We start from the raw sequence: 144,179 nt of genomic DNA, 5'->3' as shown, positions 1-144,179 counted from the left end.
CATATATATAACTATTTAGTTGCTGAAGAAAAACATTCACACAACAATAACATAGGTCAACTAGCTCAGTAAATTTAATGTAAGGAAGTCAGCACATTACTAATACTATGCCCACACTATGACCTATGTACCTGACCTGACGTGTAATATTTTATTTTATCAACAAAGGCATAATAAAGATTGTATTGTATTTTGTATGAAAATAAAAAATAGGAAAGAAATATAGTAAGAGTCTTTTTTAATACAATATTTATTCTATTAAAAAATATAAAAAAAACTTAATAAATCCAAAAAAAGTTCAAATGATTAAAAAAGACTCCGGAATAGAACTCGAGATCTCCTGCTTCGTAGTCAATGCGTTTGACCGAGACGCCATTTCGATTTACACTAGCAGTGTCGAAATACACGATATGTATCTTTATTGACAAAATGCGTCATTATTTCTGAGTCTGCTTGAGTTAAGTAACCCAATATCTTTAAATAATTACTTGTCAAGAGCCAAGTGTCACTGATGACAATGTCAACTAAAAATGCGCGAAATATGACGGCTCTGTGTCTGTACACAAAATTTGGCACGCACATTTTCGTAAAATAAATAAAAAATTCACATGGATTTGTCCATGATTTCTGTATGAAACAATGTATTTCGTTCAATACTGCGACGATGGATAATGTATAGTAGATGTATGCGCATATTATTTTTATTTAGTTGTAGTGTGCGGTGACTAAATAAATGGTAGATGTTTTTTGTATGGAAAGCGAGCCACCTTAATGTCATTTAGTGTCACTTACATTTTGTTAGGAACTGTGCGTCCTTGTATTTAATGTCATTGGTCGCGTTTTGTCCAGTCGATTCCCATAATTTACGTTTTAATTTCCGTTCGTTAGTTAATAGTACATTACATCAGAGGCCGGGAAAATGAGGATTTCCGGCCAAGTGGGTATATACGGCCGAGCGAGCGTGCGTGCGTGATCGAGGACGGATAGGGATACGAGGCCGGGAATCCGTTTTCACGCCGAGGCATGTATAGTGCTTTTCTCAAACGTACAATGAAATAAAAAAAAATGCTCTAAAGGACAATATTTTATAAAAAAAAAGTTACTTTGCAGGCCTAGGCCTAAAAAATAATATGAAATCACTTTACAGTCCTCTCGAGTTGTTGCGCCCAAAAAGCGATACTTCCCAGCCCATTTTAAGGAACGTAAAGACAATATTTCATTGCATGTTTGAGAAAATAAGTTTTTTGCTAGTCTGGTTTAGTGTCCCACTTCTGGGCAAAGGCCTCCCCTCGCTTCTTCCACTAAAACCTGTTGTTTGTGTAACCCTGCCAGAATGCGTCTAAGTCAACCCGTCATCTCTTTTAAGTATAAAATAAATAATCACAGTTATTTTCTCCAGAGTGACGTTAGATGGGATATACACCTACGTATGAACGAACTGAATTTATTGACGGAGTGTTGAAGCGTTGCAGTTATTTGAATAAATTTAGCAATATTTTAGTATTTTAGGCACTGAGACGCCACCTATATCAAAACTAACGGACTTTAAGCCAAAGGGGATTAAGAAAATATTCATTCGTATTATCAGATTTCTAATACCTATTTAATCAACATTAAGAGAGCGAATAAACCGTATATTGATTAAATATTTGAATATGTCTCACGTAATTTTACCGTCTATAATAATCAGGTTTGTAACTGATGTAAACTATAGCCATTTTAATTAAACTGGGAACGAGAAAAAGCCAATAGACTTGCGGATAGCTTCCAGTCGACTTTAATTAAAGATCTGGGATTTGAGTGAGCTTAGTTACCAAAGGGTGTGATTTTAAACTAGGCAGATTTTTTGTGACCTATTGGTGCATAGCAAGCAAAGATTGAGTGGACCTTGAATCTTTTAAGAAATTTGAGCGCTAGCTTATAGATTACATTTTTAAGACTGCCGAGGTTGGGCCCCAAAATTGACTTAATATTTTCTAAGGACATAAAAAACATCAGTACTGGCAAAGAGGATCGAGTATTATAGAGAGTTACTGTCAAAGTAAAATGTGTAATCACAGTGCTTAGACTGCCATCTCTCGACACAGGCTTAAAACTTTTGAACATCAGCTTTGACAATTTGGCCCATATTCTTAGCTTGATATGTTTTAAAATGTCAAATATTAATATTAGCGCCATCTAGCTGAGGGTACCCCAAAGGTGTAATGCCATCTAGGCCACCGTAACTTTTTCTGTATGGTACTGAGGTACGTTTTTTTCTTAGACTTTATCTGTCTATACGGAGTTATATATTTCTTTGGTTACTGGTGACTGTTTCTATAAAATTTCTGTTCAAGATTATACTACGCGAACGGGTAAAGAGTCACTTCCTATAAATCTATTCCGTGAGTAATAAAAATTGGATCTTCTCAAATCGAATGTTATTCGACAATCTTTTGGTAAGCGTGCTCTCAGCGCATGGAACTTTAGGTACAATGTAAGATACAGATGTTGTGCATTATTGTTGTCCATCGTATTTTCTCGGAAAAGTTCGTATTTGCCGTGCTAGTTCGGTGTTCGGTTATCGTTAGTACCTACTTCTTGTACTGAGACTGGCTGAAATAGCATGACACGTGAGTTTCCGGAAAAAATCCGAAGGAAAAACATTTCGACATAAAAATGATCTAATTTTAATAAGTTATTATTTTTAATATAAACATTTCTTAAACACTGACCTTTATCTAGGTACTAGTGGACGTCATGGATGAATACCCGACATAATATAAAGCTTTTGAAATTGAAAATAGCTCAAATATTAACATAGAAATTATGCGAATAATGGTCTCCGTGAGCAGCATAGAAGATAAAGGCTAGTTTATGAGCAAACTTATTGTTGGTTTTAGTAGTTTCAGGTTCAAAGTCTGAACAAAGAGATAGTTGAAAGAGGATTTTGGTCTAAGAAAAATTAAACTCGAATTGCATTGACTGCTTCTCTCGACACATTTAAAAAGCAGTTTGGCCAATTTAACCTCATATCTTGTACTTGATATCTAAATATATAAAAGAAGAAACTGACTGACTGACTAACTGACATATCAACGCACAGCCGAAACCGCTGTTCCTAGAGATCCCAAATTTGGCACGTAGGTTCCCTATAAGGTGTAGAGGAGCACTAAGAAAGGATTTTACAAAATTCCTAACGGCGTGAAATGGGGGTCCTAATTTTGTATGGGAAAACAAGATTACGTACGCGGGCGACGCCACGGGAAAAAGCTATTCATGATATATTTGTGTGAATTGTTAAATTCCCAACCAAAGGCGCTATATGTATAAACGAGCATATTTTTTCCTAGACGATTCCGAGGAAGAAAAATACGTTTATTTTTCTTACACTTTAATAATCTATTACGGAGTTATATTGTCATTGCTCTGAATATTATTTAGGTCAGGACCTTTCAACTAGCGAAGCCGCTCCTAAGCGAGAAAGCGAAGGGGTCGTGATGTATTCACTGAAAAAGAATAAGGGGCATGATACTTTAATGCACTTTTTTATGACAATTATGAATTTATTTATTGGTAAAACCCGTTTACATGACATTACAGTATAACCAATGCGTCACGAAAATTTGACTGACATAATAAAAAAAAATGCGCGTGAATGAAGTGAAACTTCGTAATATCGTAATGAAAATAGAAAAGGGTATTTCAAAATTCGAGTCGAGTTTAATGCGCCTTAGAAGTTTCACTTCAAAAGAGAACAATAATAAAAATTAAACAATAAAATTGTTTTGGGTGATGTGATGACGTACTCGTAACAGCAGCGTGACTACGCTGCGTCGTTTGTCGTAATTTTGAAAGTCTTTATTTTAATAACAATGTCGAACTGTTTGTCGAATTAAAGCTCACTGGAATTTACGTTGCGCATTAATGTAGTAAGGTTTTTTGGGTAAATAATATAGGAAAACCAGCTTTATTCAGTTTGAAAGATCGCGAATGAAATGGTGTATTAGGTACGACTAAGCAAATAGTATTGAACGTTCTCTTATTTATTAAGTATTTTAGTATTTGATATCAATACCTATCCACCTATTTCTGCATATTTTTATTTCACGATATGTGTTGTAGGTATACCTACATAGTTAATTTAGCGTAAAAGTTAAGACTTCTTCCGATCTTATTTCAATCGTGATTTAGGCATTTATTAAATTTTCTATTTCTAAAAGACAATTCGGAACGTTTATTTTTGAATTCCATTGTATTTACAATTTCGTATCTCTTTCGCAAAAGTTCTTGTTTTGTTGAATAATAATCAAAGATTTGAATATGATAATTCTGTTTACGATACCTTCCCTGATAAAGAAATATATATAAATATATTTATACCTATATTTCTCAATGAATTAATAAGCGATCGTTGCCTCTTTATTTAGTTCAAATCTTGAAAGTAAATAAATATCTATTATAAACTGAATTAATGGTGGCCGAGCCAGCAGACCGAGCCCGGCCGGCGTATTATGATTCCAATTTTATCACTTATCCACGTGGATAAAGCATCCGTCACGCTTTGGCAAGTACGTCAGTGTGAGTGTGACAGTTGTCTTATCCACGTGGACAAGTGATAAAATTGGAAGCATGATACGCCGGGTCTGTATACGTGGCTAACGTCATATCATAATCATTAGACCAGTAGCCCTGGTTTTTTTCGGTGTTAGATATGGCTTGTTTACCTACACCACATATCACACAGACATACTTATAGGTATATAATTATTGTTTCAATAAATACCAGAAAGGCAATTTTTTCACCTAATAGCAATAAATTTCAAACTAATCCTTGTTTCTTACAAAAATACAATTATAATGATAATAGAGTATAATTATACAGCTGTTCGGTTTTATTTTTATTTAATATCAAATTGATAATATTTACACCTACGGTATAGATTTGAATACACCCTAACTTGTATTGTTTACCTGCTACCGTTAATATTTTTCATCAGGAAAATTGCGTTTCTCCTCAGACCACTTAAATAAATGAGTTTTCCTTTACTGCTAGTTCTTTCGTTGCGGTTATGTTTTTGTTTACAAACAACGAAACTGTTAGAAAAGCTTCGATGGTGTACCGACACGGAATTATGTTAATACTCAGAGCATTTAGCTAAAATATAATACTGATTTATTTTATTTATCTGCTTCTTTTCGTGTCGAGGTTTAATACAGTTATTCCCATATTTTACGATAGCGAGACTCGTGTAACTTAAAAATATTTACATTAATGAAACTAATAAAGTTTGCCTACCCTTCGCTTCGTTATGCTACTTGAAACGTAGCATTTCTCAAGTCAAATTACACATGTTCATCTACGGTCACACTCACCCGGTCAGCCACACCGCCCGGCAGCACGCTCTTGACCACGACGCCCGAGGAGCGGCCGCCCACGATGTCACGCTCATCTGACCGCGGTCACACTCACCCGGTCAGCAGCCACACCGCCCGGCAGCACGCTCTTGACCACGACGCCCGAGGAGTGGCCGCCCACGATGTCACGCTCATCTGACCGCGGTCACACTCACCCGGTCAGCAGCCACACCGCCCGGCAGCACGCTCTTGACCACGACGCCCGAGGAGCGGCCGCCCACGATGTCACGCTTATCTGACCGCGGTCACACTCATCCGGTCAGCCACGCCGCCCGGCAGCACGCTCTTGACCACGACGCCCGAGGAGCGGCCGCCCACGATGTCACGCTCATCTGACCGCGGTCACACTCACCCGGTCAGCAGCCACACCGCCCGGCAGCACGCTCTTGACCACGACGCCCGAGGAGCGGCCGCCCACGATGTCACGCTCATCTGACCGCGGTCACACTCATCCGGTCAGCCACGCCGCCCGGCAGCACGCTCTTGACCACGACGCCCGAGGAGCGGCCGCCCACGATGTCACGCTCATCTGACCGCGGTCACACTCACCCGGTCAGCCACGCCGCCCGGCAGCACGCTCTTGACCACGACGCCCGAGGAGCGGCCACCCACGATGCCGAAGGCGAGGCCGGAGCCATCGTTCACCAGCTCCACCGCCTCCACTTGAGCCCACTCCCCGAACACCTGCTGTTAACAAAATAAATATTACAATTGAGTATACTCTTCTCAACACTGAACTGGTTATTTTAATTTAATGAGAGCGTGTCGAATAGATAAAAAAAACTATTTCAACTTACATCGAATGCAAGCATCAGTCACTTCCCTCCTCTTTCTCCATACTTTAAGACGTTACTTATTTTCTACTTTATACAAAAAAATCATCGGATACTACAGTAGCTCGTAGTGGTTTATTTAAGTGGGAGCGAAACCTCGACCGTGGCATCGCACTTAATGAGGTCTCCGAGGAAGCGAACCTTGGGATTACGCAGTGAAAGAAAGAAAGAAGACTAAGTAGTTGACGCTACGCTTGTTGCTCAGGTATGACAATTTATGTCTATGTCGTATCTATATTACAGGTGTAGTGCGAAAACCGTTTCCTTCGTATTTTTCCGGAAACGTTCGTATTTGTCATGCTAGTTCAGTCAATGTCAGTAATCCCTTTACTGATGAGAGTACTGAGACAGACAGAAATAGCATGACACGTTCGTATATTCGTACGTTTCCGTAACTATACCTACGAAGGCAAATCTTTTCGCACTACATCTGAAAAGATTTGCCTTCGTATTTTTCCGGAAACGTTCGTATTTGTCATGCTAGTTCAGTCAATGTCAGTCATCTTGTACTGAGACTCTTTTCGCACTACATCTGTAACTTGTTTCTCTCGGTCTTGCCTTAGCGTTCCTTTAACACTTACCATAATGCGTTTGCTCCGCCGCTTGCTCCCAGGCCTGCGCGAGCGAGTCTCCGATCAGCTGACCTTCTCCGCCATCTTGTCGTCTCACTGACAGCTCTCACGGAAACAGCCGAGCGGCGTTTGGGCGATTTCGGACACTGCTCGTGAGCACACGTACTCGCACATTGCTGTTCAACTGCTTTTAACAGCTAGTGATTATTTTTGGACGTTAAGTTTCGATGTCGATGAAAGCTGTAACAAAGAAATGCTAGATTAAGTGATTTGACGAAAATGTGTTGTACATCAAAACACTTTTGAAGGTAGAGTAGGATTCAAAATACACATCAGAGGTACTACAAGTATTTATTATACCTCTATAACTAGCTTTTGCCCGCGGTTTCGCTCGCGTTAGAAAGAGAAAAAAAAAGTAGCCTATGTCACTCTCCATTCCTTCAACTTATCTCCACTTCAATTCATCGCTCAATAAAAATCACCATCAGCATCGCTTAAAAATCACGTCAATTCATCGCTCCGTTTTGCCGTGAAAGACGGACAAACAAACAGACACACACACTTTCCCATTTATAATACGAGTATGGATTTTCGTTTAGTATACGTACACGATATCGTATTAGAGTAAAAACCGTTGCAGATGTGTGCAAAAAGCTTTTCCTTCGTATTTTTCGGAATGCTAGTTCAGACAGTAAAGAGAGTAGTGTATTGTAACTTCTTGTAACCTGAAATAGACATAAGTAGAACCAACACTGCCCTAATGCAAAAGAATATTCTAGTCATGGGACCGAAATTGTTTAATAAACTTCCTGAAGCATGGCAAAGCTTACCTGCAAGTAGGTTCAAGGGTGTGCTGTACATGTTTCTTTGTAATAAATGCTACTATAACGTTAATGAATTTTTAGATGATGAATGTATAACTTTGACATAAATACCATATTTTTTCTGATTTTTCCCTGACATTGCATGTGTACTTTGAATATAAATTATTTAGTGTAAATATTATGTAAATGTATTTAGTATAAGGTAATTATTTTTCCCCTCACTAGCTCGGAAACACGTGTTTTGTCCTTTAATACCAGCGGGTAAAAACGCATTTTATCCACTAGTGGGTAAAGTAATTTGACCTTGAATAAAGTCAAATTAACTGCTTTAAAATTGATAAAAGTAGGTGAACCCAGTAATAAAGATAATTTACCACCTGTGGAACTACTGGAAGCAGTGATAAACGCATTTGTTGCGGTGTAGTTTCCTCGCTATAGTGAGAGGAAAAGTTTTTACACTCGGGTGCAAATGTATTTTACTTCTCGTGTGTTAAAAAACTCGCAAGTTCAGGATTCTATTCTCGAACCACTCGCTTCGCTCGTGGTTCAACTATAGAACTTGCTCGTTTTTCAATTCCACACTCGGCGTTAAAATACAACTTTGCCCCCTTGTATAACAAATAACTATTACGATCTGCTTTGTAAATATATTGCCAAATTATGTTTCGTACGCCTACACGGCTCATCATGGCTGATATAAATAATATAACATATTATCACCTAATTGTTACCTGTGATGACGAAATAAATATATTTGATTGATTGATTGATTGTACTGTGCGTGACTGAAATAGCATGACACGTTGGTACGAAAAATACGAAGGAAAAGCTTTTCGAACTACATCTGTAGGTGCAACAAAGTGGTTTTGGATGTCACATTTTAGACTCGTGACGTGTCAAATACCTACCTAATAAGAAAGAAAGAACGGCTCTTTAAGAATTCAGTAATTACATTCAAAAAGTAAAATTAAAGATTCCGAGAGGAAAATTTCAGAGCACTTGAAAAGTTAGAGCTTTTTTCAATTTAACTTCGAACGAATTAACACGGGAAATTCTCAAATGAGACTTATTGATTGGAATCCAGTTTAAATCACACTAGTGTATGTATTCCAACTTTTCCTGACGAAATAGCTCTGAGTTTTGAATGATTCACGGTTATTTTCATTAGACTTATATTGACCGGGATATAGACCGTGATTACCTTTTTGATTTTTGTCGAGCTCCCGATATTTCGACGCAGTTGCATGCATCATGATCACGGAAAACTGACGAAGGCGGGTGGATGTTAAAGTTGTATAGACAGCGCGCGATCTACCCTCCTTCGCGCGCGTCGGCTGCGTTCACTTTCAGCGTTACCACTGGTCGCGTTCACACTCGATGGTCTGTCCAAACACACTACACTCACAGTGTCACTACGTTTGTTCAATTCTGACTTCACCGGTTTTTTACACAAACAAATCACTGGATCCCATACATTAGATAGTTTGAAGCCATCCTCACGATTGAAATTTTTATATTTGTGAATCTCAATGGCTTCTCTTACCAATCTCGGTATGTAGTGGCGTTCCGTCGAAATTACCTTAGGACTATGCAACTCGATCCAATGATTTGCACCCGACTCAATGAGATGTTGAGCAATAGCAGACTTGCGAGTATCGTTTTTTTTGACTGCAGCAATGTGTTCTTTAATTCTGCAGGCAATAGTGCGCTTGGTCTGCCCTATGTAAGAACTACCACAACTGCACTCAACTTTGTACACACCAGGTTTTTCCAGAGGAAAATTGTCCTTAGGTGACCGCAAGAACTGTGCAATTTTCCTGTGTGGGGATCTTATCTGTCACTCCCTTTACGTACGGCATAAACGCTGGTTGTCTCTCTACGCGATGAGTGAGGTGCTTGGGTTTTTGAGCACAAAGCCCTCGCTGCGCCCCCAGTTCCCGTTAAAATTTGGAAGAGGTACGTGGATGACGTGTTCTGCGTAATAAAGGGTAGCAAGGAGGAAGCTGATCTGTTGTTACGACACCTGAACAGCGTGCATCGATCCATGTCGTTCACATTGGAAATGGAAAAAGATAGGGGTATTGCATTTCTTGATGTGAGCTTGAAGGTTGGAGCCGAGGGCATGCTGGGACACTCTGTCTATAGGAAACCGACGCATACAGATCGTTACTTGCATGCGAGCTCACACCATCATCCCAGACAGTTAAACTCGGTCGTAACATCACTAACCAATCGAGCACACGCTTTGTGTGACTCCTCTCATCTTGTACAGGAGTTGAACCATGTTCAGAGAGTCCTGAGGAGAAATGGTTACCGAGTTAACGTTAATAAACGGGATGCAAAACCCAAGCACCTCACTCATCGCGTAGAGAGACAACCAGCGTTTATGCCGTACGTAAAGGGAGTGACAGATAAGATCTCTAAAATACTAAACAATTACTCTGTAAAAACTATCTTCACCCCACACAGGAAAATTGCACAGTTCTTGCGGTCACCTAAGGACAATTTTCCTCTGGAAAAACCTGGTGTGTACAAAGTTGAGTGCAGTTGTGGTAGTTCTTACATAGGGCAGACCAAGCGCACTATTGCCTGCAGAATTAAAGAACACATTGCTGCAGTCAAAAAAAAAAACGATACTCGCAAGTCTGCTATTGCTCAACATCTCATTGAGTCGGGTGCAAATCATTGGATCGAGTTGCATAATCCTAAGGTAATTTCGACGGAACGCCACTACATACCGAGATTGGTAAGAGAAGCCATTGAGATTCACAAATATAAAAATTTCAATCGTGAGGATGGCTTCAAACTATCTAATGTATGGAATCCAGTGATTTGTTTGTGTAAAAAACCGGTGAAGTCAGAATTGAACAAACGTAGTGACACTGTGAGTGTAGTGTGTTTGGACAGACCATCGAGTGTGAACGCGACCAGTGGTAACGCTGAAAGTGAACGCAGCCGACGCGCGCGAAGGAGGGTAGATCGCGCGCTGTCTATACAACTTTAACATCCACCCGCCTTCGTCAGTTTTCCGTGATCATGATGCATGCAACTGCGTCGAAATATCGGGAGCTCGACAAAAATCAAAAAGGTAATCACGGTCTATATCCCGGTCAATATAAGTCTAATGGAAATAGCTCTGGTTTTAGAAACAAAAAATGTATAATTAGCCAAATAACCTCGATATGTTTCATCAGTTTTCGTTAGTAGTTTATTAAACCCTGATTCTTTGTTTTCAAATAAAATAACGAAACAAAAATAATCTAACATTTTATTTCGTGGATATTACTTCAAAAACATTTTTGTTGATATACATTTCATTGGAACAACGTATTTACGGAAGTTTTTATCGTCAAAAATCAATATTTAGTTTCCTAGAAAAAAAAAGGTTCAATACGTTACTGACCCATTTGCTGTTGCTAACCCCCTTTACATACCTATAGTATGTATTATGTGGGTAATGTATAAGTATAACCTTTTCCCTTATCATTTCATCACAGCCCAATAAGTGCCCCAATAATTGGGGTTCCGCGGGCCGTGACAGCCTATTACCGACTACGGATGACAAATGATGTTTTGACAGTTTCTTTACTATCAATACTGCTAGTAGTCGTACTAAGCCTTGACTTTGAACTTACAATCCGTAATAGTTATATGGAGGGAAAAGTTACTGCTTAACTGCGCGTGCAAATATGGATATTAAAGTACCTTTCATTACCTAACTATGTGGTGAACACGATTTAAGTACATTTATACCAAAATGCTTACAGTACCATTCTCATTTTCCCTAAATTAATTTGCTCGTAGTACGTTCAATGCTACTTTGATAGCATTAGACAACCAAATGCTTCATTCCAAAAGTTCGACTCACAAACCAAAAATAGTAGAGGTATTTTTAAACACATAGGTAGTTTCATACACAGCTCGTAGACGGCGTAGACTTGTTACCAGTATAATACTCGTATTAAAGACGTGCCGTTACCACCACTAATATAAGTCTACAATTCAGCCATTTATTTATTCGGTGCAAACAAACATGGCAAGTCGGAAAGTACGAGTAAATACGTAAAGAAAAACAAGGGTTTTCCTCTAATCAATAATTTAATGCTGAGCCCGGATACAATGAGTAGTGGTGATTACCCTCTACATAACTTATTAGAGACGTGACAAGTCCAATGGAATTTATTTTTCACCACACCAACTGGTAAAGGCTTACTTTGCTATTCGAAAACAGATAGCAAAGTTGCATTTTATCCACGAGAATGCAAAGTAATTTCATACTTGATGTCTTAAGCTGGTTGGTAGAATTTACCTATAAATGATGATTTTGAATCCTAAATATTGAATAGATTGATTGATTTCACTTAGTTTGATGTTTTCTAGTCAGTATTTTGTTGGTAAAATAGTACGATTCAGACAAATCAAGAACCTCCTAAGTTCGGTCGACATCTACTTACGACGATTCTAAACTTTTGTCCATTTAGTATTTACAAAATATAGTGATTTTCACATGACCCTTTCAGAGAGTATTTCTAACAACACGTTTGTACCACTGGTGGGACAGATAATAATTTCCCGAGAGGATACATATATTTTTGCGCGGAAAATTTTCCGCACTTAAGTCCCGTGGATTTTGTAGGTCGCGAAAACTCGTGCCGTAATTTAAGGTGTATTTATTAAGTTGAATACCTATTACAAACACGTGTAAGTACCTATTTATTTATAGTTATATTTATTAGGAAAAGGACTTTTCGCAAATACGAATGTATTCATCATTTAAATTGGTTGCGAGTTGCGATTTGACCTGCTCTGCGGTTGATACTTTTACCCTAATAAAACATTCTTTCCCATTTTTTATTTTTGCACTTTGTTGGCGTGATTGATATACATATTGGTACCAAATTTCAGCTTTCTAGTGCTTACGGTTACTGAGATTATCCGCGGACGGACGGACGGACGGACGGACGGACGGACGGACGGACGGACGGACGGACGGACGGACGGACGGACGGACGGACGGACGGACGGACAGACATGGCGAAACTAAAGGGTTCCTAGTTGACTACGGAACCCTAAAAATCAGTAAACTCAATTTTTTTCTTAAAATTGACGGTCATTGCGATATACCTATAGTTTAAGTAGATACCAATACCCTGCTGTATAATGTGAAACCCGTCTCAGCAGGAAATCGGTATTCCTACAAAATTAAGCCCGATTAAGCTATCGAAAAAAAAGACATATTTTATTCATGTGGGACTCTGAAAGGACGCGGATCCGGGGACGCAAGTCGATCAATGGACTTTGCAAATGTCTTGTTTGCATATCGCTATGGCGTTATACTTTGGGGTTCGTCGATATTTGAATTTAGAACTGAATACCTATAATAATATCTACTTATATAGATATAATATAACACTTACGAGCACATAATGGTCTTTATAGACTCGAGTTTGTTTACGTTTATGCGAATTTAAAGATCTGAACATGACTCCTAATTTAAAAGCTTGTTCCGATATAAGTGAGACAGACACAACCATTACGTACGGGTACTATGTACCTACTATCGTTGTCATTTATAATATGTATTGTACCTATGTAATACCTTTGCATACAACGTTCTTGTTGTTGTCAAAGTATAAAGGCATAAAAACGAGTAATAAACACGAGGATTTTACTACCATTCGTAATTCCGTGCAAACAATAAACCGTATTTACAGGAACCGTCGCATAATGGGCATTATTTATGTTATGAGGCATTGTCACCGTCTTGATGAAGCATCTACAAGTTAAGACCTTATTTACTGTTGTATTGTACCTAAATACCGTAAATAATACCTATATATGTAATGTACTCGTATTGCAAATAGAAGTAACCTGCCAGACGTAGGAAACAATTCAGATTATTTTATTAAATATAATTTTGATTTGTTTTATTTTTTATTTTTAGTAGTAACACTACTAGGTATATATTATTTACTAGCTTTTGCCCGCGGCTTCGCACGCGTTAAATTCGAAAATTGCGGAATGCTCCATACAAACTTTCACCCCTTATTTTAGGGAAGAGGAGGGTTAGAAAGAGAGAAAAAGAAGCCTATGTTACTCTCCATCCCTACAACTATCTCCACCTAAAACATGACGTCAATTCGACGCTCCGTTTTGCCGTGAAAGACGGACAAACAAACAGACACACGCACTTTCTCATTTATAATATTAGTATCGATAAACTGAAATAGATACCATACACTAAAGAAAAAAAAAGCGGCGGTCGGGGTGGTTTTAAGTATATAGTGGCTTAAGCACGTCAGCCGCGATAGCTGGAGGTGGAGACCCGGGTTCGATTCCCTGCGATGCTTATTAGTTACTGCTCCTGACCATACCAACTTTCATGACGAGGGAGTAATTTCGATTCTACAGAGCTACTTTTCGACTTCAGGTTCGTCCTATTTTTAATTCATAACGCGTATTTCTCTTAATAAAGTGCGGTGAAAATACGTTGCCTAACCTAAATCAACCGAATAACGTGATCCTTTGGGAACACGCTCTGAATAGCACATCAGACTAAAAGCCAATATGCATAGGTAACTTTACAGTAATACAAATATTGCGCCTGATCGACAATGTAATGTTTGGCTTTAAGCCATAAGGGATCTCGCGTCGTATGTATACTGAACATAATAATTACATAATGTTTGGACTCAGTAGGAACACGTAACGTTTGGATAAAGATCACCTGTAGGTAAATTAGTTGCAAATCATCTTGTAAAGTCAAACAACCTAAATACTTCTACATATACTATGCTACGCCTATTAATGGAAGTGAGTGCTGGGCCGTCAAGAAGAAGGATGAGAGAAGTCTGCATGTGAATGAAATGAGAATGTTGCGATGAATGTGTGGTGTGACAAGACGGGATAGGATTCGGAATGAGTATAATAAGGGGAAGCCTGAGAGTAGCGCCAGTGACAGAGAAGGTGAGAGGAAGCAGATTAGCATGGTATGGGCATGTAATGCGAACGGATGAAAGCAATGTTATAAAACGAGTGGTAAATATGAAGGTGGATGACGACAACGGTAGTGGAAGGCCTAAGAAAATGGCGGAGGAATGGAGGAGGAAAATCTGCTGCGTCAACCCCAAATAATGGGAAGAGGACAAGAGAATGATGATGTAGAAGGCATTTTTAGTTCACCTACACTCACGGGCAGATCCAAAGATGGTCAATGTCGCACATAACTAGCTCAGGCCCAGGTCAGTCGTATTCGTCATTCCCTGTATTCGCGCTTGCCTTCACTTTATTACCAATATTGCGTCATCATATTTGTTAAGTATTATTATCAGTGAATCTTCTTATATTTCAATTCCCTATAAAATCCTAGGCTATTTCATTAAAAATGCTGCTTTATTTGAGGTTATAGTTAAGTAGATAGTGATGAGACGATGAAAGAGGAAGCTACGCTAAAGATTGAGAGCTTACATTTCAACATCATATCTCCTAGTAGCAAGGGTTGAAACCCCGACTTTATAAGGCTAAGGAATAAGGTTGCATTTACATTTTATAACTCGAGATATAGTCGGTTTTTATAGTTATAGTGGGGATATTGAGTTGAGCGTCGCTGTAAAATGATTAAGTGGGGATTTTTCAAGAACTTTAGTGACACGGCTCGGTGAAGGAGAAATGATGCACGTAATAGATCTACTGCTCCTTTTAAAACGTAGGAAATTATATGTAATTTAAAAGCAAACAAGTTTCATAATTATTAAATAAATTGACGTTAGAAATAGTTGGATCCGATTTTAGGAATGAGCGGATGGATTCCAATAATGTCAGTTTTAAGACGATACGGTAGGGGTCAATTCTCCATACAAACGCTCTCGAATATTTCCTCCCTGGTTTTTGAAGATAGATCAATTATTTTTTCAACACATATTGTTATTATTTTTATCTGTGTCGGACCGTTTTGATTTTTTTGATATTCTGCTTTTTAAAGACTCTAGAGCCAATCAAAAATTTCCAAAAACGGCCTTTTTCATTGTGGCGCAAAAAAAGGTGTAATACTCAAGATTGGTAACAATTAATCAAAAAAGCTAAACGGCCCGACATAGACTATGTATTTCATTGTTATTCAGATTCTCAAATTTCGTTCCGATTGATTAAGTTTTGAAGGAGGAAAGAGTCGAGAGTGGATCCTCAATTTTAAAGATTTTTTAAAAATATCTTTTGACTGAGTTGTTCTTAATGGACAATTTTTTTTCGATAAATCTAGTTAATAACACTTGTATATTTAACTAAAATTCCCAAGTTGAAAGGGGGCTCCTTTCCATTTTAGCATTTTCGCTACCGTATCCTCTTAATAGCATTCATTGTGGCCCTGTTCTGCAAATTCCTTCCCTGTTTTCCGCCACTCGTCAAGGCTTGACCTAAAAACGACTGAAACATTAAGTACCAATTGTTTAGATGACATAAGTACATACCTATTTGCCTTGGTCATTGAAATACATATAAGTACTTAGCAATGTAACTAGGTATTGCAACATAAAATAAGAACAACATAGTTAAGTAAAAGCGTGAAATAAACACCGTTATTAATGGCCGACAAACAAAGCTATAACATTTGTACGATTTATCGACATGTGAAAGCAATTAGTGCTTCGATGGTTTCCGAACTACGTCATAATAATAGTTATGTGTTACATATACTCGTACATAGCTGGTGTCCGTAACGCATGTTTGAGATTGGTAAATTAATTTATGGGCGTCATTATTTAAATAAGTTCCAATATTTATTTTTTACTTTTACTACAAGCTTTTTCGCCGTTCTTTTGTTCCACAGGCAACAAATACCTACCAAGTGGTCGAGACAACGAAAAATAAAACGCGATAGTTTAGTTTACCCTAAGTGCGTTTTCACATTATCCGATCCGATATCGGATGTCGGACCGATATCCCATACATTTCAGACGCCATCTTGGATTTTTTCTATTGAAATCCATCCGACATCCGATATCGGATTGGATAGTGTGAAAACGGACTAAGGGTTGGAATTGGTAGGTGAGAACTAGGGTTGTAAATAGAAAAAAAACCAAATGTTTTTTTTTCAGAATTATGAAAAAAAACATGAAAAAAAACCGAGCACCATGGTTTTTTTTCCAAATATGGTTTTTTTTCAGATGAACAAATAATACGACAATAACGGTTTTTCGTGAGTTGTAACGTGTATCAATAACAATAACGTACATTTTAATTCAATTAACATTCAGTATACAAACGTTTATTGGGGAATCCCCGATGCTGCGTGTAGCGTGGAGAGGCAGTAAAAAGTGGTGTTGCCAACAGTAAAAAGTGATAACTACCAACTACAGATTTCGTAAATGTTACTTTTATAAGACCAGAAATTAAAGTTATTTGATTAAATTCGTTTAATAGTTAACATTAAATCTGATGGGAAAAACCGTATAAAAAGTATTAACTACTTTGCAAATTTTGAGATTTCGTACTTTATATAAAAAAAACATACTCCAGTAAAAAAAAAACTGTATAAAATTCTAAAAAAAATAGAGGTGATTTTTTTCGCGGTTTTTTTTTCTGGCTTTTGCAACCCTAGTGAGAACTGCCATATTACCATGTAGGTACGCTTGGATGAAGAACATGTTTCGAAAAGTCCTATAACTATTTCTATGCAATTTTAAGTTTAGATTTGGATATTCTCTCATCTTTGCGGCTATAGGTATAGGAATACCTGGAACTACCGAAATAGAAACCCTTTCATACGTGTATTGGCACGTGGAACGAGGGATAAAGTGGTTAACCTACAACTTTTAATTAAATGTAGTTGGGTTACTGTTATGAGTTGTGTATTAAACTTTCAATAAGTGGTCTGAGCTCGTGTTTCTGTTTACGGCTTATTGTTATTATTGTGTTGAACACAATGTATGACCTGAGTACCTAGCCAACGTCTCAATCGCTTAAGCTTCGCCACGTAGCGTAAGCGATTTGTCACATCGGCGCCCGACTTTTTGAAGAATGACAATCGTTGACGATGACGCTAGACGCCGAATGAAACGCAGTCTGGCTCTGTCCTGCCAATACGTAAGTGCGATAGAGACAGATAGCTATGAAAGTGATATTATCGTGAGCGTTTGTGCATTAGGGCCCATTTAGACGGTACGAGAACTCGTATACGAGTTTCATTATCGTTACATTGCGTATTTGATTGGTGCGCTGAGTTGTTTGTAACCTGAACAGTCCGTAAATAATGTTTCTAAAATCGCATGCAAGTTCGCATGCCGTCTAATTCAGCCTTTAGGCTACGTACCCAGGTCGCGTACGTGTCATATCATACATTCACCGCTGCGCTACGGTCGTAGCCGATAACATGTAGCGGAAAACAACAACCTTACGTCTACGTTCAGCTTTGTTTCAAAATCTAATTTTATACTAGAATTTCTCGAATTTCACCCTATGAAGACGGTAATCGACTCATCCCGACTAGTAATCAGTTTTTTTGAACCTAAGACATCAGAGTTTTCATCATGAAATAGTACATTACGATACAAGTGCGTAAAAAAGGAAGTTCGAAACGAGTGGCGATAAATTAAAACACGACCGAAGGGAGTGTTTTAAATCGACACGATTTACGAATTTCCTTTCCGCTCGTGTATCGTACGACGTTTTTCAGTACAGATGAGCCTCCGAAGTTTTGACCTGGCATTTTCGAACTTTCAAGCTGTGTCATAACGTTGGTTTTTAAAAAGTTTTAGAATAATTTTTAAGAAAAAAAAAACCGCCTTCCTTTGGGGTTCTGGTGATAAATACTTTCAAATGTTGGATTATGTTATCAATTCGTCTGTATATTTTTTAATGTTTGTTATTCAATATCTCCGTCATTTCTGAACCAATTTTGACATTTGGACGATTCTGAAGTACTTACAGATGAGAATGATTATCAGAACGGAACTCTAACCAGGGGCGGCTCACTCTTCATCAGCAGTTCCACTCCACCAAAATGTCACTGTTCTGGACGTAAGTGCATGCTGTTCTTATAAAAATACCAAAGTCACTATAAGTGTGCTGTTCAGATTTGAGGAGTTCCGTTCTGACCATCATCAGCAGTTCCACTGCACCAAATGTCACTGTTCTGGACGTAAGTGCATGCTGTTCTTATAAAAATACCAAAGTTACTATAAGTGTGCCGTTCAGATTTGAGGAGTTCCATTCTGACCATCATCAGGAGTTCCACTGCACCAAATGTCACTGTTCCGTACGTAAATGCATGCTGTTCCTTTAAAAACACAAAAATCACCATATGTATGCCTTTCAGATTTGAGGAGTTCCCTCGATTTCTCCAGGATCCCACCACCAGAACTGGGTTCTGAGAAAAATGGGACCAATCTGTATGCATATACATTCAATCAAAAAAAAATCAAAATCGGCCCAGTAACGACGGAGATATCGAGGAACAAACATTATAAAAAAAAACAGATAAATTGAGAACCCCTTCCCTTGAGATTTGGAAGGCGGTTAAAAAATATCGAATATAGGAGGAGTATTGAATAGCGCGACTTCCCCTGAGATTGGGGTATCTTAATGGAATTAGCAGGAAATCTTATATGAGGCTGGAATTTTTACCAAGAAACTTGGCAACTTGTTTAGTTCAGCTAAAGTCTGTATAAGCTGACTTTGCACTGGCTTGATTGCTATTAACTAAACTATAGTGCGACAATGTCACTGATGTAATCGTCATGTTTCCATGAGAATTTGAAGATAATTCAACTTAGAGCCAGTTGAGACATATTCATCAAAAATATTTGTGTCGCTTAACTTCAAACCTGGGTAAATCCATTCTGCTTTAAGGTTGATATAATATGATCTGAAAGATAATCAACCTTATAGAATAGAATAGACGTTTATTCGTGAACACAGGTAAGACAAAATACACATAATAACAACAAGACAGAAAGGAATGAAGTGCCACGAAATGGCCTCATCTGAGCGTGTTGCTGGTGACTTATAGCAGAATGGATTTACCCAGTTTTGAACTTAAGCGACACATTTACCTTAAAAATCTGGCGTTGGGTGGTTAACTTACCTATGATGATGTATGTACAGTCATAAATAAGTGATGATTTCTGTACCTTGTCACTTTAACGTCGTGTCTGAAATGTCATACGAAATTGTCAAACGATTTAAAGCGACAAAGTACAAAAATCATCACTTATTTATGCCGGTGACTGTACCAATGTCATATATAACCTGTTTCCCGGAGGGACAGTCTGACACCACAAATTTTCACTTTCCAAAAATGTATGTTAGGATCGCATCACATGCATTCTTTCTTCTCTTTCACTTGTATTATACTCCACATACATGCTAGCTGGTTTGGGCGCTGGTAGCCTAGTAGAAAGTACGTGCGACTATCGTTCCGGAGGTCGCGGGTTCGAACCCCGGAACCAATGAGTTTTTCGGAATTTATGTGCGAAATGTCATTTGATATTTGCTAGTCGCTTTTCGCTGAAGGAAAACATCGTGAGGAAACCGGACTAATTCCAATAGGGTCTAGTTTACCCTTCGGGTTGGAAGGTCAGATGACATTCGCTTTCGTAAAAACTAGTGCCTACGCCTAATCTTGGGATTAGTTGTCAAAGCGGATCCCAGGCTCCCATGAGCCGTGGCAAATGCCGGGATAACGCAAGGAGGATGATGACAAGCTAGCCGATTTAAGATGGTCAGCCAGATCAGGATTGCCTTAAGGATTTCCCCGATTTAACTTAATCAAATAACGTCCGCCGAGGTCTATCTACCCTTTTCAACTATGGCTTCTACTGAAAATGATTAAAAAGCAGCTATAAATAGCATAATACCTTAGAAATTAGAATATTATCTTACAGAAAATTCAATGTTACGGTTATGGCCTCCTTGATCGCGTGCCCAAAGCTATTAGGTATTTGGTGTATTCCACGTGAACACGGGAAACAATTGCCTGCCGTGATAAAAGCCTTTTGTTAACGACGGTACAGTCTCATTTCTCTCTCTCATCCCATTCATATATAATTGTATTAAAATTTCCGACAGTGAAAAGATGGTACAGTAATCAATCACTCAACTCAATACGGCCTCCTGGATGTCTAGGCGCCTATTTACTATAGTTTATTATTATTACATAGCGCTATAAATTATGACATTGTCTTGGCTACACTTCGGAATTTATTGACCGAGATGTGTATATAATTTTCCGGTTCGACGGAGCTAAAATTAACGATGTCCGATACGACCATAGATTAATTAAATAAAGAAAGATTGGTAACTCAGTACATCGTGTAGCGACCTACTTAACGCGAGTTATCGTCGCTGGTACCTCTTAGTTTTCGAGTTATTTACAGATGGCGCTGTTTTCAATGTTGAAAAGTGCCACCTAGTGAGATAATAATTAATTACATTGCCGAGTAACCACATCTGAATATGATTCAATATTTTGAGCCGGCGGCACCTCGTTTTTTGGCTTAGGGGTTAGAGTATCTGACTTGCATTTTTGAGATCTCAGGTTCGAGACCCAGCTCCGGTTTTTTTTTAATGTGTTTAAAAAGAATTATGTTGTTGTTTTTCGCTTTTTTTTTTTCTAGTTGAATATTAGAAAAATAAGTATGATGTGAAGTTGAATCATAGAAAAGTAAGTATGAATTGTTCGCGCCTACTTGTTGTGTGTTTATAAAACCCATAGGCCCATAGGGAGGTACCTATCTACCTACTCTACTCTCCAATCACTTATGTGACGTTGTCTCTTTCCAAAGACCGATGTGCAAGTTTAATCGCCCTTTTACTGTATTTATATAAATTTATCGGTACCCATAAGTATTAAAAATCTTTATTTAGGCACCTACAGCTATACAGTCAAGGAATTTGATTCCCTGCCCATTTAATTGAATCGTTGTTAGAAATACGTATATAATATTTTATTTTATTCCATATATATCTTTGGTTATACTTACCTAGTATTGAAATGTCAAATTACTTAGCACTGTTTTTGACATTTCAAATTAACTCGACCAAATTATGTAGGTTGCTTATAGGCGTGTCGTCCGAAACTAAACACGTGTTTCTAATTTAGTAGCGTTGCTAATGTTTTATGCATCAACATCATCAAAGCAACGTCTTCATCTAGCTAGATCTTATGGTGAGTTTTCTGTACTACATATGTAATATATATTAAACCTTAATCCGTTTTCACGTTATCCGATCCGATATTGGATGTCGGAAGGATTTCAATGGAAAAAATCCAAGATGGCGACTGTAATGTATGGGATATCGGTCCGAAATCTGATATCGGATCGGATAATGGGAAAACACACTTCAACACTTCGCACTTGGGTTTTCATTTTCACATTATTCGACCCCATATCGGATGTACCAAAGATATATTGGATGTACGAAGGATGTCAAAGATGTATAGGTCCACTGTCCATATCAGCAGAGAAAATAGAATATTTTAATACAAACTGATTGACACCCCAACCATCAAAATCGGTGCAGCCGTTGTGATTCTATAAATTTTTAAAAATACGAAATATAGAAAATGTCCGCCATCTTGAATTCTAGTGGATGAAAATTGTGTTTCCTCGGAAGAAATCATTTATATTGGTCCCTAGTATCACTGTACAAAGTTGCTTGCTTTTTGCATAAAGTGCAGCTTTTTTGACCACAATTTCGTTTCGCCGTAAGCCTTATATCTCTTTTCGTTTTTGTTTCACTATTGATAGCTAGCCAAGGCGCGTCATAATTTTGTCTGTGACAAGAAGTGAGAGGAATAGTTCCCGTCATAGTTATCATTGTTATCAACAAACAATATTTCTTTAATCTTCACAAAACATTAATAGTTATTTGTTATACAAGGGGGCAAAGTTGTATTTTAACGCCGAGTGTGGAATTGATAAACGAGCAAGTGAAAGGATTCTATAGTTGAACCACGAGCGAAGCGAGTGGTTCGAGAATAGAATCCTGAACTTGCGAGTTTTTTAACACACGAGAAGTAAAATACATTTGCACCCGAGTTTAACACAAAACTTTTCCCCTCACTATAGCGAGGAAACTACAACGCAAAAAATGCGTTTATCACTGCTTCCAGTAGTTCCACAGATGGTAAATCATCTTTATTACTAGATTCACCTACTTTTATCAATTTTAAAGCAGTTAATTTGACTTTATTCAAGGTCAAATTACTTTACCAACTAGTGGATAAAATGCGTTTTTACCCGCTGGTATTAAAGGACAAAACACGTGTTTCCGAGCTGGTGAGGGGAAAACTATTTGTTATAAGGGCCCGCGCAGACGGGCGACAAAGTCACTCGACGACTTTTTTGTCTCTGTCGTAACTCCTTGCGACAATTTCAAAGGTGCGCACACGGGAACGACAGCGATGCAACCACAGACTACTATGAAGATACTACGGACGCAACTTTTTCTTTTTTCATGAAATTAAGAGCCTACCCCACAAACTACTAAGAAGATACTCAAAAAACATTTTTGGTACTTCAGAGTAAGTGTTTAAAAGTTTTGATGAACTCGTTAGAATTTTACAACCCGGCATCGTTTTCCTCAATATTGTAGGACTATTCTTTTAAATTCTTGTCATATAAAGTCGGTCTTACCTCTACTTCTGAAGAATTGAAATTAAACGACAGGTATCAATGTCGACTTCAACAATCGGCATTTAAAATTATATTTTTTTCGAATAATAACATACGTTCGCCCAGGCGGTTGAGTGATAACTGTCAAAATGACAACCGACCGGCGACTATTTTGTCACCGTGTGCGCACTTGCATTGAAACATATAGAGAATGAGACAGTTACGTCGCAGGCTTGTCGTCACTCGTCGAACCCGCAGACAAAAAGGTTGCGTCGCAACGTGTGCGCACTTTCATACTAGCCCATAGACCGATCTCCGCAGACAAAAAAATTGAGTCACCCGTCTGTGCGGGCCCTAACGCATACTTTGCAATTCGCAGGAGATACCAACGCCTGGACTGGCAACACCGACCGGGTTAAACGTCAAATTCAAGCTTCGTGCGTATATCATTTCAATAATGTGTTATAAATATTAAAAATGTAAAATATAAGGAATTACAGTGATGTATCGTATTTTAATTAAAATGAGAAAGTGTTATCATAAGTTTTCATGCAGCCTAAGAAGCCAAATATTGACGAAAAAACTACGCCAACCGTCAACGGAGTAGCGTTCAAGATTTAAAATTATAATTAATTAGCGTTTTTTACAGATGGGTATAGCTTACTTAATATTTAAGTGTAGTTTTTCAGATTATTTGTCTAGAACTAGTAACTGTCATAGGTTATTTTTGTGTTTTCTGTTTGTAAACATTTGAAGTACATAATAGTATTTTAACTTCCATATTTACATTTTCTTTGTTAAACCAACTCGAGATAATAAAACCTTACTCACTGCTATCCCGTGTAACTTGCAACAAAGTGAATTACAAAGTTTGTTATATGAAATCTTGTTAACAAAATCAATGCTGTGGTTCCATATTCTTGTATCTTAATCACATTATATCCTGTTATAAGCCCTATTTAATATATTTTAACAATACATTTAGGCTTCAATATCTCACATGATGAATAATGTTACAGAACAAACTAGCAAGGTTACAACACACCGGGATGTGATGGTGGCTAGAATGAAACAAACACAAGCCTCAAAAATCAGCAATCAGCCAACCAAGATGTCAAGTAACACAAGCCTCAAAAATCAGCAATCAGCCAACCAAGATGTCAAGTATGAAGACCTGCAAGGACAACGGGATGACCTCTAGGCAGTCATTGATCGGTTCCAGCAATGCCAAGAGATACATGAGCAGGCATTACAACGCATCCGGGACCTCGAGCAGCAACTGCAGGAGTCGGATTCAAAATGGTATTGCAAGTATTGCTCCGGGAACTCCGCTCTGGCTGAAAACAATTTAAGTATATTTGCTGAATATGATATATTTGATTTAGATGTGGTTCATGACAGTGCATCATGCTCCCCAATGAAAGACCCTGTAGATTTAAAACAGTCTGTGCACATAGAGGGCGGCAGTGATCCCAGAGTGACGTTGAAAGGGTCAAATAAAATTAAAAAATATCTAAAGCTAAGCAAATTCAAAATACATCAAAATGTAACAGCTGCCTTAAGCGATGAGCTTCTAAACTGTCAATACCAACTTGACCTGACAGCACAGGAGTTGAACCATCGCTCCGATGAATTTCACAAATTAGAATTGAAACTAAAAGACCTGAATAATAGGTATGAACTGACAAGTAAAGCATTACACGAGTACATCTTTTGTGAATAACGTTCTAGATCCATCGAGCGTGTACCCTGTGTGCATGGACTCGCCTGCGCCCGCTTGTTCGAGCCGCGCCCGAGCCGGCTTAGCCCCGCTCCCACAAGCCCGCGCCCGTGCGCCGTCGCGCCGGCTCCGTCGCCGTCGAGCCTTCTGCAGCTGGCGCTGGCGCGGCTGGCCGCCGAGCCTCCTGCAGCTGGCGCTGTCGCGGCTGACCGCCGAGCCTTCTGCAGCTGGCCCTGTCGTGGCTGATCGCCGAGCCTGAGCCTCGGCCGCCGGCCCCCCGCCGCCGCTCCGCCCCGCGGCGGCATTATATATTTTTTTTTCTTTAGTTGAGACATCAAGAGTCTTTTAAAACTCTAAAGTTATTTTAGTTATTTTTTATTTGTATCAGTTCGTTTTTTTTTTCTTCATCATGTATATTTTTTTTATTTTTTTAGATATACCTTGACGCTTAGAGACTCTATACAGTATCTCTAACATCTCTTATTAAGCATAGTAGCTTTGTACTTTGTATAATTTATTGAAATTAATTTCCATAGAGCAGTCTGTTAATATTTTCTTTATGAATACTTTTGCATGAGTATTTTGAAAAAAAGTGGCTGAGGCGTAGGGTTAAAGCCGGCGTAGCTTTATTTGACGTTCATATCATTGTAATATGCCTACTTGGAAATAGTGCATTACGATACAAGTGCGTAAAAATCGACACGAGTTACGAATTTCCTTTTCGCACGTGTACGACGTTTTTCAGTACAGATGGCCCTCCGAAGTTTAGACCTGACATATACTCGTAATGAACCACTTCTCGCACTAGTGCGTAAAAAAAAACACCATCTGTACTGAAAATAAATATTTCAATGCATTTCAACACTTAGCATGATAATTAAGAAACTTTTCAAAGAATTTAATTAATAAAATTGACTTATAAATATATTGTTTTATTCCACATTCATATATTTAAAAAAATCGATGATGAAATGATGAATGTTGATCATAAATTAGCCGCAAATCGTACAACTTCTGTCTTATTCTGATAATAGTGCCATCTGACTCTGTCGTGCTGATATATGTAGCTGTTTGTGGTAAAACATTTTTATAGTAATAAAAATAAAATAATCTGAAAGTAATACTTCCGTCTTAGTGCGTTTTCACATTATACGATCCGATATCGGATACAGGACCGATATCCCATATATTTAAGCCGCCATTTTTGATTTTCGCCTTTGAAATCCTTCCTGACATCCGCACTTAGGGTTGTAATATTTTACGTAGCATATTTTGCCTATTCTGGGATGTACGTCCAAGATAATTTAGAACAATCGTTAAAACTTGTGCAAAAAAAAAACAAATACTAATGATAATGAATGCGCATATTGAGAGTCAAGAGTATTGTACGCCAAATTCTGGCAGATTGTGATGTTACAAAATACTAACCCTATCATCAATTCATCATTTATAAAGTCGCCGTCAATAGAATTTGTGAACAATGTAAACAAACCTTGTACGTTGTCAAAATGTCTTTAATTTTCATTCTAACTCATCAGATACTGGCTAAATCCAACCTTTGAAATAATAAAATTGTGCTAAAATATTGATATTTTGTATAATGGTTTGTTTACATTGTTGGCAATTTCTATTGACAGCGATTTTAACTACTCACATTCGAACAATAAATAAATTGAATTTAAAACTTATCTTCAATATGCCAACTTTGTTTAGCATGCAGTGTTGTGAATCTTGCATACGCGCCATCTACCGGATTATAATGTTTGCTATTAGTCATCAAACGTACAAAACACTTCCCATGAATTGAATCTGATTCAAGTACCCGATTGGTAAAAAATGACTTAATTGTTTTTGTTAATTTCGGTGTTATATAGTGATAATGTTGTACGATCATGTTCCAAATTTTGAAATAATACGACTTAGGTCATTTAAATGAAATTATTTCGTGAATTGAACAATACCATTTGTCGCGAGAGTATAGTAATGCCATCTATTGTTTTACGAGTCAAACATATGTATAAAACGATGTACTGAGTTACACGTCTTCCTTTATTTAGTTTAGTCTATGGATACGACGGAATAAAAAATCGCACCATGACGCTGGCGATTAAAGCTTAGGCAGCGTTCCCACTTATGCGTCGCGTGTCTCGGGGCGCGCAAGGGGCGTCCGCGCCACGCCGCTTAAGTGTAATTCAAAAAACGTCTCCTCAGTACATTTTGTATAGGAAGGACGTAAGGCGCGCCGCCAAGCGGCGCGGCGCGCGCCCCGCCGCCGCCACGCCACCTGGGGCGCGTCTTACGTCTTTCCTATACAAAATGTACTGAGGAGACGTTTTTAGGGTTCCGTAGTCAACTAGGAACCCTTATAGTTTCGCCATGTCTGTCTGTCCGTCCGTCCGTCCGTCCGTCCGTCCGTCCGTCCGTCCGCGGATAATCTCAGTAACCGTTTGCACTAGAAAGCTGAAATTTGGTACCAATATGTATATCAATTACGCAAACAAAGTGCAAAAATAAAAAATGGAAAAAAATGTTTTATTAGGGTACCCCCCCCTAAATGTAAAGTGGGGGCTGATATTTTTTTCATTCCAACCCCAACGTGTGATATATTGTTGGATAGGTTTTTAAAAATTAATAAGGGTTTGCTAAGATCGTTTTTTGATAATATTTATATTTTCGGAAATAATCGCTCCTAAAGGAAAAAAAAGTGCGTCCCCCCCCCTCTAACTTTTGAACCATAGGTTTAAAAAATATGAAAAAAATCACAAAAGTAGAACTTTATAAAGACTTTCTAGGAAAATTGTTTTGAACTTGATAGGTTCAGTAGTTTTTGAGAAAAACACGGAAAACTACGGAACCCTACACTGAGCGTGGCCCGACACGCTCTTGGCCGGTTTTTTGAATTACACTTAAGCGGCGTGGCGCGGACGCCCCTTGCGCGCCCCGAGACACGCGACGCATAAGTGGGAACGCTGCCTTAGATGCGCCCTATGGTCTAAGCCCTGTTTCTGGCTGTGCGTTCTGTTAAGAATCTCGTAACTTCACAAATTATTTATATAATATTTGTAAGACAATGTTAAATATCTCATAATTTTACCCAAACATTGATATAATTTTTGTATGTTGGCAACCCCAAGAGGGTTGTCAGTCAGTTCGCGCGCGAAGGCGAGCTGTCAGTTAGTTTTTTCGGCGTAAAGAAGTGAACTTTTTTTTCTGTGACGATTCGTAAAATAATAATAAATAGCACGAAGGATCCTTTTTGGAATCTTAATTACTATGTTGATAAAAATTCAGAAGTGACATAAGTTCTCAAACCCACAGAATTGTGTTTTGTAAGTAAAGGATCAAGGACAACTTGGTAAGTAAGAATAGTTTTTCTTTTCAATCTGAGCCGGCTTGCTACTCATACGATTTCGTACTTAATTATCGATCGTAGTTATCGGGGGTTACTAATATACTGAACAATTAACATAAATAACATGTTTTGTGCCCTGAAAGCAAACAGAAAATGTCGTAATATTTGAGGTTATTTGCAAGAAAATAGTTATGTTCTACTACTAGCTCGGACAAACTCGAGCCTCGATTCAACATAAGGTGGATCAAGTAACTTGTGTTATTGTTTACGGGTTAAGATATTCTCGTAGCATAGTAACTAAATTACGAAATCCGGTTATTCAATGGGCCAATGTGGGCTAATGAAATTTTGCTTGCAATTGCTACCTCAAGATGCTAGTGTACAATTTTTCAAATCCTAAATAGTATTTGAGATGAAGGAATAGAATTTAATCATCAACGCAAGACGATCCGTTACAAACAGTAGCATAGCGGGAAAGTGGTCTTACTCGTTGGTTATTGATTTGGTTTTGTTAATGGTGGCTTCACACAGTTTCAATTAAGTGATTCTGCCAATAGCTTATGACATTATCATGTAATATATACGGATCAGTTTGACAGTCCAGTGAGGTAATGTAGCCAGCGCCTGCGACACCTTACCGCAGGGACTTTTAGTTTTTATTTATTTATTTATTTCTATATATAGGAATTTTTACATTTAACATATATATAGAACTAAAATAAAAATGACTAGTTATACTTACGAATTATTCATCAGAATATTTTAGTGGATTAAACTGATTAAGTACTTATTCTACTAACTACATTCAATAACTAGTGCTTATTGGGTTTTATCATCCTCGTCAACTCAAAGCAATAACAAAAAATAATATATTTTACATTCTGACATTAAGATTCTAATAAAACAAAGACAACAATTTCACTTATACATAATGTCTTCGTCCATCCTTATTAAATTGGATGTTCTAATACAGTCCACGGGTCAACCCATATTGTTGGTATTACACGTTATTAAATTCTCAAAACTGCATTAACAAAAATATATATATATAAACTAGTTTTTTAAAGGTGCGCGGGGCCCGAGGGCCCCGCGGTCTTTCTTGTTGCTTTTTTGTTTTTTTTTTTGCTTTGCTTGTTTGTTTTTTTGCTTTGCTTTTTTGCTTTTTTGTTTCTTTGCTTAGCTTGTTTGTTTTTTGCTTTACTTGTTTGCTTTTTTGCTTTAGCCTTTGTCTGCTTGGAAGCACTCTCTGCCCGCAGCTCGGCCTGCGGCCTTCGCGTGCTTGGGAGCCTGTCAGACACGCTCCGGGCCTTCGGCCCTCCGCGTAGTTACTGTGGGGGTTGTAGGGGAGTTGGAGCTTAAACACGACCCAATAGTACGACCCGTCGTTTCGCTTCTCTATACTCCAATTGCTAATTCGAGTCCAAAAAAACTACTACGATGTTGCCACTGCAATAAAATGTTTGTAAAATAGTATAATCCTTTTTTATAAAAACACACGCCAAGATAAATTATTTATTATTTATTTCAATCCTTTGATTTATGTATTTAATAGTCTTTTATTATTTACATAAATACTAGGACGCTCGATTTTTTTTCTTTTTTTCCGTGATTTTTAGTTGTAAAGTTGGTATTGCGCTTGTATCACTTCAGGTATCAATAACATTTGGTGCTATATTTTGCGGTATAGAACAAACTATTGATGATATAGATATTGTGACCAATTTTTTATACATATATTTTACAATTAGCTAATCAGCGAAATAGTGTATAGTGGGCTTTATGGTTGCCACGGCTGCCATTGTTTTGGAAGCGGCCATGACACCATGGTCTGTCAAACTGTATTTGAATTTATTATTATGTATGATACACAGATATACAATTATACAGACTACATCTCTGATATATGATAGACAGACGTTAATATGCAAGTAGCGCTTTATTGACAACCGACACTTATGAACCTTTTAGATAAAAAATGGCACATGTAATGATCTATTGTTTTACCTTAAAGAGAGTATGTAAGTTTGAGTAATGTTCTTCAATTTATGGTTCCAAATCTCCTGAGGAGTCTCAGAGATACATTGGGCACTCGTTCAATACGCTAAGGAAATACCTTTCGTGAGCCCCTGACTTCGCCACGCGCCATTCTGAGAGCCAGTTCAGGTGCTACCCTTCAGCAATAACATTCTAATATTGGTAATGGGTTGTTAGACTCCAATGACTAATTTAATAAACATTGGCGAAAATTGCACTTGACTGAGATAGGGCAGCTTTAGTGCATACGTTTGTCTGGTTTAAGTTTTATTATTATTAGAAACGTGAATGAAGGTGATGTTGATTGTCACATATACACGTAATATAATGCGAATTACCAACATTTATCATTAGTGGCGATCGGTGGAACTAATTTGACGTATGAGAATTAAAACAAAAAAACTAAAAAGAATTTTCTCCACAATTTTATCATCAAGTATTCTTGGATTTCTTACGTGCCAAATAAAGAATGTAGAAGGTTGGCGAAACCTGAAAAGTATTTTGACAGTGACATAAGTGACATTGACAGCTGTGACATTGACGTATCTGTCGTAGTTTTTTTGGACTCGAATTAGCAATTGGAGTATAAGACACTTTTACTATTGGGTCGTGTTTAAGCTCCAACTTCCCGGTCCGCCGGCGAGCCGATCAGGGACGCTCCGGGCCTTCGGCCCTACGCGGAGCTCGGCCTTCGGCCTTCGCTGGGTTTCGAAGCTCCGCTTCGGGCCTTCGGCCCGCCGCTTCGCTTGTTAAGATACTTTTTGTTATTGTTTTGCTTGGGAGCACAGTCTGTACGCAGCTCGGCCTGCGGCCTTCGCGTGCTTGGGAGCACTCTGCCCGCAGCTCGGCCTGCGGCCTTCGCGTGCTTGGGAGCCTGTCAGACACGCCCGGGCCTTCGGCCCTCCGCGTAGTTTCTGTGGGGGTTGTAGGGAAGTTGGAGCTTAAACACGACCCAATAGTAAAAGTGTCTTGAGAAGCTCACGACGGGCCTGCGGCCTGCGGCCTCCGGCCCGTCGTTTCGCTTCTCTAAGACACTTTTACTATTGGGTCGTGTTTAAACTCCAACTTCCTGGTCCGCCGGCGAGCCGATCAGGGACGCTCCGGGCCTTCGGCCCTACGCGGAGCTCGGCCTTCGGCCTTCGCTGGGTTTCGAAGCTCCGCGTCGGGCCTTTGGCCCGCCGCTTCGCTTATTTAGATACTTTTTGTTATTGTTTTCTTGGGAGCACAGTCTGCACGCAGCTCGGCCTGCGGCCTTCGCGTGCTTGGGAGCACTCTGCCCGCAGCTCGGCCTGCGGCCTTCGCATACTTGGGAGCCTGTCAGACACGCTCCGGGCCTTCGGCCCTCCGCGTAGTTACTGTGGGGATTGTAGGATTGGTAGGGAAGTTGGACCTCCGGCCTGCGGCCTCCGGCCCGCCGCGTCGCTTTTTAGACACTTTTACTTATATTTTCTTGCTTGGGAGCACTGTCTGTACGCAGCTCGGAACTTGGACCGGAGCAATGACCGTCGGGCTGTAGAACGCTCCCTCAGGCTGGTAGGGAAATTTGACTTTGTCCCCTCTCGCCGCCGTTTTTGACTTTTCCAAAAATTTTTTTTTCTCATTTCTATTTTTGGCCCCCGCTCTTACCACGTGCCAAATTTGAACGCGCTCGGACCGAAAAAAAAAAAAAAATTTCAAAGTCGGCCATTTTGAAATTTTGTAAATGCCATTCGATGGACCTCAGATAACTGTACAACATTAGTTTAAGCACTATTAACCTTTTTCCTACCGTTACGGAGCTATGGGGATTTAAAAAAAAACCTCCATACAAACTGGTAGGGAAATTTGACTTTGTCCCCTCTCGCCACCGTTTTTGACTTTTCCAAATTTTTTTTTTCTCATTTCTATTTTTGGCTCCCGTTCTTACCACGTGCCAAATTTGAACGCGCTCGGACCGAAAATAAAAAAAAAAATTTCAAAGTCGGCCATTTTGAAATTTTGTAAATGCCATTCGATGGACCTCAGATAACTGTACAACATTAGTTCAAGCACTATTAACCTTTTTCCTACCGTTACGGAGCTATGGGGATTTAAAAAAAGGACCTCCATACAAATTTCAATTGGCCTTCAAAGGGCGCCATTTTGAATTTTTCAAAATTTTCTTTTTGTATACTAATCTTGGGGTGGCTGTCTACCCGTGTGCAAAATTTCAGCGCGCTCGGACCATTTTGAAATTTTTCAAAAAAAAAGTCGGCCATTTTGATTTTTTTTTAATGCCATTCGATGGACCTCGGGTGACTGTATAACATTTGTTTGAGCACTTTTCACTTCTTTGTACCGTTACGGAGCTATGGTAATTAAAAGAAAAACCTCCATTCAAATTTCAATTGGCCCTCAAAGGCCGCCATTTTGAATTTTTCAAAATTTTCTTTTTGAATACTAATCTTAGCGCGACCGTCCACCCGTGTGCCAAATCTCAGCGCGCTAGGACCATTTTGAAAATTTTCAAAAAAAAAAAGTCGGCCATTTTGATTTTTTTTTAATGCAACTTTTTTCTACTCGGATACCTGTATGACATTTAGTCGAGCACCCCCCGGCTATCTCTTACGGTTTAAAAGTTGCCATACAAAATAAAAGTGGCCAGTTTTCCCACATTTGTAGCACTTTTCAATTTTTTTTTATTTCATTCGAATCGAGGCCACTTGGAGATTCTATGACCAAAATTTGAGCTCTCTACGACAAACTTGAAAAATCGTCAAAAAAAAAAGTCGGCCATTTTGAAAAAAAAATGGCGGCGTCAAAAACTGCCCAGGGTCCTCAATGACATTTGGTCGAACACTCCCCGGCTAACTCCAGCCGTTTGGCCAGGCCGTCCGACATTTTTTTACCCGGAACCGGTAGACCGACGGTCTGATCTATCCGGGGTCGCAGGACCAAACTCTATACGACCACACCAAACACTGCCACCTTCAAATCCCCCTTCTGCCCATTTTTTGAAAAATGTCAGTCGGGTTGTAGCTTTATATTATATAGACTAGTTTTTTAAAGGTGCGCGGGGCCCGAGGGCCCCGCGGTGTTCTTTTTTTGTTTTGCTTTATTGTTTTTTTGCTTTTGCCTTTTGTTTTTGTGCTTTGCTTATGCTTTTGCTTTTTGTTTTAGAGCTATGCTTATGCTTTTTGTTTTTGAGCTATGCTTTTTTGTTTTTTTGCTTTGCTTGTTTGATTAATTGCTTGAGAGCACTCTCTGCCCGCAGCTCGGCCTGCGGCCTCGCGTGCTTGGGAGCCTGTCAGACACGCTCCGGGCCTTCGGCCCTCCGCGTAGTTACTGTGGGGGTTGTAGGGAAGTTGGAGCTTAAACACGACCCAATAGTAAAAGTGTCTTGAGAAGCTCACGACGGGCCTACGGCCTGCGGCCTCCGGCCCATCGTTTCGCTTCTCTAAGACACTTTTACTATTGGGTCGTGTTTAAGCTCCAACTTCCCGGTCCGCCGGCGAGCCGATCAGGGACGCTCCGGGCCTTCGGCCCTACGCGGAGCTCGGCCTTCGGCCTTCGCTGGGTTTCGAAGCTCCGCGTCGGGCCTTCGGCCCGCCGCTTCGCTTGTTAAGATACTTTTTGTTATTGTTTTGCTTGGGAGCACAGTCTGTACGCAGCTCGGCCTACGGCCTTCGCGTGCTTGGGAGCACTCTGCCCGCAGCTCGGCCTGCGGCCTTCGCGTGCTTGGGAGCCTGTCAGACACGCTCCGGGCCTTCGGCCCTCCGCGTAGTTACTGTGGGGGTTGTAGGGAAGTTGGAGCTTAAACACGACCCAATAGTAAAAGTGTCTTGAGAAGCTCACGACGGGCCTGCGGCCTGCGGCCTCCGGCCCGTCGTTTCGCTTCTCTAAGACACTTTTACTATTGGGTCGTGTTTAAGCTCCAACTTCCCGGTCCGCCGGCGAGCCGATCAGGGACGCTCCGGGCCTTCGGCCCTACGCGGAGCTCGGCCTTCGGCCTTCGCTCGGTTTCGAAGCTCCGCGTCGGGCCTTCGGCCCGCCGCTTCGCTTGTTAAGATACTTTTTGTTATTGATTTGCTTGGGAGCACAGTCTGTACGCAGCTCGGCCTGCGGCCTTCGCGTGCTTGGGAGCACTCTGCCCGCAGCTCGGCCTGCGGCCTTCGCGTGCTTGGGAGCCTCTCAGACACGCTCCGGGCCTTCGGCCCTCCGCGTAGTTACTGTGGGGGTTGAGGGAAGTTGGAGCTTAAACACGACCCAATAGTAAAAGTGTCTTGAGAAGCTCACGACGGGCCTGCGGCCTGCGGCCTCCGGCCCGTCGTTTCGCTTCTCTAAGACACTTTTACTATTGGGTCGTGTTTAAGCTCCAACTTCCCGGTCCGCCGGCGAGCCGATCAGGGACGCTCCGGGCCTTCGGCCCTACGCGGAGCTCGGCCTTCGGCCTTCGCTCGGTTTCGAAGCTCCGCGTCGGGCCTTCGGCCCGCCGCTTCGCTTATTTAAATACTTTTAATTATTGTTTTGCTTGGGAGCACTCTCTACCCGCAGCTCGGCCTGCGGCCTTCGCGTGCTTGGGGGCCTCTCGTACACGCTCCGGGCCTTCGGCCCTCCGCGTAGTTACTGTGGGGTTGTAGGGAAGTTGGAGGTTACACACGACCCAATAGTAAAAGTGTCTTGAGAAGCTTACGACGGGCCTGCGGCCTGCGGCCTCCGGCCCGTCGTTTCGCTTCTCTAAGACACTTTTACTATTGGGTCGTGTGTAACCTCCAACTTCCCGGACCGCCGGCGAGCCGATCAGGGACGCTCCGGGCCTTCGGCCCTACGCGGAGCTCGGCCTTCGGCCTTCGCTCGGCTCCGAAGCTCCGCCGTCGGGCCTTCGGCCCGCCGGCTACGCTTGTTTAGACACTTTTGTAAGGAAATTGTATGGGAGCACTTTCTGCCCGCAGCGAGGCCTTCGGCCTCGCCTGAAATTACTTGGATTTGGCCCGGGTGGGAGCCTAAAGTCGAGCTCCGGGCCTGCGGCCCTCCGCGGGGTCGGCCTTCGGCCTCCCACCCTGAAGCTCGCCCTTCGGGCTCGCGAAATTACTTGAAAAATTGATTTTGCCACAACGGCGGCCATCTTGGATTTTCGAAAAATTTTTTTTGACATTTGTAATCTGGGGGCCCATACCTCTCCGCATGCCAAATTTGAGCGCGCTCGGACCAACTTGAAAAAAAAAAAAAAAAAAAAAAAAAAAAAAAGTCGGCCATTTTGAATTTTTTTGATGCAACTTTTTTCTACTCGGGCTCCTGTATGACATTTGGTCGAGCACCCTATAGCTATCTCTTACCGTTTAGGAGTTGCCATACAAAAAAAAAGTGGCCAAATTTTCCGCATTTGTAGCATTTTTCAAAATTTTTTTTTATCAATCGAATCTAGACCCTAGAGAGATTCTATGACCAAAATTTCAGGTCGCTAGGACAAACTTGAAAAACGACCAAAAAAAAAAGTCGGCCATTTTGAAAAAAAAATGGCGGCCTCCAAAACTGCCCAGGGTCCTCTATGACATTTGGTCGAGCACCCCCCACCTATCTCCCCCCGTTTAGCCAGGCCGTCCAACATTTTTTGACCCAGGAGTCGGAGACGAAAATCCATATTTTTCTGGACCTACATTTTCGACCCTCTATACATATCAGTCTTCACTTTTAACCCACCCCCCGCCGTTTCCAAATAAAACATATCTATTAGAAATGAGTCGGGTTGCAGCTATATATAATATTAACTAGTTTTTTAAAGGTGCGCGGGGCCCGAGGGCCCCGCGGTGTTCTTTTTTTGTTTTGCTTTTTGTTTTTGTTTTTGAGCTATGCTTATGCTTTTTGTTTTTGTGTTTTGCTTTTGCTTTTTGTTTTTGAGCTATGCTTTTTTGATTTATTGCTTTAGCCTTTGCGTGCTTGGGAGCACTCTCTGCCCGCAGCTCGGCCTTCGGCCTCGCGTGCTTGGGAGCCTGTCAGACACGCTCCGGGCCTTCGGCCCTCCGCGTAGTTACTGTGGGGGTTGTAGGGAAGTTGGAGCTTAAACACGACCCAATAGTAAAAGTGTCTTGAGAAGCTCACGACGGGCCTACGGCCTGCGGCCTCCGGCCCGTCGTTTCGCTTCTCTAAGACACTTTTACTATTGGGTCGTGTTTAAGCTCCAACTTCCCGGTCCGCCGGCGAGCCGATCAGGGACGCTCCGGGCCTTCGGCCCTACGCGGAGCTCGGCCTTCGGCCTTCGCTCGGCTCGAAGCTCCGCGTCGGGCCTTCGGCCCGCCGCTACGCTTATTAAGACACTTGGGGTGAGCAGTTTGACCGCGTGGGTTCGCCCCGCGGGCCTAGCGGCCCGCCGGGCTCACGTGCCGGCCCCTCTCAGGGACGCTCCGGGCCTTCGGCCCTACGCGGAGCTCGGCCTTCGGCCTTCGCTGGGTTTCGAAGCTCCGCGTCGGGCCTTCGGCCCGCCGCTTCGCTTATTTAGATACTTTTTGATATTGTTTTGCTTGGAAGCACAGTCTGTACGCAGCTCGGCCTGCGGCCTTCGCGTGCTTGGGAGCACTCTGCCCGCAGCTCGGCCTGCGGCCTTCGCGTGCTTGGGAGCCTCTCAGACACGCTCCGGGCCTTCGGCCCTCCGCGTAGTTACTGTGGGGATTGTAGGGAAGTTGGAGCTTAAACACGACCCAATAGTAAAAGTGTCTTGAGAAGCTCACGACGGGCCTACGGCCTGCGGCCTCCGGCCCGTCGTTTCGCTTCTCTAAGACACTTTTACTATTGGGTCGTGTTTAAGCTCCAACTTCCCGGTCCGCCGGCGAGTCGATCAGGGACGCTCCGGGCCTTCGGCCCTACGCGGAGCTCGGCCTTCGGCCTTCGCTCGGTTTCGAAGCTCCGCGTCGGGCCTTCGGCCCGCCGCTTCGCTTGTTAAGATACTTTTTGTTATTGATTTGCTTGGGAGCACAGTCTGTACGCAGCTCGGCCTGCGGCCTTCGCGTGCTTGGGAGCACTCTGCCCGCAGCTCGGCCTGCGGCCTTCGCGTGCTTGGGAGCCTCTCAGACACGCTCCGGGCCTTCGGCCCTCCGCGTAGTTACTGTGGGGGTTGTAGGGAAGTTGGAGCTTAAACACGACCCAATAGTAAAAGTGTCTTGAGAAGCTCACGACGGGCCTGCGGCCTGCGGCCTCCGGCCCGTCGTTTCGCTTCTCTAAGACACTTTTACTATTGGGTCGTGTTTAAGCTCCAACTTCCCGGTCCGCCGGCGAGCCGATCAGGGACGCTCCGGGCCTTCGGCCCTACGCGGAGCTCGGCCTTCGGCCTTCGCTCGAATCCGAAGCTCCGCGTCGGGCCTTCGGCCCGCCGCTACGCTTATTAAGACACTTGGGGTAAGCAGTTTGACCGCGTGGGTTCGCCCCGCGGGCCTTGCGGCCCGCCGGGCTCACGTGCCGGCCCCTCTCAGGGACGCTCCGGGCCTTCGGCCCTACGCGGAGCTCGGCCTTCGGCCTTCGCTCGGCTCCGAAGCTCCGCCGTCGGGCCTTCGGCCCGCCGGCTACGCTTGTTTAGACACTTTTGTAAGGAAATTGTATGGGAGCACTTTCTGCCCGCGGCGAGGCCTTCGGCCTCGCCTGAAATTACTTGGATTTGGCCCGGGTGGGAGCCGAAAGTCGAGCTCCGGGCCTGCGGCCCTCCGCGGGGTCGGCCTTCGGCCTCCCACCCTGAAGCTCGCCCTTCGGGCTCGCGAAATTACTTCAAAAATTGATTTTGCCATAACGGCGGCCATCTTGGATTTTCGAAAAATTTTTTTGACATTTGTAATCTGGGGGCCCATACCTCTCCGCATGCCAAATTTGAGCGCGCTCGGACCAACTTGAAAAAAAAAAAAAAAAAAAGTCGGCCATTTTGATTTTTTTTTGATGCAACTTTTTTCTACTCGGGCTCCTGTATGACATTTGGTCGAGCACCCCCCGGCTATCTCTTACGGTTTAGGAGTTGCCATACAAAAAAAAAGTGGCCAAATTTTTCGCATTTGTAGCATTTTTCAAAATTTTTTTTTATCATTCGAATCTAGACCCTAGAGAGATTCTATGACCAAAATTTCAGGTCGCTAGGACAAACTTGAAAAACGACCAAAAAAAAAAGTCGGCCATTTTGAAAAAAAAATGGCGGCCTCCAAAACTGCCCAGGGTCCTCTATGACATTTGGTCGAGCACCCCCCACCTAACCCCCACCGTTTGGCCAGGCCGTCCAACATTTTTTGACCCAGGAGTCGGAGACGAAAATCCATATTTTTCCGGACCACGCATGGACCGTCTCTATACAACCCCACATCGACCCTCCCCCTATCCCCCACCGTTTCCAAATAAAACATATCTATTAGAAATGAGTGGTTTTGCAGCTATATATAATATTAACTAGTTTTTTAAAGGTGCGCGGGGCCCGAGGGCCCCGCGGTGTTCTTTTTTTGTTTTGCTTTTGTGCTTTGCTTATGCTTTTGCTTTTTGTTTTTGTGTTTTGCTTTTGCTTTTTGTTTTTGTGTTTTGCTTTTTGTTTTTGAGCTATGCTTTTTTGATTTATTGCTTTGCTTGTTTGCTTTAGCCTTTGCGTGCTTGGGAGCACTCTCTGCCCGCAGCTCGGCCTGCGGCCTCGCGTGCTTGGGAGCCTGTCAGACACGCTCCGGGCCTTCGGCCCTCCGCGTAGTTACTGTGGGGGTTGTAGGGAAGTTGGAGCTTAAACACGACCCAATAGTAAAAGTGTCTTGAGAAGCTCACGACGGGCCTACGGCCTGCGGCCTCCGGCCCGTCGTTTCGCTTCTCTAAGACACTTTTACTATTGGGTCGTGTTTAAGCTCCAACTTCCCGGTCCGCCGGCGAGTCGATCAGGGACGCTCCGGGCCTTCGGCCCTACGCGGAGCTCGGCCTTCGGCCTTCGCTGGGTTTCGAAGCTCCGCGTCGGGCCTTCGGCCCGCCGCTTCGCTTGTTAAGATACTTTTTGTTATTGTTTTGCTTGGGAGCACAGTCTGTACGCAGCTCGGCCTGCGGCCTTCGCGTGCTTGGGAGCACTCTGCCCGCAGCTCGGCCTACGGCCTTCGCGTGCTTGGGAGCCTCTCAGACACGCTCCGGGCCTTCGGCCCTCCGCGTAGTTACTGTGGGGGTTGTAGGGAAGTTGGAGCTTAAACACGACCCAATAGTAAAAGTGTCTTGAGAAGCTCACGACTGGCCTGCGGCCTGCGGCCTCCGGCCCGTCGTTTCGCTTCTCTAAGACACTTTTACTATTGGGTCGTGTTTAAGCTCCAACTTCCCGGTCCGCCGGCGAGCCGATCAGGGACGCTCCGGGCCTTCGGCCCTACGCGGAGCTCGGCCTTCGGCCTTCGCTGGGTTTCGAAGCTCCGCGTCGGGCCTTTGGCCCGCCGCTTCGCTTATTTAGATACTTTTTGCCTGCGGCCTTCGCGTGCTTGGGAGCACTCTGCCCGCAGCTCGGCCTGCGGCCTTCGCGTACTTGGGAGCCTGTCAGACACGCTCCGGGCCTTCGGCCCTCCGCGTAGTTACTGTGGGGATTGCAGGATTTGTAGGGAAGTTGGACCTCCGGCCTGCGGCCTCCGGCCCGCCGCGTCGCTTTTTAGACACTTTTACTTATATTTTCTTGCTTGGGAGCACTGTCTGTACGCAGCTCGGAACTTGGACCGGAGCAATGACCGTCGGGCTGTAGAACGCTCCCTCAGGCTGGTAGGGAAATTTGACTTTGTCCCCTCTCGCCGCCGTTTTTGACTTTTCCAAAAATTTTTTTTCTCATTTCTATTTTTGGCCCCCGATCTTACCACGTGCCAAATTTGAACGCGCTCGGACCGAAAATAAAAAAAAAAAATTTCAAAGTCGGCCATTTTGAAATTTTGTAAATGCCATTCGATGGACCTCAGATAACTGTACAACATTAGTTTAAGCACTATTAACCTTTTTCCTACCGTTACGGAGCTATGGGGATTAAAAAAAAACCTCCATACAAACTGGTAGGGAAATTTGACTTTGTCCCCTCTCGCCACCGTTTTTGACTTTTCCAAATTTTTTTTCTCATTTCTATTTTTGGCCCCGTTTCTTACCACGTGCCAAATTTGAACGCGCTCGGACCGAAAAAAAAAAAATTTCAAAGTCGGCCATTTTGAAATTTTGTAAATGCCATTCGATGGACCTCAGATAACTGTACAACATTAGTTCAAGCACTATTAACCTTTTCCCTACCGTTACGAAGCTATGGGGATTTAAAAAAAGGACCTCCATACAAATTTCAATTGGCCTTCAAAGGGCGCCATTTTGAATTTTTCAAAATTTTCTTTTTGTGTACTAATCTTGGGGTGGCTGTCTACCCGTGTGCAAAATTTCAGCGCGCTCGGACCATTTTGAAATTTTTCAAAAAAAAAAGTCGGCCATTTTGATTTTTTTTTAATGCCATTCGATGGACCTCGGGTGACTGTATAACATTTGTTTGAGCACTTTTCACTTCTTTGTACCGTTACGGAGCTATGGTAATTAAAAGAAAAACCTCCATTCAAATTTCAATTGGCCCTCAAAGGCCGCCATTTTGAATTTTTCAAAATTTTCTTTTTGAATATAAATCTTGGGGCCACTTTCCACCCGTGTGCCAAATCTCAGCGCGCTAGGACCATTTTGAAAATTTTCAAAAAAAAAAGTCGGCCATTTTGATTTTTTTTTAATGCAACTTTTTTCTACTCGGATACCTGTATGACATTTGGTCGAGCACCCCCCGGCTATCTCTTACGGTTTTAAAGTTGCCATACAAAATAAAAGTGGCCAGTTTTCCCACATTTGTAGCATTTTTCAATTTTTTTTTATTTCATTCGAATCAAGGCCGCTTGGAGATTCTACGACCAAAATTTGAGCTCTCTACGATAAATTTGAAAAATTGACAAAAAAAAAAGTCGGCCATTTTGAAAAAAAAATGGCGGCGTCAAAAACTGCCCAGGGTCCTCTATGACATTTGGTCGAACACTCCCCGGCTAACTCCAGCCGTTTGGCCAGGCCGTCCAACATTTTTTTACCCGGAACCGGTAGACCGACGGTCTGATCTATCCGGGGTCGCAGGACCAAACTCTATACGACCACACCAAACACTGCCACCCGCAAAAACCCCCTCTGCCTATTTTTTGAAAAATGTCAGTCGGGTTGTAGCTTTATATTATATAGAAATGTATAAAATGATAAATGAACTATTGCATGTGGCATTGGGTGGTTGGGTTAAATTGATTTAACATCAAGTAGTTTAAAATAAATCTATACCCGTCAAATAATATTTTAGTACAACCAAACAATCTGATACAAATTGTTAATCACACATATACAGGGTGGGTCATAATGCGTTTATACATGGTGACCCATATAGTTCCCATGACTATAATAAATAAGGTTTTTCTTTAATCACGTATATACTATGACTATTATGACTTACCTGAACTTAAGGACCTGTTTGTTATGAGTAAAAATCATCGTCTTAGAGGCCACAGCTTGAAAATTACTCGCGTTCCCAGCACAAGCAATCCTAGAAAGCACTTCCTATCAAACCGTGTCGTACGCGAGTGGAATAAACTACCAGAAACAGTGATAAGTGCTCCCTCAGTGAACAGTTTCAAAAACAGACTTGATAAACATTTAAAACTAAAATATAAACATTAACTATAAAACAACAAGTGCAGTAATATACACGCATCAGCTATCAGCTGCTAGTGTATCAAATAATATAATATAATATAATATAATATAATACAGGGTGGGCCATGATGCGTTTGCACATGGTGACCCACATAGTGCCATGTTTATACCTGATACGAATATTTTTTTTATCGCACGTATACAGGGTGGGCCATAATGCGTTCATACATGGTGACCTACACAGTGCAAATGGTTATACTGAATACAATTCTTTTTATCGCACGTATACAGGGTGGGCCATAATAATACGTGAAAACAAGTAGAGATCGTTCAAGTTCGTCTGAGCGCTATAGTCGAAGGAGAAGTAGTTCTCGAAAGCATTTATCTAGTAGTAGTGAGAGTAGTAGTGACTTTCATGATAAACGTCATAAATATCGACACCGTCATATAGTTCACAATGTGTTTTAATTTGAGGAAATTGATTGTTTTTTTTTTATATTGTTATATTGTTTTGAATATTGAACTGCTTAAGTTTTGTGAAACTGTGAAGTTGTTATGTTTGTGTCTACTTATAATTGTTGAAATTTATCTCAGATAACACCACTACAGTTGTACTGGACGAGGCCGAAGCCCTTTTGTGGCAAGCGGTAGCCAGTCATTTCATCATAACGCTGGACGAGGCCGGAGCCCTTGTGTGGCAAACGGTAGTCAGTCATTTCATCATAAAACTGGACGAGGCCGAAGCACCTGGTGTGTGCAAGCGGTAGCCAGATTATTTAGCTTATACTGGACGAGGCCGAAGCACCTGGTGTGTGCAAGCGGTAGCCAGATTATTTAGTTTATACTGGACGAGGCCGAAGCACCTGGTGTGTGCAAGCGGTAGCCATATATTTAGCTTATACTGGACGAGGCCGAAGCACCTGGTGTGTGCAAGCGGTAGCCAGATCATTTATCTTGTACTGGATGATGCCGAAGCATGCGCAAAACGGTAGCCAGTCATTTCATCATAACCCAGGACTGAGGCCACAGCACCGGTTGTGTAAGTGGTAGCCTGACATTCTATCGTTACGTTGAACGGCACCTAAAGGTTTATGCATGTGAGATGAGGGTAAGCGGTAAGCAGACTAATCAGTATTATATTCAAGAATGAAATTTCAGAATTTTATTCTATCGTTGAAGAACTTAACATCTTTATGGATAACTTGATGATGGTTCTTTTATTAATATATTTATTTATTTTAGAACTTGATCTGAATCAAGTGACATATTCTCGCTTAATTAGGTATTCATCTTGTTTAATTTTCGGACATTTTGACATTATATACCACGAATATGTTACTATTTTATTTATTATGTATTGAATAATTACTAAATTGATTAAATGTATGTATGAAATTCTATTTTGCAACATTTGTTATTCGATCTTTAAATGGACACGCAAGACTACCCATACAGGATACAAGATATTTCTTTAAACAAGCGGATACGATGGGCTTTCAGCGTTCAGTTGTATAAATTGCTTGCTGAAGGGGGTGAAAAAAAAAAAAACATTTGGTCGTAAACGCTGACACTGTATGTTGGCTTAGCGCAGGACCTTTTCGTACAATTTTATGTATGATAATCTACAATTTCAGTTTCGCGTCCATAACAAGATTAAATTGACACATTGACATTGAAATATCGACTAATAATACATTTAGAAATATCGACTGAGTTGCAGCTCTAAGTAATTCTAAGTCTTTCCCTTATAATTCAAATGCTGCATATTGTATGGTCATTTTCACTGTAAGTTAGCAAATGAAACAAACTACTTTCAGAGTTATTTGGAGGTACACCTCCTAAAGTAAATTTAATTCTGTGTCAAATTGAGATACTCAATTTGCTGTTTTTTTTTTTTTTTATATTTTATTAGGTTAATTTTAAATTCTGGTTTTCGTATTTGGGATTCCCTTTAAAAACCTCGTATTACTAGTAAATTTAAAGAACGAAGATAAAACACTTTTACGTAGTCATGAAGTAGTGACGATTATTAAATGATATTTGAAATGATAATATTTTATATGAGATGCGAAATGCAAAGACTTATAATGTTAAAGCTTTAGGATATTCGATTGCAAAAAAAAAATCTACAACGGAAATAAAGTTTCGCGCATTATAACGAGGCGAGTTAGATTTATATTTATATACTATCGGAAATGTGAATCTTGGTTGCAATTTACAGAACATTTGTTATTCACTTTATCTTTATTCTTGACGAACATTACAAAACCATTACTTAGAATAGCTTCTGTCTCCTTGTAATTAAGTGATTGAAGAAAAGTATATGTGAGCTTTTTGGGCTCGTTGATTGTTTCGCCTTTCGACAATTCTTTAGCATTGCATTGTAGATTGTAGGTTGATGCTTTATTTAAGTTGGTCTTCAAAGCGTTTTGCAATTCACAGCGTGATTCACATAGAAGTAAGCATAAAACTGCTCTAGTATCAACCAGCTCGTATTTTTATACAAATTACCTATGATTAAGCGATAATATGGTACCTTTTGCTTGAGAGTGGCACATAAGCAAAATTTGCACCACACTTGAAGAACCACATCTACGGGACATACTGGTGTTACCGCATTAACCTTACATAAATATATTAAATTAATACTAGTATTACCTATGACCATTTTAATTAACTCCATAGTTATTATAATTTACTATGATTTTGCGTATCTGCACGTAATTTTATGGCACTGATGTAGTTTTAGCTTCTTTATAGTGTATTCATAAAATACAAGTGACTTGAGTCATATATAACATCTTAAACAATTACTATTTTATATTGATTATTGATACGATTCTGGCTGCCACGTGACAGGGTTAGCCAATTGTGGAGCCGTAGGATATTGATATCATGGTTTTTCAAAATATTTCCCATTAATAAACTATTCTTATTTTTACAATAATATTTCACAAAAAAAAAGTCCCTAATTCACCCATCTTTATAGATCTTGAACTAGAATCTATTTTGTATAAAGGGCTAAACTGTTTGAGAATACTCTAAGGTTCCCAGAATCGTAGATATTACCTGGTGGACGGTGCAATATTTTAGTTGTTGTATTATTTATTACCTGAAACTAATCAAAATTTAGCAGTTGATTCAGATGAGCTGTAGCCTGTTATAGAATTAAAATGTATTTATTTACTTACAATTATGATTTTGTTTACACTAGTACTCTTTCTCCACACTTGCATAGCGTTTGATAAAACTTACTATTTATTAAAGAAAAAAGTGTACAAGCTACGTAGATTCTAATGAACAAACGGGTCTTAAGGTCAATCTATGTTGTGTTTATGCTACGAATGGCTGTACTAGGTACGGTTCTAACTCGTGACAACCTCGTTGAAACAAGTGGAATCTGTTTTAGTTATAGGTAAAGCGTAAAGACTTCATTCCCATTATAGTCATTAAAATTAGGAACAACATCTTATAGACTGATTCCGTATGTTGTAATATTCTAATTTTCAATAATAATATCTGCTAATCTACACAATTTTACATCCTACTAGGATCACTGAATCGGAATGAAGACAGGCTATGATACTTGAGCTATGGCAGATATTAACGACCCATGTCTGTAATTATTCACTATGGATGTAAATACACACAGCTTGTTCTGTATAAATAATACTTTAGCACGTTGGAAGACGTCAAGAAAGATACCGATTTTAATATGCTTATTGCACATGTGAAAACCATTTATGGAGCGGTAATCCCCATCGGCATCGCGGCACATTTGACGTACAGCGATCGTACTTTATCATCATATTTATTCAAAACTGTAGACAGACGCCTATCCGTTAGACTACTTCTCTTATTGTATTTTTTTTTGTAGTCGAGGTGACAGCAAAATGTAAATTGGGTGCATATTTCACGATATTGTAGTACATTTATGAGACTAAATGCACATTTCTTTAACTGCGAAGCGCAAGATTAATTAGAAATTATATTAAATAGGCTATAATGAAACTAAAATGAGATCACATACTTAAATGAGTATGATTTAAATGCACGGCTTCTATAGTATATTATATAACGGTAACGTTATGAAGGCTATAAAAGTTGAGTACCGCGGTTAGGTCACGAGGCTTGCCGAGTGGCCTAAGTAAGGTACGAGGTAATGTCGAATGTAAAATTATTTGATAAACTTATTATTTTTACCTTTGTTTTGCAATATCTAATATGTAAAACGCATTTCAGTTTATTTTTTCATCTTGATTTAAATTATGAACCTTAACATCATATTATTTATTAAAAGTTACAAATGAAAATATACCTGATAAATTGGAAGTTGTGTTTTAAAAAAAAATTAACAGAACTCCTATATTCATATGATTACTGCTAAGCTGTAATCATATGAACCTATAGACAAATAGACTTTCTTATCGTATACTCAAATGAACTTAATTTGGATACCGCTGACAATAATCTAATTGGCAGATTTGAGTGCTGGAGTAGAAAAAATTTATTACAACTTAAATAAGAGTGTCCACATCATTACAAAACTTATTGTGAAAAAAAGTAAATACTTATGCGAGTTAGCTAGGCTGTAAAACACACTCGAAGTAGCAGGAACCTAGGAACTAAAAGGTTACGACATGGTTTAGGACACGCTAGAAATCGTTAGTAAAGAGATCTTCTATAATTAATACGAGATGTATGATCGATATTTAACATACGTCAAAAATTAAAACAGATGAGGTTCTAGATTGGGTTCCCGTGGCACACCAGAAGTGGCCGGGGATGGATGGGAATAGTAGCCGTTGCCGGGACGTTAACGAGTTTTAAAGTAGCATTTTAGCTGTCAAAGTAATGGTCCGTGCAATATAATTCGTTTGCTTATTATGATTATTATATATTTTGTTGAGTGTTCTTTGTAAATTGAGTCTATTTAGTTTTAGTAATAATTATAGAAGAAACATTGTTTTTGGCACAAAATTATATAGGAATATAACGTCTGGAAATGAGCAGTTGCGACTAGAATTTATTTTAAAGTTATAATAGGTTTATATTATATGCACAATGAGGAATTCCAATGAGTGATTAATTTAATATTATGCAATAACCTACTTAAAGATTTGGATATGTAAATCTGATGTTATATATGCAATATAAATATCTGTGGTTGTAAAACAAGATGTAGACTATAAGAAATTTAAAATAAGTTAGCTGTTACCATGGCGGGCGTAAGAAACTATGAGATTCATTTAGCAAGAAACTGTGTATCGTCAAAATGATTTCATATTCAATTTAATGTTGTTCCATTGTTTCAATGTATGTTATTTAATGTAGTACCAACTCTATCTAGCAAGAGAGAAAAAGTGAAATAGTCGTGTATCAATGATCTGCTAAATTAGATGGAATACTGAGTGTTCTTTCTCGTTTTAGAATAAATTTACCTAATATGTCCCAAATAAGTTTATAAGATATGTCTGCGGATTCAGTGCAGCTCAGAAAAAGAAGGTCGTTATACTGCTATAGCGCAGGTATAATACGCTATAGGCTACGAAATGTCCATCGAATGAGGGCATTCTAGCAGAGCAGGATGGCCGAGAGGGCCAGAGGTATTTACAGTTGAGTGGCACTGGATGTACAGATATATACATATATATACAAATATTCTTTTCTCTTTCTATTCACTGTATTGTCGTTTATTTATTTATTTAAACTTTATTGCACAAATTATCAATAAAAAGTACAAATGGCGGACTTAACGCCTTAAGGCATTCTTTACCAGTCAACCATTGGGCAAAACAGAGATAGTTTGGTGCACAAGATTATAAAGCCAGTATGAGATTGTGATGATTAAATACAAATCGATACCTACTATTATAAAATAAACATACACAAATATAATAAATAAACCTACATATACATTAGTATAATACACATATATAAACATAATACACATATACATAAATAAATAAATGTACCTAGTGCGAGACATCAAGTAGACTTCAATTTCGAATGTTTGCAAATAAGTGCTTACGCAACTCGCTTTTAAAAGAGAGCTTGCCTGATAGGCAGAGGGAGGGCATTCCATAGACGAATTGCCTGACAGCTAAACGAGTTGGACAATTCGGTAGTGGTTCGTCGCTACCTACTAACATCATCCTGATTGAATTACTATGACACCTGACAAAATGGCTTGATTTGTGAATAACTGATACTAGACTGATTGTAGAACATTTTAATCCAGCTGGGTTCGAGTGATCTGAACTAGTTTTTTTTTAAATATCAGTATGGTTCAAGGGTACGTTCATTCCAAGTTTTTGGGTAGATTACTTACAAGCTAATTTTAAAACCAATTGTTAAAGCTTGTTTGATTCCTTTTATCTATGTTTTGTGCCTGGGACAGGCACTGGGTCAGGATGGTCGACTGTTAAGAATCTCGTAACTTCACAAATTATTTATATAATATTTGTAAGACAATAATAAATATCTCATAATTTTACCCAAACATTGATATAATTTTTGTATGTTGGCAACCCCAAGAGGGTTGTCAGTCAGTTCGCGCGCGAAGGCGAGCTGTCAGTTAGTTTTTTCGGCGTAAAGAAGTGAACTTTTTTTTCTGTGACGATTCGTAAAATAATAATAAATAGCACGAAGGATCCTTTTTGGAATCTTAATTACTATGTTGATAAAAGTTCCTACACTTCACCTACATACATCATTGTCTAAGTACCAAGATAATAGATAGATAGCACTAAGCAACCATGGTAGTCAAGTGTATGGATGCTTCCGACTCCAATATTTTGACAAGCTGACCCTCTATGAATAGAACACTCAACCATGTGTGCAGTGTTAGTTAAGTGAAAGATATAAAGGCTTATTCAGAGGGCGAGTGAACTCGCATGCGATTTTAGTTACATAGCGGAGTGTTGAGAATAAAAACATTATATGTAATGAAACTCTCATGCGTGTTCTTACATCGTATCGGGCTCGTATGGTCCAAGGCTGGCCCCGCATCTAAGCATACTTAGGTGCATCATACCTATCATTTGCGATATTCTTAATTGAATTCAAAAATGAACCTTGCAATACACCATAGTCTCAAGTATTCCGTCTCTCTAATTATTAAAGTGCGCCAATAATTGCATTACCAACTGCAGTCGACGCTGCAACGTCCTATCACTTCACAATACACAAGATAGTCTAGACATCAGTACCACGAATAATTTAGGTACTTTAAACATTTTAAAAGAATACTTGATATTTTGTACTATTAAGAAATCGGTCACTTGATTTCATCTGAATATTTTACAAACTTTGCAAAATAATTTATTTTATCAAACGAAATACTTGTACTAAAGAAAAAAGTGGTCAAACTCGAATGCTTCACAAGGTACATACCTATGCAGTTGCTCGTATATACATATGTAGGATTTATAATATTAAAATAAAAGAGGTACGTAGGTACCTACCTAATTTAATGAAATATTATGAATCCCAAAACAAACCACTGTCTATCCTTCGTGTTCGTCATAAACTCCTGCTACGGTATTACAAGAAACGTGAATAGAGAATGCATTGCAATTCCATTTGTATCTATAATAATAAAGCATTCTCCGAAGTAATCGTACCCATTTCTCAATTCTAAAGATAGAATTTACTTGGAATGTCGAAGACGTTACGTTCCTAGCTTATAAAATATACAAGCGACCCTAGCGCTCCCGGGGGGCTAGACTGAAAGCCATTTGACTCAGTTATATTTATCTCAAGCGCTTTTCTACATGCATTTCCAATAATATTAAACGCCCACTTGCTCCTACTGCAAATAAACGAAAAGACTTATAAGTACTTTTAGCTTTTAGTATTATTACTTTGCATGTCAAGTGATGTTCATTCATTTATTCAATATGGCAGCCTCGTGGGCCTTTGCCAATGACAAGTGTATTACATAGATATAAAAAACCGGCCAAGAGCGTGTCGGGCCACGCTCAGTGTAGGGTTCCGTAGTTTTCCGTATTTTTCTCAAAAACTACTAAACCTATCAAGTTCAAAACAATTTTCCTAGAAAGTCTTTATAAAGTTCTACTTTTATGATTTTTTTCATATTTTTTAAACATAAGTATGGTTCAAAAGTTAGAGGGGAGGACGCACTTTTTTTTCCTTTAGGAGCGATTATTTCCGAAAATATTCATATTATCAAAAAACGATCTTAGTAAACCCTTATTCATTTTTAAATACCTATCCAACAATATATCATACGTCGGGGTTGGAATGAAAAAAAATATCAGCCCCCACTTTACGTGTAGGGGGGGTACCCTAATAAAACATTTTTTTTCATTTTTTATTTTTGCACTTTGTTGGCGTGATTGATATACATATTGGTACCAAATTTCAGCTTTCTAGTCCTAAAAACACCGATTTGTGCATGTAAGTGATTAGGCCTTCACGTTGCACTGGAGGATAGCTGGAGCAGCAGTACAAAGCATGATGGCGGCCGGGACCACGAACTGCCGAGTGATGTCCGTAGAATTGGATATTCGCATCTCCAAACGAATTCTTCACCAACTGCACCCTTTGGGTAGGCTATTTACTGCATAATATCCTATCAAACTTATACATTAAACAGCAGAATGCAAAAATAAAAAATACATATTTGAAGAACGATCCGCCATGTTCCATGGATCAATCGAAAAACCTCAAACAGTGATGTTGTGTTATGGGGATATCAAAATGTCAAAAAAAGACTAATAAAGTATTTACTATTTGGAGGTCAAAACTTTTTGAATAAAATTCAAATCCAATGTCAGACATAAGTATTTGTTTTGATCAAGCAGGTTTGTTAAACTTTTTTTAATAATACATCGGCATTCGGCGTTGAACTTCGGCACTTCGATGGTGTGGTGTGGTCACCGTAACCTTCCAGAATCTTATTTTTAACCCCCGACGCAAAAACGACGGGGTGTTATAAGTTTGACGTGTCTGTCTGTCTGTTTGTGTGTCTGTCTGTGGCATCGTAGCTACCGAACGGATGAAACTATTTAGATTTAGTTTTTTTTTTGTTTGAAAGCTGAATTTAGTCGGGAGTGTTCTCAAAATCGGTCCACTATGTCGGGGTTTTTTTCAAAATTTTAATTTTGTGGTTAGATTACTCCTTATTCATCTAGGAATTTCAATTAGCCAAGCATTACTCGACCGGAATTGAACAATGAACAGCCAGTGATTAGTTTAAAAAAGTTAGTTTGCCCTAAATATTTTGTTCTGATTCGGGCCGATCTGGTAGTTAATCATTGCAACGTAGTGTTAAAAAGTTTATTTTTATTCTATAGTTTAGTCTACAATATTATTATGTAGTTTATTCATAATTAATACCTACCATGCAGACTTTATTTACATCGTTCGATTAGTATAGTTAGGTTGAATAGGTAGACGGCGTACCATGTTTATCATCATGTAATTAAAAAAAAAACGCCGCATTTGAGGTTCTGGTAGAAGGTACTTGGGAACGTTTTGTGAATTGAATGCGCGAATGTTACGAACTTTAATTTTTTTTTTTATTTTTTTTTTTATTTAAATCTTTGATTATTTGATGGAAATACAAATAGATACCTATACCGTAAAGGTTAGAGGAGTTTCCTCAATTCCTCATGAATCCGATATCGATAATTTGACTTAAAAACTCATATGCTTAACAAACATACCTAACGAAGAAAACAAATATCCTAACATGAGCTATGCGTCGTTGAGGAGTTCGGTTCATGCATGCTGTCCTTATAAAAACACAATAATCACTATATGTATGCCTTTAAGATTTGAGTTCACTCGATTCCTCCAGGATACCATCAATGGGTTCTGATCAAAATGGGACCAATCTGTATGTATATATACATATACATATAGGTATACATTCAATAAAAAAAATCTAAATCTGTCCAGTAACGACAGAGATATCGAATAACAAACATAAAATCATGATGCCAACGGCCACTTTTCATCATCGCACCGCTCGCCATCGACAGGGCGCTCACCCACACACCTTACAACCTAAATGGTCGCGCACCGTACGGTTTCAGAGGAATTTCCTCCCACGAACGCTTCGGCTGTGGAATGAGCTCCCTGTCGAGGTATTCCCGATGAACTACAGTATGGGGTCCTTCAAAAAAGGAGTGTACAAGTTTCTAATGGGTCGGCAACGCGCACGTGACACCCCTTGAGTTGCGGGCGTCCATAGGTTGCGGTGACCGCTTTCCATCAGGCGGGCCGTATACCTGTTTGCCACCGACGTGGTATAAAAAAAAAAAAAAAAAAAAAATAAAAAAACATACAGACGAATAGAGAACCCCCCATCCTTGGGATATGGGCGACGATTGAAAAAAAGTAAGAAATTTTCTGATTGTTTATTATAGAACATTCTATACAGGAGATATTAACGTCGTATTTTACCTCTTCACCATTAAACCTCGGAACTGATTAAGATGATAAGCATGATTAAGTATGTAGGTATGTATGAAGTCTCGAGGTGGACGTAGGGTAGTAATTATCACGCTACGCTGACAAAGACTCGGGGAGACGCTAGTGTTAGTGCGTTTTCACATTATCCGATCTGATATCGGATGTAGGACCGATATCCCATTCATTACAGGCGCCATCTTGTATTTTTTCCATTGAAATTCTTCCTACATCCGATATCAGATCGGATAATGTGAAAACGGACACACTACATCCATACTAATATTATAAATGGGAAAGTGTGTGTGTCTGTTTGTTTGTCCGTCTTTCACGGCAAAGCGGAGCGACGAATTGAAGTGTTTTTTTAAATGGATATAGTTGAAGGGATGGAGAGTGACATAGGCTACTTTTTGTCTCTTTCTAACGCGAGCGAAGCCGCGGGCAAAAGTTAGTTTATGTATAATCAGTCCCGTGCGCCTCCCTTTCCATATTATAAGTGAAATTTGAATTCCTGTCATTCTCAATAGTTTTATTTACATACAGATTGCATTATTTGCATAGCTGCAATGCTGACTGAATTTTCACTATCCCATAACGGCACCGACACGAAAAACATAGTCATATTCACATGGTGTTATGACATCGCGTTTATGTTTAGGCATTTTGAAAACATGGCATTTACTTAGTGAGAATTTGAAATGCATTCTGAAATTCAGGTGCTTTGACATAATATATTTTGATTTTTAAATGAAGGAACTTGTAGAAATGCAAGTTGCAATGAGACCGAATTGTCCTTTGGTGTTACGGCGATAGTTACGGCAAATCCGCCCTCTAGTAAGCCAAGTAGCGCTATCTCAAATGAAAATGATTTTGAAATTGGACCTTTGATGGACAAATGTACCTAGTAACTATGAAGGGGGTGTGAAAGTTTCAAGTTTGAGTAGCATGACGACCGGTCTGGCCTAGCGGGTAGTGACCCTGCCTGCTAAGCCGCGGTTCCGGGTTCGAATTCCGGTAAGGGCATTTATTTGTATGATGAGCACAGTTCTTGAGTCATGGATGTTTTCTATGTATTCGCCCAGAAGATGCCTGTTCACTGTTATAATATAACTTCCGGGCTCATATAACATATTATGTTATGTTATATGAGCCCGGAAATATAGCCGTCGGCAAGGAGTTCCGCTCCATGGCAGTGCGCATAAGAAAAGAAGAAGCAAAGCGCTTCGTGCAAATTTGCGGATTATCTACAAAGTAAGGATGGAAAACCGGCCGAGCGTCTAAGAACCACCCGCCCATTATGCTACACGCCAAAATAAAATAAGGTCATAATATTAGGTACTACGCACATGAGCGTTGTGAAAGGGTCACTTCACTTTGTATTACATCCCAGATTCCAAGTAACTTGCTAAGCACTGCGTCAAAACACTAGTTTTTCAAGTAGCAAAGGGTCAGGAAAAACCATAATCGTTATTCGCAGAAATGGTCCGGCCGTTCCCGAAACGATTTGTAATACTTTTGGACACGCGTCTTATGATACACACAATAGAATATGGGTACTTATCTGGTATATCGAATTTAAGAAATGACACAATTTGCTGCTATGAGGTTGTGAAAAGGTGCAAAGTGGTCATCTATACATAGCAGTTTATAATGCAAAAGCGAAATGACTGAAAACTTGCTTTCTTTTGTAATCGTTAGTGAGTCATCACATTACCCGATCTGATATCGGATGTAGAACCGATATTTCATATGTTTAAGCCGCCATCTTTGTTTGAAATACTTCTTCCGTCTGATATCGGATCAGATTATGTGAAAACGCACTTACCTTCTTTGCCAAAGTATTAGAACCTACCTAGTTATTGTAAAGTTATTTTTATATTTTGATCAAGTAGGTAGTACTTAATCACAAATTAATTTAAAAACAAATTAACAAATCGGAATGCGAACAAAAGCTCCAGGGTAAGTAGCCGAATGGCACAAACGCTCACGAAACGAAACGCTCGTAGATATCTATCTCTATCCCTCTTGCGCATTGGCGCGACAGAGCCAGACTATATCTTTCGTGGCGTTTCGTTTTCGTTTCACGTCGCAGAAATGCCATTCGGCTACGGCACCAGCGTGCGTAGCCGAATAGCATTTCTCCGACGCCAAACGAAAACGAATCGCCGCGCCAGTTAGTCTGGCTCTATCGCGCCAATACGCACGAGCGATAGAGATAGATATCTACTAGCGTTTCGTTTCGTTTCGTGAGCGTTTCGTGAGCGTTTGTGCCATTCGGCTACGCACCCTGGATACCTAATACCTACTTAATTAATACTTAGCTAAGACGCGGCGTCAAAGCTTTCAAGCTTCTACTTTTATTCTATAACTCGATCCAATTTCCAAACAAAGAGTAAAGCGGCTCTAACCGTTTAATCCAGAGTCGGACTTTGGGCTTAAAACTGGCACCGTGGCCCAATCCGATTTACATGAGCCAGGGTACCAGACCTAGCCAACGACACAAACGCTTTCACGTCCTAAGGATACCGTAGCACAGAATATACAGGCTGAAATAAAAAGGACCAGCCATGTTTTGCATACCTACTACCAAAGACATATATAACTCCGTATAGACAGATAAAGTCTAGGAAAAAACGTACCTCAGTACCATACAGAAAAGGTACGGTGGCCTAGATGGCATTACACCTTTGGGGTACGCTCAGCTAGATGGCGCTAATATTAATATCTGACATTTTAAAACATATCAAGCTAAGAATATGGGCCAAATTGTCAAAATTGCCAAATTGTCAGGTTCAAAAGTTTTAAGCCTGTGTCAAGAGATGGCAGTCTGTGCACTGTGATTATATACACATTTTACTTCGACAGTAACTCTCTATAATACTCGATCCTCTTTGCTACTACCTAGTGAGTTCATAATGAACAGTCAAGTGAAAAAATATGTATAGAAAAAATCGTCTCATAAATAATTATGGTACTACGGTTTTATTATATATTACACCGGCCAGATGCTATGGACATATTTTTGAATAAGACGGCTATGCTATGGACATATTTTTGAATAAGACGTATACCTACACCCATATTTTTACACTTGACTGAACAACAGTTAGGTATTATGGGACGATTGATGGAATCGCGAAAAAAAATGTATGTTTCATAGAAAAGAGCGGCGTCACATCAGTCGGAATGTATGAAACAGCCAATTCTTTTTCCCCTCACTACCTCGGAAACACGTGTTTTATCCTGTAATGCCAGCGGGTAAAAACGCATTTTATCCACGAGTGGGTAAAGTAATTTGACCTTGAATATAGTCAAATTAACTGCTTTAAAATTTATAAAAGTTGGTGAATCTAGTAATGAAGATGATTTACCACCTGTGGAACTACTGGAAGCAGTGATAAACGCATTTTTTGCGTTGTAGTTTCCTCTAGTTTTTCAATTCCACACTCAGCGTTAAAATACAACTTTGCCCCCTTGTATAACAAATAACTATTTTCGCGATTTCAGCAGGTCCCATAATAAAAGTTGGTCATTATGACCTCACTATGCAAAGTATGGCTGGACCACAGATGTCATATATACCATAGATCAAGCAAACGTATCTACTTAGCGTGTCAAATGAACTCAGTGAAATCCACTGAGTTGTCCGTCTTTACTCGCAGCTTGCAGCTTTCGGGCGTCAATTTTTGTAAGTTGAAGTCAACCAAAACATAAAAAATGCCTCGTTACGTGATATTCAATTGCAACAACACAAAAATTATGAACAATCAAGAGCCTGAGACATATTTAAAATTACAGGCAAGAATCAACTTCAGTACAAAATTTGACACGCTCGGCCCCTATACAAATATATGAATTTGTTTCTTCTATCTAAATTAAGTTCTGTGGGCTGGACCTTTTTATTTCGACTTGTATAAAAGTACAAGATCGTAGCTAAGCTCTCCCTATTGGTCTTCTGTCGTAGTGCGAAAGAGCCAGACTGCGTTTTGATCGTCACGTAGCGTGAACGATTGTCGCTTCGGCTAGGCCGGTTGGCCGTTCGAAGCTATTCGACCGATCACTTTTACCGCCGGCGTCCGCTTTGTTGTTAATGCTTTTACCCCTTTAAAATGTTAAAATGCGGACGCTGAAAACGAAATCGCTGAATTTGGTTCTTTTTGTAGAATTCCAGTGTTTGGTTTAAAAAATATGCAGGTATTTTAAATATTCCCATTGCGTTGCCAATCCACTTCGTTACAACCACTTTACAAACATACATAAATTACATAATGTTGTAAGATATCCTGACTATTATGAGGGTATACCCCTGATCTGATACTTCTTAGGGGATACTTCCTGGATCTTCTTACTGGATCTGATACTTGATCTCCCACGAGTGGAATATTAGTTGTTTGAGAAAAAAATATTGAATAATTCTCAAGAATCTGCCACGAAACACAGAAAATGATTAAATTTGATTCCCATACAAAGATATGATAGGTTTTCTCTTCCATGTGAAATATTTATAACAGATGGCGCCACGGGTATCAATATTGTGATATTGAACCTCGATGTTTAAATATTTAAATCATGGAACACCGTTCCCGTAACTTGTATATTTTACTGAAGTAACTAGTAAATGTAAAGATTGCAAATAAGTAGTCAAACATGTAAAAAAACAAACACCAATGTTGGTACTAAGATCAACTTGTCTGTTACACACAAAGCTCAATAGATGTCGCTGTGCTGTGGCGCATTTCAAAGTTAGTTGTCGCTATTAAGATTTTTCCTGGGATAACGACCTCATCCACTGAACAATGTTTAATTTGAGAATTAGTTAGGAGTTGAACTGTGTACACTAGGCGTACCGAACGGGACCTTAGTGGACCATTTTGACAAAGTTCGCCACATTTACCTCTGCGCTCGACTGCCGTCCCAAGGACGCTGTACGGCCGTTGGTACATATTATTTAGATGTAATGATTAGACTAGTGCCGACTGCTGTAATAAACCTGTAAGCTCTACACGTCGTTTTCCTACGCCTACGCGCACGCCCCACCCCTCTCGGAGTTTCATCCCTTACATCTGGCGCACAACGTGAGGGCCGTGCCGTGGCATTAGTGTTTATGACTGTCGAAACACGACGTAAAAAGCTTCTGCGACAAAGTGTAGAGATGGCGGTCAATATGACTGAAGGTCAATTTCAGCAGTTGTTGGGAGTGATCACTAGCGCTGCACGACCTGCTCCGCCTCCAACGAAACACAGCTCCTTCGCCAAGGCCACGTTTTTCTACGATGGGAAAAGGGATCCGGTCTGCGTGGAAACGTTTCTAACGGCGGCTACATGTTTTAAAAACGTCAGCAACATAAGCGACAACGACGCAATACGTAGCTTACCGCTAATCCTGAAGGAAGACGCAGCCATATGGTGGAATGGTATCAAGGATTCTGTGAGAACCTGGGCGGATTTCGAGAGCAGGCTACGAAGAGCATTCGCACCCAAAAAGCCAGCGCACATGCTATTTAAACAGATCGTCCTGACTGATCAAGGACCTCATGAGCTGACGGAAACGTTTGTAGCCAAGAAGCGCGACCTGTTTGCTCAGCTGTCAGAACCACTGTCAGAGACTCATCAACTCGACATGGTATACGGGAACCTACACAGACGTATAAAAGAGAGAGTTCCGAGGGAAACTGTCTTGAGTTTCGATTCTCTTCTCGAAGCAGCACAGGCAGCTGAATTGCTATTGCACGACGAGCCATCCTCACGAGCTAGGAGTAAGGAGCGCATCCGGTGCAACTACTGTCGGATTGTGGGCCACACAGAGGACGTGTGCCGCAGAAAGGCAAAGGAAGCAGCGACACGTGAAGCTGGTCGAGCTGCCACGAAGACCAAACCTTCGGCGCCAGTCTCAGCCACGACGGCTACGCAAGCGCCATCTCCATCTCAGCCTATTTTTTCTTGCTACGGTTGTGGAACGCCGGGAGTAGTTCGGAGTAAATGCCCAAAGTGTGCTGAAGCTAAGAAGGTGACCAAGACAGAACGTGTGGACTTCTGCGCCACGGGTATAGCTGAAGATGACTCGATGGATATTCGTAAGAGGCCTGTGATTGGAATTGGGATAGATGACATCACGGGGACAGCTTTTCTGGATTGTGGAGCCAAAAGTAATGTGGCCTCTTATCAACTATATACCTGTCTGAAAAGGCGTGGCTACCGCATCAGTGTGGAACCTGCACGAGTGACACTGGCTGATGGCGAGGAAAAATTGCAAGAAGTTTTAAAGCTTAGATGCATGGTCAAGGTATGTGATCGTGCCGTCCCCACGAAGTTCATTGTGTTCCCCGGCAAGCGGGATACACGTACACTCCTGGGGGTACCTTTTCTTCAGGATGCGGGCATGGTTATCAATTTGCCACAGATGACTTGGCACTTTGTTGATAATCCTACAAGCGCGTACGAGTTGAAAGAAGAGGATGAGCGGGCTGCATCGGCGTACTGGTCAGACTCGGATAGAGGATACGGCATAGCGGCATCGGCAGTGACGGGAAACGCTCCAGAGACGAGATCGAGGCGTTCGTTTCTTCAACATGCTTTACCATTCGACGCCGACCTGCCGTCCGAGAACGCTACAGTACCCTATCAACTGAACCCGGTGACAGCGTATAGTTTGCCAGGAGTGCCCTCGCCGAAGAGAACGAAACCCTTGTTTGACGGGTATTCTCCGAGGTTCGTGGACAGTATGTATAAGGACGCTCAGCAAACCCTCCTGGAAGCGGAAGTCGAATTGTCACCGAATTCGCTAGCCTTATTCCCAGAACCGAGCAGGACTGGCCTCACCTTCTGAGTGAATGGGTAACCTGTAACCCATCCCAGAGTAGCCAAACACAACGGAACGCACCTACAGTCTTATGGAAGAGGGGGAGACCCAGAGACTACCCCTGTACCAGCGACCGGAAATGAACGCGGACGTGCTCCCACACTGACTACACCTCAACGTCGACTTTCCTGTCACTGCGCCGGGTCGACTGCAGTTCCAGAGGGGGAGACTGTAACGCGAACATTTACCAAAAACGTATAAACTCAGTGCAAACAAGCTTAGTTTAACCGGCCGCTACTAGATGGCGCCACCGGTACTGGTTTTCCGAGTGAACTTAGCAAGTATTTAAGTGTTCCCGTAGACTTAAAATTCTAAAACCTAGTGCAACATGTGTTAACGGGTGCCTAGAATTTTATAGTAACCATGTCAATATGTAACTCTTAGATAAAATTCGTCAAATTGTTAGTTTGGCCGTACGTCAACAGATGGCGCCACGGGTATCAATATTGTGATATTGAACCTCGATGTTTAAATATTTAAATCATGGAACACCGTTCCCGTAACTTGTATATTTTACTGAAGTAACTAGTAAATGTAAAGATTGCAAATAAGTAGTCAAACATGTAAAAAAACAAACACCAATGTTGGTACTAAGATCAACTTGTCTGTTACACACAAAGCTCAATAGATGTCGCTGTGCTGTGGCGCACAATGTTTAATTTTTATCATAATTTTCATACGATATCACTTCCTTGTCCGGCAGTTGTTGAACTCCAATGCTCAGAAAGCATTCAGATTAATTGGAGATGCCATTTTCTCTACAAAATAGTCCGACGGTTTCAAATGAATGTTTAAACATATGTCTATAAATCTTCCGGTAACTCAACAACGCTGCCGTTAAATAGTTGTTACAGATCACGAAGTAGGTATGAAAGTTATGAATGTTATGTGATGATAGTATTTACATAGGTATATGTTAATTTTAATGGAATTTCAAACTATATCGTCTAATACTGGGTTTTTGAATAGTTTATAGTTAATTTAATTAAATACATTCGCTTATTTACCTAAGTATCCATCTTTTAGTTTATCTCTAAATACCTACTTACTGGCAGAGATTTTAACAACGTCATATTGTTCATAAGCTATAAAGTACCTAAACTCAACACTCAAACTCTTCACTGCCATTACGTATTCTTATCAAGTGAAGAAGAGAAGTTCGTCTTTTCGACCAGAATAAAATGATCTCCATTTACGTATATTCTTTAAGGATCTGTAGGCCTTAAAATATAGTTTTCTGAGACTAAAATAAGGACCCAGACAGGATAATTCTTGACTTCGTCAAAAATAACTTACAATCTCGCCGCCCGGTTTGTTTCATAATATTAGACCAAGTTATAATACTGAAAACATTAGCAAGATTACGTCTTCCAGTAAAAGTAACTTTTAATAACAAAATGACTTCATGTGCCTACCTACTACACGTTCTATAGATACCTACGAGTAGAAATAGTTGCCGCCGAGTCAATCAACAGTTATTTGTTTTACAATAGTGCGAAGTTGTTGTTTGACCGCACCTGTCAATATCCGAGTAGTAAGCGAAAGATTTTAATATTGCACCGCGAGTCTAGCGAGCGGTTCGAGAAGTGGCCTCTCTCACCATCTGATCCTGGGCCTATATCTCATCCTCAGCTATATGACTTGCGAGAATCCAACTTGTACAGTCAACCAATTAGAATCCTAGGCCACTGTCTGTCGTATTGACACTGTGCTTTATTTGCTATAGAAGTCAGTTTGACTTTTACTGTGAAAGGGTTCTTTCTACAGTAGCCTAGGATTCAGATTGGTTGACTGTACATACCTTACTGATGACCTCTCAGATGTGGTATATTACCCTCCAGCATCTTATGAAAATCTACTATGAGGTCATAGTTGTGTCACTTGATTTGCCTCCACGCTCTCTACGTTCCTTCAGGGTTGGTTTAGCTTATTCGCATCGTGTAGATTTAGATTTAGATTTCTTTATTTCATGATAAAAATTACACTATAAATTTGTTACATGCCAAAGTTATGTTTATCTTCTCATCATGATCGTCGAAAATTACATTATAAATTGAAAATAATAAAATGAATATTTTCTCCCAATAAGGATCGTAACGTCATTTACAAATAGAAATACACAAAACACAATAAAATTAAGAAATGAAATAAAATCCGAAGTCAGTGTAATCAAATGCATAATGTATAGAGTGTGGCTAATGAAGTCAGTGGCGGGAAATTAATCTATAAAGTGTGACCAGCCCTAGTATTTTTTGAATTTCCCGCCAAGGTATATTTCATTAGCCACACTCTACCTTCGATTCGAATTGGCCTGTAGAACTAGCTGTCAATTAAGGGGTCGTAGTCGCCTGTCGCGTGTTTTCTCATTTCGAGTAATAAATTAGGTACTCAATCGTAAGCTACTCATCATATAGACAAATATAGTATATTGGAAAATGTGGATATAGACATGGTCTGAAATTCTCAGTCTTCAAATATGGTTTTCTCTCCAGTTCCAAAAATGGCATTCCTGCGTTTTTTTTAATGTATTTTGTACTAGATACCCTACTCGTACTTAAGTAGGTACTTTATAACCTTCTTCAATTCAAAAATACATATATAAAGAGCATTTTTGAATATCTCTTAAAAATATAATTTAAAAAAAATCATTTTTGAATATCATAAACGCTTCACAAGGGACCTCTGATGTTGCGAATTTTCTGCAATATCACAGGCCACTAATTTGACATCCATTGTTCAACGAAATACGTGTCAACCTACAAGAAGAACCCCTTAGGCTGTTTGAAGACAATGCCTTGGACTCATTAAAAAAAAATGAGTTTGCTTTTAACTTGGTAGCTATTCATGCTTAAAATCTTTCAGTCTAATATTTCAAAGCAATTTTTATATTTAGATACGTTATATCTCATAGTTACTTACTTAAAACTTATATCTAGAATAAATACATCAATGAAACGTACCAAATTGAAGCGTAATCCTAAAACAAGTCTACTCAAACACTGGCTAAAAAATATTAAAAAACAAACGCGCAACCACAAAGGTTTAATTCAAATGTTTTTAATTTATATTTTTTTAAATTTGGCACGGGATCCGCGCGCGACGATCGCCGGGCTGTGCGGTACTGCCGAAATGGCGGGAAACCAGACATGCGCTTTGGGAAATCGATGGGCACGAGCTGTCAGGCTTGTTTGAGTTCCCAGCCGTTTAAGCTATCCCGACTAACCTGATTTTATTATTTATAAATCGGAAATCTACTAAATTATATGTAGAGAGCGAAATGCATCATCATTCAGGATTGCGTGCACTGTGGAGTGTTGACTGTTGACCGAGGCGAATAAAAGTGGAAACAATTACAAAGTTTGACTAACTCAGAAAAACTAATGGATAATTGAAATAAATAATGGCATTATTTGGCAAACTTTTAAAGCAGGCTCTACTAATATAATATATACGTGATAACTAGATAAATAATTTTAGAAAGTAATGAAATATGACTTTTACGCTTATCATTATTATCACGATTGACGATAAATTTACATGGTGTTCTAAAAATATACACTAACAAGTAACAGGTAGGAGTTATAGAACAACAGATTTCTTACACTAAGTCCTTCATGTCTTCATCGGTACATTCCGATACCTGGAGATGCTCTATCACTTACTTTCATCTTTCTGGGGCCTCCTGTATAACGCTTCCTTGCAATTATGAACCATAACTCAGCCTACAGTAATTTTACGTGATTCACCCCGTCTCTATAAACCTTCATAACTCCGTCAAGGAAACAAAACTCATTAAATTCCCCTTTTTCATCCAGCCCACTTTCTTCCGCCACGTTAAAAAAGGGAATAACTACCATTACTTTTTGAACTACTTACGTTCGTATCCAGGGAAGGGCAACCCGTGGCAACCACTTACACTAATGAGTTGACAACCGGTAGTTTACGACTCCTGGATCACGCAAGCTCCTGTAGGATAAGGAAATGCATTAAGGCTGGGTAAAAATCCTTGCCCATCCCTGACAATAAATTTAAGGACTTGGTTTATTAAAAAATGAAATGAAATGGTTTGTGGTTTTCGTATTTTGCATTCTTTACCGCAGCGAAAGTGGGTCTACCTACGGTTACACTCGATTTGCTTTTTGTATGTGATGTTCTCCTCTACAGCTCGCAATTCTCAACCGATTTTCGTGAAATTTTGTAATCAGATTCTATAATGAAGTATTTTGTTGTTGAGTAAGTTTTTGAAAATTTTCCAAAATGTGGAAATCGTCATGGTAAGCGATCACTGCCGCCCATGGACACCCGAAACACCAGAAGTGTTGGAGGTGCGTTGCCGGCCTTTAAGATGGGTGTAATTTTTTACTTCTGCGTTATCTAAGCATAGGTTTACAGCTCACATAGCCATTAGTTTATAAATTTTACTTAGATATCCAACAGGTAACTACATAATATTATAACCAGAGACCGAGACCGAGAGAATAGTTATTTGTTATACAAGGGGGCAAAGTTGTATTTTAACGCCGAGTGTGGAATTGAAAAACGAGCAAGTAAAAGGATTCTATAGTTGAACCACGAGCGAAGCGAGTGGTTCGAGAATAGAATCCTGAACTTGCGAGTTTTTTAATACACGAGAAGTAAAATACATTTGCACCCGAGTGTGACACAAAACTTTTCCCCACACTACAGCGAGGAAACTACAACGCAAAAAATGCGTTTATCACTGTTTCCAGTAGTTCCACAGGTGGTAAATCATCTTTATTACTAGATTCACCTACTTTTATCAATTTTAATTTGACGTTATTCAAGGTCAAATTACTTTACCCACTAGTGGATAAAATGCGTTTTTACCCGCTGGTATTAATGGACAAAACACGTGTTTCCGAGTTAGTGAGGGGAAAAAAAATTTAATTTATTTGACTTGGCGGGAAGGTTAAGGTTAAAATAAATAAAATACTTGAAATATTTAAATCGATATTTATATATTTATTGTAATGCATACGGTAGCTCACAGCGACTACGAATCTAATGGAAGATATTACGTACACATATGTAGGCTCCGCTGCGTTTGTTGATTAGGGACTCCATTCTGCGACCAATATTTGAATGCATTCGTTTCATTTTATATGCATTACAGTGTTCTCAAACAATTTAATTCATTTTCACGATGTGTTCCGAATAGAGCTCCTGACTTTCTTGACAATCTTGTGGAATTTGTAAGAATTTGAGGTACTAGAGCTTGTAGAGCAAGTTCTTACAGTTCAATTTTCTTCACCCAATTTATAACAAAACTAAAACTAAATACACCTTTCTTTCATTGCAATATTCCCTTTATAGGCCTTCAGATCTATTTTATTACGAGAGCGATATTTCGTAAAATTACACGAGCACCTATCCATCCCCAGAAACCACTTATTATTACACAAATTGAATGTTACACGAATGCAACATACAACCTTTCTGTTCTTTTTGTTGTATCCGTTTTTTTGTAGTACAAGAAAGTGTGTTGCCAACCAATTGGAGCCCTAGGCCACTCTACAACCATGTCAAAATGACAAGCAGTAAGAGATTTCTTACACTCTGATTTATAACCTCACTCTGACATAGTTCTACAATGGCCTAGGTTTCCAATTGGTTGTCTGTACTTACAACCAGCCCTATTTTTTTAAAAAATAAAAATAGTTCTCACTTGTCACTTTTAACAGTGAATCCATACTAATATTATAAATGGGAAAGTGTGTGTGTCTGTTTATTTGTCCGTCTTTCACGGCAAAACGGAGCGACGAATTGACATGATTTTTTTTAAGTGGAGGTACTTGAAGGGATGGAGAGTGACATAGGCTATTTTTTGTCCCTTTCTAACGCGAGCAAAGCCGCGGGCAAAAGCTAGTATTAATATAATGGAACAAACGCAGCGCAGCCTAAAACAATAATTTAATTATAATATCCTACGAGTATGTCGTGAATACAACAGGTAGGGGGCTCACAACGAAGATGGCTCACGGGCCGCTCTAGACACTAGTTCTCCTACCGCCTTGTGCTAGAACATACAAACATAACTAAGTAAATTGTATTTTCAATATGATTGAAATAAGAGTTTTTAATTATTTTACTTGACTTATATTAACGGGGATATAGACCTCGAGGCGTCACGAGTTACAATGACCTGTGACCTTGATGCATACAGTAACATATCAAAGGTTCTTAGATTTGAAGGTGGAATTTATGAAAAAGGCGTAGCCGATGTGAATATTTAAACCCTAACATTAGGATAGGACATTGTTTACAAAACTTTATTTACAATGGCAGAACAGAAGCAGTCACACCTCTTATAATGCATCGATCTTATGTCCATAATACTGTCTATATAGGTTTACTTGAAACAAGTTAAGAACATGCATGCATGAAGAGTGAACAGGCATCTTCTGGGCGAGCTCACTCCATCGTAGGCCACGTCTTTGCCTTTGGCTAGTCTGTGGCCAAGAGTAAGCCCATTTATAATAAAAAAAACTAAAAGTAGCATGAAAAAACACACATTATAATGTTGAAAACTAGTATCGTAGAAGCGGTGTGAGACATACATAAAGAGGACTACATTATACACATTGGCACTCCAATTCAAGTCGGTGGGTACTTGCGAGCCATCTTCATTGATCGCTTTCACATTTCGCTATTTTACTTCTTTCCGATCTATTTTACATTGAGAATTATCTTGCCTATAGGAAATCATTGTATACATTTGTTCTATTTCATTATAATGGTCTATGATAATGTATCTATATATTTTGCAACCACACTTAACATTTTGTTTACGAATGTTGAAAATAACACTTAGCTTACCCCTAACGCTATATTACACCTCTCAATACCAACAGATCATTCGGGCTACGTTATACTATCTATATTATGTGATAAACAGATTTACATGTACAAATAAATAGTGAGTCACTATAAAACACTTATAGTTTTACCTAAAACTAAGTATTAATTTACCTATGAAATAATATCATTAATATTCAATTAAATCTATTTTTAATAATAACAACTGCGGAAAGAAATAATGAAATAGCGTTAATACTAAAATTTCGATTACATTTTTATACTGTTAGCTACACAGAGTAAAATCGCGTAAATTTTTACAATACGTGTTTTGCAAGCACTTAGAAAAACGCTCGTTTTTTTAAACGTTAGCCAACATAGTGTCTCTACGAAAATGCTTCTTGTTATTCAGTAGACAAGAGTAAAAATCGAATAACAACGTCACTATTCAAAATTACACAACAGTAAATGAAATTACCCTGTTTAGAAACATTGTATATCTTAAAAATTGTGTCCTCAGCCTTTTTCAATGATATCATTTTGTTTTTAATATTTTCATAGAGGTTTGACAGAGAATATTCATCTGCATGTTAAAAATTGAAAAATAAACTAACACAATACGCCAGCCTTGCTCAAAATACTGATTATATATAATAAAACTAAAAATATTGCTGATAAAATGTCATAAATCATTACTCACAGTTCCAACCATGCGACTAAGTCACGTGTGACAAAATCCATAGGTATATTTCTAAAGAATACTGTGAGGAAAGGCAGATTCTCTCACACTCTCTTGCCTTTGATAGCCATTTATGTTAGTCCCTGTGTTTGGCTGATGATCACAGAATAATTTAAACACTTACTTTGCTCACCTTCATGAGCTAAAGAGACCACAGGGAGACACGATAATTTTTAAAACATTCTGTCAAATGTGAAGTAATGATTTTTGGCAACGAATTCAACGGTCAACCATTTTGACGAGCATTACAGACAACTATTATCTGTCAAAAGTTCACTAATTCGCTAAGGGGACTCTATTCAATACAGGGTTTTGAAACGTAAGTCAAATCAAAGTGTTTCTAGGAGAGTTTCGGGCAACGCTAGACGGATGTCCGAACCTTAATACTAGGATTGGAATTTAATATTTGGACAAATTATGTTCTTATGTCAGATACATTTAAAAGATTATGTTATTTTGACGAAATAATGTAGACAGAGTCTTTTGACTTCCAAATATTCTCAATGATTTCCAATTTCTCTGGGGGTTTTGCACATGAACCGTCAAAATACGAGAAAAGCTTTAAATCGTCTACATTATTCGACAAAATTACCACATTAAAATACTAGGTGAATCATTATTCGAGATAGTTAAATACTGTATAGGAAATAAAATGTCATATTGGAGTAAAAGAAATGCAAAGTTTGAATGCGTGCGCATCCTACAGATCATTAAGTTTATAATTAATAGGAAATAATTTTGGTAAACATTACACTACTCTTACAACTACGTAATATCTTATTAATTATTTCGCTTTTCAAATTTTAGTCAAAGCTTTTAATTATTTTCATTGTTTTTAAAATTTCATTAGAACGATATTTTGAGGCAGCGTATTCATTAAAATACTGTCGTGTCTTCATTAATATTTCAAATATACAAATTCTAAATCCATATGGGACATGTTAATTATGGGCATTTTCAGAATTTGGGACCCCCCAATTAGCGTAAGTTGTTAACAAAAATTACCTCACTGTCAATGAAAATGAAAAAATGAAAATGAAATATTTATTTTTCAAGTAGGCATATTACAATGCGCATATGAACGTCAAATAAAGCTATAAATAAAGCTACGTCAGTTTTGTGACGCTAATTAAGAATGCAATTTCAATGAAAATATTGTTTTTGTATTAATTACATTAACTTTAAGCAATAATCTACATTCAGAAAGTGAAAAAAGTAAATTTTTAGACAGATTTTATGCTTAATTTTCGTCACAAAACTGAGTTAATTTTTGTTAACAACTTTGGACCTAAATTCTGAAAATGCCCTTAAATTTAAACCTTTACTTCATTCTATTTCCTTATAAAATCACTTAAAGTAGAAACTAGTTCTCAATATTTATAACGAGAACATAAACGAATCTACCAACTCAATAGAGTAATTTTTACTTCAAGATTATTTTTAAATAATACTTACTAATTTTATAAACGTCAAAAGTGGAAGATTGTTCTAAGAGCCCTATGCCCCTAATGAGAGATAACAGGATCATATTATCATCATCAACTTCGTAATACCTTTGAGGGAAAAATGAATCTACAAAACATACATGAAAACACTGCCTCCATGTTTCGCTCTAAAGAATTACCTTTATATATTAATTTTAATAATTTAATACGCGTTTTGGAGTGTCGATGGCAACGCAATGGTGGGTCTCGACTAACATTAATTTAGGTATAATATCAATTACAGAATTATTCAATATACACATACTCTAGGACTCGACACAGCCTGTCTTCCTTCAGACGTAGATTCCGAATAGGGTTACATTAAAACATCATTTCTAATTCGGTATTTCACCATGCGAACAGTTAAAACCCAACTTATCATACTACTTTAAAAATATACATTAGTATTTTAAAATTAATAAAAGTTTTTGGCATTTGATCGATAACACGATTTACAACGTATGTACAAGACGACATATGTCTTTAATCTTTATATTAAAAAGAACTTATACATGTCTTAAGTTATGTAATTAATTTCATTGCTGTTTCGTTTGCAATGTATTATAAAGACATTCCCCTTTATCCATAAACGTTCACTAAAGTTATCAAGCTGATAAAGTTCGTTTGTCCCTTTCTATCACACCAATACGTCGGAAAGTGACAAACGAATTTTATCGGCTTGATAACTTTAGCGGACGTTTATGAATAAGGGGTTTATATATAACATCACGCACTGAAGTACAGTCAGCCTCAAACGCGTTGAGTTACATCAGACATCTACACACAAACAAGAACATAAATATCTGATGCTTTTCTCCCCGTCCTAAGTCGGGGCAGGTCGCTAGTGAGCATTTAAAAGCGTGTTCAGATATTTTTGTTCGCGTAAGTTTGTAGATGTAACTGAACGCGACAGTAACTTATTATTTTAGCGATTTGTCGCAACAAATTTGTGATGGGTTAAATATCGTCAGTAGGGATTTTGAAAAATTTGTATACTTACTTTAAGTAGCAGTCTGAGATAAGAGATTTTTTCTAAGTATGAGATTATAACCACCACATTTGATTTCTATAAATTATGCGATAAGTCGCTAAAACAACTAGTTACGGAGGCTATCCAAATACACCTGAGATATTCTGAAATGCGTTCAAATACAGAAAGAGATTATTCTGAAAATTATCAACTACTATTTCTTCTAATACTGAAGAAGTTTGGAGTTACATTGTATGAGATAGCTGTCACGAAATATTTTACCTCCACTAGTTATAAGGAATAAATTATGTTGTCTCTTATAGATAAACTCACAAGAGCTAACAGGAATGGAACGAATGAGTGAATGATGAATGATCAGCGTGCTTAGCCGAATGTACAAACGCTCACGAAACGAAACGCTCGTAGATATCTATCTCTATCGTTCGTATTGGCGCGACAGAGCTAGACTACTTTTCGCGGCGTTTCGTTTTCTTTTCGCGGCGTTTCGTTTTCGTTTCGCGGCGTAGAAATTCCATTCGGCTACGGGGCCTGAGATCGGATCATCGGACAACTGGGCGTCATTCTAACAACATAACGTTCATTATTCCGAAAACGTCATTCAAATGACGCCCAACTGTCCGATCTCTGATGATAATACCTATGTGTATAACAGATTAACCAATTAAATTATAATTTATTTATTTATACGTATGGCGCATTTACATAACTTTCAAACAATATGTAGCTAGAATTATAAGTCCACATTCAGGGTCCCAAGCCACGAGATTGCGTCAGGTGTTAATTTAAACAGGTCTTCCGGAGGGCCTTATGCAGAATAAATATCAATGGTTTGGCTTTTCGCAGACAGAGCCTACCCCATTTTGGCGAGTGGCTTTCGACAGTTACGACTGAATATCAATGGGTGTCACTCACACAATAAGAGTGTCGTTCATTCCATTCGTGCAACTTTTGTGAATCAATCTGTAGATGGCGTTATACTGTTGACTCTGTAAAATCAATGAGAATTAAATTCACTGCAATACAGTGCGAGAGATGATGTCATAATTTAGAGAGGAAAGGTAAAACTCTACGTAAATCGTTTACGAAATGTTTTAGGCCAGAGAAATAGATTTCTCGTTCGTATTTATAGTTTAAATATAAAATGACTACATTTTTATTCGAGAACATGTTGATAAAAGACGAGCTGAAATGCTCTGTTAATAGTAAAAGTCTCATTTTATTATATTATATTTTATAGGGCCATTTAGACAGCGCTAAATCTCGTATACGATTGTCGAATTATTAGTAGAAATTCAGTCGTATTGTATTGAAACTGTTGCGAGTTCTAGCATTGCCTAAATGACCCCTAGAAGTATTTTTTCCATACTGACTCTCATCTTAAACAATAAGACGTCTGTTGAAAGTAGCAGTTAATGCCAATATAGTGCATGTGCACTTGGTTTTTATGAAATGACAGCGTATATTTCTACCCATACAATCTTAATAAAGAAAGTTATGCTTCTTTGTTTGTGAAACATAATGCAGTGATAAAAACGAGTGACATTTGTGATGCGTGGATGTCATGATCTAAAATCAAAAAGTTTTAACTAAAGTGATGTATTTAGTGATCTCAATGTTACTGGTCTAAAATTACGTTTCGACTACTATTTTTGAGTTCGAATCATTTTATCAAACATTGCCCAGCAACCGTAGGATGTTTCATTTAATTTCTACTTGCTCTTCTATAGGTATGTGAAAAATACTGAAGCATTTTCAATAAATGATGTGTACTAACACATTATTTACCAACCAGCTCTTCGATCGTCCCTTCCGACACTCATGCACATGTTACAGTCTTCGCAACTGCATGGTTTTCTGAGACCGGTACCGGCGTCCTTCGCAGGAGCTAAAGCTTCGACCCAATCGCAGATTAGACCGCGAACACTGAGACCACCTCGCGATAAGGTAACGAAGAATACTAGGGAAGAAATTAAAAGAATTCGTGCACCTTGCGAAATACCGAGAACGCTGTTCATTTGTTCGTCTTCACCGTCACGTAGCTCGGCTCCTCGCCCTCGCGCTCGCGTTCGCGCTCGCGGCCGTCGCGCGCGCGCAGCAGCAGCGGCAGCCGCCGGTCCTGCACAAACAAAACGAATGGAAATACTTTTTCACCACACCAACTAATAAAGGCTTACTTTGCTATTCGATAACAGATAGCAAAATTGCATTTTATTCACAAGAGTGCAAACTAATTTCATACAAACTTTAACTTGATGTCTTAAGCTGGCTTGTAGAATTTACCTATAAATTATGATTTTGAATCATAAAAATCTAATAAATTTGTGGATTTGATCGTTCGTGTTGGTGTGGTGAAAAATGTTTCACTCGGTGGCAAAGTTTGTTTAACCTTCGTGCCTTGAAACCCCCGCAACGCTCAAATTTCCACTTTTTGGAATCTTTCGCTAGCTCGGGTATCAATATTGGCACGTGCGGTTAAACCACAACTGTAAAACAAATAACTATTAATAATCAAACATCTACATTGGGTCACCATTCCACAGGCATTAATATAATTATATTAGGCTTTGGAGGATGAATGCCATAGTGACGGCCAGGCTTTTCAGTGATAGATCATGGCCGTTTACGTCATGAGCACAGCTCGTGACAACGGACTGTTACTCTGAGGATCTTCTGAATGGACGCCTCCTTAATCTCGATGGATCGCAGACTGAAAAAGTCCAACGTCATCATGAACCTTGTAGGAATGCCCAAAGAATATTGAGTTGTAGCCCCACATGCCAGTTGGTTTGGTAATCTAAAATTGGTGAACAGCTTATTCTTAAATGAACACTTACCGGTGGCTTGACAACGGACGCGTATATGGGCGGCGGCTGAATGGAGGCCGCGTCTCATGTTTGCAGAGCCGTGTTTATCTCGCGGTGGATCGTCGACTGAAAGGAACAAATTAAAATATTAATACTTTTTATTTTTTTAACAAGCACAAAAGTCTGCAATCGATGCCCTAGGCTTACAATAAATTTAAAAGTGAAAAATGACTGCCTTCAGTGATATTGAACTCACTATCCATATCCATAGATCCCATTGACCGACTATGGATGAGGCCTTGGTAGATTTGATGGCCGAGCGCTGGAGTATCCATCCAGTGAGTTGAACTCGCTCCTCCCGTATGCCCTCAACTAATCTGAGGAAAGCTATGCCTGCCATTAGGGAGAGCGCAGTGAGTTCGTTACCGTTTTACTACGAGAGCTGTCCTGGGCTAAGGCTCCAGGTGTCATGGTAATTTGTCTAACATACCAGGTTCCTCGAGTTGGCGGGCCTGCTAGTCGTTGAGCGCCTGGATGACCTGCTGTTGTCCATCCTACGCGTCAAGGGCAAGCTCCAGCTGGATCTGAGCTAGGTGTAGTCTAGTGGCTGTAGATGTAGGGTATCAATTGTTTGTAACATACCAGTTCCTCGAGTCGGCGGGCCAGCTGGTATTTCGGCGCCCGGGTGACCGGCCGCAGTCCGTTCTACGCAGCGCAGGCAAGTTCCAGCTGGCTCTGAGCTAGTTATCCCTGGCTAAGGCTCCAGGTGTAGTCTAGTGGCTGCAGGGTATGAATTGTTTGTAACATACCAGTTCCTCGAGCTGGCGGGCCAGCTGGTCGTTGAGCGCCTGGATGACCTGCCGCTGTCCGTCCTGCGCGGCGAGGGCGAGCTCCAGCTGACTTTGGGCTAATTTCGCTTCGGCATCCTGAAACATTAATTCAATTAATGTAATTAGATGAAACATATGCAGTTCTGGTGGGCCATTATGGTCGCGCGATAAGTGATAAAACATCGGGCCGTCCCTATCGCACTTACAAATAGTGCGGAAATTAGAATAATTGATAGAAGAAGTAACTTAGCTAAGACATACTTTATCATTTCCACCTTTCTCAGTATGTACAGTATGTACTGTATGTGCCAGTAGGCCTAGCACATGATGGCCGCGAATATGTCGCCGTGAGATAGATGACACGTCTTCTTCTAACTGTATTAATGACACAAGGACGGGTAGTCTATCTCGCGGCGACATACTCTAGCGCCAATCATGTGCTAACCCTGCTGGATTCGATACCACTACCTCCGGCTGTTCAGGAATAGGATACAATGCCGAATAAGATAGGGCGTTATCGGATAAGTATCTTATTGCTGCTCCATGCGCTGATGCAACTCAGCTTACGAGTGGAACCTTCGATTTCGTAGGGTTGCATTTAACTGAGCTAAGGAAGCCTTTGACAGAACCATACCTGTTCACTCTTCCGTGACTTGGTGAACTGTGCTAGCTCCTCGTTCTTCTGGGCCAGCTCAGCTTCAAGCTGTGCTACGCGCTGCCGCAGCTGTTCGGCTTCGCTCGCATCATTGCCTGGAAGGAATTTAATCATCATAATAAATTTAAAATCAGGAATTATATTTTGTCTTTAATGTTATAAAGAATTCTATGCTCGACACCCAGATTTTGTTTAGGGAATTTAAAATTGGAGCGCGTTAATAGATCAACCGTTCAGATTATGTATGTCATTGGTCCTCTCTGTTAGTTGCCTTTCAAGTTGTGTTTTCCAGTATGATGTCTACAAGAGCACCTTTCTGCTTTAACCCTATTGGACTATATGGACACCAGCACACACCGTACAGTACCGGTGCAGCTACCTCTTGCGTCGGCGAAGTCTTACAGAAGGCGGTCTAGGGACTTTGGAACTCACCTTTCCCCACAAAGTGTCTGGCGCGGGCCACCTCCTCCCGGTACCGGTGCAGCTGTCTCGTTCACTCGTTCACGTTGGCAGTGCTCTGCACGCGGCTGTCAGCAGTTTGGTGCTCACCTTTCCCCGCAGTGTCTGGCGCAGGCCACCTCCTTCCGGTACCGGTGCAGCTGTCTCTTTCACTCGTTCACGTTGGCAGTGCTCTGCACGCGGCTGTCAGCAGTTTGGTGCTCACCTTTCCCCGCAGTGTCTGGCGCGGGCCACCTCCTTCCGGTACCGGTGCAGCTGTCTCTTTCACTCGTTCACGTTGGCAGTGCTCTGCACGCGGCTGTCAGCAGTTTGGTGCTCACCTTTCCCCGCAGTGTCTGGCGCAGGCCACCTCCTTCCGGTACCGATGCAGCTGTCTCTTTCACTCGTTCACGTTGGCAGTGCTCTGCACGCGGCTGTCAGCAGTTTGGTGCTCACCTTTCCCCGCAGTGTCTGGCGCGGGCCACCTCCTTCCGGTACCGGTGCAGCTGTCTCTTTCACTCGTTCACGTTGGCAGTGCTCTGCACGCGGCTGTCAGCAGTTTGGTGCTCACCTTTCCCCGCAGTGTCTGGCGCGGGCCACCTCCTCCCGGTACCGGTGCAGCTGTCTCTTTCACTCGTTCACGATGGCGATGCTCTGCACGCGGCTGTCAGCAGGATGGTGCTCACCTTTCCCCGCAAAGTGTCTGGCGCGGGCCACTTCCTCCCGGTACTGGTGCAGCTGTCTCTTCCACTCGTCCACATTGGCGGTGCTCTCCTGCAGCGCCGCTGTCAGGCGGAGGTTGTTGCTTTTCAGCGTTGCCAGCTCGACCTCCCATTTTTTGGCGTTCGCTGAGCTGTGGACAAGGAATACCATCATTAATAATTACGAACTAGCTAATGGTAAAGGTACTAATCAACGTGCCACAAACACACCAGATGGATGGAACAAAATAGCCCTTTGCAAGTAAAGCTTCTGGATTATGAGCTAAGCCCCAGCATCAGTTTTGTCTTAGCTCGCCCGAGACAGAACGACAAAATCTCAATCGTTTGGATCTATTCAGATATGAGATAGAATTCACATTCCGTTTACAAAAAAAAAACTGGTTTAAAATTAAAATCCATGACTACTGATTCAATCAGACTTTCAATCGCCCCTAGTTACATAAACACGCAGGCATCTCGGAAGCTTCATGCGTTTCGCTAATAAAACATAAGCCTATAGCAGTTAAGATATATGCAAGATCTATTTCATCGATTGAGCCATACCAGATCATTACTAGCTACCATCTTAGTGGGCCATTTTGTTAAGATTTTGACGTCAACGCGTTAAGAATAGAGTTGAAACTTGTATTGACAAGTAAGGGAAGTAAGAGTTTTGAGAAGTAACTGGGAAGATTAGAGATCTCGGTGATCCGCACTGGTTGGTCTGCACGTTACGAGCCACCAATTATGCGAACAGCGGCATCATAACTTTGTGTAATTGGAAATATTGTTTAATGCTCAAAGGCGGTCTAGATTTGGAAATATTTTTGCAGTGTGTGTAATGATTACAGATTTAATTTTACTGCGGGTTATTTTATATTCTTCGCGATTTTTACTCGTAATTTTAAGTAAACGGGCCCGAATCGCGTAATTATGTTTAATTTTCTTCGCTCCCTCCGTTTTAGACGTGACTATACGCTAATGGGCTCGAGGTTGATTCAGGAGGGGGGGTCAGGGGGTTACATACCTTAAATATAATTACACGATTTGGTTCCGGTTACTTAACCTTAAAAGTATTTAGACACGTAGGTCTTGCCTGACACTTTGTTACACTACTAAAGAAATGCTATTCGATAACAAGCTACTGTATGTATTTGCAGCAGAACTCCGATCATATCGCGTTCGCATAAATAAATAACAAAGTAGCTTGAAGTTATTAGTGCATATTGATGGTGGACGACCCTTGCACAAAATAGTTCTAACGCACAATGCGAAGAAATAGAAGAGCGAGTGTTGAGTACTCGTCATACGCACGGGAGGAGACGCGCGGGCGGCGGGCGACGCACGTCATCGCGGCAGGCCTGCGAGCAGAAATACCTAAGAGCGAATACCGAATTAATTTATAAACTGTTTGGCCGGGATTTTAAGCTGTAATTAAGGCGGAATAAACCAGCCTAGAGATTAAAAATCTAACAGCGAGAGAGATTAAAATCTTTCGTCAATTAGCGTATTTGAATAGAAAATCTGACCAGCATAAGGATCTACTTTATAGTTATAGTGATGGACGTGAAGATCAGATCGTTTCCCGGTTCGATTTAAATAGATCGTTCGTTGCGCAAGTGATATGGTAAGTCCATATGCAATTTAGAACTACGAGTACATACATACATACATAAATAAACATTTTTCTAAAACAGACATTGGAACTTTGGCAATTAGAAATGAAAAACACTATCCTATTCCTAACTCATGGGAATATCTGGCTAGGATACCTAGAGAAATGTAGAATAGAAGACAATCGCTTTAAGTTCAAACACTTGAAGAATCTAAAACGTAAGCACGGAAATTCATTCCGCGTATCCGCATGTTATTTTGGTAGGTATTCCTCATATTATTCGATCGTCAATATATTTAGGTACTGAACTAATTGTAATAAACGAGGACAATAATTCATCTTGATAGCGCAGGTGGCAAGGGCCTACAACAGTCAAATCACTTTAAAGTTGTGTTGTTGAAAGTCAGGCTTAGGTACAGCTTCTTTAAAAAGCCCGTCACCTTTAACAAAAACCTACTAAATCTTTCAGCGGGCACGCATAACACGGGGAAATATTAACGGACAAGTTTCCGGCACGGCATTCATCTTTTAGCAGTTTACATACTAATCGACCGTACCATACTCGTACTTTTATGAGACTATTGACAAAAACTCCCGAGCGCTTGTAAATGGTGAACCAGCTTATGAATGATCCCTGATGACTGAAGTTCGTAATCATCGCGGGATCTTGTTATATTTGAAACCAGCCTCAAGTTTTTGAATGTGTTTTGTAAATTGCCTTAATTATTAAGCAAATACAGCTGTAATAATTAGGTGCGCTCGTCAATAATTGTGTTAAGTGTTGTGCAAGAAAGCGTTATTAGAAAAAGCATATACTTATTACTTCATTACAAAAGGAAATAGTGTAAGTTATAGGGTATGCAACCCGGTTAACCGGTTAACCGAAAAACCGGTTAACCGAGACTTTTTGGCCTCGGTTAAAAACCGGTTTTCAAAGTCTCTAACCGGTTAATAACCGAAACTATATTTATTTCCCAAAATGACCAAATTAGGCATAAAAAACCGGCCAAGAGCGTGTCGGGCCACGCTCAGTGTAGGGTTCCGTAGTTTTCCGTATTTTTCTCAAAAACTACTGAACCTATCAAGTTCAAAACAATTTTCCTAGAAAGTCTTTATAAAGTTCTACTTTTGTGATCTTTTTCATATTTTTTAAACATATGGTTCAAAAGTTAGAGGGGGGGGGACGCACTTTTTTTTCCTTTAGGAGCGATTATTTCCGAAAATATTAATATTATAAAAAAACGATCTTAGTAAACCCTTATTCATTTTTAAATACCTATCCAACAATATATCACACGTTAGGGTTGGAATGAAAAAAAATATCAGCCCCCACTTTACATGTAGGGGGGGTACCCTAATAAAACATTTTTTTCCATTTTTTATTTTTGCACTTTGTTGGCGTGATTGATATACATATTGGTACCAAATTTCAGCTTTCTAGTGCTAACGGTTACTGAGATTATCCGCGGACGGACGGACGGACGGACGGACGGACGGACGGACAGACAGACATGGCGAAACTATAAGGGTTCCTAGTTGACTACGGAACCCTAAAAAGGATCAAAAGTACGTAATTCTTCAATGTTTTGTAACAATAAAGATTTTTTATTACTTTTCATTGACAACATTACGCACCTGCACTGAATTTCTTAAAGAAGTCATAGTATAATCATGATTTTATAATCTAACTAAACGTGAAGATTAAACAATAGTCCCGAGTCCACTCAAATATACATTTTATACAGTAGAGTCCGGTTAGTATTACGACTCCGCATATACCTAACGTCCAACCGCTTACAATAACCGAATAACGGAAGCACAGGTATTTGTTTGGTTTTCATATGTGATATTATGAAAGTACATCCGTTTATTACGACTCCGGTTTTAACGACCAACCGCTTTTTACGACGTAATTTTATGCAAAATCCGTCCGTCAAGTCCGGTTACAACGACGAGCGACAACATTTTTACTAGTAAATTGAGGAAAACAAAGGTATTTCTGCCCCAAGCACGGCCCCCTGTCTTGCCTACAAGTAGCAAGATGAGATTGTGGTCATGTGACTTTTTGGAGCATTGGTTTTAATAATTTTAACAATTGGTTCGCCTCGGGTCTAATCTTATGAGCTAAATAGAACCCACTTTTTATTTTTCGATTGCGTATAAACTAGTTTTACTTAATAAAAAAATCGATTGTCATATTAATTACGTAAATCGATGTTCAAGGAATGCGACTATTTATTATTACGAAATACGATAGTAATTTGCCGGTGATGAGCAAGCACGCATACTAAAAAATGACATATTATCTTTAAACCGAAATGAAATTCGTTTTGTACGACGTCCAGTTAGTACGACGTAATATCAGCGGTCCCTTGGGCGTCGTTATAACCGGACTCTACTGCATATTTCAAATGATATTTTTAAAATAAAGGGAAAATGTAAATCTTGGTTTTCTTACGTTAATTCCTTGTACTACTAGTGTCTCTGGGAGCTGTAGACCTCCGCGACATGCTCAGAAAACGCACAACTGACAAATATTTAGTTCTTAAAGTGATTATCACAGTAAAGTCACGACAGTTTTAAGCGCCATATACGCTATGGGCACTCAAGTCCTTTATGGCAACTTCTGCATTTTACAAAATTTCCAAAAACTGGATAAAAATGATCTTCATCGTGCAAGTAATACCTGCTACGATATCATAAACAACAGAATTCTTGAAGGTAATGGTTATATTATTGCGTAGTACGGTAATTTACTAAAAATCCGCAAAACCGGTTAAAAACCGGTTAACCGGTTTTGAAGATATAGGTTCGGTTATTAACCGGTTTTTAAAGTTAACCGGTTTTTGCAAACCCTAGTAAGTTATAGGACTGATAACGAGCAACAAAGTAATAATTTATTATTTAAAGTAAACGATCCGCTTTCTTTTCAGGATTGCGGGCATTACACAATGACTGTTATTACTTGAGAACTTACCTATGGTGTTACAAACAGTCGTAAATTTTCTAACAGTTTCGTGCAGCATGATGGAAATGTTTTTTCTTTTATTTCCATTAAAGGTAAGTTCTCCGTATAATATGTGAGTGAATGAACTTTTAACTACCGACGCTTAGTGTACCGCTACCGACCCGACCCAGTATATTAAGTACCTATATTATTTTCAGCAATGTTCCACAAATTGCTCTCTGAAAAATAAAGAGACAAAATAAGAGGCATCCAAGTCTCAGACACAAACAAAGATAAGATTAATTTTGCCTGCAGCAATTTTTTTTTTGCCGTCATGGTTTAACAAAAAGATATTTACGATAACTTGAAAAAGTTTAAGGCGCAAAGGTGATTCAGACGAAATGTAGATGATCAGCTGGCCTAGACAAAATGACAATCGTTTACGCTAGACGCCGATCGAAACACAGTCGCCAATATAGAAAAGCGATAACGATATTCTCGTAAGCACTTGTGCATCTCAAAAAAGTTAATTTTGTCGAATCCGACAAGTATATCAGGCGATACTTATTTACCACCGTCATAGCCTAGTGGTTTAACTAATGTTGACTGGGCAAATTGAAATATTTACAAGTGCAAAAGGCTCGATAATATAAAATATGGCTAGTTATTTATTCTTATTTGCTATCTATCATGCTAATTACATATTTTCGGATCAAGACGTTTATTTGTATGCCAGGAAGATACAATGCACGTCTGCTCTGTGATTGCGCATTTAGTACTTAAGCTGTAAATATTACATGTTGTTATGTTTGTACTTAATTACAATAATCGGAATTGGTTATTTTAAATATAACAAAACGAGCTTTCATAGTGACATTAGTGACCTAGGCGATCGTAACCATGGTAACGAGTGATATGAAAAACTTGATCCGCCTAAATTCAAATGTTATTCCTATTCCGGTCGGCGGTAAAAATCCCGATACGCATATAAAATGCGCACGTTCCGCTAAACTACCTCAAATTTAAGAGCTCTCTTAAGGCCCTCTTACACATTTACGAGCAGATATAAAGTCTCACAGACACATTAACAATTTATCGCCGAATCTGTTTACCGTCGCATGTTAGACTGACGTGAATATAGCAATAGACTAGAATTTATTTCCCTCAGGGCAGGTGCGATGACATTTCATTTGGAAAAGTGAGAAATAGTTTGTGATTCTAGACTTTTGTGTTGTAAAACTTATAAAGATGAAAACCTATTTTTATTTTCTTTGATGCGACTGACATCCATCAATGCTCGTGACAGGATTTTGACCAACGAATAAAAAAACTCTAAAATACTTGAACAAAACTGAAAATCTGAATTAAGTACCTGTAAGCATTATTAAGGGAATATTTGACTAGCGGTAAGTACGTGCGACTTTCGTTCCGGAGGTCGCGGGTTCGAACCCCGGCTCGCACTAATGAGTTTTCGGAATTTATGTGCGAAATGTCATTTGATATTTGCCAGTCGCTTTTCGGTGAAGGAAATCATCGTGAGGAAACCGGACTAATTCCAATAAGGTCTAGTTTACCCTTCTAAGGTCAGATGGCAGTCGCTTTCGTAAAAAGTAGTGCGTACGCCAAATCTTGGGATTAGTCGTCAAAGCGGACCCCAGGCTTCCATGAGCCGTGGCAAATGCCGGGATAACGCAAGGAGGATGATGATTTGATGAACAAATTTGGTATTGCAAGAACTTCTCATAATCGTATTGATTTTTTGGAATGTGTAGAACATTACATCCGCATTAGTCCTCCTACATTGTATATTACTGACTCTGTAACTGTGTCTCTTTTGTTTCCTTTATGTACAATAAAGCTTATACATACATACATACATACATTACCTACAAACATTAAATTATCCCACAAGAACGCTCTTGAGTCCTTAAGCACACGGTGCAAAAAGCAACGTCAACGTTTTGGCACCTGACGAAGCGATCGGTCATCTCTGTCCGTATATTGCCATCGCAAAAGAATTACCTGCTCTTGTGAATCAGAAATAAATCCGCTGCCGAATTTGAATACATAGCAAAGAGGATAGAGTATAATAGATTAACTCATAGGATTAAAACTTTTGAACCTCAATTGGGCCCATATATTCTTAACTTTATAAGTGTTAAAATAATAAAATATAAATATTATCTCCATCTAGCCGAGAATCAACCAGAGGTCACCTAGACGACCATACATTTTTCTTGTTGATTCTGAGGATGTTTTTTCTTAGACCTGTTTATGCGGAGTTATAACTAAACGCCTTTGATAACTATAACTACCAAGGTCTATAGAGGCCTTCTTAAAATGGTGTTACCGAGCGATCGAATCGCCTGTTCTCTGTACGGCGATGAACAAACTACGTACAAGTGGGGGACCCGAGAAGGGGCAGTATTAACTATTTCTTGGATATAAGTTGATCGTGTACCGAATAATTTACATTTCGCTATATCACGCGAGGACTGACTAGACATTCGAATATGGAAATTTCAATTGTGAGTAAAAAAAAAGTTTTTCGGTGGTGGACTTGTGGTGTGTTGTTCCAAATATTTCCATGGTTCTTTTTTTAATATATTCATACCTACTAATGGTGTTATATCAGTGATACAAAACAATTACATATTAAATAGGTCCAATAGATCCATACATAGTAGTGCCTTTATAACGAGCCGTGTTTACTGTTTAATTAATGCATCTGTGTATAACGATTACGAAGATTAAGTAATGTACTAACATAGAATAGGTACCTATTTAACTTTTAAGTTTACATCAAAACATTGACTTTTAATTATTTTCATAGCCTACGTTTATTTATTATACTCACTTCTATTTGTAGTTATTGGCTACTAATCGGTTTCGCCCTTTGATGTTTTAATAACACTATTCAATTGAAAATTAAGATTAGATGGAGAAACTTTTTCTTGTCAGTGGTTTCCATAGTGTTGTCCATTGATTCACTGCCTATTATAGTTATTTGTTATACAAGGGGGCAAAGTTGTATTTTAACGCCGAGTGTGGAATTGAAAAACGAGCAAGTGAAAGGATTCTTTAGTTGAACCACGAGCGAAGTGAGTGGTTCGAGAATAGAATCCTGAACTTAGCGAGTTTTTCAATACACGAGAAGTAAAATATTATATTTGCACCCGTGTGTAACCACAAAACTTTTCCCCTCACTATAAGTATAGCGAGGAAACTACAACGCAAAAAATGCGTTTATCACTGCTTCCAGTAGTTCCACAGGCGGTAAATCATCTTCATTACTAGATTCACCTACTTTTATAAATTTTAAAGCAGTTAATTTGACTATATTCAAGGTCAAATTACTTTACCCACTAGTGGATAAAATGCGTTTTTACCCGCTGACATTAAAGGATAAAACACGTGTTTCCGAGGTAGTGAGGGGAAAAATTAATTTCATAATCTTATGGTTAAATTCACAAACATTATTTTTATTTTTATCATCAGCCTAATACGCCCAAGAAGCATATAAGGCAAGCATGGCATTATGAGATGAGCGAAAATATTTTACTAACCAGCCAAAAAAAAGTCCCATGTGTATCCTGACAAGATGGGATAACGACAAGTAGGTATCTAAAAGTGTTCATCCAATGGTTTTATGTGTACATTATTTAATTTATTTCTTACGAAGTTAGTCTTCTACCTGATATACATGGTAATTCCGAATGACAAAAATGCTCTGGTAATTCCGAAAGGGGAATCTTGATATGATGGAAATAATGGCCATTTTTGTGCGACTTTCGAAATTAGACGACTTTCGGAATTACCCTAGTGCACCTTATGTCAGGATGTAATCGTCATCAAGCCAGTGGTAGTGTACTCAAAATTTAACAACGACGAAATGCAGATTTTCAGAATGATCATATTAAATAAGTATACGACGAAGGTAATAGTATACGACCCTATACGATTAAATTAATTCCCGAACAAACCGCCACCGAAACAAAACGACATTCGCAAAAAAATCAAGAGTGAGTGAAAACCCATTTCTTTCCGTGACGACACGCGACGTTCCGATTGAAAGCTTCCACCTAGTCCCCGAATTGAACTTTATTGTATACAGCAGAAGACCTCTATGGCAATAGCAGGGTTGAAGCAGATACGAGTTAATGGTGGTAGTAGATTAGATACAGCAAGGTAACTAGCCAATGTCACAATCACTTACGCATCGTAGAGGCTGGCGTCAACTAGCCTCACTGAATTGAATGACAAAAAATTGGCTTCTACCTCTATACGATATCCAATGAACGCAGTTTCAGAGAAAATGTAGAAAGCGAATTATTGGACTTCGATTTGGCGAGATGGGGAGCCTAGTGGACGCCAGCCTTAAGAGTATCGGTAGCTATCGGGCAAAGTTGAAGTCACGAGACCTCAGGTTATCCTCCTACTAGATGGTGTGTTCAAATTACTTCACCCATGCAATTAAAACTGTACGAGTTAGTCTTCAACAGATTGTCATGATCAGGAAGCGTACTTTTCATGCTGATGACATTAATCTGACGTCTCGCTCCGTATAGGGTGATCCCAAATAGTTTTATTGTAAATTATTAATCATTAGTCGTCAATCATTTTAATCGTGTACAAATTACTTCAAATACAGTAGTCCATTTGGCATAAATAATACCTACTTGAAATGTTAATAAAATTATTAGATTTGTTTTTATAAAAAAAATTAATTAAATAGTATTGTTAACAGTACATAACAATAAATGCATAGAAAAGAGAATTCCTCTCTAACGTAAAGCACACCATCCTTCTTGCATTTATTACCACGCAAAGAAATTCATAACTTAAAATGATTGATGACTAATGATTAATAATTTACAATAAAACAATTTGTGATCACCCTATATGGAGCGTGACGTCAAATTGATGTCATCGGCACGAAAAGTACGCTCCCTGGTCATGATGTCACGAAGAAGAAGCTCCCTAGCTCCCTATCGGTCTTCTGAAGTAGCGCGACCGATACTGGGTTTCGATCGCGACGTAGCGTCAAGTCAACGACTGTCACTTCGGCTAGGCCGGCAGTAAAGTATAGGAAATGTAATAAATATCTGTGTTTCGTGTCAGTTTTGCTCGCATTGCGTCGAGTCAGCACAATTGGAAGTGATTTATTACGTTGTGTTGCTTGGGTATTAGGAAGGGTAAATAAGAATAAGTAAATGGGTCGAATTATACCGTTATCCGTTTAGTCGTCAGATTTGGATCATGGGAATCATTCATTCATTGTTCCCGACAATAAGAAGAAAAAAAAAACACAAACAAGAAATTGTTTTATCAGCTACCTGAACATTACTAATGTTTTGATGCCTCAAGCCATTTCAGATCATGAAATTACGGGTTTTGTAGTGTATGGTAGGCGAAGTGGAAAAAAATGACCTTTTTGGCCTATGCCTAGCAGTGGAACACAACACTAGATGGCTAACAAAATAGTTGTACATAATTAAAAAAATGTCTTTAAAATACCTATGTTTAATCCATACTAATATTATAAATAGGAAAGTGTGTGTGTCTGTTTGTTTGTCCGTCTTTCACGGCCAAACGGAGTGACGAATTGACGTGATTTTTTTAAGTGGAGATAGTTGAAGGGATGGAGAGTGACATAGGCTACTTTTTGTCTCTTTCTAACACGAGCGAAGCCGCGGACAAAAGCTAGTTGTTTATATTTTGTCTTATGTAAGGTCAAAAATAGTATTTTATACAATCGTGATATAATACAAAGCTTTTCAGTCGAGTACCATGTTTAGGCCACGAAGCTTGCTGAGTGGCCTAATAGTACGGTACGAGAGTGAAAAGCTTAATTATATCACTATTGTATACAATACTTTTTCTACGAGTCATCATCTTCATCATCAATGGACGGAAATATCATCATTCATGCAAGTTAAAATTAATGTTAATAGAGTCGTTCACCGTTGTATCAACATCGAATTACCTGGCAACCAATTGTTTGTAATAACCGGTTGGCCGATAACGCGACAGATAAAAAAAATGTGTTTCAGATGCAGGAAAATTTGCCAGGTATCGCAAATTAGTATAGAAATTGTATGAAGTTCTATTTTTGAAATTATTATAGTTAACTAAAGTCAACTATCATGAGCTTATTATAATTGAGTCGGAACTGCCATAGAGTATCCAACACTGAAAAGTTTGCACTTATAGTTTAGTCTGTGGTGTCCTAATTGACAGATTACAGTCGACAAGTAGAAAAAGATCTTTTATGCATCCGAGGTCACTCCATACCGCAAGTGTTATGTGGTACCGCCGTGACATAATCCCACGTATATAGCGGTTCACGTCTAATCTCGTGTGCTCTAATTGTAATTAGATTTGCTGCGTATCTCGCTACAGGCAGTTTTGTGGTTTCTTAGGACGCTTTGACATTATGCGAGAATTCGTAAATATTGCTGAATTGTAACCTCAACAGACTAAAATCGCATGTGAACGCGTCTGAATGTGCCTTTAGGACCTTATCGAACGATGAGAGTAACAAGTATAGGCCCTGGCTGCAGTAGCTGATGCAAAGAGGGGGAAAAAAGTGAAGAAGTAATTCGATAAACTTGGGAAACTGTAGTTGTTTTTTAACGGCAATTGCCAGTATTATATTTTAATTGGATAATGGATAGTTCAGTGATTTATCGGTGTGAAACTAATTATTAGGTTAATATTTAATAAGTATACTTTATGTCCGGTAGACTAAACCAGTTAATCATAGTTCCAGGACCATTTTTTTTGCTTTGGCCGGTCTGTCAAATAGTGTTAACACAAGCGTGACACAATTTTATTTTAATTAGAGTTTGGCGTACCTAGTCGTCGGTGAAATCACTATGTAGGCTGAGTCTAAACCACAACACAACGACCCGTAACAGGTTGATATAGAAGTATATTAGCCATGTATGTAGGACGCCATGATGTGTAATATACCTACATAATTACATTAGTTACTTACATTACTTATTAGGGCGGATTTACACGGTGAGAGAACTCGCATGAAAGTTTCATTGCATTGCGGTATTTGATTGATATGCTGAAATGTCTGTAACCTCAAAAGTCCGCAATCATTTTATAATTAGCATGTTTCAGTTAAGAGGCCGTCAATATCAAAAAGTAGAAAATCGTAAAATTGGTAGTTTTCTACGTCCGGTTTTAGTTTCAGTATATACTTATTGATAAGAAAAGCACTTGTTTTAAACAGCGCGTATTCTTATCTACAAAATCAGTAGTTAACATCAAGGAAAAGTTACTCCCTGAATTAATTATGATTTTTTTCCTGACGCTAGTTTAAGAAAACCCGCAAATAGTGCTCACGTCTGAGTGAGCTGAGCTCAATTTTGTATACTTTAGGCTGCTAAAATTGATGCTGTCGCATTACTTATATCCTAAACTAAAAATTCAGTAGTTTACATGTGTGTTATCATGCTACTAAAATACAGTAAATGGAAGTTAAACGACATCAATATTTGTCTAAAAATACTTCAAATCAAATGGCAATTACTTCGAAAACCTTTTAGGCAAACAAAAGGCTTTCTTGATAATTATAAACTTTAAGTATGTGTATGCAAAATTGTGTGTAATACAAATCAGGAAACACTTCCAATTTTAGATACATACTTACTTAAAGTTGTAACTAAAATGCGGTCGGCCCCTGTCGGCATCTTCATAAATTTGAATATGTACGACCGTGTCTTAGTTTTAAAATAATGTTATTTTATAAGCTAGATAACTGGACTACAGAATTATTACCTTTTCATATTATTCCTTACAAAGAGAACGAATAAAATCAATGTTGAATATAAACTTTCGTATATTTTCCATACAAACGTCAAAACTGCGAACAGATTCTATTTAGTCAGACGCCCGATCGGGCTCGTTTGGAGCGGACGTGTCGCCAAATTTGCTCCAATGACATTTGTTTTTGACACTGGAAATCATATACGGATACAAAAAGATTGCCAGTGCTATGAATGTATTCAAAAGTAATATGGTAAATAAATATCGTCACGTCTAAAAGAGTCTCAGTTTAAAATCGTTTTTTTTGTGTTGTTTATTACTTATTATTGTTGAGAAATAAAAAAATATATGTAACTTTAATACAATGATAAGAAATATAGGTATTTTTTGTCTTCTAAACTTTATTAAAATGAAAGAGTTTTAAAATTAATTTTAACTCGTTGGACTTTATTTTCATTATACTGGTCACATTATTTAGTGTGTCAGTGTGTGTAACATTCTCTATCGCGAAGAGACATTCAGTGTGGCGTATGAAAAAACTAACAGAACTAATCATTATAATTATATTCTATAAACGATTATTTACGTAAATGGCGAAATTATTAATTGTAATAATATATTATCTTATCACAAAATTGTTCTGTATGACTTACCTTCTTACGTTCAATATAATTTTTTAATGGTGTTTGCACACGGGGCACGTAACCTTAGATTCAGACAACTTTAACTAAATTTTGAAAATTATTATTTTAATGAAGAATTCTATATATGGCAACAATTTTACATGTAAACTGACTGTCAACCTCTGTTCATACATAACCTCAACCTTTGTCTCAGTGCATTTATAACGGATGTTATAATGGCTAAACCGATCAGGAACAGTGAATTATTTTAATTCATTCGGAAAAGGGTTTAACCATTTATAATTAGAATATTAAACGAAGCACTGTTTTTTACACCAGAGTTGTTTTGATTTTATATGGTGTTTGCACAAATTTATTTTGAAAAATAATCGGAGTCAATTCGTGTGAGATGGTAACACTAAATTGACACTGTCCGCAATCTAAACACGCGGCAGCGTGTCAAGCCAAGTTCAAGTAACCGAACTGGCAGACAACATCGTGTGTAATATTACACGAGCTATTTGGAGCCTCTATGGGCGTCCTCACAACAAAAACTATTTCACATAAACGTCTTAAATTTGGCTCTTATTATTTGTGACATACATATTATGTGCCTGTCGTGATTGTTTCACCGGATGGTCTGATCGGAAGATTAGACCATTTCGTTGGATCTCCTTCTTGTTTATGTCTTATTATTTGTAACGTTTATTTTGTGTGTGTGTTAACGATTAAATTAATTATATTCTATTCTATTCTATTCTATTATAAAAGTTATAAGAAATGATATTTTATGTCATCAATTATCATAAAACATTTTAAGGACTGCCATTGAACTTGGCACCCGTTTAGATCTCACTGCTTTTGTCGTTGACGCCAACAACCAAGGCATATATAATATTGAACTTGGCTCATATTTCCCTTTTTTGGTTTTGATGGGATTTTAACGTTACAACTGATCTTCAGTGAAACTATAGACCTGTCTTAAGTTCCTCTCACTTAGGTCACTGACCTCTTCCAGTAAATTGCGGTAGTGTGCGAAAAGTATGTTGGTGAGTGTGACGTGCGTTAGTGTGTGTAAATGGGGTAATTTGACAGATACTGAATTTTTACCCATCGTGACGGGCTCTTAAAGTAAAGGTTCAGTATTTGCATACAAATACTAGCTTACATTTTGGTCACACCAAAAAAGTACTTTCGGTACTATCAAGCCAGAGATTCGGTTTTGGCAAAGAAATCGTGTTTTGATCGAAGTAGCAAAACATCTACTTTGGTTTTTTTGTTATTCTTGAGATCTCCGTCAAGATTTACGGAAACGGTAAATAAGATTATGTTAGGCACTGTGTGCGGTCCGTACGAAGCCTACACAATGAATACAATGTCATACATGGTTGCAGTTATTATGCATAATGTGTACCTATGCGCTTTTATGCGTTTATGCTTTATGGACTTATGCCTAGTGGGGCTGTCACGAAGAAATTTTACTAGTTTATTTAGCGTTTCATTCATTCGTACATTCAATACGTTCAGCGCTTAAACGAATATAGTTTTCGACAAAATAATTAACCACATAGAATGCTTTCGCTTGTCTGAAAAAAAATAGGAATGTATAATGCGACTTTGGACCGGAATCGATGGAGGCACATTGTCCCTTCGAAGGTTTCCAGCGACCACGATCCTCAGTAACGAAGGACCGATTCAGAGAGAGAGATGCGATGCGAATTGCTACTTCTCATTTTTGTCTAACCAAATTTCGGAGCTACCATTTTTAACTTACCAAAATTCCACACGATTAACATTAAAACTTTGTTTAATTTAAACAAAGAGAAAACTACTAACAAAAATAATTAACCAGCTACCTAATTCTACCTAGACGTTCGTTTTGTTTTGACACACCTAGACTGAGTCGCAAGCTTAAAACGATATTTGCGCTTACATGATGTTTGTATTGAACACTGTTGTTAATGAAAGTTGTTAAATGTACTAGTTTATGAATGGAGGAGTCATTATTTACGGTGACGAGAAGCATTGCATGACGAAAGTCGGTGGTGTAACATAGATGACACGGTGTTTTCGATTTCGAGTGTACGAGATTATAATACAGTGAGTAAATGTCACGGCAAAAGCGAAACTTTGGGCATTTTCACTCCTACACGGTACACGTGTATCGTTCAAAATAATTAAACTGGAGAACTTGGTACAAAGCTCAGCGCCCCTGAAATTAAATAATTCATTACTAGCGACTGTAAGTTGCAAACCTCGCCATTTAGAATAAAAATCTATAAACTAAATCCACCTAAAACTATAATTATCGAACTTACTTATCAAGTTCCACGAGAATCGTTAGAAAATAATATATGTATACGACTTGTACAGGAGAACATCCGGATATGCAAATAATTTATGCCCGAGCTGAAAATACATATAACATATCTCAGGTGCAACAGGTATCTATTTTCGTAATAGTACATTGTGCAACAAGGGAGGAAAGAGGTCTTGTACCTTACTTAGGCCACTCGGCCGGTACTCAATTTTTATAGCCTTCGTAAAGTTACCATAATATAATATACTATAAGTGTCCGCCAAAAACGATTATGAAGTGTCAACATTTAATTTTTTAATCAGTTTGTCAAAGATACTGCTAAGAAGTGCATTTATTTCGTGTGACATGTTAAGACTGCCAGATTGTAAATTATAACAAGTTATCGGAATAAAATATACTTAATAAATGAAAAACAGAGTAAAATAATTGTAAAACATAAATAAAATGTACATTTAATACCTTATAATACTTTTGATAGCTTAATAGTAAAATTTTGGTAGTGCAACTAAAATCCTTGGCTGATTAAAACAGCCTGTGCCTGAAGTATTGTAAGGATAGGTATTAATTTTTAAATCTAAATCCATTATTCCCTTGGGAACTAAATAGTACATTATTTTTCAGTACACGTAGATGCAAATGACAGATTTAAACAGCAAATGTGATGAAAAATTAATTATTGTCGTTGAGAATGCCAAGTCCTTCATGTGCACGATTTAAAATAAATAATACCTTATGGGCCTGTGGCTATATATTGTCAATCAAAAAATTGAGCGTTTTTGGCATCTCACCGACGCTATCTAACATTAGATTTTTAGACCAACTGACGTTATTCCTCTCGTCTCGTTGTACACAGTTAAGTAACTACAACTAATAACCCATAGATCACCGAACGCGAAGGTGACACTGTCACAATATGTTTACATACGAATCGCGAATTATCTAACTGATTTCTCTGTTTGACAGTTTGTTCTGCATGATTGCTGCGTTCTTATATTCATTCGCGATTTCTACCGAGTCAATAAACGCTCATGTTATTTATAAATTGTATAAACGCATGCCATTGACTGTTATCATTGATAAACATAACACCAAATTACGTCACCTGTTTGAGAGGTTAATTAATAATTTGCCAATGTGTATCATTTATTTCTGACAGTAATATCCGTACAACGCTAACATGCAATGAAACTTATGGCCGTTGAAGTCATTATAGGAAACGACATCGTCTTTAACAAACAATATTTACAAGACAAGAAAAGTAGAACATAACATGATCCAATCAAGCAAACGAGCATTTTACAAGTTTGCATTTTTAAACATTATTTCTATCATACTAACACCTCAACCACCAATTAACACCATACTGTTTTAATAAACATATTAACAATTCAAATCAGAACCGACAATCGCTGTAAAAAATTAAGTACCGTATAAATATCCGTCCAAATGTCCAGACCAATTATCAATTTCCACAATATGCTTCCCTGATCCGTCAACGAGCAAACTAAAAAGAATGTACGGCTCTCATAGCACTGACTTGAGGTTGATTTTACTTTATCAAAGTGTCTAAATCTAAGGCGGTTTTACAAGCGGCGGTAGCGTTGCGTGTAATGGCTCACGTACATACGCCGTTCAGACGTCGGCGGCAATTCTGTGCGTTTCCGCGTTGACCGTAATGGCGGTGCGGCGAGGAAGTTCGTTAGCGGTTGCAAATTTGAAATTGGAATTACATGCGTGGACGTAGTGCATATTCATATTTAGAAAATAAACGCTTGCAGGAATAACGTTTGCTTAAGTACCTAAAACTCGTAACAGACAATTACGGTTTTATACAGTCTTCAAGTATAAAATACCTACATAAAACAACGTTAGTGACACCAATTGCACTATAGCGAGGCATTGACAACATAGCTACCTGTCCTATCAACTTAGCTTAGAATGATTCCAGGGGCCCATTTCTCGAAGCTAAAGTTACAATTTACAAGCGGCTGTCAATGACTAATATGACCAGTTGGAAAGAGACCTCCGCTTGTAACTTGTAACTTTCAGTTTTGAGAAATTGGCCCCAGATCTTTTTATAAGGTATAGCGGGACAATTTCAACTGGGGAGCAAATGCAAATGATCCATTTTTTTTCCATGTTTTACAATGTTTGCATTATTAATCAGACGACTGGTTATATATGACACGCGTGTTCAGTGTGGATACATTTGTAACTCAACTTAACAGTGTACCCAATAATGGAAAAAATTGATCAGTTACAACAGTCCCCCAGTCGGGATTTGCCCCGCTGTACCTTATTTATTTATTTTATTTATTGATTCAAAAAATTTACACAGCATTACAGCGGACTAATACACTGTGAAATTGATAACAGACAGTATTTATACAACTAGGAACATAATACAATCTAAAAAGGTAAAAAAAAAAAAAGAAAAACACAGATAAACTAATACAAGATCTTATCTCTATTAACTTAGCTTAATCTGAGTCTAGACTCTTTTTTTATAAACTTAGTATTCTATCTTTCTTTTTCAGCGCACGTTAACCCTGCTGCTGCTCGTGGCATCCACGCTGGCCCAATTCGAGGGTTACCATGGCTACGAACACGACATAGACGCCTACAGCTTCAAGCCAGCCTTGCCGCCCCAGAGCCTAGACGACCACTACCATCATGAAGAGGACGAACTCGACTATCACGTGAGTTCTATGCATTTTTTCAACACAGCGCAGAGGTAAATGCGTTTATTCATCTCACCATCGGCATCGGTCTGAGGAGTCTTAATTACACCTACTGATGCTTGAGGTGTCTATGCTGGCCCAATAAGACGGACATTACATATTCCCCTATAGCTTGAAGCTGACAATGCCGCTCTGGACTAGGAAACCACCACTATAAACAAACAGGACGAAATTGACTACATTGAGAATTATTTTTATTCGTATATTGATTGTATACGCTGCCTATTCGATAATATCGATATATTTTGCGGTTACCATTTACCATTTATTTTGTCCTAATTAATTAAAAACAATCACGATAATATAAGCCGATGTGTTTCGATCAATCATTCATTACACATAGTATATTATAATCCGTTTCCATAGGTAGTTTTATTTCATTAGCATAATTATATTACAGGAAAAATCATGGACATCATTTTCACAACATAAATAAACTGGTTTTGTGGAACTATTGAGATCAAAGATTGAATAACAAGTATTTAAAGAGCAATCATTGAATTTTTCAGGCGCATCCGAAGTACGCGTTCGATTACTCCGTGAAGGACCCTCACACCGGCGACGATAAGGAGCACTGGGAAACACGGGACGGCGACAAGGTTAAAGGTATGATACATAACCTAACCACATAATTAAAATTTTGAAAAAACCCCCGACCGCGACTTAGTAGACCGATTTTCATGAAACATGGCTAAGAACACTCCTGACGAACTCAGCTTTCAGACAAAAAAAAAACTAAAACTATATCGGTTCATCCGTTCGGAAGCTACGATGCCACAGACAGAAACACACACAGACAGACAGACAAACAGGCAGACAGACAGACACGTCAAACTTATAACACCCCGTCGTTTTTGCGTCGGGGGTTAAAAATTCTCATTATTTTTTGTAGTTTTGAAGTTTGAATTAAGTAGCAAGTAAGGTAGATTCACGATAACCTAACCTAACAACAAAATTAAAATTTTGAAAAAACCCCAGACCGCGACATAGTGGACCGATTTTCATGAAACATGGCTAAGAACACACCCGACTAACTCAGCTTTCAGACAAAAAAAAACTAAATCAAAATCGGTTCATCCGTTCGGGAGCTACGATGCCACAGACAGACACACACACAGACAGACAAACAGACAGACAGACGGACAGACGGACAGACAGACAGACAGACAGACAGACAGACAGACACGTCAAACTTATAACACCCCTTCGTCGGGGGTTAAAAACCGGCACGAATGAAATGAACGAAACGTTTATTATGTCAGTGATACTTGCGTTGGTATACAGTTGTAACTGTCATTGCCGAAATTTTTTTATCTGAAAGTTGAATTTTCGGGTTTGTATGAGATTTTCAAAATTTCAAACCTAATGCGGGGCTGAAGATGGTGATTTAAAAAGCTGAAATTTTCACAAAGGCTTCATAGACTAAGGGTCATTGATTGATAAATATTAGGTTTGCTAATTCCAGAAAACTGTTTTTTTTCTACTCGTTGACTTTAATCTGTCAATTAGGACACCACAGACTAAACTATATGTGCCGACTTTTCAGTGTTGGATAGTCTTTGATACTTAGTCAACTATAATATTTCATTACACTTCAGTTTAGTTCAAAAATTCAAAAATAGAACTTCATACAAGTTCTATACTAATTTGCGATACCTGGCAAATTTCTCTGCATCTGAAACACATTTTTTTTAATCTATCGCGTTATCGACCAATCAGAGGCGGTTATTACAAACAATTGGTTGCTAGGTAATTCGATGTTGATACAACGGTGAACGACGCTATTAACATTAATTTTAACTTGAATTATGATATTTTTCGTCCATTGGTGATGAACATGATGACTCATAGAAAAAGTATTGTTATACAATAGTAATATAATTAAGCTTTTCACTCTCGTACCGTACTATTAGGCCACTCAGCAAGCTTCGTGGCCTAAACATGGTACTCGACTGAAAAGCTTTGTATTATATCACGATTGTATAAAATACTATTTCGATCCACCCTATTAACTAACCGATTCTTAATTAGATAGTTCATGTTTCGTCGTTTAATTTAAGTTAATAAATTTCAAATTTTCAATAAAACAACTTAATCAAATGATTGTAAATTCCAGGCAGTTACACGCTGACCGAAACCGACGGCACCAAGCGAGTGGTAGAATACGAGGCGGACGACAAGAACGGGTTCAACGCCGTGGTGCACAAGATCGGCAAGCCCGTCGAGCACGTGGAGCACATCAAGGCGGTCAAGTACGAGCCCATTCAGTACCATCACGAGTTCAGTCCGCAGCAGTTCGATGAGGGCTTCGTGCCTATTGCCGGGTACGCGCATCATTAGGCTAGAGATAGGGATGGTATTATGTGCTAAATTATTTCGTTTTTCAAGTGCTTGTGACAACTCATTGATATTGTTGCTTTTGTTATTCACCCTTTTCTCTTTTCTGAACGACTAAAGTTTAGTCCGCAGCAGTTTGTTGATGGCTTTTTGCCTATGGTATTATGTACTAAATTATTTCGTCATTTTCAAATGTCTGTGACTAAACACATCGTTGCTACTGTTATTGAGCGTTGTACCATTTTTTAGATGGCGACAAAATGCTTTAAATAAGTACTAAATTTAATACTGTCAAAAGAAATGCTACTACATGTTAGATTTTTATGTTAGATTGTCAACGTTACTTCGTCATTTTCAAGGATGCTTGATAACAGCAACTGTTTGGCCATTGTTAATTAGCTAAATAAAAAAATCCTATATAATGAAGACATAGCAAGTAAAGACGAAACCGTAATTTTAAAGATTTTGGCCTGTGGCTTGTCTGTGCCTAATAATATTATTATACCTGAAGACTGTACCTGTTTTACTTGTTAACTTTTTAGTTTTAGTTTTTAAGTAGTGTACAAAATACTTGCAATATAATAAATTGTTAAAAAATAAGTATTTTTACTTTGCATGCGGCTATGTTAGAGCACTTACCTCTGAGCCTGAACCAGCTAGAGGGGATGGTTCTCGTATCGTAGCTAATGTATGGAGAACATGATTGTAGTGTTCGCTCGAGTTAACCCTTCGTATCCTTTTGACAAACATTAAATCCAACTGTGACGTGACAATTCGACTGTGGCGTATACGGGGCCAGGCATCGAAAATGAATTTCTATTTTTATTGTTTTATGTTTTTTCAATCAACGTCACTCTAAAATAAATCGCGAATCGTTTTGTGTTAGTTTACTTTCGGGCTATGTTCACTTAAGTTTCCTACATCTGGCGACCGTGACAGGACTGTTAACTGAACTTACCTCTGAGCCAACGCCAGCTTGAGGCGGTCGTTCTCGTATCGCAGCTGTTGTTCGACGGACTCTCCGGGGGGCAGTTCGGAGCGCTCGGGCGCCGCCGTGGACGCGAGGGGCCCTCGCGGCGCCCGACCTACTGTCGCATATCCACCCTACGGGAAAGAGAGACTTGTTGAAAACCATACCAATTTACAAATAGCTGATAGCTACGATACATCGTAGTTTAGCCACTAGATCCGAAGAATGACGGAACTAAATCAGATGACGGAGATCTGATGTAGTGCGTAAAGTACTATTCAAATATTTCTACGGCTATGACGGATCTTATTTTACTGATTCAATACAATAATACAGTACAATACAAATCATTTATTCGTGATAAGCATAACAATACAAACACATTTAATACAATACAACAACACAAAACATATTAAAAATATCGGATAGATAGGACGTGATAGGACGTAGTGCGAAACCACTCTTAAAGTTGGAAAAGGTGTAAATGTGTTCTGAGTGGCATACACAGTTCACAGTAGATATTTCCAAAGACCTAAAATTGTTTGATTGCGGTAGTCTTACGATGTATATGGCTTTGAAATTATATTAAATAATGGAACTTTTTAGTCATTTATTTAATATTGCATTGTCATGTACGTAATAAGGTGTTAATTTACATTTGGTTCCAGTTCATGAAACCCTGTAAGGGCACACAATAGTACAGTTCTATTATTTTAATGTTTAAAATAAATTAATAAAATAACTTAATTTAAGTAATACATTACATAAGTTGATTAATTTAGGAATTTTGACAGTACCTATGTTGTTTTAGAAAATCGTTTTAAATGGGGTGATCCCACATACATAATCTTATACTTTTGTTGTATATTTATTTATTTATTTATTTATTTATATATATATTTATTTTGACGAAAATCGATTTCGCAGAAATTTGTTATGGGGGGGGTGAAAAATCGGTCTAACTTATCCAGGTCCCGGAAAACATAATTTTAGTTTTCATGCGTTTTTCTTGATAGTAGTTGTACTTTAAGAAAATTCTTTCGGTCGATGTAAGTACCTGCAAACACTAGATGGCGAGGCTAAAACGAATAGAAAATACACTATTTGAGTTTTTGTGGCGAAATGCGCGCCATCTCGTGTGGAGTAGTTGTGTTGTTAAGGCTGAGAATTCATTTCGCTCGATGTAGGTACTATTCATTTTTGAACTAGATGGCGACACATGTTAAGGATACGGCTGCGAAACAGATATTAAATAATTTTAAAAATGGTTATAGTATAAATTTTGTATCATTTCGTCGTTGTCAACTTTAGGCTGCAACAAAAAAATATATTATAAATTTTGTAATCGTGTTGATTAATGATATTATTCACTCTTTGAAAATCTAAACCATTCTTGGAAGTTTGGCATTGAAGAGTGGAATACTTTGCTTCGAACATGACCTTTACAGACTAAGATTTCGTCAGCGCATCGCGCTGATCCGCGTAAATCAATCTAGGGCATAAGCCAGCACAAACATAGTGTAGTTTACACGGATGGAATACAAATAAGATTTACATATGTGATAGTAATATTGTGTATATAAGGAAAATATTAACGTGCTTAGCCATCGAGAGGCGATTACAAACTCTGTCTATCGCCTCCCACCTTATTTTAAAGAGCTTAGCGTGTGGCTGTACAATTTTATAATTTAATTTATTTATTCAAATACGTAAGAGGCTTACAAACTCTGTCAAAGAGCTTAATCTCAAATTTTACGAAACTCGACAATGTTAGCTCAAAAACTACCAATGATGCTAAAATTACTTGTGCTTAGTGAATTTTGATGACGGCTCATGTGTAAGAAGGCGTAATTTAAGATATTATTGGTGAAGTTAGTCCTTGTTCTGAAACCATCGGGTATATATACAGGGTATACCTACGCAGTACACGAATGTCCAGGAGTAAAAGGCGGCTGACTTATGGTACTTGTACCAGCTGAGCGGTGACAGAAAGTTCGTCTGCAAGCTTGTGGGTTAACAGTAGAGTAGGAGCCGAACAGGCAACGCCGCGGCAGGAGCCAAGGGCGGGTGCCGCGGCGTTGCCTATAAAGTACTAGAGCTGGTAGATTGGTGGTACCTATTCCGGGGAGGCGGCGACCGGTGGTTCGTCAGCGGGCTAGCAGACGACGCTACGGACGCTAGCAGAGGGGACGCTGTGGCGGACGCGACGGGTGTAGCGGCACCACTCTTGCTATACTAGACCTGTTAGATTAGTGGTACCTGTACCGGGGGAGCGGCGACCGGTGGTTCGTCAGCGGGCGCGCGGGATGCTAGCAGAGGCGACGCCGTGGCAGATGCTACGGGCGTGGCGGCTCCGCTGTTGCCATTGGTTGCCTTCCCTGACATTTGCTGTGCTTGAATCGCCTCTTTTACTTCTTGAAACTTTTCTATGAACTGAAACAAAATATTTGAAGAAACAGGAGAACATAAATCTATGTAGGTAGTTAAGAAAAAACTTTGAAACTAATTTTGGAGGTCAATTATTTATGAATGAACCAAAATATATAGTAACAATCGCGGGTTTCCAACTAGCGTAACAATGTGTGTTCATGCGCATAGAATAATTATTAGTGTATTGAAAACTATATCTTATGCACTTCTAAAAGGCGCAAACGATATCCTTGCAAAATCTTAATTTTATGCGTAAGCCTACAGAGTCTACAAGCTGGCAAACAGTTGAACAGTTACTTTTGCCAGTTGTATTCAGTACATACTTTGCCCAGTTCTGCTTCGGACGCGAACCCGAGTCCGTAAACAGTGTTGGCCCGCACGTCGCTCCATTGCCCGAACTTCTGAGAGGTCTTCGTGAAGGTCATGTTCGCCGTTATCGTGCTGTTTATCACCGCCTGCGGAAGAAACCGACATAAATATGCTGTAAAGAGTAGTAAAACAACGGTGAAATCTGCACGAGAACAAAGTATTGTCGATAAATAAGTTTAGATCCTACCGGCTGCGCCATTTACATTCTATAAGACGAAGGAAAAAATAAGTCGGAAGACTGAATCACAATTCTTATAATGTGCAATTATATCAGGAAACTCAATCACTCCGATTTTGTAGCGGTAAAGAAACACAAGCAGGCGTGGGTGAAGTAGGCCCAGGCAAAGACGGCGGGACGACCTTGACGAATACCTAAACAACTGGCCGGAAGTAACGGAGAATCGGGAATTATTGAGAGCCAGAAGAGAGGCCTTTGCCCAGCAGTGGGACACTCCAATAGGCTAAGAAAAAAAAAAGAGACACAAAATTGTATTTAAATGTAACTTTTAAAGTGTTTTTACTGAGAAATTTGGGTTCGACCACTTTTTATCATCGCACCGCTCGCCAACGACAGGGCGCTCAACCACACACCTTGCAACCTAAATGGTGGCGTACCGTGCGGATTTCAGAGGAATCTCCTCCCGCGGACGCCCCGGCTGTGGAATGAGCTCCCATGCTGAGGTATTTCCGATGAACTACAGTATGGGGTTCTTCAAAAAAGGAGTGTACAAGTTTCTAATGGGTCGGCAACGCGCATGTGACACCCCTTGAGTTGCAGGCGTCCATAGGTTACGGTGACCGCTTTCCATCAGGCGGACCGTAGACCTGTTGCCACCGACGCGGTATAAAAAAAACGTACCTTGGTCCCTTCAACGCTAATGATGCGGTACAGGTTTCTGGACGAGTCGTAGAAGAACGAGACGGAGACGGCGGCAGAACTGGCAGACATCCACGATCGCTTCGTCTTCGGGTCTATGTGGAACACGTGCGCCTTGCACGTGAAAATTGGCTGCTCACTGCGGGAGAGAAATAGCGTCACACCGTTGCATAGTTTTACTACAATTAGTATGGTAAATATAGAAGACCTACACCTGGAGTTTATTTGCATCACCCATGTATTTTTACACCCTGCCTGCTAAGCCGCGGTCCTGGGTTCGAATGCCGGTAAGGGCATTTATTTGTGTGATGAGCACAGATATTTGTTCCTGAGTCATGGATGTTTTCTAGGTATATAAGTATGTATTTATCTATTTAAGTATGTATATCGTCGCTTAGCACCAATAGTACAAGCTTTGCTTAGGTTGGAGCTAAGTTGATCTGTGTAAGGTGTCCCCAATATTTACTTTATTTATGGTGGCAAATTATCGGGGTCTCGGACACCAATACCACTTTATGGCAGTTGGTGTTTATGGCCATGGGGTCCAAGCGCCCATGTACTTTTGAAAGAGCTGAGCGCAAAGCTCATAGAAACTACCGGTGACCAGAGAGCTGGCAGCAACGCATAAGCATTGCTATTCAGTGAGGGAATGCTGCTAGCATCTATGGCACAATTCCGCGGGGGCCCTATTTAGATATATTTTAGTTTAGATTCGTTTTTCATTTAATTTTAAGTTGTTTTATTATTTTTTTAGAGTTAGTTTGTTATTTATTTGTTCTTTAAGTTTTATTACCTGAATAAAGTTTATCCCTTTTATTTATTTATTATTTTAGTATTTATGACGAGCCGTTAAGCCTGACTGCTGTCATGTACTGTTTTAAGCATAACGATGGTATTTTAGGCATATTTCTCCCAGGAAAAACAATATGTTTCTTAAGTATCAGAACAGTAATGTTTAATTGTTTATTATACTCGTTTGCAATGAAAAAATATCCTTTGCCATCTCGTATATCGACGGTTCTCGTGGCATTGTCCCCCTATGTATTGTTGGCAGTATAAGTATTTAATTAACCCCCGACGCAAAAACGACGGGGTGTTATAAGTTTGACGTGTCTGTGTGTCTGTTTATCTGTCTGTATGTGTGTCCGTCTGTGGCATCGTAGCTCCCGAACGGATGAACCGATTTAGATTTAGTTTTTTTTTGTTTGAAAGCTGAGTTAGTCGGGAGCGTTCTTAGCCATGTTTCATGAAAATCGGTCTACTAAGTTTTTTTCAAAATTTTAATTTTGTGGTTATTTCTATTTCCATGCTTGCCATCAGTAATATATTGACTAAATCATCAGTCAGATGAATCAATAAAAAAGAAACAGGTAACATGGCAGGGGCAGTAAGTAAAGTGACGCAGATACTTGCTCAAATAACTGAACAAAAAATGTCTTAGCATTTTCACATTTCTTGTAGCAGATAAACGACAAATCTAGTTATTATAATGGCGTGAAGACTTGTGCAGCAAGAGGAGCTACGTAGCTGCATTGTTGCTACATATAGTTTAACCTAAATGCCTGTTCAGAGCCCTTATCGACAGGCGACTAGCCGAATGGCATTTCTCCGACGCCAAACGAAAGCGATACGCCGCTGGCTCTGTGCAATACGCAAGCGCGATAGAGATAGCTAGCGCTTCGTTTCGTGAGCGTTTCGTGAGCGATTGTGACATTAGCCACCCTGGAGTGCTGCCAGCTATCACGCTACATTAAACAACCAGGTACGGCAAATACCTACTACATATGTAGTCGTAGTGCGTTTAGTACTTGTAAACGATACAGACTCAAACGAAACGATGTATTCGAAATTTCATACCTCAAATATTTGATAGTTATACATCAGTTTAGAGCATATTAGTAATTTCCAAAACAGCCAAGTTACCCCAAATCACGTAAAATCGCACGTCAATGGTCTACTTAAAGGTCCCTATTCATCGTTTAGTTTACTATAAGGGTACGTTCAGATGACAAGCGTTCAACGCGCGTTGAACGCGCGCTAAATTTTTGTATAGTGTTCACATGACACGCGCTTGCCGAGCGTTGAACGCGCGTTGCCGCGACCACTATGGTTCAGTCAGTAGATTTCTTACATTTGTCGAAGATGGACGTAGGAACAGTTTTAACGGTGATATTATACCAACGGTTGAAACGACGCGCCAGAAGACGGAGATATTCGTTCCACCCAATTTGTCATATTTGTCATATCCCATGTCGCAGGACGTTTCTCTATTTCGTCTATAAATAATTCCGTATCAAAAGCTTCGGTTTCCATTTCGGACGATTTCTGGACGACCCGATGAACCCTAAAATACGTCCATCCGCGTCGAAAGCGCGCGCTTAACTGAACGGAAACATAGAAAACCAATGATCTCAAAGCGCGCGTTGACGCGCGCTGACAACAGTCGAGCGCTAGCGCAGCGTTCAACGCGCGTATTAATAAAACGCGCGTTAGCATGTGTACAGCCTGAATAAGTTGTTATGTAGTTGTAAACGCGCGTTATCAAAACGCGCGTTGAGCGCTTGTCATCTGAACATGCTCTAAGGGCGAGATTTTCATAAAAGCAATGAATGTAATGTAATGGTTTTCAGTGTCTGAAGTAAAGAAGACTGGTGTAGGTACATTCATTAAAAATAGATCATGAACCAAGACATGTATCCCATCAATATGGATACCAATTTTGTTGCAAACTCAATTTAGTAGCAGTTACAGTTCATTTATTGTCCGTTTCTCTTGTTCGGTTGCCTTCGCTTTGAATCCCTAGAAACTCGTTATCAATTTTAGAGCGTAAAAACTTTGAAATTCAGATGATTTTGTACCAAAACGCGACAAACAATCCTATTAATTTCATTAAAAGATTAATAGTTCGTTTCACTTGTTTTGTGTAAGCGGGCGTTTTTTTTTTTATTTAGATAATCAAATACTGCATCGTATATTCCACCATACGACTAAAATGTTGGCGCATTGTAATGCGCATATGTGTAATTGACATAATTGTGTATGGTGTTAACCCTTGACCGCCAAAGACGCCAACTGACGTGCACGTCATATAAACCTTCGTCATATAAACCTTCAAAGGGTTAAGGGTTGCATTTCATTGGTTTTATGACTGCAAACTCAAAACTTATGGCCGGTTTGGCCAACAATGAAACGCCGCCCATTGGCGAACCAATCACGATGAAAGATGGCGTTCATAAGGGTTAACCCCGTAGGTATCAAGAAATTAACAATCAGAAATTTAAAAATTGGTTATTTTATTTCCTAAAATCTACACTTTATTGCATAGATAAACTTATTATTTTGCAAACTCAACTGAATGAAAACGTTAGTTGGCCATTGGCGCCAAGAATAAAATCGGTTGGCCGGCAAGCGCAAACGCCAAAATTAACAAACAAGGGGGTTGGTGGAAGGTAGTACAGCGGCCATTACATGAATAAAATCTTAAAAATTAACAAACAGGTAGGTTAAAAGTTAAAATACAGGTAAAATTTAAGAAAGACTCAGTCACATTTTGCGAGACATTGTTCGGCATATCATCAAAGCGAGGTCAGAAACAAAGGCAGAAAGGTAACCAGGGTAAATATAGTCTGTTTTCTCTCAGCGGAAAGAATATTGAATTTCAAAGGGAATGAATAGCCTTGTAGGGGGACAGCGTAGCCTGAATGCCCCGAAGTTATTATTTGATATTAATCGCGTATTTCGTGCGCATGGATGGAAATCCTCCGATGAACCAGAGACACTGACGTGGATAATAAAATTGGTAGCTCTTCTACCACCAATTTATCGCTGCTCCTACAAGTTTACAGTGTGGTAAATAGGTTGAAAATTCCAACTTAGAATACAAATAATCCATACAGATGTGTATGTTTTTTTGTCGATTGCACAGTATTTTTAATAGATCTTGAGGTCACCGTTAGAACGTTATACAGGCGATTGACGCGTTTACGCTACTTAGTACTAAAGAAATAAAATAAGTAAGTCCAATCGGGAATCCGCGACCATGACAAGAGCTGAAAGTAATACCAGGCAGGCAATTATGGTCGCGCGATAAATGATAAAACATCTGGCCGTCCCTATCGCTCTTACAAATAGTGCGATAGGGACGGCATGATATTTTATCGTCTATCGCGCGACCATGCTACCCGTGCTGGACTTACAAGCATACAAAAGCTACGGACTACTTACCAACAGGCAAGCCGTATATTTGTTTGCCACCGATGTGACACACAAAACAACAGTGTGTGGAGGAGTCTCTCCGCGCGGAAGAAGTATTATACAAATTCTTGTTATACACCCTGTTTTTATTTAATTCCATTAACTTTAAGGGAAGATTCATTACATTAATAACAACTAATTTATCTAAGAAACTAGCGTCTTAACTCTTATCGAGTTATTAAATAAGCACAAAATTTAAATTTTGAAAAAATCCCCGACCGCGACATTAGTGGACGTATTTTCATGAAACATGGCTAAGAACACTCCCGACTAACTCAGCTTTCAGACAAAAAAAACTAAATCTAAATCGGTTCATCCGTTCGGGAGCTACGATGCCCCAGACAGACACACACACAGACAAACAGACACGTCTAACTTATAACACCCCGTCGTTTTTGCGGCGGGGGTTAAAAAATAAAGATAATTACTGAGCACGTGTGTGACAGCCTTTACCAATTCCTAATGTTATTTGTTTTGACATGTGCCGTCAATCACTTGACACTAGCTTGAATATTATTGTTAAGGGTCTCTCACACTAATAAATTCATTTATTATGTATGAAAATGATGAATTTTTTTTTTTTGCGAATTTAACTAAAAGTTATATACAGGGTGGTTCTGAACCTAGCAACGTGTCGAATTTAACAAAAAACAAAAAACCACGGTGTATTATAAATTATTGTTATATATGTATTATACAAATTCAAGTGAAACTTCATAGCATAATCTCAAAAACATTTTGTTAAGTGACCATCACGTTTTTGCGTAGTTACGTCCATCTTTTACTGTTTTAATTATTTTACATTGCTATTTGCTCAAATCATTTTGCACTCGACCTAAATATAAAACACACGCATACACGGGCCGCTACTTAACGAGTAATAGTTATTTGTTTTACAAGGGGGCAAAGTAGTTGTTTAACAGCACGTGCCAATATTGATACCCGAGCAAGCGAAAGATTCTAACATTGAAAAAGTGGAATCTTGAGCGTTGCGAGGGTATCAAGGCACGAAACAAACTTTGCCACCGAGTGAAACACAAAATTTTTCACCACACCAACACGAACAAAATACCAACTATAAAACATCAAAATAAATCAAATACATCAACTTATTCAGTATTTATGATGATTTTGAATCATTTATATGTAAAATCTAGCAGTCAGATAAAGACATCGAGTTAAAATTTGTATGAAATTACTTTGCCCCCTTGTGGATAAAATGCAATTTTGCTATCTGTTTTCGAATAGCAAAGAAAGCCTTTACCAGTTGGTGTGGTGAAAAACAAATGAATTATTCACTATATAGGCGAGACCGCTAAGATGGCGCTCGAACCAGAAGTCGCACATTCCAACCACTTTGTCAAGTGACTATCACGTGTTCGCGTTAAGTTACGTCTATCTAAATATAAAACGCACACATTCCAACCAACCATTCCACCATTCAAAATTAGGCCAAATGAACCTAATTCAATGTAATTAACAGGTTATTTGTGTTAAGTATGTCAGTAGACTGGCGATCATCTTTCAAGGTTAGTGTTAAAATGGATACCATGTAAACATGAGTGAGTGAGATTAGAGATACAAGATACATGTTGATTTACATGAAAAAGATTTTAGTATGGACAATACAAAAAATAGGTACTTATTACAACTACTTTTAGGACTCTGATAGGTATTATTGACTCAAAATTGATGAACTAATTACTATGCTAATAATGTACCTATTACTTTCCTCAATACTGTTATTGACATAAAACCTCTAGTGAATATTTATGTTAAACATGCACTCGGAATGATTACACTAATGGAACACAAATATTTGCAACCTATGTTAATTAATACCCATTTTAATCACCACTACTTTAATAGCCTCATGAACATGCAGGCTAAAACAATGTCCTATAAATTATGTTTTCATTTAAATGGCATAAGTCATTCATCAATGACTATTTCGTAGTTTTTGTTGCAAAAAAATGTAAATAGTCATTGATGACTTGTCATGTAATAAAAAGTAAACAGAGCAAGTAAAGAATTTGTATAAAATATTTACCTGGGACCCATTTCTCAAAACTGAAAGTTACAAGTTACAAGCGGACGTCTCTTTCCAGCTTGTCAACCTTGTTGCTTGTTGTGGCCCCAGGAGCACATTTCTGGAAGCTATACATGTAATTTACTTCAATTTCTAATATGACAAGTTGGAAAGAGACTTTGTTTGTTCCACTTGTAAATTTCAGTTTTGAGAAATGAGCCTCTGGCCCATGTTCTACAATTATTTTCACAATGGAAACTAATACCAGTCTTGGGTGTGCACAGGGGTTGTGCAGCAGTGGAGACTTAGTTTGTGTAATTTACAATAAATTAATCTATGTTAGCCACTTAAGCCTTGGCCACCGATGGACTTGGTCACTTTTCTGTATTGTAAGATTACTAGAGCTTGTCTTTTCCACAGGGCTCCTGAGTCCTGTGGAAAAATAATCTCTAGAAATCATGCAGGTAGCAGGCTACCTTTCTGACTTTGAGACAAGCTCTAAACAGAGACATGGAGAAATTTAGGAGAGGTCTATGCCAAAGGCAACCGGACAAAATAAGGAAGTAAATTTATTAATTAAGACACAAAGTTTTACATTACACAGGCAATGTCCGGTGGATTTCAAACTAGGCTAGGCCTGTATCTTGGAGCCGCCAAATGCAGAGAAAGGCTAGCAGTAGCAGTATGTGTAAGATTTTTATTTCAATTTGCTAAATACTCACAATATGTCATTGACAATATTATCCATGTTAGCACTTGACAATTTGGCACAAGACTGTAGAGTGAATAAGTACTAAATGTCAAGATAAAGGGATGAGTTTGACGGCTGATAGCCGGGATGCTTGAGAAATGAATGTACTGATAAGATATGACATGAGAGTGAACTACAACCCAACTTACATGTAAATACGACTATTTCATTACACTTAGGGCCACTTACACCAATCACTTAACTCAGGGTTAGTGGGCTGTCATCTGTCAAATTCCATATAAAATGGTGGGTTAACCCTTGGGTTAATGCTCCATTTTCGTTGGTGCAAGTGGCTTAGTGAGTTTTGAAAGTATTATATGCTAGCAACCATAGCATGATAGGCTAGCAAAATGTCACTGTAACCCCTGGTAAGAATGGCATTGAAACAGGCATGAATTAATTTATGTATTTGGGCACAAATGATAAATGGTCATTGGGTAAAACATTGCCAAAACACAGTTAAGGGGAATTTTGCATAATTTGCTGATCTATGTAAAAGTCATAAGCACAGCCATTTTAGAGTATAAATCCAGAGAGAAAATTCTGAATGATTTGGGTCTTAGAAAATAAAATATTTTTTGTCCTAAAAAATATTTTATTTTCTAAGACACATACAAAATTATAACAAAATAAACAATACTCAATACTAGCTTAAGCCTATGAAAAAATCTTGGACACATAAGTTCTTGTCTGGGATTCATTATACACAACTAGTGCGGGATGAGATTGATAAATGCCAATGATCAATAATTTTACTTGGTAGGGTAAGAACAGTTAGAAATTATATTTACTGACAATATAAGGGATGTAAGTTGTAACCAATATAAAAAAAATCAAATATAGAAATTAGGAGTCCCAATGTGGACACCAATGTCTCATGAGCCATAGCAAAATGCCAGGATAATTCGAGAATGAAGAAATGTTTCTGTTAAAGAATATTCTTTACAATTTATCTAAAATAAAATTAAGGATCATAATGATGAGGACAACTGGAATTAATTGTGAAAAACACTTACTTCATTTCTGTTATGGGGGCTAGATGCCTGAATTCTTATCCTCACGCATTATGTCAAATTATTGTTATTTTAACAGAATTTCAGCGAATTTCACCGCAATATACGCCCTAACTTAACAGGCGCTCACAGCCAAGTAAAGGATTACTCAGGTATGAAGTTTTTAAAAATAGAACCTCCTGACCCGACCCCAGGCGACCTTACTGGCCGTAAATCCACTCGATCGTATGCAATGCAATTGCCTATTTAGGCGGAAATAGATGCAATATACTACGAGTGTTAACGAAAGCGCAGGAAATAGGGTGTAATTGATTGAATAGGTCACATATTTACATCCCCCACACGTTTGTTTGACGTCATAGTGTGTTGTGATTGTAAATAATAGTGATCCTTGGAGAGTAGACTTAAAATACCCCTACGCATGGGTAAAATGCATCCCCTCCCTCGAAATGCCAAGGGGCATTAGAAATGGATTATCTTAGCTAATGTACACGCAAGAAAAGAAGAGTTTAGCGAATTAAATTCTACTTAAACTGTAGAATTAAACTTACCCCATCGTTTCTTTTCCTGCTGTCATTTAAACACAATATTTGAGAAAATGTTTTACTTCATAATTTCCAATTTTTCTCACACGAACTGTCACAAGCGGCGATCACACCATAAACTAAAGACAATCATCGAGCTACCAACTATAAAAAATATAAGTTTTGATACTATTTTTGACTGTCTATGACTGCCGTGGTTTTGAAGTATTATAATAAAACCTCAGAAAAAAAGACAGGAAACTGTCGAAAGTTTTGTTTTTAGTGAATAGGTATTTTATTCTAGTTTGAAAAATACAAATAAAAACAAATCCGTGCTAAAATTAATGCTCTCTATTAGGTATGGTTATCCTACTGCCATCTAGTGGTAAAATAGAATTGTTAGTTCGGCTACTCCTCACTAGATGTCAAAATCATGTGTCAAACTTTGTCTACTCCCCGCTAGATGGCTGAAACGAAAGTTATACCTATCCACAATAGATGGCTCTGTATTTTGAAATTGATTTAATACAATTTTTGTTTAAAACAGAAGTAGTTGACCATGACTTCAAAAACTTGAACACATAGGGTAGGGTACCTCATCCAAGGTTCTGAAATTGAGAATATTGCCTCATATTGAACCTTTCATAAAAGCATTATTGCTAGACTGAATGTTTTTGCCTGGAGGACATTTTATACTTTTTTTTAAATACACAATACTACAAATTGTACAGGCTAATGTACTTAAACCAAAAATAATAATATATTTAATTACACATTTTCTCCAACTTCATACTCCTCTTCCACAGATACTGCAGATTCGCTTCAACGCTGTGTATTGAGCCTGAGCTAATTAATATCTTCACGTACCCACCTGTTTCCACCATTCGTAAAAAACAACGATACCTAATTAATATGTGATCCTGTATATTCGGCTAGGTCTACCACGCAAAACATTCAACGGTGAAAGCACGTGTTATACAACGCCATCGATTGCCGTTATTGTGTGCTTAATGAGAAGTTATCTCAATATTAGATCTACATATAGTTCTAATTATAGGTAGCTGTTTCGAATCGCGAAGGTGTGTTCCGTGACTCCACGATCCACGACTCGCTTTTACGACGGCTCGCGTTGCTATGTCACTAGTTCACGGGTAAATTTTGAACGTGACCTTTGCCCTCTGTGGGGAACATTTGGGAGAATTGGTTGCTCTGCAAAATCTTATGAGTTCAATTTTATGCAATTTATTCTGCAGGCAGACCTATTTCTCTAGACTTCAGAAACTTACCCAGTCTTTTTGGAAGTTTTAAAAAACACAATAAGTATCTAGTCTAATGAGTTCAGCTGTACGAGTGGTTATTTCAATGAATTCGGATAAGCCGCACACAGAGGGATTTGTTTTACGGCAATTATTTAAAAACAGCATCGGGTTGAATAGACCCGATACCGGACCGAAACTGTTGTTATAAATAATATATAATTCCATTTCCACATAATTCCACATCTGTAATAATTCTACATCTTTACAAATATTCTACCTTCTGCAATTAGTCAACATCTAAATGCTAGAAGACATGATGAAATGTTGTAAATTCTAGGACATGATTCACTTTTTAGCTACCATACCGGAGCTTGACCCATGATGTGTGGGCGGTTTTTTTGCGCCACACATTTTGGGTAAAGAAAGGTATAAGTAACTATAATTATCTAGTTATGCTAGTTATATAGGTAGATAATGTATGAAAGTATGTATAGGTTTTGAACTGAGAGGTTTGAGTTTTTCATATCTTAGACATACACATATACATATTAGATTCTTTATTAGAAGTTACTTAAGAAATTGAGTAAATTGACACAAATTCCTGTCGAAAGTCTAAAGTGTCTAAACTACTTTCCCTTAAACGAACGGTGTAACTGGCCGACATACATTTTTGTAGAAAAATAATAAAAAGTCGTTGACGAAAGAGGTCTTTGAACTCCGCAACGTTCACGTAACACGCCATCTCGTGAGATCGATTTTGAACCAAAAAGAATCTGATAGTCTAGGTACGAATCTGATAATTTAGTATTAACAAATAAAAACATAATTACTTGGCTGTAACTATTATGTTTAGTTTTGTTTGGCTACATTGGACTTCTATAACAGAAATAACACGACACAATTTTATCGATTACCTACTTATTGTAGCCATTGTAGGTACACGATAAACTCATATAAGTAAATAGTACATTTCTAAACGGACTCTTAAGCGGTTTTCATCTATAAGTACATAGAAAAGCAAGTAACAGTAAAAAGTGTAAGTTACAATTTTTTTTTTGTTGGGGTGTAGTTTGACTCGTATCTACTTTTGAAAATCAGATGACTACACAAACTTCGAAGTACATTTAACAACTTTATTGAGTAATGAATGATAAAGGAAGAGTTTTACTTTTTCCTGAAGAAAGCTAAACTTTAGGAATTTTATAAGAATTTTGGGGGAAAACAAACGGAATCAATGCAAGGAACGCATGTTTTGGTTGCATCGACCTGCACGAATGCGATGGTTGCAATTAATCTTGGATCGCTTCCGTGTTATGCAATCTCACGTTTAGCTACAACACATACAATATTTATACACGCGCCAATATCATAGACATAACAGAAGACCATGTTAGGACCTCAGCTGGATATTTGACTTCTTACCACGCCAATACCTACAGTTAGTTTATCTAAGTCCGTTTTCACATTATCCAATCCGATATCGGATGTCGGAGGGATTGCAGAGGCAAACATCAAAGATAGCGTCTTAAATATATGGGATATCGGTCCTACATCCGATATCGGATCGGATAATGTGAAAACGCACTAAGGGTCCTTTGAAACTGAATACCACAATACGTACCTACGCCAAAGATACGATTTCTTGGGCCGGGATCAAATAATTTCGATTAAATTTGGTGGATATTAGGTAAGTAAGAGTTCTAAAGTTTGGTTTGATGAGTTACGAAAACGTATTCGTTATTTTCTCATTAAAACTGAATAAATAATTATCTTATGCGCTGCCAAGAAGTGGAATTTCTTGCCTGCGACTATATTTCCGAGCTCATTCCTGGAAGCCTTCAAATCTAGGATGAACAGGCTTCTGGGCGAGCTCACTCCATCGTAGGCTACGTCTTTGCCTATGGCTAGTCTGTGGCCAAGAATTGTCCCATTTATAATATAATTTAAAAAAAATCTGGAAAATTGTTAGCTGTCTAAATCGGCCTCTATATAGCATCAAAAACAAAAAACGCGGTCCACAATGACTCACATGTTTGCGCACGTTTCTCTTCCGGATCATTTTCCTCCGACCTCCGCAGATTTCCTCTGTCGGCCTTCGCTGGGGCCGTGTGTGGATCATTTACTAATATAAAAGTTGTTTACTAACAGAAACAGTAGGAGGTAGGGCATAGCGAATGATATTCCGCTTTGTGTGGTAGGGCACTGCACAGCGGATATCATCTCGCTCTAATCTAGAGCAGAGCCCAACTGAGGAAGTAGGTACAATCATAGAGTATATTGAATAGTATGGTACAATGAGCTGCAAAAGTGCATGGCGAATTTATCAATGAATTCATTCATAATTTCTCCAGACAATTTTGCAACTCATTATACCTCCGCCTTACAGAAGACCGCAGCCAAATAACACTAGACTCTACTCATAGTGTTGTGCTCCTGCCGGTGAGTAAGGCTGCCAGAGCTCAACGAGCGTGCGGTGTGCTGGTGACTGAAGGACCTACGGAACTTGTTTTGTTCCGTCTATCCCGTCGTTCCCGAACCCTCCTTAGAACTTGTACACTCCTTTTTAACCCCCGACGCAAAAACAACGGGTCTGTCTGTCTGTCTGTCTGTCTGTCTGTCTGTTTGTTTGTCTGTCTATTTGTGTGTGTGTCTATCTGTGGCATCGTAGCTCCCGAACGGGTGAACCGATTTAGATTTAGTTTTTTTTGTCTGAAAGCTGAGTTAGTCGGGAGTGTTCTTAGCCATGTTTCATGAAAATCGGTCTACTATGTCGCAGTCGGGGTTTTTTCAAAAAAACAGCAAAAAGGAATGTACAATTTCTAATGGGTTGGCAACGCGCACGTGACACTCTTTGAGTTGCAGGCGTCCATAGGTTACGGTGACCGCTTTCCATCAGGCGGACCGTATGATTGTTTGCCACCGACGTAGTATTAAAAAAACAGTATAATGAAGCCCTACCATGCTTAGTATTATCATATCTAGATACCTAGTATACCTACATAAATCATGTTCGAAAGTAGTCACGTCAATTATATGTTTTTTTTTTTTTCATTAGGCACTTGTCTATTTACGATTGTCATCTGTCTAAAATTAGAACTGCGTTACATTATTTTGGTTCACATCATGATCAGGAAAACCTCATTGGGAAACGGACGGAGGTAGTTAAGGGGGCACCAACAACATAATGTGTCACGGGAGAAAACGACAAATTGCCCCGCTGGGTACGTAGCCGAATGGCACAAACGCTCACGACACGAAACGCTCGTAGATATCTATCTCCATCGCTCTTTCGTATTGGAGCGACAAAGCCAGACTACCTATCGCGGTGTTTCGTTTTCGTTTGCAGAAATGCCATTCGGCTACGGCACCTGGTGTGACTCAATTAGTGTGTGAAAAGGCAAATTTATAACCTAAGTATGTTATTGTGGGGTAAGAAGTAATAATTAAGCACGCATACTTTTATTATTCCCGGGACAAGACAAACTGTAAGAAAATTCTGTACAAATTATACTTTTAATCCAGTTTATCTAATAACCCATTTAACCTCACCCCCTTCAGGCGAGCAACGACTATACTAATATTTATTTTGTATGAAAAATTAAAAATTTAAAGACTTCATAATTTTTAAAAGTCACTGAATAAATGTTGATCAGTATAAGGAGAATAGCCTACAATTCAATTCTTCGCCTTTGTTATAGGCCCCACTCTGTAGACGTCGCCACATAAGTGCGTTTTCACATATTCCGATCTTCGGGCCGATTTTTGAGTCTCACGCGTTCGAATTCAGAAAGTTGTCACTGAAAATAATAGGCAAGTCACCGTTTTCAACCGGTATTTTAGTGACAGTGAGACTCAAAAATCGGCCCCATCGGATGACGGAAGGATTTCAAAGGAAAAAATCAAAGATGGCGGTTAAATGTATGGGATATCGGTCCTACATCTGACATCGGATCGGATAATGTGAAAACGCACTAAGAGTTAACTACCACACTTTAATTGACATAGCTCGATTGAAAGCGTTTTTCTAGTACAACAAACTACAAAGTAGGTACTTTTTGTTCACAGACCACAGTTCTACGTAATGTAAATGGCGCAATAATTTTCATGACAATTTGTTCTAAATCACGCAACAACATGTACACTTTATTCTTTCTTACGACAATGATAGGCATTAAAATTCCAGAATCACGAATTCAACTCCGTCGGTTGGATCATTTACCTCTAGCCAAAAGTACAATTGTTCCAAGTGTTCCAACTGGCCTTGTCGCACCAATACCACCCAATATGGAAGAGCGATAAAGAGAGATGACAACACGTAGATATTACAAGACGCGTAATAGTCTGTCGGTAGATGGCGCTAGACGTCACCCCAAGACGTGTGTACATAAGGAAAGGCATGGAAAGATTTGCGATGTCCGGCGTGGCTTCCGTAGCTCAATAGGTTAAGAGCATTGTACGGATTGCCAAAAAGGATGCGGGTTCAAGTCCCGCCGGAAGCGTAAATTTCTCAATTTTTTCCTTTAATATAAAAATGTTTAGAATCGTTAGCAAACGTTTCTGCTTGTTAAAAATTAAATTAGGAAATGACTACGATACGGATCGTCAAAGATCAGGTACGCTTGGCTAGAGGGCCAGCGTGCGTAGCCGAATGCACAAACGCTCACGAAACGAAACGCTCGTAGATATCTGTCACTATTGCTCTTCCGTATTGACGCGACGAGCCAGACTACCTTTCGCGGCATTTCGTTTTGGTTTCGCTTCGTTGAAATGCCATACGGCTACGGGGCCAGTACAGATTCATAATGATGTAGCTAATACTAAGCATGAAACAATTAAGAATCGGGGATCGATTTTTGAATTTCGGACCCGAATTCGCCGTTCGAAAGTCTGTGGAAAACACCGTAATAGTACATTACATCAGAGGCCGGGAAAATGAGGATTTCCGGCCAAGTGGGTATATACGGCCGAGCGAGCGTGCGAGCGAGGCCGGATAGGGATACGAGGCCGGGAATCCGTTTTCACGCCGAGGCATGTATAGTGCTTTTCTCAAACATACAATGAAATAAAAAAAAATGCTCTAAAGGACAATATTTTATTAAAAAAAAGTTACTTTGCAGGCCTAGGCCTGAAAAATAATATGAAATCCCTTTACAGTCCTCTCGAGTTGTTGCGCCCAAAAAGCGATACTTCCCAGCCCATTTTAAGGAACGTAAAGACAATATTTCATTGCATGTTTGAGAAAATGCTATTTTTTAAAAAGGACGGCTAGTAATTTTAAAACTAGTGGTAATGACCACTCGTTTTCGATTCTGTTAGTAGAATTTAAATCTCTAGTAGTGGAGATATTATTATTGAACGAATTTCACGAAATCGAATGGCCGAGATTCAAAAATCGGCCCCAGTCCAGCGTTCGAGCGTAAACTGTATCACACGCGAAAACTGCGTAAACTGTTTAGTTAACGTCCATAATTTACACCGATTATAATGGCATTTAATCAGATGATATTTCAATAAGTACCTACTTGTAAAACTAGGTATTTGGTTCTACCAAGTTCTACTTAAGTACAACGATTAGTTCAACGACCGACTCAAGGTAAAACTCGTCAAGACGGGTGTGATCTTCAGAAATAAAAATTCTGAGCAATTTTTTTCTGGTATTCTGAGTATATTGATGGTTTTAATGATTGAAGATTGTCGTGCTCTGGCGTGAATAATCAATGTATTTATTTCACTCCATTTAGCAAACTGTTAACTTCGACCCTGCAAGTGTAATGACATTTGGGCATTTTCGCGAGAACAATCACCAAAAAAATTTCTAAGGTGAGTAAATTTAATGTTTTTCCTACTCACAATCACGAGCCCTTTCGATCCAGGACAATAAACAGGAGATAAAAAAATGGTCCCAAAATGTTCTATTATTTTGCATTGGTACCTACTTTCCACTTTGTAACCGTTGTGCAAAGTGATTGAAAAATGGTAACGAAGTGGAAAAATTTAATTTGGGATGCTTTTTTTACCTAGTAGGATCGAAAGGGCCCGTGATTCTGAGTAGGAAACATACATACATACATACAATCACGCCTGTATCCCATAAAGGGGTAGGCAGAACACATGAAACCACTAAAGCTTCAGTGCCACTCTTGGCAAATAAGGGGTTGAAAGAAAACGAAACTGTGACATTGCAGTGACAGGTTGCCAGCCTCTCGCCTACGCCACAATTTAACCCGTATCCCATAGTAGGAAAAACATTAAATTTACCTATTTTGAAAAAAAAAGGTTTTGAATCTTTTTTCGCGAAAATGCTCATTCGGCGCACTAGATTTCCCAGAATGGAGTCACCGTAATAACGGCGGGTCAAAGAATAGCGCTCATTACCGTGGGAGCCGCCGAACTTGCATCTTGCGGAGTCGCGCGCCGGCGCGACAAAGGTTCCGCATACTTTCATCTCATAGCAGTTTTCAATGAGAAGGCACACTGAAATTTTATCGCGGCGCCTGTACAATGTAAGTGCCTAGGCATGTCACTGTCATTCATTTGTGTGAGATAAAAAAAATATCTTCTCGCTCTTATACGCTAAGCAAACCTCTTTAGCTTTAAGAAAATCGCGTCCTTATGTTGTCACTGTTGTCATTATCAGTGTCAAAATAATGGATTACGAAAATGTTATCCCGCATTATCGTGTATCGAAAAATCTTAAAAGTTTATGCGTAGGCCTACATACTCCAACTCTTATTTTGAATATCATACATCGCCACAAGCAATCTTAACGGTAAGTTTTTTTTCACAATTTCTACGTCTAGTCGTTTAGTCTCAGATAGGATTTTTAAAATACTTTTTTCTACTCCCGTACTGTTATTCGTGAGTTACAAGGTCGTACATAGAACTTTAAAACCCTACATAAAAGATGTCAGGACAAGTCTATCTAGTCTATACCCTGAAAACATTTAGTAGCAGTAGCACGATCACGATATAGCTGTTACAGTTCAGTAAATACATTGCTACCAACTTAACAAACCAATTCGCAGAGTCGAGACTCCTTCGTTTTTTGCTGCGTTCATTGGCGACGCGTCGAATCGCATTCAAATGTATGAGAACTCGATTCAACTCGGCTCGATTCGTCTTAGTGGCCAGGCTTCAAAGAACCATACCATAGACAGTTTTATTTTCATGTTTGCACTCAAACTGCATATTGAAAATGGTAGGCGGTCCACCTAGATAACTAAGATGACTGAAAGTAGGTATTTGTTGAATTTATAATTTTTTTTCAAAATAAGTGCTTGGTCGTAGAAAAAGTATTGTATGCAACGGTGTTTAACTGAGTCAAAAAATGCTCGTGGCGTCTTCATTAACAATTTTCGGCTTCGCCTCAAATTGTTACCCACGCCACTCACCTTTTTAGGGTTCCGTAGTCAACTAGGAACCCTTATAGTTTCGCCATGTCTGTCTGTCCGTCCGTCCGTCCGTCCGTCCGCGGATAATCTCAGTCCCCGTTAGCACTAGAAAGCTGAAATTTGGTACCAATATGTATATCAATCACGCCAACAAAGTGCAAAAATAAAAAATGGAAAAAAATGATTTATTAGGGTACCCCCCCTACATATAAAGTGGGGGCTGATATTTTTTTTTATTCCAACCCCAACGTGTCATATATTGTTGGATAGGTATTTAAAAATGAATAAGGGTTTACTAATATCGTTTTTTGATAATATCAATATTTTCGGAAATAATCGCTCCTAAAGGAAAAAAAAGTGCGTCCCCCCCCCCTCTAACTTTTGAACCATATGTTTAAAAAATATGAAAAAAATTACAAAAGTAGAACTTTATAAAGACTTTCTAGGAAAATTATTTTGAACTTGATAGGTTCAGTAGTTTTTGAGAAAAATACGGAAAACTACGGAACCCTACACTGAGCGTGGCCCGACACGCTCTTGGCCGGTTTTTTGACCTCTTTTAACCACCAGTTGCATAAAATACTATTACCTATAGCCTGACCAGAAATACATGACTACGCGTCATGTTGTGGAATTTCATTAGAACTATTTTCTTCATACTAAACTGAACTGTCACCCCATACATCAGAATAACAGCGCCCTCCTGACAATAGTCATATATTTCTGGCCCCGTAGCCGAATGGCATTTATGCGACGCGAAACGAATACGAAACGCTGCGAAAGGTAGTCTGGCTCTGTCGCGCCAATACGCAAGAGCGATAGAGATAGTTATCTGCGAGCGTTTCGTGAGCGTTTGTGCCTTTCGGCTACGTACCCTGGTAAGATTTTACCTTATACATTTACTCACTATGGTAGTTGAAAATGTTGATCTATTTACGGATTCCTATTTATACAATGATCTGATCCGATAAGAGTTATTGCGGTTTAATTTAAAACGGTATAATTATATTTGCGATCTATTTTATTGGCACAATGCAACGATTGCACGCAATGCGTCGATTTGGTTCTAGAGGTTGTAAAGAAACTGTTATTACTTAGGCGGGGCATTATGTCAGTCGTTAGGTCTTAGGTCGGTCAAAGCTGTCACGAGTTTTAAAAGATGTGATCTACGATCTACCATGGATTCCCTAGTAGGTACGTGAAGACCAGAAATATATGACTATTGTGGGGAGGGCGCTGTTATTCTGATGTATATGTCGCAGTAAGATAGATAAAGCCGTTATATAGTTATAACCCTAGGGATATAATTATATGTCGTAACATAGTTAAACGAAAGCGATTAATTGCTATCTTACTAGGAATATAACTATAATACGTTACTAGTTTAGTGATATAATTATATGACTGGATTCAGTTTAGTGAAATTATTGTAGCCATGGATTACGGCGATGCGGCGGAGGTATAGTTATAACCCTAGTTATATAATTATATCACTGGATTAAACTTAGTCTAGGGATATAATTATAATACGTCTCTAGTTAAGTAATATAGTTATATTACTGGATTAAGTTCAGTAGTATAATTGTAGCAGTGTAGTGCGGGGGTGCAGTGGAGACGGGGGCGGGAGCTTACCCGCTACCACAAGGAAGTCGTTCGGCATCAGTTGTCGTTCCCGTCACGGTTGAGTTCGTGCATAATTATTTATTGAATTTTAGCCACTTTTTCTGTGATATCGTTATGTTACGGCATATAATTATATCCCTAGGGTTATAACTATACCTCCGCCGCACGGCCGCACTCCTGCCTACAATCATTTCACTAAACTGAATCCAGTCATATAATTATATCACTAAACTAGTAACGTATTATAGTTATATTCCTAGTAAGATAGCAATTAATCGCTTTCGTTTAACTATGTTACGACATATAATTATATCCCTAGGGTTATAACTATATAACGGCTTTATCTATCTTACTGCGACATATAGATGGGGTGACAGTTCAGTATAGTATGAAGAAATAGTTCTAATGAAATTCCGCAACATGGCGAGTATAGTCATATACACTCAGTTCAACCTCACTTGTCCAATCATGTACACAAACACTGCTGGAAAACATTATCTCACTTTTCTCTGGAATTGCACATTAACCATCACTAAAAATGTATTATACACTTAAATAAACTCAAAAAGTATTGTAATCAATCAAAAAACCACCGAAATATATCATTTCTAAAACGATTTTCATCAATAATTGTAATTACGAACGGATGACATCAAAAACTCCTGACATTACGAAGTCTAAATTGTCTATTATCGTTATGAACGATCGATATTAACGTTTGAGTTTGTATAGCTTGGAAAAAGTGCGTTGATATTAATTACAATAATTTATCAGATTTATTAACAGACTTCTTTACGCTTTATTTCCTACCTCTTTACAATAAATATTTTACTATAAGTATATTTTTTGTTGTATTAATGTTAATGTTAGGTACTATAAAATGAATACTGTACTAGCCTTTTCCATAGGATTGTTGCAAATGTGACGAAACCTAGTTAAATTTTGGTTTTTACACAGATATTGTGTGACGTAAAATTGAAAATCCTCTGATGACGTTGGAAGCGTTTATTTACAAATTATCGGTAATACATCATTTTATCGACATTTTCAATCACTAGTAATTGTCTTTGATCATATTTTGACGTTTCGTTTGTTTACATGATAGGACAAGTAAAGATGAACCGACTTTACCTATTTCTGGTAAGGATTTAGTTGTTTGGTTGTTCTGACCCGTCGTCGGCGACGTCCAGTTGATTGTCGTCCGCGGCGTCTATATGCTCTTTGTGAATGATTGTCCTACACCCCCTAGGTCGGTGCCACAGTCATGTACTAAACAAACACCGAAAGATTGCAGTAATGTATTGGAGTCAGTAATACAATCGTAATCGCCAATAATTTGACCCTTAAAAGAATTAACAATAAGTACAGTCAACCAATTGGAACCCTAGTTAGACCACTGTAGAACTATGTCATCATCATCATCAGGCCTTCTACATCTTTACAGATGATTTAAGCAGCGTCTCTGATCTAGCGACAGCAGCGATTCGTGATCGGCATAACCTACCACATCTGTCACAAATAAAACTAGAATTAGGGTCCGCACGAGTGCGATCCTCATTGTGCCTTATTGCCCGTTTTCGGGCTAAGTTTTGAAACCGGGACCTGTCATGGGTTTCACGACCTCTTAAAAGGCTGGCCCTCCACTCGACGCGGTTTGCTGCTAGGTGTTCCCATAGGCACACCTCGGACACTGGCGATCAAATATATGAAAGAGGTGCGTTCCTAGCACACAGTCTAAGCTCGTGTAGGTGAACGCGCAATATGCTTGTATGAGTGAGATATGACAGGTAGACTGTTCGCGTTCTTGACAGGCGGTAACTGTGAGGTAACTGAGAGGGGGTGGGCGGCGCTATCAGCGGGGAGCGGGAGTGGCCATACTGTACGATAGTACTCTTTATTATACTGTGCCATAGGTTATATTATAATCTATGCCATAGTGACGTTCTAAATCAGATTGTAAGAAATCTCTTACTGTTTGTCATTTCGACATGGTTGTAGCCTTTTTTTTTAAACTTTACTCTGTAGCCTAGGGTTCTAATTGGTTGACTGAGCATTTCTTTTTTTTTTGCCACTTTTATGAAGTGCGATATTTTTGAAAAAAAATATGCTATTTCTACTCAGAATTACTAGCTTTTTCAATACTAGTAGTTAAAAAAAATTGTCCCATATGATTTTTTTTATTTTGTTACCATTTCCCGTACATGTTGTATGGGGTAACAAAAGAGGAAAGTAACAAAAATGTATGGAAATTCTGGGACACTTTTTGTCTCCCAGTGAAATTGAGAGTACTCGTGATTCTGAGTACAATTGACCTAAAATTACCTAAAACAATCAAAATATTTTATTGGCAAAAAAAACAAAGAAATGCTCGACTATACCTGCCTAAACAGTTTTAACGATTTAAGTATAAGTACCTACCAAAGACACGCTAAAAATCATTTGCCTGATTCCTGTTACTAGGCGGGTCATTTTAATTTTAATATAAATATCCTGAAGCTATCCAGTATAGTGTGGAAAACTATACCGAAACACATCTAAATTGTTAATTGAAAAAGGCCATCATCATCATTCGCGTATCCTTATCCCGGTCACTTGGGGTCGACGCAACGTAAAGTCAATTAATCGCAACTACATTTTTTACCGTTATGACGTATATTCGACGGACGTTGGCATAAAACAGCGTATCTATTAAGTAACCACCAAATTAACACCACAATAAATAAGATAGATTGCTTTTAAGGCAACAATAACTCGTAACGATCTTCATTTGTTCTCGAGGTCGGCCGTGTTTTCTTGTTACGTGTATGTGTTTATATTGTGTTATGTTACTTATTATGTTATATAACGAATAAGTCAGGGCCTGGTTCATGGATTCGAGGAAGTATCTGTCAGCAACTGATTGCAATATTTGCATAAAATGATACTGAATGCTTAATGACTGTATTGCAGATCTTGTAGTACTTATCGAGTCCCAGTCGAGGTGATAGCTTCGCCGGTGTCAATGTTATTATATGTAGGTACTAGCTTTTACCCGCGGCTTCGCCCGCGTACTAAAAGTATTCTTATTCAAACGTGTATAAAAATTAAGATTTTCATTTGGATCCGTAGGGGTCTCTGTAGGTACATTTGTCTGCGATTATTTCGATTACACATAATACTATTGTTTTTAAAGAAATGCTTGCAATGATTGTACAAATGTTACACATCGACCACAGCGTAGGTAGTAGGTATGAGTAGGTATGTATTCTATATACGCTGGGGAAACCTTTAAAAACAACCCACATAGCCCGTATTTCGACACTAATGGTCGGTGAGTAAAAAGTACTTTCTTGAATTATCCCTTACAACAACGATCCCTTCCCACTGAGCCGCCTGCTTTTTACACTGCCTAGATACCGATTGCCGACCGATTATCCATATCCCTCTAACGATACCCATATTATCCCTGACCCTGTCCCTGTCCCTGCCCCTGCCCCTGCCCCTGCCCCTGCCCCTGCCCCTGCCCCTGCCCCTGCCCCTGCCCCTGCCCCTGCCCCTGCCCCTGCCCCTGCCCCTGCCCCTGCCCCTGCCCCTGCCCCTGCCCCTGCCCCTGCCCCTGTCCCTGTCCCTGTCCCTGTCCCTGTCCCTGTCCCTGTCCCTACATTATATAAGGAACCTACGTGCCAAATTTGAAATCTCTAGGACCAGCGGTTTCGGCTGTGCGTTGATATATCAGTCAGTCAGTCAGTCAGTTTCTTCTTTTATACATTTAGATTTAGAATGTTCGGGAAAGTTCTTATATTTTCTAGAGTGTTCTAGAACGTCCCAAAACGTGTAAAACTTAATGTTGTTAATTAGAATGTTCTAGAATGTTCTAAAAATTTCTGAAATGATCTAGAAAAGTCCAGCTAGGATGTGTGTAAATGTTTTAATCGATATGGAATGTTCTAGAAAGCTCTGAAAACTTCTGGAATAATGTAGAAATTTCTGTAATATGTAAATCTTATTCAGTTTAACACATTTTGGAACGTTCTAGAACATTCTAGAAAATATTAGAACTTTCCAGAACATTCTATATCAACTACATTAAGTTTAACACATTTTGGCACGTTCTAGAACATTCCAAATCAACTACATTCAGTTTTACACATTTTGGAACGTTCTAGAACATTCCAAATCAACTACATTCAGTTTTGCACATTTTGGAACGTTCTAGATCATTCTAGAAAATATAAGAACTTTCCAGAACATTCCATTCAGTTTTGCACATTTTGGAATGTTCTAGATCATTCTAGAAAATATTAGTACTTTCCGGAACATTCTATATCAACTATATTCAGTTTTACACATTTTGGAACGTTCTAGAACATTCTATATAAAAAAAAACATTCAGTTTTACACATTTTGGAACGTTTTAGATCATTATAGAAAATATCAGAACTTTTCAGAACATTCTATATCAACTACATTCAGTTTTGCAGATTTTGGAACGTTCTAGATTATTCTAGAAAATATTAGAACTTTCTAGAAGTTTCTAGAACTTTTAGAACTTTCCAGAAGTACAGATGTATAAGTACAGAATTACAGATGCACTTACCCACATTTTTTATATTGCGTGACACATTTAAAATTATATTGCGTGATACAGAAGTACAGATGTGCAGTACAGAAGAAGGACAGATATATATATTTTTAACATTTTGCCACCCACAGCCACCCACTTCCACCCACCGCGACCAAACTCCCTTACTTTCATCTAGAGACCAAGGGGTATTTACCACCCCAACGGGGGGTTGATTGGAATTGATGGTGATAGAGAAAACCCCGGACATACGTACATTAGCGTTAGCATTTTATATATATATATAGATTATACGTCAAATGTCGGGCGAGACTATCAAAATCGTTCCAACCAGCTTGGTCTACTTAGCTGCCTAGCTAATCATCATTTCATAGAAGATTAACTCTTATGGTACTCCCACACTGGCTGTTTTTCTAAGCTTATTAGCATTGTGAATAGACATCTCTATAAAAAAATACTATTATGTAAGTTAAAGACACTTCAATTGAACTCAAAAAGGCAAAAAGGGTCAAGAGTGACATTTAATTTTACATAAAAAAATATTTTTCCTTATAATGACGCAAAACCTGCGGACAATTCTAATATCCGAAGGATATCATCCGGATATCGTGCATTTTGCTCGGTGTAGCATTTCGATCGGATGATTGTCGTCTATTTTATTATTATAAATGGGCTTACTCTTGGACACAGACTAGCCGAAGGCAAAGACGTGGCCTACGATTGAGTGAGCTCGCCTAGAAGATGCCAGGCTACCGGGTTATATGAGCTCGGAAATATAGCCGCCGGCAAGGAATTCCACTCCTTGCCAGTTTCGGCTAGGCCAGCTGTGCCTATTGTAGGCAAATGGCAAGATGACGGAATCTTTCGGATGTCATTCTGATATCGGCGTACGTTTGAATTGGCTTGATAGTCCGATCAACTTCTAGCCGAGAACAATGATCTAGAATCATTGATCTGCAAATTATAATATCGTTCCAATTGTTAATTTGTTACATCATCTTCTCGGTAAGGTCTAACTAGTTCATTAAAGTAAATTGAGGCATTTTCTGAAGACGAAACTGATTTGATCGATATATAAAGGCTTGTTTACACATTGATTAGTTATTAGTGCAGGCACGTGTAGGTGTTAAGCACAGAACTTAATTTAGATAGAAGAAACAAATTAATATATTTGTATAGGGGCCGATCGTGTCAAATTTTTTACTAAAGTTGATTCTTGCCTGTAATTTTAAATATGTCTCAGGCTCTTGATTGTTCATAATTTTTGTGTTGTTGCAATTGAATATCACGTAACGAGGCATTTTTTATGTTTTGGTTGACTTCAACTTACAAAAATTGACGCCCGAAAGCTGCAAGCTGCGAGTAAAGACGGACAACTCAGTGGATTTCACTGAGTTCATTTGACACGCTAAGTAGATACGTTTACTTGATCTATGGTATATATGACATCTGTGGTGTTAAGTAATTACCTAGTAAAAACAATGGGTACCTAAACGGTCCGACTTTTAAGTGACAAGTGTGAATGCGAAATGCGTGGTATAAAGTGAATAGACGCTGGATGGATTTTGTTCGAGACCCCTCCTGGGTTGTGAGTAGCCTCTTCCGCGCTGGGCACTGCGTCGGTTCGGGTCGCGCCCCATCTTCGTAGGGCGGATTTACGCCATCGTTTTTGGGATGGCCGTGTGTCCGGTGATAGCTAATAGCCCTAATCACCACCGGCCGTTATCCAACCCCGCGACCCCTAGCCCAGATACCGTTTGCACGGAGCCGGGTTTCGGGGCCGCAGTGAAGGCGACCGGTTGCTTTTTTAACCGCCTTCCAAATCTCAAAGGAAGGGGTTTTCAATTCGTCTGTTTTTTTTTTTTTTTTAATGTTTGTTCCTCGATATCTCCGTCGTTACTGGACCGATTTTGAAATATTTTTTTTGATTGAATGTATATGCATACAGATTGGTCCCATTTTTCTCAGAACCCAGTTTTGATGATGGGATCCTGGAGAAATCGAGGGAACTCCTCAAATCTGAAAGGCATACATATGGTGATTTTTGTGTTTTTAAGGGAACAGCATGCATTTACGTAAGGAACAGTGACATTTGGTGCAGTGGAACTCCTGATGATGGTCAGAATGGAACTCCTCAAATCTGAACGGCACACTTATAGTGACTTTGGTATTTTTATAAGAACAGCATGCACTTACGTCCAGAACAGTGACATTTGGTGCAGCGGAACTGCTGATGAAGAGTGAGCCGCCCCTGGTTAAAGTTCCGTTCTGATAATCATTCTCATCTGTAAGTACTTCAGAATCATCCACATTTCAAAATTGGTTCAGAAATGACGGAGATATCGAATAACAAACATTAAAAAATATACAGACGAATTAATAACATAATCCAACATTTGAAAGTATTTATCACCAGAACCCCAAAGGACTGCGGTTTTTTTTCTTAAAAATTATTTTATACCACGTCGGTGGCACTCACGTGGTGTACACTCCATTTTGTTAACCCCCGACGCAAAAACGACGGAGTATCATAAGTTTGACGTGTCTATCTGTTTGTGTGGCATCGTAGCTCCCGAACAGATGAACCGTTTTGGATTTAGTTTTTTTTGTTTGAACGCTGAGTTAGTCGGGAGTGTTCTTAGCCATGTTTCATGAAAATTGGTCCACTAAATATGTAGCGATCGGGTTTTTTTTTTTTAATTTTAATTTTCTGCACTGTACTTATTTTTAAGGAGGCTAAATATTTAGCTTGAGCTAGAATGGGCATCGTGTTCAGTGTGGTGTGGGGGCATTGTCCTCTTCCTCTTCTTCAGTGGTGATGTGGAGTTGCCCATATCCCACAATCGACATCTAAGACACTCATGGACGACAGTTGGTGGTGGAACTCTTAGCCCGTCATACTCGCACATACGAATTTATTTCCGTTCATAACTACATTCGTAAATAAGAATAGACGTGAATAATTCCACTATTGACTTATTAACAAATCTAAAAGATTCCGTAAAATAACCGGTTAGTGGCAAACTAGCGTAACATCGCGTAACCGATTAAACAATACCTGATTACCGAATTTTAATTGGGATTCATCGAACTTTGCAACAGTTTATTTATACCGCAGTAAAATTTTAACATGCAACTATTAGATGTTGATTCTACTTTCAAAGTGTGTTGCGGGCGGGAATCGGTTTTGACAAGTCTCACGACCTTGGCCTCTGCTTGGCTAGGTATTGGCGTTTAAGAAACGTTAATTAATCTATGTAAGGTACAGCGGGATAATTTCGACTGGGGGGCAAATGCAACTGATCCATTTTTTTCCATGTTTTACAATGTTTGCATCATTAACTAGAGTGTCTACTGGTTATAATATATATGGCACGCGTGTTCAGTGGATACATATGGAACTCAACTTAATAGTGTAATAATGGATCAGTAACAATTGCCCCCCAGTCGAGATAGGCCCCGATGAACCTTATAAGGAAAACGACACAGAAAATGATATTTAAAAAAAATCGATAATGTTACAAGATTATATACTTAATATGAGGTTTGAGATGAGATGAGCAGAAGCTTTTAAGATTTCTGCTAATACCACATGAAGTCATGAATTATACTTATTAGTATTATTACGAACGTGAAAACACGACAAGTATCTAACATTTATTATCTAATCCTAACGTGTATATAAGTTATATAAGTAATATTTTGTAACCCTAACATATATAATTTTAAGTTGCAATAATATCAGACTGACATTTGGCATACATAAGTTTTTAATACGTAGACTTCAGGAAAAATGTACCTAAGTATGTAGTTTTTTGGCTCTAGTAAGTATCCGTTTGGGGACGCTCTGTTCGTTTTCTCCGTACAACATGAGATGACGCGGGCGAGACTCGCGCTAAAGAATATTTGCATTATGATGAACTCGCGGACCATAGGGGCTCGGATTTTTGTAGCTATGCGTGAGGCCGATGCCAACATAGTAGAAACCCATAATTATTTTTAAATCGGGACCTAATTTTGTATGACATATTAAACCGACCTCCGACGTTTCAGGGACGGCGTTGTCCTCGTGGTCTCGGAGAAGACTAGCTTGAAATTACATCAACACCTTCTGACACCCGCCGAGTTTTTCGAACTACTCGCACTTGGTTTTGATTATCAACTTGAAGGGCTATTACGGTCCATTTTATCACGCGTCAACGTGGGATAAATGATAAATTTATCATAATTTTATACAATTTTGATTGATTTGACATCTTATCACTTATCCACGTGACAGCTGATAAAACATTGACTTTCATACCATGGTCGATGGATAATATGTCATTTGTCCAAATTTTTCCTTAGACTAAGTGGATAAGTGGAATGATAAGTGATATAATCTGATAAATTATATCGTTTTATATCACTTATCGTCGTTTTATCCATTTTGACAGCGTCAGACAAGAATTGTTGTATAAATGATATATAGTCGAATTTTGACGCTTAATATGTCATTATTTTATCCTAGTACTCAATGATCGACGATAAAATTTACCGGAAGTAATAAGGTTGAAAATCACTTATTTGTTTGTGTTAATCAACTGTCAATTGATAGGATCTAAATAATATATTTACGCTTTTTGGCCACCAACGTGCACATTCTACCAAAAAGACTACCTTGTTTCCCCAATCATGTAAATTTAAGTTTCATTCATGGGTCTCTCGGTATTCACTTAATTAAAATTCTACTTGGGCAAACTACAAAATGATAGTATGAAAAGTTACGGTTGTATTCGTTTATTTATGTTTTAAATATAAATATAAAATGACACAGAGGCAGTATCTTCGAACATCGTTGTCCCGCAGGCGACACAAGCCTCAGGCGTGATGATGTAGATCCGGGAACTAGACGAGGCGAATGGGCTGATGCTCTTTGTCTCCGCATTTCTTGATCGACTTCTTGTAATCACGTGATAATAAATATAGATAGGTGTACACCTTTTGCCGGTGCCGGTGTGCAATTCATTCAACACAACACAAGTTGAGTTCACTGTTTCGCAAATTAGTCTTCATAATAACAAAAACAAGTATAAACAAATATTTTTAGCAAATATAATTTTACAGACACAATTCTGTCAATGTCAGCGAATTTTTTTTTCTGAGTTATACGTGCATACGTAGTAGTAATTGTATTTTTCTATTCGACGCTAGATGGAGTTGTCATACTTATTGAAATAAGCGTTTAATTACGCCGGTGTAACTCTGTCAATGAGTATCATGACCAAAGATCATGACACATCTCACAATGTAATAGCTGCCAGCTGTCTATGGAAAATAAAAATAATGTTACATTGACATTTCACATTTCACATCATACTTATGTATAATTTTTCAAAACGGAAATTTATTTTGAAATATCTAATGCAATAATTATTAATCGTTACTAAAAATATATATTAAAGACGGTTGGACTAAAGCAAAGGGGGCGTATGAAAAAAGACAGAAAATATATAACCAAAAGTGAAAAATATATCGGATTAATAAGGTTGGTGCCGTTAGTGGCTATTACATATACATTGTTTGTGTTCGAGTAATAGAATGTTTGAAGGCACGTGTATGATTATTTTTGTGTTTTTATGTGTTTTGTTTACATCACAAACATAAGTACCTATCTAAATCTTCTTCCTCTTGTAAATCACTAAGTACCTACTTAGATCTGATGATGTGGATTATAGATAAAATGTAGAACATTATGACTTATGATTTTATGAATAGGTATGCAGTAGAAGCAGCTTCGCTAATAGATAAAAGAGGGATAGGTGTGTGTGCGAGTATTTTAGAAAATAATAAGAAAATAATTTAATTTTTAAACACCATATATTCATCATATTTTCGTTCAGGTGTCACACTCACAAGATATTAATAGCATAAGCCATAATAAGTACCTACTTACTATCTTAGCTTACACTTAACCGACTTCTGAATCTTAAAGGGATCGTAGAAGATTGTCAATTTGTCTGTTTTTAGGGTTCTTTACCAAAAAGGTACAATAAGAAGCATTATGACGTGACGTGACTCTGTCCGTCCGTCCGCTTCTTTGTCTGTCTGTCCGTCCGTCTCGTCTGTCTAACCGCCTCTCTGTCCATTTGTCTGTACGGTAGTCTGTACGGTAGTCTGTCCGTCTATCTGTCCATCTGTCTATCCGTCTGTCTGTACGTCTGTCAGTCCGTCTGTCTGTCTGTCCGTCTGTCTGTCCGTCTGTCTGTCTGTCTGTTCGTTTAACTGTCCGTCTATCTGTCTGTCCGTCTATCTGTCTGTCCGTCTGTCTATCCGGTTGTCTTTAGATATATTATTTTTTGATAGAGTATAATTATAGTTATACAGATTGATCCAATTTTTATCAAATCCAAGTTCTGATAATAGGATCCTGAAGAAATTGAGGGAACTCATCAAATACAATACAATAATCTATATTGCACACCTCACATAGTTTACAAGTAATGCACAAGAAACAAAAATAAATCAAACAGAGGTAACAACAGGCGGTCTTATCGCTTAAGAGCGATCTCTTCCAGACAACCTTTGGGTGCTGGAGTTAATATAATCAGAATATAATGGCTCGTACATGCATACATACAGTATCTTTTGTATTTTTAACCCCCGACGCAAAAACGACGGGGTGTTATAAGTTTGACGTTATCTGTGTGTGTGTCTGCCTGTCTGTCTGTTTGTCTGTCTGTCTGTATGTGTGGCATCGTAGCTTCCGAACGGATGAACTGATTTACAATTAGTTTTTTTTTTATTTGAAAGCTGAGTTACTCGGGAGTGTTCTTAGCCACGTTTCATGAAAATGTGACCACTATGTCGCGGTCGGGGTTTTTTCAAAATTTTAATTTTGTTGTCAGGTTAGTTAGTAAATAAATGAATATTATAGGACATTCTTACACAGATTGACTGAGTCCCACGGTAAGCTCAAGTGGGTACCCAGACAACGATTTATATGATAGATAGGTAAATGATTTATTGTCACAACATGGTCGTTAAAATCTGTACCTTATAATATATCTTAAAGTTCTATCTATGTAACCTAATATACAATACATAGGAAATTTAACTTGCAATCTAGGTATACGTGACAAGTGGACAGTCTCAGCTTTGTGCTAATAATATATAAATACATAGAAAACACCCATGACTCAGGAACAAATATCTGTGCTCATCACAAAAATAAATGCCCTTACGGGGATTCGAACCCGGGACCGCGACTTAACAGGCACAAGGTCACTACCGACTACGCCAAACCGGTCGTCAAACATTATGATGCATTCAAAAAACAGTGACATTTGGATGGTGTTATATGTTTTTATACCAAATAAATATATTTTTCTTTCATTCTGAGTGGAACTACGGATGATGGTCAGAAGGAAACTACATATTTTTCGATGCTCTTGTTATGAGATTTGATTTCTTCGTTATGGTTGTAAAGCATGTTCGGTTTTCAAGTCCCATTTTGGTTAAGCTCAAATTCTGGTGATGAGACCCATAAGGAAGCAAGGGAACTCCTCAAATATGAACGGCACACCTATAGTATATTTTTATGACAAAATCAAGGACACATTACCAATCATGACATTTGGTGGAGTGGAATTGCTGATGATGCTCAGGAGTGAACCATTCAGTGAAACATATCGCTCATTTTTAAGTGTGCTGGCGTAGCGCTGGGACTTGCCTTTGTTTGCGCGGTGGGTCTGGCAGCTGCACGCGCCGCCAATCCCCACTCCACGTCGTTATTAAATTTATTAATATATAGTTGATAAGTATTAAGTTACTTTTAGTACTAACATAGTTCTAAGGATTTGTGATATATACTAATACTCTAAGGATTTTAAAAATTTAAAATATAATAAATATATTGAATTGAATTGAATAAGGGGATTTGTTCTCTTCGCCTGGTATGTTTGTATGTTAGTATATTAGGTTTTCAAGACATAATTTTGTCAAGCTCGAGTTCTAATAATGGGATTCATGAGGAATAAGGAATACAGAAAAATCCTCAAATATTAACGGTAGGTATACGGTACGTATATTGATTTGTATTTCCATCAAATAATCAATGATTTACCTACATTAAAAACAGTGGCATTTGATGAAGCGGAACTGATTATGATGATTGTCGCAAGATTAAGCTCCTTTAAACTTTTCCAGATGATTATTAAGCAAGTTACCCGACTGACTTAGATACTGATGTGTCGAAGGAAAGTTTTCAATGTTCTGAAATTTTCACATAGGAAAACTTCGGAAACTTTCCATACTTTGTATGGACAATTGTATGGACCGAAACTTTCCATTTCATAAATTTATATTCCCATTATTTTTCGTGAAAGTTTCGTGATTTTTTCAAGAAATTTTAGATTTTTTTGGTAAGTTTTCGCAACTTGCACATAACTAGACTTAGACCTTTCAGTGCTGGGTCCACATAACTTTAATTTTAAGTAATTATCTTTACAGCGCATTACCTCAAATGAATTGGCGTAAAATCATATTCTGTGCAATTAAATGTGGTACCATAAAGCCACCTGGATACCATCTTGGACCAGAGACACGCTGTACGAATTGTTGACGATACGAAACTCACAAGCGTTATTGATTGAATCCTTAAGTCTAAGGAGAGACTTTGCGTCTTTATGTGTGTTCTATCGCCTCTATACAAAGGGTTGTGTTCTGAGGAACTGGTTATGCCATCGTCTTCTCTTCATCATCGCACCGCTGCCACAGCGATGATAAGCGCCCTGTCGATTGTGAGCGGCGCTCATCCATACACTTTGCTTTGTGCGGTTCAGAGGAATTTCCTCCCGCGGATTCTCCGACTGTGGAATGAGCTCCCTGCCGAGGTATTCCCGATGACTACAGTATGGGGTTCTTCAAAAAAGGAGTACTAGTTTCTACACCCTTTGAGTTGCAAGCGTCCATAGGTTTTCCACCGACGTCCAACATTCGAATCTTTTGAAACCAGAACCCAAAATAAATGAACGCTGGGAAAAATCAACAAAATGGCATTTTTTACACAAATTTAATGATTGCTCTTGTTTCAGGCCGCCGTGTGTGAAAAGTGCCAAAAATACTAATAATAATACATAAAGATTCAAAGTCACAAATAATCTACCTACTTAATAGCAGCAAATTTTAGTGCTCCTTGGTAAGTTGGTAACCTGAATAAGAAAAATGTACAGGTAAAGGTAAGGTAAGTAAGGTAGAAGGTATGGTACGGAGTGCAGAAGGCACGAAACTTGACATGAATAATAGTTTTGTAATTAGGTAAACGCAGCTAATAACGCCCCCCTAAAGGCAATTTTTTAATCAACCCTTATTTTTAAGTATTCAGATTGCCCTAAAATATTGTTTTTTAATTTTTTATGCTAATTGAATGTTTATGAAAGATAAATATTAAGTGACCTGTGCTTAAATCGTAGATTTAGATGTAAAAAACATACTTTAAAGTTAAAGAGTCGATTGTTAATATTGCCGTCCCATAATAATGGACGTGAGGCTATTAACGATTTTTAAGCAGATATTTCCGACCGTACGTGAGAAAAGGTATTTGTTTTCAGTGTCCTCAGTGTAAGTCGTATATACGTACCTGTGTAGCTGTAGGTGGCATAGTAACTCAATTATACACCAGTTATACCTACCTATGGATAAATAGCTTATTTTTCACGTTTAATAATACTGTATGGGTGGGTAGGTGAAACAGCAACTAAAACACTTTCAATATATCTCCCATGTAATAGATAGATAGATAGATAGTCCATATTTTCAGAAAAAAGTGATTGATCGTATATTTTTAATGGTATGAATATAAATGATCCGCAATACAATCATGTGGCTGTTGTTAGCGATTCCTATGAGTCGGTAATAAAATGTATAAGTGCGGATGGAAAATCTATTACCGACTTATAAAAAACTATGTTTTATTTATTTTATTGGCCTTCCATTTATAAAACCGTTTGTTATTTTCTTACATTTTAAATAGGAAGCACATATACGTGGTTTTAAATAGTAAAAACTTATCATAAACTTTGGTGTTTTCAACATAGTTGCTTCGAAAATATTAGAATTTTCGTCAACTTAAGACATTACAAAATAAAAATTAGATAACAAAGTGTAGGTCGTTAATCATTTTTTCATAAGATTAGCCGGTTTGGATATGTATGTACATTTCCATAAAAATACTTCTCTTGATATGATATAATAACATAAAAGAAAGAGAAACTAAACATAACGTTGATGTTATTGCCGACTCACGGGTCGTTGATAGCTGCTACAACTACAACTAGAAACGGTGAAGCTATCACCGTCTTGTTTTAATTTCATGATTTACGGTAGTAAATAACTTTTTTCTTATACATTCTCATATAAAATTAAAAGTTTATAAATAGGTGAACACATTTTGCATTAAAAAGTAAATCACAGTACTAAATTTTTTCTAACTTTTGAACCATATGTTTAAATAATATGAAAAAAATCACAAAAGTAGAACTTTATAAAGACTTTCTAGGAAATAATTGTTTTGAACTTGATAGGTTTAGTAGTTTTTGAGAAAAATACGGAAAACTACGGAACCCTTCACTAAGCGTGGCCCGACACGCTCTTGGCCGGTTTTTTTTAATGTTTGTTTCACGATATCTCCGACCGTCGTTACTGGACCGATTTTGATTTTTTTTTATTGAACGTATACGCATATATATTGGTCCTATTTTCTCAGAACCCAGATCTGATGATGGGATCCTGGAGAAATCGAGGGAACTCCTCCAATCTGAAAGGCATACATATGGTGATTTTTGTGTTTTTAAAGGATCATCAAGCATTTACGTACGGAACAGTGACATTTGGTGCAGTGGAACTGCTGATGATGGTCAGAACCAAACTCCTCAAATCTAAACGGCATGCTTATAGTAACTTTGGTATTTTTATGAGAACAGCATGTACTTACGTCCAGAATAGTGACATTAGGTGCAGTGGAACTGCTGATGATGGTCAGAACCGAACTCCTCAAATCTGAATGGCACACTCATAGTGACTTTGGTATTTTTATAAGAACAGCATGCACTTACGTCCTGAACAGTGATATTTGGTGCAGTGGAACTGCTGATGATGGTCAGAACCGAACTCCTCAAATCTGAATGGCACACTCATAGTGACTTTGGTATTTTTATAAGAACAGCATGCATTTAAGTTCAGAACAGAGACATTTATTTAGTTATGTTTGCTAAGCATATTGAGTTTTCAAGTAAAATTTTGAAAACGCTTCGATTTCTTTATAATCAGATTCATGAGGAATTGAGGAAACTCCTCAAACCTTAACGTAATTAATTTGTGTTGCCATCAAATAATTAAAGCATTAAAAGTAGTTTTAATAAATACCTACACATTTCTACAGAATAAATACTGTAATAACTTAATGTACCTATGAAGTTGCAATAAATTACTGATTACTGATTACCTACATAATCCAACATTCACAAGTAGCTTTCACCAGAACTCCAAAAGCGGCGATTTTTTTTAAATATTCAACCTTAAGGCAGAATGCGTTTACCGAAGTTTGAAGTTAAGCGACACAATTGTAACGTTATGAAGGCTAAAAGTCTCGTACCTTACTTAGTCCACTCGGCAGGCCTCGTGGCCTAAACACTGTACTCAATTCTTTTACAGTCTTCATTAAGTTACCATTCTATAATATACTATTTCACGACACCAACCTGGTACCTAACAGCTTTTTTTTCTATTCGAAAACACATAGCAAAATTGTATTTTATCCATAAGAGTCAAAGTAATTTGATACCTACAAATTTTAAGTTGATGTCTTAAGTTGGCTAGTAGATTTTATACCTATAAATGATGATTTTGAATGATAAATATTGAATGAATTGATAGAACACTTTATAACACTTTAAATATGAATTGATAGATTTGATTTAGTTTGATGTTTTGTTCGTGTTGGTGTGGTAAAAAATGTTGTGTTTCACTTGGTGGCAAAAGTTTGTTTATCCTTAGAGCCTTATTGAAACCCTCGCAACACTCAAGATTCTAGTTTTTAAACCGCTCGCTACGCTTGCGGTTCAATATTTGGAATCTTTTGCTTGCTCGGGTATCAATGGAACGTGTGGTTAAACAACTTTGCCCCCTTGTAAAACAAATAACTATTTCCACACAAAATGTTTTACAGCCTATTTTAAAATGGTACTTTTACGAAAGGGAACTAAAGAGGATAAAGTCATAAGTACACAGTCCAATATCACATTAATTGCAAATTATTACACTGGGATAAAGTATTATCAAAAATGGTCCGCTCAATTGATGTTGCCGATTGTTGACAAAGTACCTAATCAAAAACATGCTTATAATACTGTATATTACCTACAGTTTTAGTTTTAAATTTGATTAATTTACTAATGTAATAATTACATTCAGATTCAATAATATTTTTTTTTTTTAATCTGAATCTGAATCTAATATTTACATAAATAATCATCATCATCATTTCAGCCGTTAATCGCCCACTACTGAGCATCATAGGGAGGCCCCCTTCGTGTACGCCACTTATCCCGGTCCTGAGCTGGTCTCATCTAGAGGTGCCCCGCAGTTTTTCGAATGTCGTCTACCCAACGAGCCAACGGATGCCAAGCAGTTTTTTTACATCGGAAGGCGACCACCATTCTGTCAACATTTTGTTCCACCTGCCATCACTCTGCCTGACAACATTTCCCGCCATTTCAATTTCGAAATGACGTCACCCACGTCTCGCACCTTGGTGCGGCGTCGGATCTCGACATTCTTCACTGGATCTTAAAGCTTAATGCCGAGCATGGTGCAATTTATGGCTCTCTGTACTACATATTTACATAATTATATAGACGGTCAGCTAAATCTTTTCACTAAAAAAGGCGAAAAATTTGAAAAATGTAAGGTTCAGTGGCTAAGTTTTCGTAGGAGCGGAAAATCATTTGCTATGCCCTAAGCAAATGATTTTCCGCTTTGTGTTTTAGGGCACAGCACAGCGGATATCATCTCGCTTGAATCTAGAGCAAATCCCAAACTGGGGAAATACCTCCGCCTTACAGAAGACCGCAGCCAAATAGCACTAGACCATACTCACGGTGTTGTGTTCCTGCCGGTGAGTAAGGCTGCCAGAGCTCAACGAGGGTGCGGTGTGTTGGTGACGGAAGGACCTAACTACGGAACTAATTGTCCTTCGTCGTCAGCAAGCCGAACCCTCTTTGGAAGTTGTACACTCCTTTTTGCTGTGTACTAAACATAGCAAAAGGGAGTGTACAAGTTCCTAATGGGTTGGCAACGCACGAGACACTCCTTGAGTTGCAGGCGTCCATATTAGGTTACGGTGACCGTTTTCCATCAGGCGGACCGTATGCTTGTTTGCCACTCACGTAAATGCAAGCATGCCTTCCAAAACCTTGACGTTGGCGGAATCATCGACGAACCATCACTTAAAAATGATTGAAAAAGTAAAGAAAATTTTAAATTCGTGCCTTTTTTAGGGCCAAGATTTGGTTGACCAGAAATAAAGATTTCTAAATTGTTTAAAAGATTTTATTTCATTTAACCGTTTAACCACTATGAATTTTTCATAGAGCGTGCTTTGCGTTCTCATTTAAGTGCGTTCCCATTGAGGGTCCACGTTAGAATTTCGAGCTTTTGAGCGTTTCAGTACTTTAGTAGAAGTTCTCAAACGATTTTAAATTCAACCAATAATTTGTAAAAGTAGGCACTCAAATGTTACACTCGGTTAAAGGTGGACCCTCAGTCGTGCATATCAGACAAATGTAGAACGCATTGTATGCCTGTGTCTACCGATCGCACAGCGGAAACAAGGAAAGTGACCTTCTGTTTACGACCGACCCAAACAGGAACTCGGTTTCGGTCTCAGCTCAACTGGGCCACTATTACGAGGGTTCAGGCTTGTAAGTTTTTATAAAACGATATTTATTACACACACTTTATTAAATGAATTAAAATTATACAAAATGTAGTTTGCAAGATAGACTCCGGCAGAGATATGATGATCTAAGATTACACCTTCAGTGAGATGTTTTGTTTTGGTAGGGAGATTTGAAACTACGCATTCAATCACGGCTTCTGACCGTGGAGGAATAGTGTAGGTAGGTTTGTCAAAGTGGAAAGGTAGCGAGTGACCTTGAACTGAAAGGTGATTGGTCGAATACAGGACATCAGCGTTATTATTTTTCAGGAAATCATTACCTAAACACTGTCCACTGTCTGGTGAAATCTATATCGATCTACTCTCCACGCTCTAGAAAGCTCAAGTCCGATCGTGTATTAGGGCTTCCAAATACCGGACCTTATCTAATACCGGTATTCATTCCGGTATTGGCGATTTCAATACCTGGATCCCGGTATTGAAATTGAGAACATAAAAACCAAGTAATTTGCTTAAAATAACAAATTTTATTCAAAATCTCGTTTGTTAGTGTTACTTTTCATGCGTGTTATACTACAGCGAAATCGTGCCAATCCGACTTAGTTATACGGTCCCAAGTATCACTGTCGGATCTACAAAACCGTCATTTTCATTTTATTGCATTAATGATCTTAAAACATCCAAATTTATAATATGACATTTTCAGAATTTTACATTTCTCTTTATTTTCCGAAATAATATGTCACAAGAACGTCGTATCTTACACAGCGTCTAGTTTACAATGTCGGATGTCGCGTTGTAACAATGTTAGCGGGAGCGCGGGTAGGGCGACGCGGTCGTTTGTGCCACTACCCACAATATTGTATGGATAACCGCCGACTTCGCGAGCTCACACACTCGAAACACAAACCACAACATCTAGCTGTCGAATTTCACCACTAGAAGAAATGCACAACACAGGTAATTTAGTCGTAAATGACACATGCGACCCATAAGGTAACTGTCCCGTATTACGGGAACTTAAGACGTTTCCTACTTTGAGTGAGGATTGTAAAAAAAATGTGAAGTTTCTAGTCGTGTTAATTATTTTATTTTAAGGATAAGTCTTCTACAATGGATTTAAAACACTATTTTGCATCGTAACTTCTAATTTATAGAAATTACCGTTGTTTTACTTAACCCTTAGTTTGCCCATTATTCCGGGATACAATTTTGGTATGGCTTCAATTCCGGGAGTCGTTGTACGTAATTACGGGATAGCTTTAAAGTCCACGTTGTTGAAGCATAATGTAAAAAAAACGAATTAAAAATATTGTTTAAATAAATATATAAATGCACATATCGTTTTGATAGATGCTTATACAGAGTGTATTTTTTATAATTGGCAATGTTTTGATGGGTTGGGGTGGGATGGGAAATATGATATTTTACGGTATCACTATTGTATGATATAATGACAGGGTGTATATAATAAGTTTTACTGTCTGTCTAAGGCATCGCTTTCGAATGGATGAACCAATTTAGATTAGGTTTTTTCGTTTGAAAGCTGAATTAGTCGAGAGTGTTCTTAGCCATGTTTGATGAAAAACGCTTTACAATGTCGGGGTTTTTATTTTCAAAATTTAATTTCAATCCAGAAGCTATTGCCGGTTATAAAAATTGCACGGTACTCGTGAAAATTTCAGTTTTTTGGTACTGGTGATCACTGAGCTACACCGTATACATATATGGTGGTGATACGTTATTCAAGTATCTGCATATAAATAAATAGTACTCAATAAATAAATATTATAGGCCGTTCTTACACAGATTGACTGTCTGACTAATTTGTACTATTTTATATTTATATATGTCTATCCGATTATGTATTATCCTCATGTAAATTTTAACTTTCTAGTAGTAATAATGATTGAGCTAAATCGTAGACGGACAGACTGACTGACGGACAAACTAATATGCGGTATAAAGATTTTTAGCTAACTAAGGAAGTTTAAAAACATAATAGTCGGGTCTCTATACCTTATTTTGTGTTTTTATATTTTAATATACTTTATATAGGCATACCGGAATAAGATACACTCATATAAAGTCGCTTAATTACGGCAGTCAAAACGAAGGCTATATTAAAAGACAAACAAGATTTGTTTCTTAGTACATTGGAAGATTATATAACAATTATACTCAAAACATCGAAATAAGTAACCTTTGTGCTTTAATTTTGTGAAATAAAACAAATTTAATGTCGATGCCACACTCCAATATTTCGCACGTATTATACTCAACGAGTATACATTTCGTACTCAATTATGAGACTAAAATCTAAAAAATATATGTACCGTAATTATGTCACTATAATCTGTAATCTTTACTCAATAAATTTACATCAAATATATAAATATACTTCACCGCAAATAGTAATAAAACATAAAAACATTGCGGACTGTGTTTGCGTTATTCCGGGATACTCCCGCAATTATGTACACCGCGTCAAAATGGTGTACATTATTCCGGGAGCGGGTATTTTAATTAAAATATGCTTTAAATTCATTTGAAAAGATGATATAAATGTCTTTTAATAACTATAAGACAATTATGATACAAATTTAATATAAATAAACTTACCCGCATCACAGTAAACCCTTAAGAAGTTCCGCTGCCGCGTTAAGCTCACCGTCAAACACGCCCATAGAAACCACTGCGTGGTTGCGACTGATGCGTTTGGAGGTACCTCACGGCTTCAAAAGATATGATAGATATTCGAAAATCGACTTTTTCGGTTCTATTTGATCTATAGTTAATAAAATACTGCCTTAAATTAAGATTTTACTGATAGTTTCCTTATTTTGCGACAAAAACCAAAGTATCCCGGAATAATGTACCACATTTTACTATCCCGGAATAGTGTACAGTTACCTTATTATTATCTATTTTCCAATTAAAAAAGGCGTTAGTGACACATACGACCATTTTATATGAACCATGTCCAAACAAAAAAGTAGTATGTGACACATCCGACAAAATCGTTTGATAATCTCCGGGCAAAAATGTCGGTTGTACTATTTCTGAGGTTTCCTCAAGTATTTTCTTATTTTTACTTATACACATTTTAAGAGTATCTAAAAATAGTAACTATTCCCAAATTTTATAATTTAATATCATAATTTGACAATTTTATAGAGCAAAAACCTGTTTGCAAAACTTTGATTGGCTGTGCTGGAAAGTAGTCATTTCGCAGATCCGACAGTGTGACTTGGGACCGTCGATAATATGTCAAATCGAATACATTTCGAACTTCATAAGCAGGGAGCGTACTTTTCATGCCGATGACATTAATCTGACGTCGCGCTCCGTATAGGATGATCACAAATAGTTTTATTGTAAATTATTAATCATTAGTCGTCAATCATTTTAATCGTATACAAATTACTTCAAATACAGTAGTCCATTTAGATGTGGCATAAATAATACCTACTTAAAATGTGAAACGTGAATAAAATTATTTGATTTGTTTTTATAAATAAATTTAATTAAATAGTATTGTTAACCCTTAATTTGGCAGCGACTCTGGTGACATAAATTTTCCGATTTTACTTAATATATTGAATAACAGGTGTTTTTAAAGCGTCCGAAAAATATTTAAAAAAATCTAGATTTATTAGTTTTGGAAAAAAAATATGTCCGCCACAGCGGACTCTGCCAAATATTGGGATAAATTAATATGTCCGCTGAGGCGGACACTGCCAAACATACGGTCATTTAAAATAAACAAGTATTTCTTAACATATATTTATTTTAAAAATTAACAAATATAATAATTTTGTATGAAAATCAAACTGACACATATTTATAGTCAAATATCATTATTTTAACTTTTTCCGACTTTTTGGCCAGGTTGCACAGGCCGTGATCACGACAGACTGATGTGACAGTGATGTCCCAGCAAAATGTCGTCGAAGATGTAAACAACACAAAACTACCCGAAATTAATTATATCAATGTTCGGGGCAGACAAAGAAATTATAAATTTTGATCTACCCGGTTTTCTTTAATGTTTATTGCCCCTCGCGCGACATGTAACATTCACAATATCCGCGCACTACGTATACCTAAAAGTGCCAAAATTTTAACTGCTTGGTCCAGCACCACACGCTGTTGGATTAAATAAAAAATCTAAGCATAAAAGCAGGCCACCAAAACAAGAAAATCAAAATAATAAACAAAACAATATAATAATTTGTTACAACACGTGTCACCGCAACATTGGCATAGTCCGCCACGGCGGACAAATCGTACTTTAGTATATATTTGGCACTGTCCGGTGCGGTGGACAACTTGTTTAGATGATGATTATGAGTATTAGAAATTGAGAAATAAATTGAAAACATAACCACTTGCAAATATTATGTAATATATTTTATTATTTATACAACAGAAATACCCTGTTCTTACAAAAACCAAAAGAAAATCGCATAAATATTTTGCTAAAAACAGTTGACTTCTGATGCGGTGCCATCTTGACGAGTAACTGTCAAACGAGTGTTGACAGTGGTCAAATAGTATTTTTATACAAAGCATGTATCATAAAAGAGTCTCTTTCCATATGTTAAATTAAATAAAATTCTACCTAAAAAGCGAAATATTTTTTTTTATCACCTGTCCGTCCCACCGGACTTTGCCAAATTAAGGGTTAACAACACATTACAAAAAATACGTAGAAAAGAGAATTTCTCTCTAACGTAAACCACACCATCCTTCTTGCATTCATTACCATGCAAAGAAATTCATAACTTAAAATGATTGATGACTAATGATTAATAATTAACAATAAAACAATTTGTGATCACCCTATATGGAGCGTGACGTCAAATTGATGTCATCGGCACGAAAAGTACGCTCCCTGTTCATAAGTTTCGATTTCAACCCAAAACGGTTCACAAACTTATGTTGCCAAGTCGGTTCAACTTCTATTGTTTTTAAGTATACATAGTTCAAAGGGCTACGCCCATGTTTTTTATTTTTGTTATGAGAGGGACTGCATGAGGACGCAGCATAAAAGCAAGCGGGAAAGAGCGCCAGATCTCTATCTCTACTCAGGTGATTCTGTAAGTTACATATCGCCGCCAGACCGGACATTTCGCAAGGAGACGCGGTCATAGCAAACCATGTTTTCTGCCACATCGATCTCTTTAGGCTCGTGCGGAATAGAACCTTGTAGTTCAGCAATCTTTTACATTGTATAGTCAGTGTTATTTAATGGTGTCATTGTACTGTAGATTTAACTAAATAACAAGCATTAAGAGCTTTTCTCGATTATACACACTCTACAGTTTCATCATTGACTTTTGAAACTAGAACATGAGATGATTTTTTTGGAAACACATTGTAATCAATATCTGTGGTATAATTTAGTGGTATTTTTGTTTTTCGTAGCGCTAGAGGCGCTGAAGCACTAGTAAAATAAATCTGTCAAATCATTGAACAATTAGCCAAAAAATCTTAACTGTCCGACACAGATTATTTTATTATAAATCACATTAAGAAATAATCTATGGAATCACACATTACTTTGCGGAAATCCATGATAATCAAAACCAAGGAGATTACTTCGCGGAATAGGAACACTTAATTTACGGATTAGAAAAGTAATTTTCTTGATTTTAATAATTCAGATTTCCCAATTTCGTTACTATAGGGAATGTTACGGCAAAGTTTTGCACTAGAGTTCAAAACATTAACGCACACGCACAATAAACCATTGAGTAGCTACGTTATACGTACCGTTAGTTCGTATGCATTAACCAATTTTTTGAAAAGTTATATCTATGATATAGATGCATCAAGGCGATTTGTTTACGGAGGGTCTGTGGCCTGTTGCAACTACGTTTGACGTGTTGCTTATCTGTCACACTTACGTGCGAATTCACAAGTGCGACAAATGTGTCAAATAAGGTTCGCGGCAGGCCCTCCTCAATGAATGCTTTTGATACGTAGGTATCTTTAATTCTTTATAAATCTAAGTAATCATCGAAAAAACCATCATTTTCATACAAATATTGTAAAAACACCAAACAGAAAATGTGTCAAATCGAGAAACGAGAGCAAGAAGCAAGATTTACTCGTGTAGCGACTAACATGATGCGGAAATTTAACGTTTTTGATGAGTAATTTACGTTCATTTGCCATTATTTGTTAGTTACTAAAAATACCGGGATCCCGGTATTACTAAATTAAATACCGGTATTGAAATGTGCCCAAAAACAGGCGGGATTCCGGGATCCCGGTATTGGAAGCTCTATAGTGTATGTAGTATTGCAGCCACCTGCGCGACGGCTCTAAATACCAACTCGCCGCTTTGGATACATTTCAGAACCAGGAGGATGATTTCTTATGAGCTTTTCGGTTTCAAGATGGTGGAGAACCGGATCGATATAGTGCACGTTGGTGAGGTCCACTGTCAATGAAGAAGTGCCGGTGGTGTTTACACTTACTCGTATTCTTTTTCGTTTCATGTACTCGTATGGGTATGGGTAACCCAGTGGTTCAACTGGTAAAACTACGCAGTAAGACTAGAGGGAATATAGCCTGCCGAAGGGTGCCATTTAATGAGCATTAGCGTGTCGGGACTAGTACTTTTACCTTAAGCTCGAACACGATCGGATCATTTTTATTTTCGTTATTAATAAAGTGTCCCTAAACCTATTGGTTTTTTAATTATTTATTCACTGCCTCCGCAAGACATTTGTTTTGTCTTTGTAAGGCAAAGTAAAGGTAGATCCTGTGGCGTTACTCGTTATTCTAACATTCGGTGAAGCAGCGTCATTAAAGTAAGTATAAAGTTATAATAAATAAGCAAGTGAACCCTCTAGGTTTTGATTGTAGGTGTATACCTAGTCATGGAAAGTAACAAAGGGAAATGTGTGCAGTGCAAGTGCAGTGTAACTAAGCATCTAGTATGAGGAGGCACACTGACATTTTATCCCGCCAGGCGGCGCTTCTGCAAGTGCCTAGCTAGTCATGTCACTGTCATTCATAAAGCTAGGTACATACTACGCGGACGTCCGTCGTAAATCGACCGCGGACGGGAATCTGGACAATGGAAATACACAAT

General features: G+C 38.6%; 2 protein-coding genes and 1 long non-coding RNA gene across 3 annotated transcripts; 2 read left to right on the top strand and 1 right to left on the bottom strand.

Annotated features, from left to right (window-relative positions):
- Positions 1-70,163: 70,163 nt before the first annotated feature.
- LOC125239150 (homer protein homolog 2) lies at positions 70,164-108,435 on the bottom strand. Its single transcript, XM_048146657.1, has 11 exons — positions 108,329-108,435; positions 99,713-99,869; positions 98,808-98,939; positions 98,314-98,487; positions 97,343-97,366; positions 96,043-96,188; positions 74,705-74,871; positions 73,560-73,675; positions 72,905-73,021; positions 72,126-72,221; positions 70,164-71,407 (listed from the first exon to the last, which is right to left on the bottom strand). The coding sequence occupies exons 1-10, from the start codon at positions 108,352-108,354 to the stop codon at positions 72,180-72,182; spliced, it is 1,101 nt and encodes a 366-aa protein (XP_048002614.1). The 5' UTR covers positions 108,355-108,435; the 3' UTR covers positions 70,164-71,407; positions 72,126-72,179.
- On the top strand, positions 81,682-95,714 carry LOC125242321 (cuticle protein 7-like). The gene is made up of 4 exons (XM_048151095.1): positions 81,682-81,809; positions 92,544-92,705; positions 93,257-93,353; positions 94,864-95,714. Exons 1-4 carry the CDS (start codon positions 81,795-81,797, stop codon positions 95,085-95,087), a joined length of 498 nt encoding a protein of 165 aa, XP_048007052.1. The 5' UTR covers positions 81,682-81,794; the 3' UTR covers positions 95,088-95,714.
- A 20,195-nt stretch (positions 108,436-128,630) lies between the features above and the next one.
- Positions 128,631-135,728, top strand: LOC125241926. The gene is made up of 3 exons (XR_007178797.1): positions 128,631-128,662; positions 132,210-132,313; positions 135,661-135,728. It is a non-coding gene; the product is annotated as an uncharacterized LOC125241926 (long non-coding RNA).
- The last annotated feature ends 8,451 nt before the right edge of the window (positions 135,729-144,179 follow it).

The sequence above is a fragment of the Leguminivora glycinivorella genome, chromosome 2 (genome assembly GCF_023078275.1).
Source record: "Leguminivora glycinivorella isolate SPB_JAAS2020 chromosome 2, LegGlyc_1.1, whole genome shotgun sequence".
Lineage (NCBI taxonomy): Eukaryota > Metazoa > Arthropoda > Insecta > Lepidoptera > Tortricidae > Leguminivora > Leguminivora glycinivorella.
This window is presented reverse-complemented; position numbering and strand designations above follow the sequence as displayed.

What these genes read in the sequence shown, in the direction of transcription:
- LOC125242321 (XM_048151095.1), top strand. An exon ending in AGGACGAACTCGACTATCAC is followed by an intron (nt 92,706 to 93,256) that starts GTGAGTTCTATG and finishes TGAATTTTTCAG; the next exon opens with GCGCATCCGAAGTACGCGTT. An exon ending in GGACGGCGACAAGGTTAAAG is followed by an intron (nt 93,354 to 94,863) that starts GTATGATACATA and finishes TGTAAATTCCAG; the next exon opens with GCAGTTACACGCTGACCGAA.
- LOC125239150 (XM_048146657.1), bottom strand. Translation starts at nt 108,354, where the DNA reads ATGACAGCAGGAAAAGAAACGATGGG. An exon ending in TTAGCGTTGAAGGGACCAAG is followed by an intron (nt 98,940 to 99,712) that starts GTACGTTTTTTT and finishes TTTCTTCCGCAG; the next exon opens with GCGGTGATAAACAGCACGAT. An exon ending in AAGTTGACAACGACGAAATG is followed by an intron (nt 96,189 to 97,342) that starts ATACAAAATTTA and finishes TCTTTCCCGTAG; the next exon opens with GGTGGATATGCGACAGTAGG.